The sequence below is a fragment of the Patella vulgata genome, chromosome 9, assembly GCF_932274485.2.
Source record: "Patella vulgata chromosome 9, xgPatVulg1.2, whole genome shotgun sequence".
In the NCBI taxonomy this organism is placed as follows: domain Eukaryota; kingdom Metazoa; phylum Mollusca; class Gastropoda; family Patellidae; genus Patella; species Patella vulgata.
In genome coordinates, this window is record NC_065887.2 from 12,931,554 (window position 1) to 13,075,732 (window position 144,179).

The 144,179-nt window shown below is 37.5% G+C and overlaps 5 protein-coding genes and 2 long non-coding RNA genes across 15 annotated transcripts in view; 4 read left to right on the top strand and 3 right to left on the bottom strand.

The window, feature by feature from the left end:
- The first annotated feature begins 274 nt into the window (after positions 1 to 274).
- LOC126831508 (uncharacterized) lies at positions 275 to 12,240 on the top strand. Of its 5 annotated transcripts, none has more exons than XM_050562040.2 (3): positions 275 to 374; positions 6,736 to 8,169; positions 10,244 to 12,238. In XM_050562040.2, the coding sequence occupies exons 1-3, from the start codon at positions 362 to 364 to the stop codon at positions 10,249 to 10,251; spliced, it is 1,455 nt and encodes a 484-aa protein (XP_050417997.1). In that variant the 5' UTR covers positions 275 to 361; the 3' UTR covers positions 10,252 to 12,238. The 5 variants fall into 5 exon arrangements, with proteins under 5 accessions (XP_050417997.1, XP_050417995.1, XP_055959430.1 ...); XM_050562041.2 differs by lacking the exon at positions 6,736 to 8,169 and adding an exon at positions 1,416 to 1,543 and having other exon boundaries at positions 326 to 374; positions 10,244 to 12,240; XM_050562039.1 differs by lacking the exon at positions 10,244 to 12,238 and adding an exon at positions 1,416 to 1,543 and having other exon boundaries at positions 326 to 374; positions 6,736 to 9,916.
- Positions 12,241 to 35,995: 23,755 nt separating this feature from the next.
- LOC126831718 (uncharacterized) lies at positions 35,996 to 44,899 on the bottom strand. The gene is made up of 4 exons (XR_007684281.2): positions 44,476 to 44,899; positions 40,437 to 40,628; positions 39,528 to 39,616; positions 35,996 to 37,172 (listed from the first exon to the last, which is right to left on the bottom strand). It is a non-coding gene; the product is annotated as an uncharacterized LOC126831718 (long non-coding RNA).
- Positions 44,900 to 51,072: 6,173 nt separating this feature from the next.
- On the bottom strand, positions 51,073 to 58,082 carry LOC126832102 (m-AAA protease-interacting protein 1, mitochondrial). The gene is made up of 5 exons (XM_050562787.2): positions 57,478 to 58,082; positions 56,211 to 56,282; positions 55,156 to 55,285; positions 53,377 to 53,482; positions 51,073 to 52,459 (listed from the first exon to the last, which is right to left on the bottom strand). Exons 1-5 carry the CDS (start codon positions 58,036 to 58,038, stop codon positions 52,375 to 52,377), a joined length of 954 nt encoding a protein of 317 aa, XP_050418744.1. The 5' UTR covers positions 58,039 to 58,082; the 3' UTR covers positions 51,073 to 52,374.
- Positions 58,083 to 58,089: 7 nt separating this feature from the next.
- On the top strand, positions 58,090 to 64,682 carry LOC126832101 (tRNA wybutosine-synthesizing protein 5). Its single transcript, XM_050562786.2, has 7 exons — positions 58,090 to 58,551; positions 59,300 to 59,454; positions 59,860 to 59,929; positions 61,298 to 61,480; positions 61,888 to 61,975; positions 63,037 to 63,153; positions 64,402 to 64,682. Exons 1-7 carry the CDS (start codon positions 58,399 to 58,401, stop codon positions 64,659 to 64,661), a joined length of 1,026 nt encoding a protein of 341 aa, XP_050418743.1. The 5' UTR covers positions 58,090 to 58,398; the 3' UTR covers positions 64,662 to 64,682.
- Positions 64,683 to 73,332: 8,650 nt separating this feature from the next.
- LOC126831499 (mitochondrial ribosome-associated GTPase 1) lies at positions 73,333 to 74,428 on the top strand. The gene has a single exon (XM_050562023.1). The coding sequence runs from the start codon at positions 73,437 to 73,439 to the stop codon at positions 74,415 to 74,417; it is 981 nt and encodes a 326-aa protein (XP_050417980.1). The 5' UTR covers positions 73,333 to 73,436; the 3' UTR covers positions 74,418 to 74,428.
- A 5,064-nt stretch (positions 74,429 to 79,492) lies between these two features.
- On the top strand, positions 79,493 to 117,248 carry LOC126831498 (glycoprotein-N-acetylgalactosamine 3-beta-galactosyltransferase 1). Of its 2 annotated transcripts, none has more exons than XM_050562022.2 (4): positions 79,493 to 79,595; positions 109,969 to 110,252; positions 113,057 to 113,715; positions 114,779 to 117,248. In XM_050562022.2, exons 2-4 carry the CDS (start codon positions 109,970 to 109,972, stop codon positions 114,947 to 114,949), a joined length of 1,113 nt encoding a protein of 370 aa, XP_050417979.1. In that variant the 5' UTR covers positions 79,493 to 79,595; position 109,969; the 3' UTR covers positions 114,950 to 117,248. The 2 variants fall into 2 exon arrangements, with proteins under 2 accessions (XP_050417979.1, XP_050417978.1); XM_050562021.2 differs by lacking the exon at positions 79,493 to 79,595 and adding an exon at positions 95,913 to 96,142.
- A 17,433-nt stretch (positions 117,249 to 134,681) lies between these two features.
- The window catches only part of LOC126832212 (uncharacterized), a 15,813-nt gene continuing 6,315 nt past the window's right edge, over positions 134,682 to 144,179 (bottom strand). For 3 of the 4 annotated variants that reach the window (XR_007684599.1, XR_007684598.1, XR_007684600.2), the window contains exons 2-5: positions 143,160 to 143,383; positions 141,087 to 141,227; positions 138,464 to 138,637; positions 134,682 to 137,768 (exon numbers count right to left, since the gene is read on the bottom strand). This is a non-coding gene — a long non-coding RNA (uncharacterized LOC126832212). Of the gene's footprint in view, positions 137,769 to 138,463; positions 138,638 to 141,086; positions 141,228 to 143,159; positions 143,384 to 143,784; positions 143,845 to 144,179 lie in introns of those variants that run through there. The other variant, XR_007684601.1, reaches the window with a different exon arrangement.

Below are 144,179 nucleotides of genomic sequence, written 5' to 3' on the forward strand. Positions count from 1 at the left end.
GCCTAACGAAAACGGGCATACGCCATACAGTGTACTATTGGGGAAATTTTGCTTGGACAGCGGCGATATCGAATTCCAACTACCAAGGGATCTTTTACGTACACGCCAATGTGAACACGGCACCTCGGCTTTCCGTCCCATCCAAACGACTATACCTTGTCCCATGCCTAGAGGCTAACTGAACAGGTAATAGGCCTTTGAATTGTCTCTTAGAATTATATTTTGCTCGTGAACGTTATTGTATAATTTTGAAATATTGATTGTGTACGTAACAGGTTGCAGTTGCTCTATAAAGAATGAATGCGCTGACAAAATCATCACGTGACAGACATTTAAGTATCTAGGCGTATATTATAAGAAGATGGAGCTTGAAGGTAAATACATCATTATATTGTCTGGGCTTGTGTTATATAAATCTTTTAAAAGGCGTGATAAGAGGTGTTTCATATTTTATCCCTGCTTGATTTGTTGTGTAGAAAAGAATATTATTTACTTATTTATTGCTGTGTTCTCATCGTCGAATGCCAGCTGTCAAGGGTTCGTTTACGTGCGGGGGGTTGGATGGCTGAATGGTTAGCGTGCGCGCGTTGTATCATAAAGTCTGTCATTGAGGCGACTGGCGTGGTTTCGAATCCCCGGTTGTACGTGACAAGGAGTAGGGTCGCCTGTCCAACCTCGTGGGTTTTCTCCGGGTCCTCCGGTTTCCTCCCACTGCTAAAGACCCCTACGCGCAAGCGAATTATTGAAATAAAATTAAACCATATGTTAGTCCCGAAATGACCTAGTTTGTGTCGAGTGGACGTCAAACCCCATTTCTCTTTCTCTCTCGTTTACGTACAAGCCAACGTGTTTAAAGAGCTAGGTCTTTCGTCCCATCCGGACGGTTAGACGCTGTTCCTTGCCAGACCGCTAGTCCAGCACCCCTGAAATCGGTAACTCCTGGTTTGTTAACTAATGCCTTATTCTTTGCGCTGATAGAAATTTACATCTAGTTTTATTTTATTTTGCGCTTCTTTACTTACATGAGAGGACGAACCCTATTGATATCAGCATTCCACGAACCTTTGTACCAGAGTTATGCCTCCTCATTTAAAAACATTGGGGATACTCGATTGAACGTTCCGAAATTGATTTCTCCCAATCCCACAAATAGTGACAATCGAGTGAAAAGGGGGATTTCGGACTAGAAAGCATGCGTCGACTGCATAAGAAAATATCTTAACCAATCATGACAGCTGAAACATATTCGTTGTGTTTAATCACGCCATGATTCTACTTTAACAGCCTCCGTTGTCCGGACTGATAAAACTGTGTCACGACCGAATCCCGCATTTCCACGTCCCTTGGTTGCAATTCGGAACGTTGTAAATTCGATAGAGGCCACAGTTGTTAACATATATGGTTTTTCAAATTAGGTGTGAAGCATTGCCATACCAAAATGTTCCGCTACATTCCGTTCCGTATTTATACCCCCGTGACAGCAAACACAGTGAGTGTGACAGTCATAGCTACACTTGTTAACGGATTTAAAATTGGGACAATGGTAAGATGAGCTCTATCAATTTTTTATTTTGCAAAATGTGGCCATATCTTGCACGACAACCGCCTGTTCATTGTAACAGCTGTAGTATCGCTAGTAAGATCGACACTGAGAACATAATTGTGAATATTCCATTTAATCAATATTATATGATATATTTCATATACTGATATATATATATACAACAAAATAAATAAAATATGGATTAAAGAACTACATTTGTATATATTTGTAAGTACTTTCGCTAATGCTCTTCGGACTAAATATTATAATAATAATAATCTTTATTCAAAATCTCAGTGAGACACATGAATATAATATACACATAAAATATTTACAGTTAGTGAAAGTATACGTACAAAGTATTTTCAGATAATATAATATACACATCATTACAGATAACATTCAGTATTCATTTAAACTTATTTAAACTTATTTACAATAATAGAGATGAATTTACATAGATTCTCCAGTTCTGCACCGTGGCTATTAAATATATTGTACACGTTGATAGCTGAAGGACACTTCCGGTAATAACTTTTTATAAATTTACAACGTTCATTTTTAAGGATTTGGCATTTGAAAATGTAATGAAATTCGTCGCCTAATTTACCTGTATTGCAGAGAGAACAAATACGATTTTCTTCTGGGGTCTTTATGAAAACCCCGGCTTCAATTGGCAGTCTATGACTTCGACATCTAAATTTACTAAAGTAATGTCTATATTTCGGAGGTAGATCTATTAAGTACTGTTCAAAGATGAACATGGATTTAAATAAACGATAATTTTTGCATTTGCTTGTATTATGTACAGTGCTATTCCATTCTTGCTGATATTGATCCTTTAGCCTTAGCAGTAAACATTGCTTTAACCAATTAGCATTAATGTTACAGGCTTGGGAATCCCAAATATAAGACAACCCAGCACTGTTCAAAGCGTCTTTTATATAATTTAACCATGTATTAGGCTCATATGATTTATACAAAGTGTTATACAGTACACAAGCGATTTTAGATCTGGGACCAGTTACAAGCTTATACCAGTAATTAATCATTCTATATTTTATATAAATTTGCAAAGGATATACACCAAGTTCACCATAGACCATAACATTTGGAGTAGACATTTTTACTTTTAATACATATTTACAAAATCTCAGTTGAAGTCTTTCTAACAGTATAATATCAATAAAACGCCATATTTCACAACCATACAGGGCGATAGGTACTACAAGGCAATTAAACAAATGTATCTGGGTATCTACATCAAGATTTAGTTTACGAGCTTTTTGAATTAATGAAAACATTGCTGAAGATGCTTTGCTGTGAAGTTGTTTCTTGGCATTGACAAAAGATCCATTAAAATTAAAAATTATACCAAGATAAGCATATTCGTGAACGTTTTCTATTTCAACATCTCCATAGGTAATTTTAGGTGTTTTTCTTATTTTACCTTTTGAAAAAACAATTGTTTTAGTTTTTGTTGAATTAATTTCAAGTTTCCAGACGGTGCAATATTCTAACATGGCATTGAATGCAGCTTGTAATTCTGATTCACTTTCTGCTAAAAGAACAGTGTCATCCGCATACAAAAGTGCAAATAGTTTCAGGTATACACCTACATTTTCAAGATCAGTTTCATGGACGCTTAAACCTTTATAGTGTTGTGACAAGAAAGATGACAAGTCTTGCAAATATATGGAAAACAGAAGCGGGGACAGATTTTCTCCCTGACGAACCCCAACTGAACAATTAAACATATCAGACCTGTTTCTGTTGAGACATACACATGATTTGGCATATTTATACAGATTATGAATAACACGGAATATCTTGCCTGTTATACCACAGTCTAACACTTTCTCCCACAAGGGTAATCTGGGAATCTTATCAAATGCGGAACGATAATCAACGAATCCAGCGTATAGCCGTTTTTTATTACCAATATACAGATCGATAAGACATTTCAATGAAAATATATGGTCAAGTGTGGAATAGTTTTTTCGGAACCTGCTTGTTCGGGACCAAGTTTATAATTCGATTCTACGAATTTCGTCAGCCTATTATTGATAACTGAAGTGAACAATTTACAGAAACAGCTTAGTATAGTTATACCGCGATAGTTACAAACATCATCTTTACTACCTTTATTTTTATAAATTGGAAAAATCATACCAGAGCACCATTCGGTAGGTACAAGTCCTGTATCCAAAATCACATTAAATAATATCACATATATCGGTATCATGGTCAGTTTCGTACATTTGATATATTCATTTAGAATTTCGTCCATTCCATGTGACTTGTTGTTTTTCAAATTATTAATACAATATTCTATTTCAATATCCGTAATTGGCTCGTTGATAACATCATTGTCACCCACAACACAGTCAATCAGTGAGAAGTCATCTGGAACAAAGTTACTTTCGTTGCTTTGGTTTAAGTTTCTGAAGTAGTCATATAGCGAATCTATGCTGACATCAAACGTATTAGACGATTTTTTGCTTTGTGTCAACATTTTCCAATATTCTTTCGAATTGTTCCTTTTAAGACACTTTAAGTCCTGATTGAATTTTCTATTATAAATGTTATATACAATGGTAAAAAGATAAAGATAGGACAATAATGATTATGACGTCATGGTGTCATAGTTACAGAATATTGTTTAGAAGGGGTATAACTGAAATTATAACTCAGACTACAATGAAACATACAATATAACACTTCACATTTTTGCATTTAAATCTGGCCGATATTTTTCAATAAAATATGATTCTTTGGCCTCTAGTAAATCGCTCTTATTGCTATTTGCAATCTAATTAAAATATAGATCTATATTTCGTTTCGTTTTTTATACTTTCGATGGCCTACGCTACATGTAGATCTAACAAGTTATAGTGGGGGTTCACGTTCTATGACGTCAGGTACCAAGCAAGCGACATTTGGCCCGATTACGTCAGTCATTCAATTAACCAATTAGCTACCGCCATGTATTTTTTATCTACTTTTGCTTTGTTTTGATTTCTATTGCCGCTAATGTCTACCCACAGTTCCGCGCAAAAAAGGTCAAGCGCTCTATTCGACAGACCATTTGATTGGCTGACCCCTCATTTCAAGCAGAACACGAGTTAAATAACAACTCTTCCAGATCCGAGTGTAGTAAAGACAAGTAAAGTCAAAATTTTTAACTATAAAAACGAAACGAAATTGGATCTGTGTTTTAATCAGATTGTATTTAATTTATATAACGGGAAAACTTTAAACTCTCGTCCACCGCAAACATCTAAATGGCCACTTAGTGGGATCATCCTATATTGTGGATTCAGGATATGTTGACGATGTAAGAAAGGATTGGGTGATAAATAAAATCTCCTACGAGTAGGAGATTTTATTTATTTATCACCCAATCCTTTCTTACATGTACAAACAAATAAATAGATTTCACTTTTAACGAACCTAATTACATTACTTCGTAGTGATATATCACTTTTTGACAGCAATTCAACCATTGCAAAGTCCTTTATGTCAGTTAATTTTAAAGGACAATATTGGTGCCAGTGATATATCACTTTTTGACAGCAATTCAACCATTGCAAAGTCCTTTATGTCAGTTAATTTTAAAGGACAATATTGGTGCCAGTCGTTATCATATATGTGATAGAACTGGTTAAACACGATCCAAATATTATTTTATCACAGCGATCATTGCTACGATAGATGTGGAATCAATGTTTCAACAATCGGAAGTGACGAACGCAAAAGGAAAACACGAGTTATCCCTCTACATAACTGATTGAAGTGACGGGTGATAACAGGTACATGGACGAATTTCTGCCCACTAATAATTCTTTCGAAGATCAAAAGTTGTTGTGTGAGACTGTGAAAGGATATCTGACAATTCATGAAAAAATTGACTGTCACTAGATAAGAGAACATGAAGGAAAAATAGAAAAAAGTCCGTGCATTACAATGTTTATATAAGTATAGATTGATTAAACACGCGTGAATGTACGGACTGTTTTTATTTTATTCGTGTTCTCTTTTCTACTGTAGAATGTATTATCTATCTAATATCTATATATATATTTGTGACTGTCGTTTGTCTGTCTGTCTTTCTGTCTGTCTGTCTGTCTGTTCGGGGTTGGCAGCTACACTAGGTCAGCTCCGAGTCTGAAATTTGGGGTATAGGGGTAGCTCGGACCGGGGAGTAACATAAGCCAGGTGGCGTTAGTCTACCACTTCCGGTTTCGGAGTTATGACCCCCGAGCGAAGCCGGTCTGTTCGTGGTTGGCGGCTACACTAGGTCTGCCCCGAGTCTGAAATTTGGGGTATAGGGGTAGCTCCGACCGGGAAGTAACAAAGGCCAGGTGGCGTTAGTCTACCACTTCCGATTTCGGAGTTATGACCCCCGAGCGAAGTCTGTCTGTTCGGGGTTGGCGGCTACATCTGCCCCGAGTCTGAAATTTGGGGTATAGGGGTAGCTCGGACCGGGGAGTAACATAGGCCAGGTGGCGTTAGTCTACCACTTCCGGTTTCGGAGTTATGACCCCCGAGCGAAGCCGGTCTGTTCGGGGTTGGCCGCTACACAAGGTCTGCCCCGACTCTGAAATTTGGGGTATAGGAATAGCTCGGACCGGGGAGTAACATAGGCCAGGTGGCGTTAGTCTACCACTTCCGGTTTCGGAGTTATGACCCCCGAGCGAAGCCGGTCTGTTCGGGGTTGGCGGCTACACTAGGTCTGCCCCGAGTCTGAAATTTGGGGTATAGGGGTAGCTCCGACCGGGGAGTAACATAGTCTAGGTGGCGTTAGTCTACCACTTCCGGTTTCGGAGTTATGACCCCCGAGCGAAGCCAGTCTGTTCGGGGTTGGCGGCTACACTCGGTCTGCCCCGAGTCTGAAATTTGGGGTATAGGGGTAGCTCGGACGGGTAGTGACATAGGCCAGGTGGCGTTAGTCTACCACTTCCGGTTTCGGAGTTATGACCATCGAGCGAAGCCGGGTATCCTGCTAGTTGGTTGATAAAAGTCAGTCTATAGACCTTTATTAATATTTAAAATAACCGTAGTCGTATTGTCATGTCGTTGCGCCTGTCCGTCCACAATTCCTCAACTAACACAGTGAACCAGCGTCTCACGCACCGAGTGACAGTGGTTCCCGATCGATAGCCAGGACATATTTTATATTTCTATTGCAGGTAGAATGGCTTATGTATTGAATTCAAGTCGTATCGCCAGTACTTGTATAATTCGGTTTTTGAGGAAATGGTACCGATTGTTATTTCTTATATCTGTTGTATTTGTGGCGATCATCACATTATACCACATGCACACTCTACACACAGATATTAACCAGCAGAGATGGTCGAATTTGGACAAAGAACCAAAGTCAATGTCAACAGAAGATGAATATGTTTACACACATATCTTGAAAGAATATTTTTCCAGCAAAGATCATTTCATCAACGAACTTCCCCGAAAGCTACCACAAAATGATTCAAGAACAGCATGTGTTCATCCCAAGTTAGATCCTTACCATCCTTCCTTAGCTAAATATTTCTATAGCATTCCCAAATTGCAGTGTAGCGAAGACGAAAATTGGGTGTACGTTGACAACGGCACGTTTTATATCTCGAAAAATACTCAGGAATTATATGGTGTTATTACCTGTGACATTTACCCATTACTGTTCCTGGACGATTGGCATACCGTCGAAGGTGAATGCATCAAAAATATCAAAAATGGAACTTTATTACTTTCCGATTTCTTTAGAGCGGAATGTAACTCAAATCATGGACACTCATATACCAATAGACACTTAGGAGTTGCTTTTAATCCACAGATACACAATCGTCTTGACGAACAAAAGCAGCAACATAAAGGCATAGATTTAAATGTTTTTATCTTTGGATTGGATTCCGTTTCCCGAATGACATCCATAAGAAAACTACCGAAATCTAGAGATTATTTTTTTAACATTTTAAAAGGAATAGAATTAGAAAACTATAATATCCTTGGAGACGGTACAATTACGGCAATTGCACCCATATTAACAGGTCATTTATTGGAAGAGCTAGGGGAGGTTAGAAAAGGTTTCAAGGGAACGACAACATTTGACGCAAAGCCTTTTATATGGAAAGACTTTAAAAAAGCAGGTTATGTTACTCTTTGGGCTGATGACGTCCCTGGACTCGGTTGTTTTCAGTACAGGTTTACGGGATTTCAGAGTCCACCTACAGATCATTACCTAAGACCTTTCTATGTCGCAGCGGATTATGAAATAGAATTTTGGTTAACGCCGCATTTAAGGCCATTGTTACATTCCTTCCTAAGTTTGTTTATGAAGAATCCCCCCATGTATCGATCATTATGTTATGGTTCAAAACCCAAACATATTTATTTTATAGAATATCTTAAAGATATGTTCAAAATGTACGGATCCAAAAGAAAGTTTATGTTTGGTTTCCATAGTGAAATCAGTCATGACAATAACAATAATATCGAATATATGGATGAAGATATTGCTGAGTTATTCAAATATTTAGAAAGCAGTGGACATTTAAATGAAACTTTGCTAATATTTATGAGTGATCATGGCGCCAGGTTCGAAGCCTTTCGGTCAACCGTACAAGGTAAACAAGAGCAATTTATGCCCTTTTTTTCCTTCAGATTTCCGCTATGGGTTGAACGTGTGTATCCCGAAGCTATTAAGAATTTCAAGCTAAATGCGAATCGATTAACTACTCCTTTGGACATACATGAAACTCTTAAGGAAATTCTTAATTTTACAGGTACAGGAATGGGGAAGATTTCAAATCGGGGAATTAGTTTATTCAAAGAAATTCCAAAAGAACGTACGTGTTCACATGCTGGATTAAGCACACATTCGTGTGCATGTTTAGACTGGCAACCTGTGGATCAATCATATGTTTTAAAACGGGTGATACATACAGTGATTTCACAATTAAATGAATTAACTTCAGACTTGCGAAATAAATGTGCTTTACTGAGAATAAAACATGTTTTAAAAATCCTAAAATATAGTCCACACGCCGATCTAGTGAACCATATTTCTGTAGCGAGCTCGAAAATAATATATTACCAGGTAATTATGACCACAGAACCTGGTAATGGGTATTTTGAATCGACTGTGAAACACGACTTAGATAGAGATATATTGACTTTAAATGAAAAGGACATTAGTAGAGCAAACGCTTACGGTACTCAACCACGATGTATATCTGAAACTCGCCCTGATTTAATGAAATACTGTTATTGTACTTAACACATTTTTAAAATAAATGTTTAACATAAAAATCAGTTTTATTTCAATAAATTTTTGTCGTCGCCTGTCCGTCCGTCCCTCTTTCCGTCCAAGATAGGGTTCATACCCTTATAGACGGATCGATGGAGAGGGTGACGATAAAATACATCCCCACTGTAGTGTCGGCGTATAAAATGTATACCGCATTGTCGACAAAGACGTCCATTGAATTTTAACGATGTCTCAGATCTTCAGAGTTTATACATATATTCAGGTTAGATGAATTTGGAGAAATGTAGTTGACAATGTTTTTGGAGATTTGTATTTGGAAATGTGTTGTTCGAGATTTGCTTTTCGTTTTATGCTTTTGATGAATTGTAAATGTAATCATTTGATTTTCTAAAGGAAATTTTATCATTTTAAAATACATTTAAATTTAACAAAGAAACAATTTACACATCTGATGTGAAAATTGTTTGATTTGTAAAAAGGATATCGATTTTAAGATAGAAAATTTAATGTTAATTTTAGTATACAAATATTGAAATACGATAACAAATGAATACATAGGAATAAAGGACTATGAATTAAGAACTAAGAATTAAGAAGATTGAATAAAGAGCCTTTTGGTTTTCCATAGTTGTCGCGTTTGTAATTACATACGGTTTTTATTTTCTAATTTGACAGTATTCTATTCCTATTCCATGCAGACTTATTTTAATTTCCAATTTGTCGTCCAAATAGGTGCATTTAAAACGATGGACAAAGAATTTCCTGTCTTTATCCTTGGTGGTAGCTCCTAAATATTGAATGTTGCTTGGCATAAAATTACGGGTGAAACATTGCTGCTTAAATAAGGTGGATGTATATCATAAAATTGTTGTATCCCACTTTTGTCTCTATCTCTAACCATCATTAATTAAGTGCAGTTCAGTCATATAATTGTTTGTAAAAGGCGGGCAGGGAAGCAAACAAGAACAAAAAATGTTGTACATTACCTAATATTATTTATAATCTATTGCTATGGACATCTATTATTCTAAGAATATATGATTTAATGCTTTGCTTATATGATTTAATGTATGTCAGAATGAAGTAAAGTTGTGAATTTTTTACCTGGACGTATTTATTTTATTTTATTTATGCATTTATCTACCGTAAACAAAGACGTACTTCTTTGTTTAGGAACTACAAAAAAAGGTTAGCATACCATGTCCCGTTTACAGTACCATTTTAAATACGTATTTGTCAATAAATGACACTTTAGGTGCATGTACAAGATGGCGGTGTTAACTTTAGTTTGTAGCCCAACTCAAGTTCAAAATACACCCATAAACCTGAACAATTCCAAATTCATTTATTAAATAGTTTATATTAATTTATAGATGAACACAGAACTTACACCTAACTGTGTTTTAAGGTTTTATATATATATATTTCAGAAGTGTGATCTTCAACTGATATTATCAAATGAAAAGATGGTGTTATCTACCTTTAATTAAATGCACTTATATACGTGTTCGATTAATGAACAATTATTGACGATTACATTAAAGTATATGTTCAACTATTCCATTTGTTGTAAAGACATCGAAGTTCCTTGAGGTGGTGCCAGTATGTTTGGGGACAACTTTTATCTTGAAGCTGAGAAATGCCACAATAAAGAGTATTGTACAATACACGAGAAGAAAGAAATAGAAATTTATTGTCGTGACTGTAGAGAACTATGTTGTTATGTTTGTGCTGAGGTAGATCATAAAAATCATAAGAAAGCTGATTTCAATGCCGTCGATAGAGAAATAAGAGGAATAGTTAAAAAACTGAAATTGGAATCAGAAAAGAAGATCGAGCAACTAAAACAACATTCTGACTTTTTAAAGACTAAAGTGTGTGATATCAACGCCTCGTGTCGGACATCGTGTGATAATGTTGACAAACACATAAATGATATATGTGACCAAGTAAAGAAGTTAGGATGTGACATTAAAGATGATATCATCAAAATCAAATACGAAGAAAATATTAAAATTACCAAACTAGTAAACGATGTTGACACGATGATATCTAAAATGAGAGAATGGTGTGAATATTCTGATCGTATTCTACAACATAGATCTATAACCACAACTGTAGATGAAAACGAATTAGCAAATATTCAGATAAAAACAGAATACGACATATCAACATATGTACAAGTCCCTGTTTTACGACATTCATTTTATCATATGGTGGAGATTGATGTAGATTCTTTAAAACAACAAATTGGTGATTTCCAAACAATGAATGGCCCCACTTTTATCAGTGGCTTTAATGTGGACCAGATGGCAAAGACAGATGGGTTTTACTATAGTGATGATTTAATCACACGAGGAATGTCTTGGTGTGTAAGTGTTGCACATCGTACAGATCGTCAAGCATTAGCTGTTTTCTTGGGATTGAGAAAAGTAGAAGATGAAACAATTTTGGCAACGACAGCAAGTTTTATATTAAAACTGTTAAATATAAAGAATGATGGTAAATGTATAACAATAACAGCTACGGATGATACAGAACTATCACCATACATACCCGGTGGTACAGGATGGGGTTGGTCTAGTGTTATAGACTGGGACACCTTGATTAATCCTGATAACGGTTACTGTGACGACAGCGGTATATTCACATTACAAATAACTGTCAACATAGACAATATAGATCGCCATTAATTGAAATAATGTAAAACTAAATAAAACGTTTTATTGATGTGTGCGATATTAAGATAGACCGATTGATTTTAATACCAAGTCCGCGAATCGTTTGCATCAAAAGGGTCATTAACAAAGCTTTCGGAAGGATATGGTGCGCTAAACTCTGTCATAAGCTTGAGGCGGCATGAGGCCGGGGTCAGGGGTCCTTAAGTACTCAAACAATTATCTAACTAACAGAAAACAAAGAGTTGCTGTCTCATGACTAGGTACCTATAGGGATATTTTTTAGAGTTTGTAATATATTTCATACGAGGTGAGGGGTCGGGTCATTAACTATGGCTGTTCCCCCGATCGGATTTTATCTAATGGAGGTAATTACATTTACATTATTATGCGTAATGAGTTTACTTTTATATTGAAGTAGTAAACTCAAGGGCGTAATTAGAATTTATGTTGAAAATCGATGTCGTAACCAAGACTAAAGCCGCATAGGCCTATTCATTAATGGCATAATTGGAATTTACTTTGAAAATCAATGTCGCGGTCGACACCAATGAAATGCAAAGTCGTTGTTGAGGCCTGGTAGAAACTGGAATCGAAATGGATATCACTTTTATGCGCAATGAGAGTTTACATCGAAATCGAAGTAGTGACCCCAGGCGTAATTAGACTTTACATTAAAAATCGATGTCGTAATCAAGACTAAAGTCGCGTAGGCCTATTAAAACTGGAGTTGAAATGGATATGCGTAAACGGGCTCAAACTTGCAACTCAGGGCATACTTGAAATTTACTCTGAAAATCATTGTCCTGGTCTACGCCAAGGTTATGGTTAAAACTGGAATCGCAATAGATATTAATATCAAAATCAAAGTAAAAATTGTAGTCGTAATTAGAGTTTAGGTTGAAACACAAATGAAATGGGGTTTAACGTCCTACTGTTCTGCTCCTAACCTGGGCTAATGAAGACGGGCATATGCCATACAGTGTACTATGAGGAGAATTTTGCCCGGGCAGCGGCACTACGGCCTACTCTTATATCGAATTCCAACTGCCAAGGGATCTTTTACGTGCACGCCAATGTGTACACGGGACCTCTGTTTTTCGTCCCATCCGAACGACTAGACAGCTGTCCTTGTCAGGCCCTCCGTCCTGTATCAACGACAAGGGGAAACCACGCCGGAAAAAACTTTTTAAATTTTTAATAGAAACTTGTCGCTTTAGTACCATAATTCATACATCGTATTTTCCGTACAGCCACCCATTTTTCAGAATTTTGTCAATTTTCAATCTCAATTTTGGGCTACACCAAATGCGGACTGTTGTACACAGGATTCATACACAAGAATATTGATTGAACTCTCTGTAGAAGAAGTTAGAAAGAAAAATAGGTGGACTTTTTGAGAAACCACATTTGAAAAAAAAAACACTCGATAAATCTCCAAAATCGACTAAAATTAAAATTAGAATTTCACAACAAAACTTATATCGTTGGAATCGGATAGACACCAGCTATCCATAAATGTAAACAGAATTTAAAAATTCCAAGAAATAAAAATTTAAGTTAATTTAGAAAATTTTCCAATTTTCACCAAAAAATTGAAAGCGACAAAGTTTCCGAATTCGACGCTTTTGAACTGCTATCTGCTCAGAAATATCTCCAGATATCCCAAAATGTAAATATCAGAACAATCGGTTGAGAATAAATAGAATTAAAGATTTGACGCATTTCCGCTATGTGCACAAATTTCGTTTTACATTTAACCACCATCCAGTTTCCCGAGAGAAAACCGAACTTCAGACCTCTATCTCTTATAGTTGCTGAAAAATACCCCCCCCCCCCCAACCCAAAAATAGAATAGATCTGCTACTGTCCCATGCAGATATGAAAGCTTTCATATTCATCGTCACGTGTCATGGATTATATCAAGTATCTTAAAAGAAAAAAAAGAACTAGAAAAAATAATTATCTCAATCGGTCAAAAACTCGCGCAAGTAACAGGTCTAAATATAGTGAGAAACATTGCACCCGGGCCAAAAACAAATAAGAGAGGAAATAAAATGAAAATGGCAGGAAAGAATTTAAAAAAGGCAGGAGAATAACGAAAAATTAAATGAGCTAAATTTGAATGGAACTAATATTTTTGGAATCAGATTGACCTCAGCTGTTGGAATATTAAGGTTCAATTTGTAAATTTTGAAAATTAAGGACATAAATTGCCCTGCAAACAATTTTATCGGCACGTAAAAGGTCAAAGGCGAAATTCGAAATGTTAAAATTTTCAAACACCAAAAATTCGATCCTGATGCCGGCTATCCTGAAACGTATACCTTTGGGAAATAGGAGACGAATTCTCCCAACAAAGGCCTATTGTGTTTAATTTGAAGTCTGTTAAGGTGGATGTTTCACGGTCTTCCATATCCAATTCCAAATGGTGACCAGCAATTGGACGAAAGCAAATTCTGCTCTGAACGTTTTTAGGCATTCTTTCAAGGATTCAGGAAATGTAACTCCCATATCTGTAAGTAAAAGATCTTAAAAGCCTTGGGATTTTTCCGTTTCAAGATGGGGGCACTCTCGGTTCGATCGACAAACTCCATATTATATGTACGCATCTGTAATTACTTAGCTAGTACAAAAATACATTTTGAAGGTAATCTGACCTACTTTTTGTCGATTTATTTTTGAAAACGTTGATCCTTAATTTCTCCATGGTCTACGTACATTCCTAATTTCGTGAAAATCGTACTAATATTCAAAAAGTTGCCATGTTGGTTTTACTTCCGGGAGGAGATGTCAGTGACGTAATATTCGAAATTCGAAAATCGGAAAAAGCAGACTTAAAGTAAATGTTTTAAGGTACTCAAAGAAAAAAGAATTAGTAAAATAGATCAAAAAGTCACAAAGTTACAGCTATGTAGGTCAATTTTTTCATCAGTAAATTTCGGTGATTTCGGATTCGTAAAACGTTTTGAAAATATATTGATTCCAAAGCCACCACCCATTCTTGGAAGGAGGCTAACCAGAAATGTATTAATTTCGGAAATATGAGACGAATTCAAGAACCGGTGGTCGTTTTCGATTATTTTCAAGGCGTTAAAGGAAGTTTTCACTCATAAACAACTTTGTCGGCACGAAAAACGTCAAAGGTGAAATTCGAATTTTTTAATTATTCAAATACCAAAGATTCTGCCATGAGCCAGGCTATCCTGAAATGTATTAATTTCAGAAATGGGAGACGCACTGCACATACTACGGCCTATTGTGTTTATTTACAAGCCCGTTAATGTAGATTTTTCACTATTTTTCATCTTCAATTCAAGATGGTAGCACTTCCGGTTCTAACGATAGACTTCATATTTTGTGTACCCATCAGTAATTCCTCAGCTAGTACAAATCTTTTTTTTTTAAAAAAGTCTACAAAATATAGGTCAGATTGCCATGAAAAGTTTAATCCTTAATTTATCCAAGGGGAGATAAGTTAGAAAGTTTCTAATGGCATCTTTCAAATCGCATCGGTATGATCTACTTACATTCCAAATTTCATAAAAAAAGTGTGCAACTATTAAAGAAATTGTCAAATTGGTTTTAACTTCCGGAAAGAAATCACAACTACGCATTTTTAGTTTTTTCGTTCGTAAAATTCGGTGATTTCGAATTTGTAAAACGTTTTGGAAATATATTTAAACAATAGTCACTTAGATTCTGAGAAATCCGATTTGCAGACAACACACGAAAAAATAAAAAAATAATCTTAACAGAAACGATAAGCAACATTTGGCGGACAAGTTCCGTCAGCAGACAAAATCTGTCAGAACTTGCGAATATTTCTAGCAGACAAAAACACAACCAGGTCAAAATATTCACCTCTTACAACTTATGTAAACAGGGTAGGGTAAGCAGAGATAAGCAATTCGATTGGTTGATGCTTTGGGACACGATAACTTTAGTTCTAATGAAGTGAGAGTGATGACAATGGAGTTCGACAACTTTGATTCTAATTGAGTGATAGTGGTGAAACTTCGTGTATAGAATGTTCAAAATCGATGAATGGCTTGACGTAGTTTGTTCATGTGCATTTTTCACTAAGGCTAAGCAGAGATGAGCAATTTGATTGGCTGAGACTTAGGAACACGATAACTTTGCTTCTAATTGGGTGATGATGATGAGAATTTTCTGCTTATGCTAAGTAGCGATAAGCAGTTTGATTCATTAATATGTCTTTGGTCGATGCTTTGGGACAAGATAACTTGATTCTAACTGATGGAGAGTGATGAAACTTAGTGTATAGTGTCGCTCACTACCGGTACTTCAAACCCCGAGTTTGATAGTGATCGTTTGAAAAAGACAAATGTGCAATTAATATGTGTCATCTCTTTTTTGTGGGATTTTCGGCGGGGGACATCGGCCTCGCTGTTGGCTTGTTCATATAGCATTTCGCTGCAGCCAACAACATTCTGTATTAATATCGCCTCAGTGTCTGCTACCCCCACCCCTTATACCTTACAATTCACCCTGTAGATATTAATGTGTCAGGAAAATGTTTATATACTCTTCAAAAAAAAGTAGGAGATATTGAAATGCAAATGCAAATGGGAGGGGTTCATTGTCAAATTTGACACTTCAAGGAAGGGTTGATGAAAACTGCTGCGTGCTGGTTTATCCTATCCATGTTTGCTTTCCTATCGGTTCTTGCATAAGATTTACTGTTTAGCGTAACTTTGCTTTAGTGTGTTATGTTTAATTTGCAATAGCCAACATTCTTAATGTGTCACAGTCTGTGATCAACAGACTGTGGTACCGATACCAACAAACACACAATGCTGATGATAGACCTCGTTCAGGTCGTCCTAGAGCCACTACACAAGCCAAGGATCGATACATTCGTACACCGGTTCTGCGAAATCGAGGACAAAAGGCCAATCAGCTTTCTGTAAATTTGCAGCCCATTTAAATGCGCGACGACCGCGTGTTGTGTTGTGTTTTACGATTCAATTTACCGTGATGACTAATTTTTATATATTTATACAGCCTGAATACAACACATAGAAGAGATTGGGGTCCTTTAATAATTGTATTTCTGTATTTTTGACAACACGCGGATACAGTAGGTTTTGAGGTTGTCATATAAACTTCAATTAATAATAGCATACCAGATGTTACTCTGTATAATGTATTATATTTATAGACAGCATGGATTTTAACAACATGTAATGGTAAAAGTTTTTTTTTTTTATATTTTAAATACATTACAACGTGGTAGAACACACATCATACTAAACTTAGGCTGCCAGTCCACAGTTAGCTCAGTTTGAGAACAGACACTCTAAGCTAGTTGACCGACTTTTTAAGTCCTAAATTTTAAGTCCGAAAACAGAGTACTTGGTAATTGGTTCAAAACACAACCTCTCAAAGCTTGATGATGATCTTTCTATTCGTGTTGGAGAGTCATCCATCATTAATTCTACTGCAGTCCGAAACATTGGTACAATCTTCGATTCTAGCATGAATAAGGAAGCCTAAATTAACAATTATATAAAGTAGGCTACTTTCATTTGAGAAACATTGCCAAAATTAGGAAGTTTATAACAATAGATGCTACAAAAACACTGATACAAGCCCCAGTTATCTCTAGGCTAGATAATTTTAATTCACTGCAGTCAGATGTTCCGAATAAATCTTTGGACAAATTACAAAATGCAGCTGCTCGTCTCATCTCAGGCTGTTCAAGACATGTCCATATAACTCCAACACTGTTTAATCTCCATTGAGCTATGTTTAAACCCGAATGGTATCGTTACGCAGTTAGGTATTGGTTGTTAATCGGACTATTGACCAGTGCTTAGGTCCAATCAAACGAAACACTGCGAGGAGTATGTAGGCTAATATACCTTACACCCCACTTCTACTCGTTGCCACTGGCAACCTTTGATAAAACTGTCCTGTTTAATTGCAATACAAGCTTAAAAGTATTCATGTATCAGAAATGTACAGAAAGAGTACTGATCATTTCTGATACACGGATACTTTTATACCGTTTTAGATATCTATCAAGCAATAAGTAGCGGACGTTTAGTCCGACCCCGATCGCAATTGCTAACGAGGCTCCAACCAATGTACATGAAACAACTAGTCAAAATCATAGTAACAAAACAAAATGGGGGGAACTACATGGCAGTTCAAAAACATATACAATGACATTAAATTAACATAACAACATATTACAAAAATCAATTATTATACATACCAATTGGCATCTATTTCATAATTTGGTTTGATTTATATTAATATGCAAAATATATAAATTAGAATATTGAATAATTATTTTAATTAATTGTGATGATAGAAGGCGCAGTTCTCTTGCTGGACACTTCACAGGCATTGAAAATAAGCACGATGAAAAAAAAACGCTTAGAAAGTCATAAACTTTATTACAAATAAATTTCAACGGAAGAACCATCCGCCGATGCATACTTTCACCAAGAATGACCCACGTTTCGCATTTCCTTTACACTACATTTAATAATATCGCAGTCCTCTACACCATAGACATTGTTTTGACGATGTGGTCTAAACAAACACGTGATTGTTTTACGCTCAGAGTATCATAGCAAGACGCACGTCACTTTTCGGTTGAAACGACTCGATAATAAATACTATTTTTCACATTTTGCTTCACAATACTCGATAGAAATGTGATGTAAGTAACTTATTAGCACCTTTCCTCGGTGTATCGATACACCTCGGAAAGTGTGCTAATAACTACTACTTTCACAACTATCGTGTTCGTACAAGCCCTCTCGCCAACTCCGCTAAGAAACGATAACGTCTTTCTGATAGAAAGAAATACAAAACAAGTATCGGTTGGGGAGTTGGGAACGAATTTTTTAATAAATTGTGGATAAATTACCATTTAACCCAAGAAGCTGTGCATCAAGCATTTTTATTTACCAAAGCTTTGTATTAACTGTTATATTGTCTTATTATCCAAATTCTTAACTTACCTGTTTTTATTGTGCCATTTTGTTTCAGTAATTTTATATATTCTCATTTCCCTTGTGTTATTGTTCTCCCTATTTATATACATTTAATTGTTATGTAAAGTTCCTAAAGAGCATCTGGACACTTAGGTGAAAGATGTTATATATAAATACACCATAATAATAATAATAATAATAATAATAATCATTTCATTTCTATAACATAAATTTGCTCATGTGCGCTTCACAAAGACGATATTACATAATGAACCCAGGTAATAAAGAGCATACATGATAAAATATATAAATGAAATTGTTGTATAGATAAAAAGTTGTATGCGCAAGTCTATAGGCTAACTAAAATGAAATGGGGTTTAACGTCTTACTGTTCGGCTCCGACTGACTTAATGAAAACGGGCATACGCCATACAGTCTACTATTAGGGAAATTTGTCCCGGACAGCGGCGCTACGGCCTACTTTTATATCGAATTCCAACTGCCCAGCGATCTTTTACGTACACGCCAATGTTATCACGGGACCTCGGCTTTTCGTCCCATCCAAAAGACTATACCTTGTCCCATGCCTATAGGCTAACTTAACAGGTATAGGCCATTGATTTGTCTCTTAGAATTAGTTTTTGTTTATTGTGTAATATTGATTGTGTACGTAACGGGTTGCAGTTGCTCTATAAACAATTAATGCATCGACAAAATCATCACGTGACAGACATTTAACTTCTGTGATATGTTTTGATAATCAATACCTTCTACGATGAAGCAAGCAGGGAATCAAGCAAGAACAATAGCGAGAATAAAGTCCATAAAATGTCAGACATATCTTGACTGAAATTCTATATATATGTCGATGGCCCTATTTACATAATAATTTAAATGTTATCTCTGCATATTATTATATCTATAGTGTGTTGATTTTTTTAGGAACTACAAAAAAGGAAGCATGTCATGCCCCGTTTACAGTACCATTTTAAATACGTATTTGCCAGTAAATTACACTTTAGGTGCATGTACAAGATGGCCGTGTTAACTTTAGTTTGTCGCCCAACTCAAGTTTACATATAGCCATAAGCCTGGACAATTCCAAATTGATTTATTAATAGTTATATTAATTTATTGATAAACACAGAACTTAGACCTAACCGTGTTACAAGATTATATATTTCAGAAGCGTGATCTTCAACTGATGTTGCCGCTGTCCGGGCAAAATTTCCCTCATAGCACACTGTATGGCGTATGCCCGTCTTCATTAGCCCAGCTTAGGAGCAGAACAGTAGGACGTTAAACTCCATTTCATTTCATTTCATTTCATTTCAACTGATGTTATTAAATGAAAATATAGAGTTATCTACCTTTAATTAAATGCTCTGATATCCACGTTCTATTATTATATAATATATTAAGACACAGGCTCTTTCAACGAGTCCAATTGTCCCATTTATTGTAAAGGTGGTGCCAATTACTGCTTGGATGTTTATTAGCCTCATTGTAACATTAATGAGATATTTATCAACGTATTTTATACAGCCATAAACCTATTTGTGTAATGATATTTTTTAAGTATTTTGATACGTCTCAAAATAATACAAATTGGCATCATCTTAAAATACTGGCGTTTTAATCCATGAAGCAACTGATTCTGGATTAAATTCGTCTGGTAATCACAGTAAAGGACGCATAATCCGACAGTACCATTGTCCAATTGTCTAGCTAATAAAGAGATAATATGCACGGGTCATAATATCTACTGAACTGATTGGTATTTTTGTCCATAATATCATACCAAAAAAAAAGATCAGACCGGTAATCTACCAATAGACGAATCCCAGTAATGGAAGAGTCGAAGGCTGGAAATCCCCAGATCCAATCTGTATCGGTGTGTGGCTGGAATTATGAGAGAATCCATGGAATAACAGGATCTGTTATATATCGAGTTTAATCTGCCCCAGGGTCACAAGACATACTTGATATAGTTCTCATATTTGACTATTAATTAAGTTCTGGTGTTATCAAAACGAAAGTGTAATCTGCAATGTAATCACACAATTTTGCGCAAATCTCGCGTCTGGAAAAGCAACGCAGGTCGGCGTGTTCTCTTTGTTATTTTCTAACCATGATTTCGTATTATTAAAGGGGCTGTATGGGAGATTAGATAAAGAGTTGGCAGTTCTCGCTATTATAATTGAAAATAGATAACGTTAATACAATGTGGTGAATATTTCAATCAAATTGCTCCACTAGGAACCGAGATAATAGCTTTTGAATTTTAGGCTAGTCTCGATCAGTATTACTAAAGTAGGTACGATAAAAAAAATAGTCTCGATTTTCGGATTTAATCATCAATGAGGTTTGAGCAGCAGGTCGGATTCAAATCCAGTGAAAATCCAACACATAAGATGGCAACGAGAGTTGATTAAGGTCTTTTCATGTTAATAAATGTCTAATTAATGATTCAGATAACGTTTCAGTCCCAAAGAAAGACATGCTATATGCAGATTTAACCGTTGCATATTATATGTTTAAACTTGTTTTAATGGTATTAAATTTTTATAGACAATATTTTAAAGTGATTTTTATTGTATAAATTTAATACAGACAATGTTTTAGAAATGTTTTAATAGTATCAAATTAATAAATACAATAATTTTAAAATGTAACAATATTGAATTAATAAAAATAATATTTTTTAGTTGTAATAGTATTAAATTAATAAAGACAATTATAGACAATATACATAAAAACCGAGGTTTGTGTAACATAGATTTCAAATCCTTATATACCTAATGGATATTAATTCAATCCAGGGGCGATTAAAAAAGGGTCCTGTCTTATAATGAAGGTAAATAAACTATCTGTAAATATACACGTACTAATATATAATTTAATATCGCCGAATCAATTAAGTTCATTTATCTAGAAAGATACAGTTAAATTAATTAATCTAGATCTAAACTTGAAACCATTCAACCTTAAAGATCCCCCGCCACACCCCCTTTAAACGATATTCCATTAATACAATATGGCCAAAAATCAGAATTAAAATTAAATATTTGATTAACTTTAGGAAGATTGAAAAGGGAAACTTCCTTTATCCGACATTCAGTTAATACGTAATGGTAGGATATCAATCTTCAATCTGATTAAAACACAGATCCTATTTTATCGTTTCGTTTTTTATTGTTCAAAATTTTGTTTTACTTGTCTTTACTACACAAGGATCTGGAAGAGTTGTTATCATTGATGTGTTCTGGATGGTGTGAGGGATTAGCCAATGAAACGGTCTGTGACGGCGCGCTTTTGGCGTGTGATGCACTGAACTGTGGGTTAATCCACTAGAAAAATGAATGCTGATTGGTTTCTCAAATGTCTGACGTCATAGGGTCAAAAGTCGCTCGTATTACTTCTGACGCGACCTATCACTACAACCGATCAGATCTTCATTTAGTGTAGGTCATCGAAAGTATAAAAAAACGAAACGAAATATAGATCTGTATTTTAATTAAATTGATCAACCTTTAAAATTAAGTATTGGCCTATAATCATACACATTTTGACACTATGTACATATACAACAGTTATTCAGCTTTTCAAAACATATTGGACCCGCGGTGGCTTAGTGAATAAGGCTCTGACTCGCTTACCAGAAGGTCACGGGATCGATCTCGATGTTGGCCGAGTATGTTCCCTGGCAATGAACATCGTATAGTCCTTCGGTTCGGATGGTATGAAAAACCGAGGCGTACGCGTTCGTAAAAGCGCCCTTAACGGATGAAATTAGAAACATTGCAAACATTAGAAATATTCGAATAATTTCCAATCATAGCACGTGCACGGCATGGTGCATGCCTTTCTTTATTAAACCAGAGCTGAAAATTAGGAAGTTAAAACCAATTCATTTCATTTTCAAAAACATATTCCTTTCCACTCTATACAATTGACAGAGAAATTGGACTTAGAATAACTATAAATAGCTATAGCTGTTTTCTCTTAAAACACTACCGCGAGTCCTATGGTGTTATTTTTAAGGTGAGAGGAAGATAACTGAATTGGATTGAACAACAGGCTGAAGCCTATATAAGTTTTTTCAAACACGTAATAAAACTTGAATGGAATAATATATAGCCCCCCCCCCCCCCACACACACACACACAGCTCTCTAATATCATTCAATTCTGGACAAATGCATTCCCATTGGCAGTTGTGCAGAACGGAGTGTCTGATAAGGGCAGCTGTCTAGTCGTTTGGATGGGGCGAAAAACTGTGGTCCTATATATACATTGGCATGTACGTTAAAGATCCCTTGGCAGTTGGAATTCGATATAAGAATAGATGATAGTGCCGCTGCCTGGACAAAATTTCCCTTATAGCACCCTGTATGGCTTATGGCCGTCTTTATTATTATTATAATTCGATTTATATAGCGCTTCATTACACGTGAAGTGTTTCTAAGCGCATATCACAAACATATACTTCAAACACACAGAAACAATCAAAATCAGGAGAACATAATTAAACACAGCTGCCTGTTAGGCGCTATTATTCAAAGGTTTATATCCAACAAATCAACCGGCTAATCTCAATATTGAACTCAGTCGAGGTATTACCTGATGAACACCTACACCAAGTAGAGTTCAAAAATAAAAACGAAGTTTAAAAGAATCAACTTCATTAACAAAAATTAAACAATCAAAAACTAAACAGATAAATCAAATTCAAACGAAACAAATAAAACAAAGAAAATGAAAAGAGCAGTTCGTTACCATACTACATTAACAAAATAAAGGAAATCAACTTGTGAAAATTTTTTCAAAAAATAAGAGCAAAGTAACACTAATGTTAATAATTATCAAAAGGAACCAAGATCTTAATGATAAAAACATATATTTAAAGTTTCATCCAAATTGGATAAAAACTGTGGTCTCTAGAGGGTCCACAACCTTGATATACCATATCTATCTATTTCTTAATTAATTACAGGTATGTAAATTATTGTACCGGTAACCTAAATATTATGAATATTGTTGTGATGTTATGACGATGTGCAATGCATATTGATATTGTATTTACCTGTTTAAGATGAGTCAATAAAAATCTTTTCTTAAATATTTAGCACCCATGCCATTTAATTGGACGTACGGTATCCGAGACTTTGTTTAATATTATCATAGCAATCCAATAGTACATGTACCTATGCCTATTTAAAGATACATTCCTGTGTACAAACTGGGTGATTTATGGTATTATAATAGGACTAAATACATATTCAAACTAATTAATTTGTCATAATTTTTAGTCGACAAATTGAAATAAGAATCATTACAGTAGATATATTTTAGACAAGCCAGCATTTACCAGCATTATTTAGGACATCAGAAACAATCAAGCTTTTGTAGATTTCAAAGGGTATACATTGATAAAAGTTAGTTTAAGTATGCAATTCAAATGTCTAAAACCTGAATATCATTTGAGTTAATCATAGTGGGTCTTGCAGAATGGGGAAGTTTGGAATTCCATTGGTCAACAATTTTAGTGATCGATAATTGCGATTATCACTTTTTTTCACTAAAATATATCTGGGATAGCCCCTTGAAACTTTAAACAATAAATAAAATACATAATTACCCTTGCATTTTTACTGAACTGGGCTTGTTCTGGTCTATAGTATAAACTGTAGGAGACATGGTCACCAGTAGCTGGAGATTTATCTCCACCTTTATCCCCAGCAGCACCTGAAGTTGTTTTATACGATTCTAACTGAGTTATCAACCGTTGTCTATTATCCCGGTCTGAGCAGAACAGTCGGACATTCATTTCATTTCAGAAACAAAATTAAATAACTATGTGTGTGTATTAAAACTACATACACGCCCATAAATTCAAAAACTGTTTAAAAACACCAGGGAAGTCCCGTGATATTCCCGTATAATTCACTTCAAGTGCTAAACAAATAGATAATGTAATGTAATGATATATGCTGAAGGCATGGTTAGGTAAACTGTAAAATTAAACCACCAATGTTGAGGTATTCAAATTTTGGGATGATTAATGCATTCACGTGCACGGGCGCTTCTCACTATGGACATTGTAGATACCCGTCCTTTGAAGCCGGGCGCAAAATCTGTCTACCATTCGCATTACGCGTTTTGCATATGCGCTGACAAAGCATTGTGTAAGATTTATATAAATAACTGGTTGGTCATTCGTGCTATACTAATTTAAAAAATATAATGAAAATTGAATATGTTGAAAATTCCAGTCAAATTTACTTTATTCAGAGCGCAATTATGATAATATTTGAAGTTTTGACAAGACATAGCCGATTTCCAAGTGCCTCTGCCATGATCATAAACGAAGTCTCGATTGTCAAGCCTTTTATTCAATGACGTCCATTTTAATGTTAATCGATTATATGGCGCTATGAGCACGACTATTTGTGGATTTAGCACGATATAAATGGACTTATTATATGGCGCGGATGGTCAAATCCATTCCATATCCCAGCCATCCCAAGGTCTAATAAGTTGATTATGGACTTGTCATTTAAATAAATGTCTAAATAATAATTTATAAAACGCTTGAAGCCAGAACAAAGACATGCAATAGGCTGATTTGCCTCTTACATAAGGCATCTTTAAACAGTTGTTTACGTGAAATTCATCGGTGAAGGTCATATAACCAGGAAGGTATCAGTTTGGATCGAAGCCACGCCAATTGATTCAATAAAACCTTGTGATCTAAGGAAATGATATGAAATGGCTTCAACGTCCTACTGTTTGGCTCCGACTGCGGCAATAAAGACGACCATACGCCATACAGGGTGCTATGAGGATAAGTTTGCTCGGACAGCTGCGCTAAGGTTTACTCTAATTATACATTTACGCCCACTTTTGCAAGAGATGGATTGCGAACAAGCTAAACGAAAGACGAAAGTTACAGTTCAATTTGCGAGTATATCGACAGGAACCGAGATCGTCGGGGTCCAAATTTATATTTTAAGTTTCATCAAAATCAGATAAAAATTGTGATCTTTAGAGGACCCACAAGCATGGTATTACACATTGTTTAGGTACAAGGACTGGCCATTTTGTAGAGTAGTTTCGGTCCGATTTTTCCGAAATTCGAACTCAACCGTGTGAGTGTGATATATGTAAACGGTTATTAAAATCGGATACCAATTTCTGACCTCTAGAGGGCTTACAAGCTAAAAACGTGATTTTTCGTACAATCAGGGGCAATAAACGAGAAAGTTACGGTCCGATATGCGCAAATATCAAAACGGACCGAGATCTTCGGGATATAATCATATATTTTAAGTTTCACCAAAATTGGATGAAAATTGGTACGTCTTTGGGATATAAACGGACGGACGGATGTCCGGACGGATAGGGGTGAGGAGAATATAGGTCCACATGAAGCTGTGGGCGTATAATATAGTGATCAAACATTTTCCCGGATAGGCAGAGAGGGAGAGACAGTAGCAGATCCAGAAGCTGCGAATAGGAGGGTAGGGGTCCAAATCATCCTCAGTCCCGCCCTACAACGAATGTCAACAAAATACGTAATAAAATACACAAACTAGATAGTGTTGTCTATATTGTTCGCCGATTGTTATCTCGCTGTTTTATTCAAGTTGACATAACATAAAGTTCATGTCATATTATGAGTGTTACTGATTTGGTTATTGCTTTTTTTCTGAAACTTTGGGGGCGCGTACTTGGGGTCGGGAGAGGGGGGGAGGGGTGTCATGGGGTTTTACGCATGGCACACTTTTATTTCAATAATTCTTGTGTACGTATGAGCCCTTCAATCGTATCTGAAACATCTTTAAGAAAGAAACTGTAATGTTAACATTTTCGCAGTATCACTTAAATGTAATTCTGGAAGGCATAAAGTGTAATAAAAGCTATGGTAGAAACCCATCCATAATCCACACAACAATGCTTAATCATAACCTTCGTTTTCTATATATATAATGAATAGAAGACGTCACAAGTACACACGAGTCGATGACGTTTTAGTTTTCGTGTAAGACGAAATTGTTAAATATAACCCGATCTGTTTACAATCATATAATATCTATCAACAGTATCGGTCAGGATTTATGCTTGTCAATTGCTAAACTAAATTAGGCTTCACAGATCCACAGTAACGTTTAATATAAGTCTACACCGTTTATAATGAACATATCACGAAATCGTTGTTGAATATATCCCAGTCTATAGCACAGGTCAATAAAACGTAATATTTACCCTTGTAAGTTACTAAACGGCATGCAATATCGCATGAACACACGACAAACTCGTTATTAAATATCCGGTCATCACTGTACTGTCAAGTACAGTGCAGTAGCTCTTATTATGTAGATCTATTTTGTTCTGATTAATTTTGATCTATTTTATCCACTTTTACGGTGGTTTGCACTGTGCATGCACCGTATTCATCGATATAACCACTATCAGGATTACTGAGTTCACCCCATTCAATAAAACTATCCCAACCCCACCCTTTACCACCAGGAATATATGCCGATTCTGTATTTGAGGCTACAATACATTTACTAACACTCTTTACATTGAGCAATTTTACCATGCGACTTGCCGTAACCGATTTAACCGTTTTATCTTCAAATTCTCTTAACCACAAGCACACGCTTAATGATTTTGTAGCTTTGTTATGTTTAACACCTACGTGCCATGGCATTCCTTGTATCATCACATTATCACTGAAGTAGTTCCAATCCGGTTTCACTATTTGGTTTACATTAAAACTACTGGTAAATGTAGGGCCATCCATAGTTTGAAAGTTACCCAGTTGTTGCTTTAAAGATTCTATATCAACCTTCACCATATGATAATATGGATGTCGTACCACAGGGACTTGTAAATGTGTTGATATGTCGTAATCTGTTTTGGTTTGGATATTTGCTAATCCGTGTGAATCTATGGTTGTGATTATAGATCTCTGCTGTAAAATACAATCAGAATAGTCACACCATTCTTTAAGGTCAGATGCCATCTTGTCAACATCTTCTACTAGTTGGGTTATTTTCGAATTTTCGTAAATTTTTACTCCAATAATACTGTGTTTAATCCCATTTCCTAACTTCCTCGCTTTGTCACAAATAATGTTCACCTGGCTGTCGACATTATCACACGCGGCCTTGCACGAGGTGTTGAAGTCACATATTTGTGTCTTTAAAAAGTTCGAATGTTGTTGTAATTGTTTTAGCTTCTGTTCCGATTCCGATTTCAGTCTTTGAATTATTACTCTTATTTCGCTATCGACGTCATCTACATGAGCTTTTGTATGATTTTCATGATCTACAGTAGCACACACAACACAGCATGGCTTCCTGCAGTCACGACAATAAACGTCTATTTCTTTTTTCTTGTGTTTTGTACAATACTGTTTATTATCGCATTCCTCGACATCAAGATAAAAGTTGCTGACAAACTGGCTGGCACCACCTTCGGGAACTTTTATTACTTGTCGACAAATAGGGCAGTTAAAGTTTTTGTTACGGGAGCGCAATTTAATACAGTCGTCTATACATTGTTTACAGAACGTGTGGTGGCATGGAAGTAGTTTAGGTTCAGTAAAGTCATTCAAACAAATAGAACACGTGTGTTTAGTAGCCATTTTGATCTACGTTAATCGATGCTAATCTATCTATACTAATATTTGTGACTGTCGTTTGTTTGTTTGTCTGTCTGTCTGCCCAGGGTTGGCGGGTACACTGGGGCTTCCCGAAGGCTGAAAACTGGTGTCAAATGGTAAAATAGGCCTAGTGGTGCTGGACCACCACTTCTGGTTTCTAAGTTTTAACCCTTGGGCTTTGGGCCGCGGGCGAACCTGGGTATCCATCTAGTTATAAGATAAAATACAACGCAAACTTTCAGAAATGTTCAATGTCCATGTAGTTAGACCAACGCAAAATGTTACTAAAGTTCACGCTGGAAAAAAATCTATTAGACGGTTGATCGTTCAATTATTTGTAGATATTCCCATTGCTGGCCTTGATAACACACTTCTGAAATATAGACAATATCTTATATAACACAAGTAGATCTATAAATACAACAATATAACGGTTGTCATTCCCAGTCTTTTTGATAAAATAATTTGGAATTATCTATGGACAGTTTATGATAAAGTTATTTTAGTAGATTATTACAAGGCGATTTAGTAATTTCAGTAGATCATTACAATGTGATTTAGTAATTTTAGTATATCATTTAAAAGGTGATCATTACAAGGTGATTTAGTATTTTAGTAGATTCTTACAAGGTGATTTAGTAATTTTAGTAGATCATTACAGGGTAATTTAGTTATTTTAGTAGATAATTTATGTAAATCATTACAAGGCGAATTAGTAATTTCAGTAAATCCGTACAGGGTGATTTGGTAATTTTAGTAGAACATTACAAGGTGATTTAGTATTTTAGTAGATCATTACAGGGTAATTTAGTAATTTTAGTAGATAATTTATGTAAATCATTACAAGGCGAATTAGTAATTTCAGTAAATCCGTACAGGGTGATTTGGTAATTTTAGTAGAACATTACAAGGTGATTTAGTATTTTAGTAGATCATCACAAGGTGATTTAATAATTTTAGTAGGTCATTAAAATGTGATTTGGTAATTTTAGTAGGTTATTACAATGTGATCTAGTAACTTTAGTAGGTCATTACACGGTGATTTAGTAGAATTAGTAGATCATTACAAGGTGATTTAGTAGTTTTAATAGATCATTACAAGGTGATTTAGTGATTTTAATAGATCATTGCAAGGTGGTTTAGTAATTTTAGTTAATATTAGTAAAAGCTCAATTAATCTGTGTTATCTAGCTATGTAGTGTATCACACACTAATACACTGTATGTTGCAACATTTTAAAATGTCAAAATGTGTTCGAGACTAAACAGACAACACAGGCTGCTTTAATATAAAAGAAATATGACCGTGATTGTCATAATGGAAACAGAGCGATATATACTATTCAAAAAAAGTAGGGGATATTTGATTTTGGGGGCATAATACTAAAATATGCAAATGACTACGAAAAAAGTCACTATAGAACCTAACAGAAGAAACATTTCCAGTTACATGTGACGCCCAAACGCACCAATAGCTACCGCATGGAATGCAGGTGATGCTTGGGATCATCATGGGGGTCCAACCCAAGATTTGCACGACTCTGACTTTGAATGTTACAGTCATTGTGGCATTGAATTCCAGGGTGGAAACATCAGTTTAATTGTTTTAGTGACCAGAAAACAAATTTTGATATGCGTCGGCTTACCCAAAATGAAAGGTTACGTGCCCTTGGCATGCCACAGATCGGCACAACACAGGCGGTTGTGGCGCGGACGATGAATGTTTCTCAGTCTGTCATAAGCAGGCTATGGTCCAGATACCGTGATACACAATCTGTACAGGACAGACCACGCTCAGGTCGACCAAGGGCGACAACTCAAGCCCAGGATCGATTTATCCGTACCTTGGCCTTGAGAAATCATGTCATCACAGCAAATCAGATCAGCGCTCGTCTTCAAACAGACACTGGTGTGAGAGTGAGTGGCCAGACGATTCGGAATCGACTGCATAGGGGTCACCTTCGTGCCCGACGTCCTCGCGTGATCCCTTGTTTGAGAGATCATCACATTCAGGCAAGACGTCGTTGGTGTAGGGATCGTCAACACTGGGATAATCGACGCTGGAGCAATGTGATGTTTTCAGATGAGTCAAGGTTCACTGTTGATTTTTTGGACAGACGTAGGAGGGTGTGGCGTCGTCGAAACGAGCGCTTCCAAGACGTTAACGTCATCAGACATGATCGATTTGGGGGTGGTTCTGTTATGGTGTGGGGAGGCATCACTGTTGCTGGAAGAACGGCTTTACATGTTGTTGCAGGGCGTGTTACAGGCCAGTACTACTGGGACAACATCTTGGCAGTCCATGTTGTGCCGTTCGCACGACGTCATGGCCGCCGTTTCATCTTCCAGGATGACAACGCAAGATGTCACAGGGCCAGGATCGTTACAGGTTACCTCCAACAACAGAACATCACCACATTACCTTGGCCAGCACTGAGTCCCGACCTCTCCCCCATCGAGCATGTCTGGGACATGCTTGGACAGAGGTTACGTCAACGTCAACAACGTCCTGCCAATGTCCAAGAACTTGCTGCTGCGTTGCAACAGGAATGGGACAATCTGGACCAAAATGACCTTAGACGTCTCATTAGGAGTATGCCACGTCGGATCAATGCTTGTTTGGCAAACAGAGGAGGATTTACCCGTTACTGACTTGGTTGTGATGCTGTGGTAACTTTGCTGTTTGACCCCGGGTATCATTTTACCCTTATAATGGTCAGTCTGTGCCTTACTTAGTCTAACGATCATTTGGAATAAATCGATGAATGTGAACTTCATTTCATTTTGTCATTTGTTTCTTCGTCAGTTTCATTAGGTGACTTTAATAACACTTAAAAATCAAATATCCCCTACTTTTTTTGAATAGTATATAAACTTTGTCACATAACTTAACGTTTTTGTGTACTTAGCTTGTCAATATACTATCAGTAGCCTAAGTATTAAGTTACATGCATTAAATAAGCACATTAGCATACTAGGTGAATAGTAAGTTGACATGGGACACACCATACATAAACATTTGCATGCGTATATATCAAATCAGATGAATGGACCCAGAAGGCAGCCGAAAGCGTCCACTGCTATCTCTCGTACACTTCAGTTGTCTGCAGCCCCCCTCCCCCGCCTTCCTCCACACGCCCCCTACAAAAGAAAAGACAAAATCACAAGCACTAAGGTACCCATACTCCGTACCCCGCTCTTCTCCTTGTATTGTATTGACAGCAGACACTATACAAACATAAAGTACAAGTAGTTAATGCAAGCAAGTCCTTTAACGAAACATAATTACCTGCAAACTACCAACTAAAAAAAAAGTATCATAAATAAACATGACATAAATATCATAAATTAAGACATAAATATCATAAATTAATATGACATTAATATCATAAATAAACATGACATAAATGTCGCAAATAAGTATAACATATAATACATTACTAAAATAGTATTATTAATATATATCATCTTTATATTAATATAGCTTCTTATAAGTTACCTTTCAGTATCAAAATAACATCTTATATGAAATGAATAATCCATTGATGTAACATCCTATGATAATTCAATTTAAACTGATGTGACCCCTTCTATATCTAATCCCCGAATAATGACTGAGTTCTTGGTGTATATGTAACAATACAAATGCATCGAATAACACTCTATATGCAAAGAAGAAAATAAACACCCTCCTTACAGGGGCGGATACAGGAATTTTTGCAGGAGGGGGTTTGCCAGGTTACTGAGTCAATGTATCTCCCCCCCCCCTCCCGCATTGCCTCTATCGTCATTTTGGGGTATATACATACATACACATTGAGCTTTTTAAACAGAAATTCAACACTTCGTTTGACGTCAATTTTTATTATGAATTAATACAATGACATTGTGATTTAATTTCATGGATGCAAAGCATTAATTGTGATATCACAATGTCTATATCATTATCTCGTGGTTTGGGTGCCCATCCTGTCCCACATCTGACGATAAAGGATAAAGAACACGGCCGAGAAAGTTTTCTCATAAAAAGTGTTGATTTATATATAAAACAAATTATGTAGCTGAGCAGGGTCGACGCGCCCTCCCCCCCCCCCCTCTGGATCCGCCCGTGCCTTATTGTTGAAAAATCCTTCCAAATATCAAATAATAATCTGTGGCAAACCTGTTTATCTGGTTTTTAAATTAGCTTCACACGTAAATAACCCAGGTCAGTTGAGTAGCGATACATGAGACGAGTATAAAAACTATTGTGAATTATCTTTACTTCCTTGTTTGGTTGGTGGGCGTAATATAACTATGTGTATATATACATACACACAGGGTTCGAAATGGGTGAATCGGGTTAAAGCGGCATTAGGTAAGATTAGATAAAGAGCTGACAGTTGTTGCTATAACAGTTTAAAAATAGATAATGGAAAGAGAATATGCTGAAATTTTCAGCATTAATGTTTAATTTATAATTTATATAACATTTCTGGCCTAAAGAAAGACCTGTAATAGGCAGACTTACGCTCGTAGCTCTTTCATAGTGTCTGTTTAATGAACAGCCTACAGTCTACTATTGTTTGAAACCCGGGGTTTTAGTTCCATCCATGGGGCTATACTCTGTTCTTTGCCACGCGCTCCATCCTGCATCACTGACCAGTGAACACCATTCAAGAAAATAGCGAGAATTTTCTCGGTCAACCCCTGGACTGAACCCTGAATATCCTGGTTAGCAAGAAGGCGCTTCACTCACTGATCCACCAGCGGAACTCTGAATTTATTTTAGAAATCGACTGCGGTACTTGGCATTGAAGTAGATATACACCATAAAATTAATTTTAAGAAAAAAAACAACTGAACATTAACTAGATCAAACATATACGGCAACAAAAACCATCCAATTCCTTGCCTCTGAGATGTTGGAAATTATCAATAGGGTGAGATATTTGAAGACAAAATAATATTGTATAATATCATATAACTTACGGTCACATATGTGTTTATAATTTTAAACATTCCCTTACATAACATTTGAGATGTCTTTATAATTAAACATACATTATGCAAGAGCTAAATCTGTCTATTGCAGGTGTTTCTTTAGGCGTAAACTGTTATATAAATTAGTAATTAGGCATTTTTATTAACCTGCCAAGACTATAATCGGATGATCGAGATTTTCAACGGATTTAAACAAGATTGGTGGTTGGTGCGTTCAATAAAAATTGATAATCGAGACTTTGTTTACTATCGTAACGGTAGCACTTACAAGCCAGACTCCGCTATTCTCCAAACAGCCCAAACGTCGCCCAGGATGAAGTAATTGACTGAAATTTTCAAAATATTCCTTTTTCATTATCTAGTTTTTAAATCTTACATAGTGCGTCTTTAATGGATTGTCGGAATTTTCAATTTTGTGTATTTCCAAGCAATGATAATGGGAGTAGAGTGTTATGTAAAATAAACAAAATTTAGATAAGAAATTCCTCTTTTATTTTTATTCCGTTTTACCATAGATCGCATTTCCATTCATAATATGGGCGTATATTGCTGTCGGCCCTGTGTGTGTGTGTGTGTGTGTGTGGTGGTGGTGGTGGTGGTGGTGGTGTGTGTGTGTGGGAGGGGGGTGTCTGTGGGTCGCCGGGTCGCCTACAGGGCGCAATTCTTGATGGATTATCTTGAAACTTTACATACTTATTCCTGATACCCAAAGGATGATCCCTATTGTTTTTGGTGTATGCCCAACCCCAATGGGCAGAGCTACGCACAATTGTGTGTGCGTGTGTCTGTTTGTCACTTGCATACATATGCCTTATACCCTAAGGATGATCCCTATTATATTTGGTGAATGTCCGACCCCCAGGGGCAGAGCCACACCCAATTTTATTTTGTGTCTGTTTGTTACCTACAGATCACACTTCTTAATGGATCGTCTTGGAAATTGGCATATGTATCCCTTTTAGCGTAAGGACGGCAAATATTGATTTTACTCCAATTTTTGTGTTTAGCACCTGAAGGCCATATTGAATGGAATATCTTGGAACGTGGTATGCATATTCCTTATACCCTAAGGACGGCATGACCCCCCCCCCCCTCCCTTGGATGTTGCCACACCCTCTTTTTGCTAATATTGTGTCTGTAAATAATGTACTGGTTGCTATTATTAACAGATTTGGATCCAATTCGGTATGATCCATCATAGAGTTGTGCCTATTTATATTGGTCCATGTGCAGCCCCAGGGGCAGAGCCACGCCCAGTCTTTGAGTGTTTTGTCTACAGGCTGGAATCTTGGTGCATGTGTATCTGTAAATACATTATAGGTTGCAACAAATTTTGTTCAAATTCAGCGTATCAATCATTTCAATAACAGATTGGTACCTATTTATATTGTTCCCTATCCAACCCCCATACCGTAAAGACAGCAATTATTTATTTTGGTGCATGCCCCGACCCCCTACGACGGTGTCACATCACCGTTTTTGTTAATATTTGGTCTGTTAATCTGGCAAAACAAACCCAACGCCTCGCCATCTTTGCCTCTTGCCATTTTACAGTCATTGCAGTACAGCCATTTCATATTTCATTCTCTTCATTTTCAATGTACCATATCAATCAAAGCAGGAATGTGAACGTACATTGCAGCGGTAGTGATGTCCTTGTTGTGTATGGCGGCAATTGAGAAAGCAAGAGGGAGAGAAATGGGGTTTAAAGTCCAATCGACACAAACTAGGACATTTCGGGACTAACACATGGTTCACTTTTATTTCAATAATTCGCTTGCCCGTAGGGGTCTTTAGCAGTGGGAGGAAACCGGCGGAGGACCAGGAGAAAACCCACGAGGTTGGACAGGCGACCCTACTCCTTGTCACGTACAACCGGGGAATCGAAAGCCCGCCAGTTGACTCAATGAAAGACCTTATGATACAGCGCGGACGTGCTAACCATTCGGCCATCCAACCCCCTGGCGGCAATGGAGGGCAAAGATCTGTTCTCGAAGTATTAAGTAGATGCCTATTGGTAAATCCGAAACTGTTTGGCAACCTTGTCAGTGGTGCGGAACGGAGGGCCTGACAAGGACAGCTGTCTAGTCCTTCGGATGAGACAAAAAAACGAGGCCCCGTGTATATATTGGAATGCACGTAAAAGATCCCCTGGTAGTTGGAATTCGATATAAGAGTAGGCGATAGTGCCGCTGCCCGGGCAACATTTCCCTCATAGCACACTGTATGGCGTATGGCCGTCTTCATTAGCCCAGTATAGGAGCAGAACAGTAGGACGTTAAATCCCCATATCATTTCATTTCATGTCATTGATTGAACGTGTCGCGATTTCATGACCAATCAAAATGACCGATTACCTGAAACCGTTTCCTTGTCAGATGATACTTTCAAAGGGTCGAATCATCTCCAGCCTCCCGTATAATGTACATGTATGTCATTTAACACATCGTGGCGATTCAAACGGAGAGCCTGACAAGGAACGGTGTCTTGTCGTTCGAATGGGACAAAAAAACTGAGGTCCGATGTACACATTGGCTTGCACGTAAAATATCCCCTGTCAGTTGGAGTTCTCTATTAGAGTAGGCCCTAGTGCCGCTTTCCAGGTAAAATTCCCCTTATAACAACGTGCATAGCGTATGCCAGTCTTAATTACCCCGGTCGATGTAAAACAGTAGGACTTTAAACCCAGTTTCATTTCATTTCATGACGGTTTATGAAGATATTATTTAATGCCTGCAAAATAACGGAGCACACAAAACAAGAAAACAAGATCAGATAAAGCTTTATTTAATATCAAGTATTAAAAACTACATCATTAAATATGTTATATTGGTTATCATTATTATTATTATTATTATTATTATAATTATTATAATGCAACGTTGCTTCCTTCTTTTGGAGACGAAACAGTGCCAATGAATGGAATTATCCCCTACTGGATGAGTATTATAGTAGCTGGAGAAAGAACATATACTAGTAGTAATACTCACAATCACCAACTTCACTGATCGTATCTCGTTTTCAAAATTAGAAATATTCAATCTGGCTAAAATATCGAAATTTAGTTATTTTGTTATGCTTTAGATGGTACCCATTGCATTGAATCTGATCGGGTATCATGGAGGGTTACTTCAGAGGTCATTCATTGTAGGTGAATGGCCTTTTTTTATGTCGGCTATTCATTTCTTTTACGGCTCTACGTCGTTTCCCACAATTCCATGCACGCTGTGGGTAAACATCGACTATACCCACTCGGAAAATCTCGACAGATTCCGATACCCTACATCTAATCTCGGCTGTATGACAGTAAGTGATATGTGCCTACGCCCATAGATTTGCGATCCGGCTACCGGTTTACCTTAAACAGGAAAACGTGTCGCTTTTACAAAAAAGTCCCAAATTGCGTCTTTTGTAGAGTGTATATACGTAAATGAGCAGAGATATTGTCTCAAGGCTGCTGGTTTGATAAAATTCCCTGGTAATTCCCCAAACCCAATGCCAAACGTGACGTTTGTTGATATAATACACTCTCCACAGAAATCTCCATGGGGAAGCCATTTTTCATTCGGAACCTTTAAAATAGTTCAAATATGGCGGAAATGGTTATACAGCCGAGATTAGATTCGTAGAATCTGTCGAGGTTTGCCGAATGTGGGAAGTCATTCACGTAAAGACAAATTAAAACGAAATCGAAAAGAAAAACGAAACGCAATAGGATCTGTATTTTAATCAGATTGGTAGAATACGTATGTTTTGAATAGTACTAAGTAAATGAATGAGATCACGTGCTGAATAGAATTTTAAATAAGATGGTAGTTGTATTAAGTAGCTCCGCCTTTTAATTAATTTTAATAGAAAATACTTGATAACAGTGAATAGGCGAAATATTTTCACTTATGGTTGGTTGTATCTATGATCAGTTATCCATTTAAATATTAAATGTTTATTTTGTTATGTACACGCCAATGCACTGCAATACCACAGGATATTCTTTCCACCTCCCTCGTCAGTTCTTTTAAAGATTCTCGTCTACTTGTACGAGTCTATCACCTAAAATATAAATTACATATGTTATACAGTAGAATTAAACATACATTATGCAAGAGCCAAATCTGCCTACTGCAGGTCTTTATTTGGGCCTTAAAGTAGCTAAATCAACTCAATATCATCCAAAATCTTCGACATTGAAAACACGATTTATTTGTCGGTTTAAATCAACATTGATGTTGTGATCTTAACGGGAAAAGATGGCCTTCTGATATCCAATATTTAAAGACAAAATAAACATTTTACAATAGGTACACGAATCGCGTACCATAATGCGTTTCAGCGCTATTTGTAATAAGGGACTCGAAAAACGAGGCTAGGCATATTCCACAAGTTATGTCAAACGGTGACGCTATATTCTTATCTGGAGAGCATGCTCAATAAATACTATCGGTGTAGACTGGAATAACCAGACGCTAGAGATTGAAATTCGATTGAGAATACTGGCGTATTTCGCTGAACCTAACTGATTAGAAATTACGGTAAAAACAGAAACGATTGAATGTAAATCAATTTATATCCATGCATATTACATTATTATATGCGTTGCGACCCATTTGTGTCAATTTCTAGGTCCCAAATATTAGCGACTTGGCTCCTTTAAATGTTATATAAACTATTAATGAGGCATCTCTTAACACGGAAAGACCTTAATCTTAAGTGTCGGATTTCCTCTGGAGTTGAATCCGATTTGCTGCTCAACGCTCATTGATGATTTAATCCAAAATTGAATAACCGAGACTACGTTTTTTTTAATCGTACCGACTTTAGTAATGATGATCGAAGCTAGGCCTAAAATCCAAACGTTAATATCTCGGTTCAGATTGGAGCAATTTGACTGAAATATTCAGCATATTCCCTTCACATAGTTGGCACAAAATCCGAACCATAGCCTACATTTAAATCAAAGTTGTATATATTATATAACGTCCAATGCTAGATAACATCTATATGCTGGGGCATCCGAGAAAGGGAAGGCAGACCAACCGTAGGACACTTTAAAGTGGGGGGGGGGCAGCACCGGGAAATGTTTGGTTCTGTAGCTACGAGTCAATCTAATTAAAACACAGATCCTATTTCGTTTTGTTTTTTATAGTTCAAAATTGGTTTAACTACACTAGGATGTGGAAGAGTTGTTATATAACCTGCGTTCTGGTTGATGTGAGGGGTCAGCCAATGAAACGTTCTGTTAAGGCGAATTCTTGGCGTGCTGTGCGCGGAACTGTGGGTATCCTACTAGAAACGTCAACGCCGATTTGACCCTGACAACTGGTCAGATCTTCATTTAGTAGAGGCCATCGAAAGTATAAAAAAACGAAACGAAATATAGATCTGTATTTTAATCCGATTTGCTCAATTCAAATTAATTGACGAAAAAATTGAACATGTATTGGCCGCTTTACAAAGGATACTTGTCAAGTTTCATGCGATTATGTTAGTTAATGAGGGAGGGGTAGCGAGAGAGAGAGAAATGGGGTTTAACGTCCACTCGACACAAACTAGGTCATTTCGGGACTAACATATGGTTTTAATTTTATTTCAATAATTCGCTTGCGCGTAGGGGTCTTTAGCAGTGGGAGGAAACCGGAGGACCCGGAGAAAACCCACGAGGTTGGACAGGCGACCCTACTCCTTGTCACCTACAACCGGGGATTCGAAACCACGCCAGTCGACTCAATGACAGACTTTATGATACAGCGCGCGCACGCTAACCATTCGGTCATCCAACCCCCCGGGAGGAGTAGCAGTTAAGGGTTAACTGATACAACCCGAAGAGCAAGATTAAGATTTAGACACAGGCCGTGGCCCCGAGGGCCTCGAGCTAACCAGTCCGATCATAAATGGTTGCAAACTGCGATCTTTTTAAAATCGAAACCGAAATCAAAGAAATATCAGCCACTTTCAGTCGATCATCAGCAGCGTTGAATGGTTCCCTGTCCAACTGAGGATGAAAGCCAACCAGCAGCGAGGGTTGACCGATGGTGCATGTACGTACATTGAGCGCGAGTGGTATTTATTATTGTCGCAGGATCTGGTAGGAACAAGGGCAGGACAGTAGGAAAAGAGGGCAAAATATTGTCATAAGTGCAATGGGAATATGATGACATTATCGCGGGCATTTCCATGAGTATTTTCAAAAGGGAAGGCACTTTTTTTCGAAGGGAGGGTAAATATCACCACAACCCGAATACCCTGGTCGGAAATCTCATCGAATCCGAGCGTTATCAAACATTTCCCGTTTCTTTTCCTTTTGCACTGATGAGGGCAGGATAGGCGACTGCCTATCCTGTCTGCCCTCACTGCGTAGATATTTGTGTGTATACCTAGGGGATGTTAGTAACTAATTAGCTGAATTACCGTTTCCACTTCGTGTTCTGTAAATGATGGCAGCAATGACTGGATCTCTACTAGCCAGATTCTCAAACTCACCAGCTGTTAATGTTTGTCTGAAATATAAAGTAATGATAAAGTAACGTATAGATAAAACAATAATGCACCCCCCACCCCCCCCCCCACCCCCCACGCAACGGTAAAAGACAAAACTGAACTTTGTTCACGCTAGTAAGCCTTCCAATTCTAATGTTTACGGGAAAATACAATATCTTTTGATCAGTCGGAATCAAAAATGGCTTCCAATAATGACAAAAGAGATTTGTTGTGAAACAAAAAAGTTGTTCTTTGTGTCGGTTGCATTCCCAGTCACATCGTATGTGTTTACAGGCACATCTATGAGAGTATTTAATACATATTAATCAATTTTAACCGGAAATGGACTCCAATGAAAACATTTTCTGGAAGAACTGCTGTCCAAGAGATACTCATTTTGTTCTTGGAGCCGACGCTCTTCGATAAAAGCTTAACGCTCCCAGATTTATGTAAGATCGCTTGGAACGTTTGCTCTTTGGACAATTGCCCACTGATTGCATAAGTGGCCCATAACTATGGATCCATCGTTAAAATAAATTCGCGCATTTTTCTCAGTACACGTGCAGTGAATAACGGGTAGAGTAAAATAAAAGTGAAATGAAATGGGGTTTAGAGTCCTACTTTTCTGCTCCGATTGAGCTAATGAAGACGTGTTAGGACAGCACCGCTACGCTCTACTCTTATATCGAATTCCAACTGCCAAGGTTTCTTTTACGTGCACGCCAATGTGCGTACACGGGACCTAGGTTTTTCGTCCCATCCATACGACTATATTATCCCTTTCCAGGCCCTCCGCCCGGCACCACTGATAATGGGTGCAGTACAAGTAAGTTTACTTACCTTGAAAAGGCTTTTAATAAACGATCATTGTCTAACTGTGATCTTTTACCAAATATATACCCCATTCTGTATCCTTCGTCATCGGTTTTCTGTCTTTTCTGGGCGTTCAATCCGTACCTATGTGCCGTTACCATGGTGACTTGTGATAGTACTATCAGTAATAAAACGAGACGTCCCATAATATCCATAATCCTGTCAACATATTTAAAAAAGAACAATGGTGGATGATTTGGGGTCTAATAAGACAAACAGAAAAATATTTGGAAATCGACGGACTACTGTTCGCAACCGCATACAGTTCCTCGCAGGCCATTTTCGTACCCGGAAGTGGACCCGCTACAGATGACTAACCTATAGGTTCTGCTCTGAAATACACACTCATGGCCAATGGTGTTACATATAAAGAGTAATCGAGAACCTCCTACGAGTCTTTTTTTATATCAAAAAATATCAACACAAGTCGACAAGTGTTGATATTTTTTGATGTAAAAAAGACGAGAAGGAGAATTTATTTATCACCCAAGCCTTTCTTACGCGTACAAATAAATAAATATAATTCTTTGGTATAGATTTCGCTTTTACTGAACCTGATTACATTACCACTGAGTGATACATCATTTTTTGACAGCAAGTCACCCGTCTCAAAGTCACATTTATTGACCCAGTGTTCCTTGTCCAGGAAAGTCTACTGAAACTTAGTCACCAGAGTTAAAAACGTTAGTGGTAGCTATGTTGTAATATAAACTAAATAACAGTAGTTTCTTTGTAATAAAAAAGGTAGTTCCTTTTTAATTGACCAATCAAATTCATGTAGAGTAGGAGATGTCGCTCAGTAGAATATGGCATTTATCACACGCGCGATATCTGCTATTGTGTTATTGGGTGATAAAGAAGGGTATCCAGTTTCGCCTCCATTCGAAATCATATAGTTAGTGAATATAAATAAATTTTTAATTTATCATATTTTATAGGAAGGTAACATAAATAAAATTTTAAGTTAATATAAATTTTATTTTAATTTATTTTATTTTATAGGAAGTTAATATAAATAAAATGTTAATTTATCATATTTTATAGGAAGGTAATATAAATAAAATGTTAATTTATGATATTTTATAGGAACGTTATATAAATAAAATGTTAATTTATCATATTTCATAGGAACGTAATATAGATAAAATTTTAAGTTAATATAAATTTTATTTTAATTTATTTTATTTTATAGGAAGTTAATATAAATAAAATGTTAATTTATCATATTTTATAGGAACGTAATATAAATAAAATATTAAGTTAATATAAATTTTATGTTAATTTACTTTATTTGATAGGAAGTTAATATAAATAAAATTTTAATTTATCATATTTCATAGGAATAAAAAAATAAAATAAAACCAAGTACGAACAATCCAAACCATTAGACAAAATTCGAAGTCCTAAAAAACGGTATAGGCAAAATAGTTAATTTAAATAAAAAATGTCAATTCATTATATTTGATAGGAAACGAATATCAATGAAATTGTTAATAAATAAATATCGTATCACTAGTAGATTTAGGGTGTTAATGATGTGCAGATTTTGGATGTATTGACCTTCAGATACAGTTTTATTTTTAACCCAAGACAAACTTTATCGCGTGGTAATAAATGAATTGAAAAAAAAACAACTGCATTGATCTTAAATTAATTTAAGATTATTGCCCTTCATAAAAAGTCGATAAATAAGTACTCTTATGAAATTTTTAAACTAACTAAATACTTCGAAAAGACAAAGTCATCTTTTCTTTTTCGAACTTAACGTTATCCGCAAATGACGTCTACTGTTTTGTTAAAATGGAAAATAATAGTAAGACATAAATGTTCCTTTCTTGTACAAATAACAGAAGTTTTAAATGGAGAAAGCTTCGGGAAAAATCAATGAAGTTGTACAATATTGTAACAGTAAATCCATCAAACTGTTGGTTATTTTAAAAGAACGATTTTAAAGTAAGTTATTTTTGATCGGAAATATCAATAGTGCTTGAACGAGTTGTACTTGAGTTGAATTGTATGCTAAATAGACTATACGCCATAATTAAATTATTGACTCTTGGTATTTTCAAACAAAATACTTATTTCACTATTAAATCAAACTTCAAAACTAACGCGACTTGGTAAATTGGGCATTAAATACTTATTGCAATTTACGACGTACCGCGGTAAGCTAGGATTCCGTGTGTACGTAGTGCGCAAAATCTGGTGCGTATCTCCCAACATCATAGAAACGTGTTAGGCTCACGGGGTCTTCAATTCAACACAAATTAGTTCAGTTCGGAATTAAAGTTGAATATCTTTTTTTTTTTTTAAATAATTCGCTTACGCGCATGGCTCTTCAGCTCGAAACTTGGGAATCCGAAGAGGTTAAGTGGGCGACAATACTCCTTATCAAACACCTCCGTAAAATCGAAGCCAGGACACTCGAAATAAATGACGAACCGTATGATCGTTACCCCATATATTTTTTTGTTATTCCAAATTTAAAGTGGGGTGGATCGCCGAAAGGTTAGCGCGTGCGAGTTGCATCCTAAGGTCTGTCATTGAGTCAACTGGCGTGGTTTCGATTCCCCGGTTGTACGTGACAAGGAGTAGGGTTTCCTCCCACTGCTAAAGACCCCTAAGCGCAAGCGAATTATTGAAATAAAATTGAACCGTATGTTAGTCCCAAAATGACCCAGTTTATGTCGAGTGACGTTAAACCCATCACATCGTACGGTATCAATAACACGTGCGTTGTTTACATGGGACGTAAAACACAAACTGGTACGAGCAGATTTGCTTTTTACTCTTTTTACGCCTTCGCGTACTATTTACACTAAATAAGAAATATTTTTTCATCCAGATTGACTGCCAACACCTTATGTTTTATCTTAAGAATTTAAATAAAATGTTTTAGAAATTAATTTGCATAAGAACAAGATGTTAATATTGAGAGATAATTAACTCGCCACGATCTCATCTCAGTAATAGTAGCGGACAAGCGAATATGCGGCGTAGGAGTCTTTAACTGTGGAAGGAAACCGTAGGAGCCGGATAAAACTCACGAGGTTGGGCAGGCGATCCTACTCCTTGTCACGTACACGCGGGAATCGAAACCACGCCACTTGACTCCATGAAGAACCTTATGGTCTAGCCAATGTATGTATACGAAATGAAATGAAATGTGGTTTAACGTCCTACTGTTCTGCTCCTGCGCTGGGCTATGAGGGAAATTTTGCCCGGGCAGCGGCACTATCGCCTACTCTTATATCGAATTCCAACTGCCAGGGGATCTTTTACGTGCATTCTAATGTATACACGGGACCTCGGTTTTTCGTATCATCCGAAGGACTAGACAGCTGTCCTTGTCATACCTTCCGTCCTGTATCACTGACAAGAGTTTACCACGCCGGAAAATCTCGATGAACTTTCTCGGTCAATGCAGGGATCGAACACCCGACCTCCAGGCTAGCGAGCCAGCGTCTTACCCACATAGCCACGTGATCCCCAATGTATGTATGCAATATATGGAAATAAAGTAATGTAGTAATGTAACCGAATTTGCAAGTTTAGACATTTGATTCTAAATAAGTAAACTATGTAGAATCTCTGATTCCTAGCATATTGACAATGTGATTTATCATGAACCGGTATAATTGAATTATTAATTGAATTTCTTAACCCATGATCGTAACACTGCGTTATTAAATGGCCACCCGGGACTCCTTTCACGGACAATTATACAAAGTTACAGTGACACATTGTTAAAGCTATCTACCACCGCTTCCTAGTACCCTTTTTTTTCTTTTTTTTTAACAAAATAAGAATAATATATTGAAGTTGAATTAGCAAATGATTTATTTTGCCAAATGAAGTTGAGCATCTTTAAATTACTGTCTTAAGACACAGTAATTTTTCAAACAAAATATGAACACTTCCACTAAACGCTATATTATAGGTATATAAAATCATTTAAGATTTATGAAATATTATTATTTCAAATATCTGAAAGCAGTAGACTTACCTTTATAAATGTTTAGAGAATCAGAGAGATGCTTTTCTTTCGATGGTGTTCTGCCTAACTAAATACTTTTTCTCACTTCATCCTTCAAATATCAGTAATCGTTGCCATTTAAGCGAATTAAGATAAAAGAAAAGAATGCATAATTAATTACACGCCTTCGGATTTCATGAACACCGCACAGCGCATGGCTGTAATTTCTGGGCGTCTTATAAAATATCAATTGATAGGACGAATGCTTACCGCCTTGCAAACTTTTGACGAACTAACTGGAAACTAACACGTAAACTTAACCTAATGCACAAAACTTAACACGGTATACGCGGGTTAGGTGCGGAGCGGTCACCTTAATGTCCAGTGGCGGATTATCATATAGGCAACTCGTAAAACTGAAATGTATCTTGCATGGGTGGTACTCATCATTGTTTTTTTGGGGAAAATAATTAAAACAAACCAACAGTAAGGCTGATGACCCCCGCCGAAATCCCAAAATAAATAGATGACACATATTAATTAAAGGAGCTAAATCGTTAATATTTGGGATCTACAAATTGACACAAATGGGTCGCCGTTTGACATTACTTGTGGAATATGTCTAACCTCGTTCTTCCGAGTCGCTTGTTACAAATTGCGCTGAAACGCATTATGGTACACGATTCGTGTACCAATAGTAAAATGTTTATTTTGTCTTAAATATTGGATATCAGAAGCCCATCCTTTCCCAGTAAGATCACAACACCAATGTTGATTAAAATTGACAAATAATTCGTGATTTCATTGTCGAAGGTTTTTGATGATATTGAGTTAGAGACTTAGCTACTTTTATAACACATTCATTTTTTTCAAAAGTATCAAGCAATCAAACTCATTATCAACTATACACTAAGTTTCATCACTCTATAAGTTATCTTGTCCCAAAGCATCGACCAAGGAAATTGCTTAGCTCTGCTTAGCTTTAGCTCGATATGTTAATCATTGAACTCAGTCAAGACATTCACCTAATGAACATCTACATCAGGTTTAAACATTCTAACTCACTTAAAAGCAGAGTTGTTATGTTCCAAAGTCTTGCCCAATCAAATTGCTTATCGCTCCTTAGCCTAAAGCAGAAAATTCTCATCATCGAACTTAGTTAAGGTAATGATATACTGAATCTATACTCGGAGTTTCATCACTCTCACTTAATTAAAACCGTTATCGTGTCCCAAAGCATAAACCAATCAGATGGCTTATCTCTGCTTACCCTAAGCAGATAATGTTTATCATCGAACTCCATCAAGGCATTCACCCAATGGACGCCTGCACCAAACTTGAACGTTCTACCTCATCTAGAAGGAGAGTTATTGTGTTCCAAAGTCTCGACTAATCAAATTGCTTATTGCTCTGCTTATCGATCTTAGTCAAGGTATTAATTAATGTGATCAAACTATACACGAAGTTTCATCACTCTCACTATAATTAGAACTAAAGTTATCGTGTCCCAAAGCATCACCAATCAAATTGCTTATCTCTGTTCAACGCCGGATTAACCATGGTGGGGGCCCTGGGGCCTGGAACATGTGGGGGGCCTCTGATCACCGACCGCAGAGCTGTGGCCGGCAAAGCCCGGCCACCGCGAGCGCCAAAGTCGTTAAGGTGGGCATATGCAATGAAGGTGGGCATATGCAATTTTACCCGGTGGTTTTTCGTCCAATCCTAATGAAGAGACCTTTGTCATTGTCAGGCCCTCGGTCCTGCACCACTGACAAGGGGAAACCACGCCGGAAAGCCTCGAGGAACCTTCTCGGCCATCACCGGGAACGAAACCGGGAGCTCCAGACTACTCACTGAGCCACCGCGGCTTCCTACCGGTGTCGATGGAGCTTGAATAAATTTGAATGAGTATATTCATCGGATGTCAACACATCCTTCGCAAAGAGCCAAAGCTCCCATGGGAGATACATTTTTGCATGAATTTGATATTGTCAAGGCGAGAGAAAAGAAAAGCAACAAAAGAAATTTTAAGATATTTTGTCGGTATCAGACATCGATTTATCAGGATTTGATGGGTGCGGTGGTTTATTTGTTTGACTTGCGGATTATATCGTCATGATTTTCGCCATTTTTGAGTTTTCTGTTCTTTGTAGCGTCACGATAAACAGGCAATATAAAAGAAAAGTTTGAGTCTTTAGCATAATAACTCTGTTGATATACAAATTCGATAACATATTAATATGGTTATTTGCATGTTAAAAGAGCTAGAATAGAAGAATGTGGGATTCGACCGGATTTATAAGACGATCCGCACACTATTTGGCTCATTCTGAACATCAGGGACACGCTACCTGCAGAGAAGAAAAAATAGTTAGACCTATATATAATTTCCGAGCGATAGATACTATGCACTTTACTACAGTTTGGGAAATGGGAGACCTAACACGTTCCAAACAATTAAAAGCCGAGTTACATATTATACGTTGCTATCTGAAATTTTTTCGCGTCTACGGCGCTCGATTCCATTATGCCATCAATCTCCCACTCCTCTGTGGTCTTATACTATCTCAGCACTATCATATTCACGGTTATAGTGAACCGCCCAGTTAGTAGTACCACTAGTGCGTGGGTCGTGGGTTCGAACTGACAGAAAGATCTCAAGATTCTGTCCCACTGACTTCCATTTCTGGTCCTCTCGTTCACAAGAATTTGCTCTCAGCAATGACCTCAAATGAAAGGATATTGACTCAAGCTTTCAAAATTTTCAGGTTGCTCAGTGTTATAGCCACTGCCCCAAAGGTTCACACAAATTTAATAACAAAACCAATGACAATCATTCATAATATGACGTGAACTATATGTCAACTTGAATAAAACTGCGTTCAGGCGAGATAACGATCGGCGAACAACTATTATAGGCAATACGATCTATGTTCTACCGGGACGCTCAGTGTTATAGCTAGTATTTTGTTGACATTCATTGAGGGTGGGATTGTAGATGGCGCCCTATAGATTTGCGCCCCCCCACCCTTCTCAGCTTCTAGATCCACTACTGCCTGCAGAGAAGTATAGTCATATTTAGTTTTCGAGCGAAAGTTACGTATGCGTAGCACCCATCCGGAAATTGTTCGTCTTGCTTTGTAGTGTAAGCGGGTTGCATCCGTAATTGTGGAATGTGATGTCGCCCACACAGATCCGATGCCCACCATTTTAATCCGATCATGGGATCATCAGATTGAAATATGAAAAGACATATGATATACGTCATTGTTTTTGTTGAGTCAGATAAATACATCGAAGTCGAGAGTCCAGTGCCATAACTACTCGACTACTAGACCACCTTTCTGGCTCCTAATTAAACAGCAGTGGCAATAACCGGTAGCATTAATCAGTCGTCGATTCTTAAAAACTCTTAAAGAAATACTTTAACACTACTTATTGACGACATACGCGTTGAATTTGGAAAATCATTTTTTTTAGTTGGTCATTGGTAGTCCTATGGGATCTTATTTGCTCATTTGCTCTCTGATCTGTTTATAATTTATCCGACTGACTAAATGTTTTGATTCAACTTACAGGTATTTTGAATATTTAGTCCTCAATTATCGTGATGGGTTGGAAATTGCACAACTTATTTGGATTTACGTATTCGACATGTGTGGGGACTTGTATTTTCCCTTAATTAATTTTCCCGAATCACCAGCTTATGGGAGGGAAGTTTTTCAGCTTATCACTTATGCCAGAGCACGTTCGTTTTATAAGTTCTTGTTCCATGCATGTTGCAAAAGGTGGTTTATCACCTCGATTAATTGCTACGCCCACAATCTCGGCTCCCACGGATAAGTTTACCCTTTGTTCATCTGTAGGAACCAGCGGCTGCCAGGCAGGATACGCCCACATTTTCGAGAGATGGATAGAGAACAAACTAAAAGGAAAGTGATTTTTCCTACAATCAAGGGTCATAATTCAGGAAATTACAATTTGAAATGCGCAAATATCGAAAGGAACCGAGATCTTTGTGTTATAAACTTACATTTCAAGTTGCAACAAAATCGGATAAAAATTGTGACCTCTATATATAGGGTCCACAACCTTGATATACCATATTTTTACGCTATTTGAGAACGAAGGGCGGCCATTTTGTCTGTCAGTTTTGGGCGAATTTTCACGAAATTCGAACTCAGCCGTCCTTAGGTTGTAACGGTGATATAATAATACGTTTTTTTAAATCGGATAAAAATTATGATCTCTATAGGGTCCACAAGCTAAAAACGTGATTTTTCGTACAAACAGGGGCAATAATTCAGGAAGTTACGGTCCGATATGCGCGAATATCGAAAGGAACCGGGATCTTTGGGTTATAAACTTTCATTTCAAGTTTCAACAAAATCGTAATAAAATTGTGATCTCTATAGGGTCCACAACCTTGATATACCATATTTTTACGCTATTTGAGAACGAACGGCGGCCATTTTGTCTGTCAATTTTGGGCCGATTTTCACGAAATTTGAACTCAGCTGTCCTTAGGGTGTAACGGTGATATAATAATAGGTTTTTTTTAAATCGGATAAAAATTATGACCTCTATAGGGTCCACAAGCTAAAAACGCGATTTTTCGTACAATCAGGGGCCATAATTCAGGAAGTTACGGTCCGATATGCGCGAATATCGAAAAGAACTGAGATCTTTAGGTTATAAACTACCATTTCAATTTCAACAAAATCGAATAAAAAATGGGACCTCTATAGGGTCCACAACCTTGATATACCATATTTTTACGCTAGTTGAGAACGAATGGCGGCCATTTTGTCTGTCAATTTTTGGCCGATTTTCACGAAATTCGAACTCAGTCGCCCTTAGGGTGTAACGGTGATATAATAATACGTTTTTTTAAATCGGATAAAAATTATGACCTCTTTAGGGTCCACAAGCTAAAAACGCGATTTTTCGTACAATCAGGGGCCATAATTCAGGAAGTTACAGTCCGATAAGCGCGAATATAGAAAGGAACCGAGATCTTTGGGTTATAAACTTACATTTCAAGTTTCAACAAAATCGGATAAAAATTGTGACCTCTATAGGGTCCACAACCTTGATATACCATATTTTTACGCTAGTTGAGAACGAACAGTGGCCATTTTCTCTGTCAATTTTGGGCCGATTTTCACGAAATTCGAACTCAGTCGGATAAAAATTATGACTTCTATAGGGTCCACAAGCTAAAAACGCGATTTTTCGTACAATCAGGGGCCATAGTTCAGGACGTTATGGTCCGATATGCGCGAATATCGAAAGGAACCGAGATCTTTGGGTTATAAACTTACTTTTCAAGTTTCAACACAATCGGATAAAAATTGTGACCTCTATAGGGTCCACAAGCTAAAAACGTGATTTTTCGTACAAACAGGGGCCATAATCCATGAAGTTTCGATCCGATACATGCCAATATCGAAAGCAGCGAGATCTTTTGGAGATAAACCTACATTTCAAGGTTCGTCAAAATCGGATAAGAATTGTGACCTGTAGAGTGTCCACAAACAATTGTGGACGGACGGAATGACGGACGGCCGTCCGGACGGACAGGGGCGACGACAATATACGTCCACATGAATATGTGGGCGTATAAAAATTGTGACCTCTATAGGGTCCACAAGCTAAAAACGTGATTTTTCGTCCAAACAGGGGCCATAATCCATGAAGTTTCTATCCGATACATGCCAATATCGAAAGCAGCCGAGATCTTTTTGAGATAAACCTATATTTCAAGTTTCGTCAAAATCGGATAAGAATTATGTACTTGTAGAGTGTCCACAAATTGTGGACGGACAGGGGCGACGACAATATACGTCCACATGAAAATGTGGGCGTATAAAAAAGGTGTAGGGGGAAGGTGGGTGGCCGAATGGTTAGCACGTGCGTGCTGTATCATAAGGTCAGTCATTGAGTCAACTGGCGTGGTTTCGATTCCGCGTTACGTGACAAACCTAGTTTGTGTCGAGTGGGCATTAAACCCCATTTCTCTCTCTTTGGGAAAACTCACAGGCCATAAACAAAGGGTAACTTATCTCTGGGAGCTGCGATTGCTACGCCCGCTCAAAGGAATCTATAAGCACTGGCGTCATTTTTGTACGTGATTTCCTGATCATCCTACTTCAAAATCAGGAATATTCACCATCAAATCCTGGCAAAAAATCTGCATTAATAAAACTCTTCATCACCTCTAGGCCAAAGAGTCAACAAAAACTGCTAAGAAGAAGGGTGAAAGAGAGAATTGCTATAAATAGACGGATTAAGAGAAGCAATTACTAGTCTGGGACCAGACTGAGTTAATTTGAAAGTAAAAATCCGTTTGACTTAGTTGGCTTTTACAGATACAGTAACACTCCAACTAATTGATGTGTGAATCTGAATATCAGTAGGGTTCAACAATCACTGACACAACCACAGCCCACTTTGGGTTGGGTTTTTTTTTAAAAAATGTCTCAAACACATGACCCTTTGGGTCAAGGTTTGGATCACGGGTCAATAACTGCAACTCATTGATGCAGCTATCAAATTTAGACATGGATCCTATCCTTATTCTGAAGGATTTCAAGATTTTCATAACAAGAACAATAACTCTGTGAATAATGAACAATTTGTTATTGCCAAAAAACATACAGATAAGAAAGAAAAAAACCCCAAGAATTTATGAAGAAATGGGCCATTTATTAAGACTTTATAATAAATTAATTCATCTTTTCCTCTAACACAAAGTCATATGGCACAATATTTAATCACATGGCAGAGTTTAGCCATCACATCTTTGGTAGCATGTTGTGGACCATAAACACTATTCCTAGAAATCCATCAATTCTGGTGTTGCTGTTGTGGTTTTGAAATCTGGGATAAGGGTAGTCTTATGGTTCATTAACATAATTGTGTTTCATCAGATTAGATAGTTTACAACAAGCACTGTTAAAGGGACAATAACACTCTTGCTGGCTTGAAAGCTCCAGAAAATAAATAATATCTCTATCTAAGTACTAGATGTTTAAGTGGCCTACTTGTTGTGTAAATTATCCATTACATCCTATTTTACTTGTCCAGAGGGTTCGAAAATATTTTTAAATCGAAGTTTCATTTGAAAAGGTTTACGTTAGACGTTTCAAACCGTTATGTTGAATTTTTCAAAATTTTTAAATAAGGTGTGTTAAGATGAAATTTGTATCATCAATTAATTGAAATATTCTAAAATAGTACAATTTGTTGACCAGAATAAAGATTGGGACATATTATTCAGTTACAACAAGAGTGGTATTGAGCCTTTAAACAAGTCAAAATTCTGATTTGTTGGACATTTAACAATTTATATCTAGTAGCAGATTGGAAATTCTGTCCCAATTTATGTGTACAATTTAATCTGTACCCTGAAATGGGATTGCATATTAAATAAGTATTTAGAAAATCATTTTTAACCGACCTGCGAAGATCTCCAAAAGCCCAAAAGCACTAATTTAATGTTTGAGTGAAATAAACCCATCTAATCCTCCAGATATATTTTAACAGACCATGACAAAATAAAACTTCTAAAAGTATTTACCAATGGGTTAATTATTGGAATTCCTTAAAAACTAACCAACCTCCAGTGTTTCTATTACATCCCTCCTAAATAATGTTTCTATTACATCCCTCCTAAATAATGTGTCTTGTTACATCCCTCCTAAACAATGTCTCTTGTTACATCCCTCCCAATCAATGTTTCAGTTACATCCATGTCAAAACTGTTCATAAACAAAAATAAAAGTTGGAAAATCCATAGATTGCTTATTATCTGGTTTGATATACATGCATCTATTACCGACTATTTATCAGATTATGATGATAATTTTTTAGTATTTTTCAAGTAAATACAATGTAAATATGTACTATCGAGGGGGTATATATCATTCAATGAGAAAAGAATGTAAATTTATGATTTAATTTGTTTATAGTCCAATCACTTTCAACTCCTTTGGTAAATTCTTTAATAAACCTGAAAAACCAGAAAAAAAATACAGTTGTTCAAAATATCTTATTTAATTATAAGGGGGGAGAGGGAGAGAGAGAGAGAGAGAGAGAGAGAGAGAGAGAGAGATGACTTGTAATGTCCACTCAACATAAACTAGATCATTTGGGACGAACATAATGGTAGTCTTTTTTTCAATAATTTGCTAGGGGTCTTTAGCAGTGGTAGGAAACCGAAGAACCCAGAGAAAATCCAAAACTTTGGCAGGCAACCCAACTCCTTGCCACATACAAGTGGGGGATCGAAACCACCTCACTTGACAGACCCTATGATTTAAAGCACATATGATAGACCATCCGGCCACCATATTTATAAGGGAAGCCAAACACATTCTGTTCAGAAAGGGTTGAATATGTAAGTACCATTATATTCCACAAATAATATAAGTCACATAGGCTAATAAATAATGGGCAAATTTGTGTGTGTTACTGTGAAGCCCAAACCATACAAAATTTGAATTATCGTAAAAGTGACACAAACCATTTCGGCAGTTATGGAATACTGTCCAGCTTTGTACGAAATGATATATCCTGACAAGTGATGTAATTACGTTGAATATATGGTATTCCACTGATGTCAAAGTGATAAATCCATTCCATCAAAAGAGAATCTTTTTATGCGATGGAGTATTTAATTGTACAATGCGATTTATTTTTCCACATGTGGTTTGGGTAATTTTCTAATATCCATAACTAATATTTCATTGTATTTAAACTAGGCCCGTCGGATTTCTCCACTAACAATAAAAGATATGGCGTCTTGTTACGCTCGAGCAGCATAAATCGATGAAATTTCAATTTATTATAACTTAAATCCACCCCCAAACCTTGATACCCGGGACTGTTGTCATATCTGCCAATATCTCTACCTGTAACAATTCTTACCTGTAATTGCAAATAAAACATCTATTAATATCTGGAAAAAATCTTGTTGATAATGGACGATCTTTTTCCCCGAAAACCACAACAGTTATTTCAACAAAACGCTTCTCTGAAAATAAAAAGTGTTTGGTCACAAAATGGTATAAACCCACTGTCAACACTACCAATTCTCTATTAATTTCCTATTAGGAGAGAGAGAGATACAAATGGAGTTTAATGTTGACTGGATACAATACAATGTCATTTCAGGATTTACACATGGTAAATTTTGTTTCAATAAAACTGCTTGTATATAGGGATCTTTAGCAGTTGGGCAGGCTACCCTACTTGATACAAAGCCACTTGACTCAAAGACAGACCTTTATGATCTAAAGGACATAGCCAAGTCTGGACATAAGACACTTGTCACAGAGTCCTTGTCACACATAAGACACTTGTCACAGAGTCCTTGTCATACATAAACACTTGTGTGATAATTTGTATTTGACAAAGCCTGTGACAAGTGCTCGATGTCCTGGCTTGGACATAGCATAGCTATTATTTACAAGCTGATTAAAATATAAATCCTATTTCGTTTCGTTTTTTCATATTTCAAAAGATTGTTTTACTTCTCTTCACTGCACCAGACTCTAAGATTTGCTAAAAAAAAACAACCCCGATCTGGGTGATGTGATGGATTAACCAATCAAAAGGTCTGTTGAGTCGAGATCTTATCATGTGGCAATCATAACTGTTGGTAGCCAAACAAAACAAAGCAAAAGTTGTATTTTCAAATAACCACTTGGAACACCAAAGTTGATTGGTTAATTACATGACTAATGTCATAAGGGAAAAATTTGCTTGTATGACTGACCGCTGACATGACCTCCGACTACAACTGGTCAGATCTTCATATAGTGGGACTGGAGGCCATCGTAAGTATAAAAGATAGGTTGCCAGACAGTCACATACTTAGCTTTTCTATTTATCAGAAATCGTTGAAAATCAAGGGCCATAACTCTGTCAATATTTATCAGAAACGGTTGGATATCATGAACCTACGCATAAATTTAATGTCAAAAGGACGCTACATTTAGCCACTAAAGCATCCACAAGATTTTTCAAAGTGATCAAGCTCCATAACTCTGGCAGTTATTATCGGAAATCAGTGAAAATCAATAGGCTTTGTGGTCTCATGACCTTAAACACTGTGTATAAATCTAAAGTCAATGAAGATGATAACTTGGCCTCCAGAGGGTCCAAAAGATTTTTCAAAGTGATCAAGAGTAACAACTCTGAAAATCAATAGGCTTCTTTGTTTCATGACATTAAACACTGTATATATATATATATATATATATATATATATATATATATATATAAAGTAAATTGGATGATAACTTTGGTCTCTAGAATATCCACAAGATTTTTCAAAGAGATCGAGGGTCAAAACTCCAGCAGTAATTATTAGTAGGATTCTTTGTCTCATGACCTTAACCAATATGTGTAAATTCAAAGTCAATTGGATCGTAATTTTAGCCTTCATGGAGTCCACAAGATTTATCAAATGGATCAAGGGCCATAACGCTGGCAGTAGTTATCAGAGATCTCTGAAAATCAATAGGTTTCTTTGTCTTCATATTTAATATCAATCAGATAATGATTTTAGCTTCTAGAGCATCCACAAGAAATTAAGGATGCTAGACGGACAGACAGATGACACTATACAACCACATTCCAATCTGGGTGTATAAAACAAAACAAACTATAGATCTTTATTTCAATCAGGTTGCTAATACTTACTACTATTATCATCAAACATCATCCCTATTTCATAGATAAAACGATGAATTATGTCTTCTCTTTTAACCGGTATCTCATTTTTTTGTTTGATATTTAAATAACCATAATTTCTTTCTATTTCTTTGATAGCCTACAGTGCAAAAAAAAAACCCATTATCACGAAAATCAAAAATGGAAATATTGTTAAAATCGGACAAATTAAATGAAATGGGAGTTTAACATCCTACTGTTCTGCTCCGATCAGGCTAATGTAGGAGCTTCGTTGGCGAACATTGGGATTAAACACTGGACCTTCGATCAGGTTAGTGAGCCTACATCTTACTCCCTGAGCTAATACGGCTCCCTAAAACTATACAACTGAATACCAATAGAAGCAAATATTTCTACATGGGGTAAGACAATCAATAAATGTGGGGATAACATTATTTGGATTTCATTCTATTTAACGGTTTTCTTTCATTCTATAATATCATTGACAAATTAGAGACTGTTATGAGCATAATACAGCAGACCTTACCACAAAAAAAAAGAGTAAATTTATCATGAGCCAGACGAGAAGCAGCGATGGCTCAGTTGAGTAGGGTGATGGGTTGCTAACCTGAGGTCCTAGTTTCGATCCTGGTGTTTGCCACTAAAGTTCATCCCCTATGGATCCACCTTGTCAGTGATGAAGAACAGAGGGCCTGGCATTGAAACATTAGCATTCATGTAAAGATCACGTAACAGTTGGAATTAGTATTAAGAGTAGGCCATATTTCCAGTGTCTAGGCAAAATTTCCCTCCTAGCACACTGTATGGTGTATATACTGGTACCTGATATTTTGAACCTTGTACCTGGCATTTATTAATAATATCAGTAAAAAGATAGAATAAAAGTAAAACGAGCACCCCCCCCTCCCCTACACCCCCAAGTATGAAAGCGATTATGCCTGAATTTGTGCCTAACAATGTCTGTGACAGTTTCCTTATTTCCAGGCTTGTATGCAAGTCTCAAGGGTCACTTGCTTGTGAAAAAGAAAATTTATAAACAATGACTTTATTTAATTTGGTCTTACCTCATCCTCAACTAATCCATTTAAGTCACTAAATTTACCTTCTCCTACCAACTGTGATACAACCACTACAGCCTGAAATAATGTAATTTGTGTTTAATATCAGATTTTCCTGAGGTCCTGTAAATATGTTAGTGTGGACATAAAGGAGCTAGCTGCAATATTTGTAGACGTGGTAATTCTTATTCACGGCTACAATTGATACACTATTTGAGTCTTTGAGCTAGTAAAATTAGGTTCAATTGCAAAATTTTCATCACAGTTTGCATGGAAATAAGCAATTATGTTACAAATAGTGAAGGGTGAAACACTGAACTCTTAATCTTATCTTTCCAAACAGTTTTTCTGTATTTTCAAGTGACATAAAAGCATGTGATTCTGGTTCAGGGGCCACTTTAAAATGAACAGAAATTTCGCATAGCAGTTGGGTTTAATCAAATAATATAATTATGCGGTAAGGTTTCACCTTTATTTCAATGGGAATTGGTTTATTATATGTTAAGCTATGTACAGTACAGTTTGGGGTCAGTGTAATTGGAAATTAAGGGAGTTATAGGCCAGTAACTTTTTTGGAGTTAAATTTAAAGGTGTTATGCAGTTACACACTGATCAGCAGTGAATTTTTCGCTAGGCCGCTACAATCACTGATCAGGATGACATCGATGCGACTTAATGAGCCAGAAATATTAACTTTTTTCCTGCGACAAATTAAATTCTAAAACATTTTTTTTTTTATGTATTGGAAAAATAAATAAAGGCGTTTGACGTATTTGTAGGTAAAAATTATTTCCTATTTACTGTAAATGGGTATTAAAATGACTAAAAGGCAGCATTGCGTCCGAAGCAGTAATGTCTTATGTAAACAATGCATGCGCCATTCAGCCAATGATTGACGCCGCGTGCTGTGACGGCACGTGTTAAGGCAGTCATCTTTGACAGAGATATTACTCTAGACTCGTAATTCTCTGTGAAACAGATTGATGCAGTCATACAACATGCTTTTCCTTAATTGGTCTTTATACTTTATCGATAAGAAAGACATACAGTAATTCTAACTAAAGTCTAGCTTTTTGGTGGTTAAAGCACTGCATTAGCAACTAGAATTTCAAGTATATGGGGCAAGAAGAAAATTTTTAAATTGCCTGAATTGAGAGATTACGTGAAAACACAGATTTCCCATGCAAAATTCTCCTTTCACGCTACAGCCTCAAGATGCAAAGAGATCATATGGGCAATTAAAAAAACAATAATATACTTTACAGTAATCTACCTGCTCTGCACCAGCTAAAAAATTTCCAAGACTGAATTCTGGATCAAAATAGCCTCTTATTAATAGTCCAAACCAGTAATTTTTCAGAGATTTGAAGATGTTAGGAAGTTTTTTATCGGGCCCAAAGTCCATTAACTTTGCCTTTTTTATTTGTTTTCCATCTTCGCTATTGTCACTAAACCAACGCACAGAATTTACTGTTTCTGACGAATGACTGGTATGGTTTTTGATAATTATATGTCCACGGGAAAATGTACTAAAATTGTTTTGATTGGCTATAAATGAGTGACATGGAGAGGCACAAATATGTGAGGTAAATGAAAAGGGTAGATACTCATTTGATGAGGGGTATTTTGGCACTTGTACTTGTGTACGTTTTACTTCTTGGTGTCCTGAACTATTTACACAACTAGTAGAAAACTGACAACCCGTTGGCACTGACGTACGTATACCCCCTCCATCTATAATGGCCGCTATGACATGTTTGCTGTTTTTCTGGAAACATTTACAGATACCGTTTAAACGATGTAAAACAGTTCTCTGCAGCTGACAGTTCATCATCTTTCTTTGACCCGGTGGCCAATGGACATAATCGCCCTTCCATACTGAAGAGTAAATTTGGAAGTTATCTCCCTTGTCGGCGATAACTATATTTTAATTTTAATGGAGACACGAGATCCTGTTATTTGTTAAACAGTAACAAAACTGGCACCCGGTAATACCTCTGATTATTGTGTGTCCAGATCTCACAACCAGTGAATTAATTGCCTGTCTATACACCCCGGACTATCTGTCAGGCTGAGAATCATAAAACCGTTTAACTTCTAAACATATGATGCCACTCAAACAATGTTACAATAATATTTACAATCATACAAAGCAGGAGAAATAAGCAGAAAAAATTACTATTTAATACTATGTATGCGACAGTCAAAGTGTAGCAGTATCATCATGTCAGGGCAGTCAAATATAAATGGTTTTACACCAGGAGAAATTAACAAAACAAAAGTCATCGAAGTAGAAACACTTTCTAACATTACAGAAGATATTTTCAGATCTGAAATATACCCACAGGTGAGGTAATACTTTAAGTAACAAGAAAGATTGCTTGTTAATTACCGTACTTGTTTGGGTGTTGGTGAGTGTGTTCCCTGTAGAAAACCAAATGGTTGAACTTATAAAGTTTGAAATAACTTCAGAATAAACAGTTTCTATAAAGAATTTAATGATATTTATTTTGTATTTGCAATATTTAACGTTAAAATCAACAATTAATAAGGCTACTAACTTAAGTTAGTCCTGCATGGGTCTCCAAGGTAGAAAACTCTTAACCAAATTAATACAATCAAGTCTAAACGGTAGTGCTGACATAATATATCGTTGAATCGATGTATCACGATTCACCTTTTCACGATTCGCATATTGAATCGCAAGATGCCGAATCGATGTATCATGATTTTTTTTTTTTATGTTTTTATTTTCTCGCTTTACTAATTAAGTAACTCGTCACTCTTAATTATCCATGTTACAAACACTCTTAAATTGTTTTGGTCCTTATTTTGATTAACATCAATATCTTAAATTGATATAAAACTTTTTTTTTTTCTTGGACATCGGCAGGACTAAAAATATCAATTATTCCTTTATCCTGATGTTTTCTAGGTAAATACTGACCTGGTTATGAATCGTGATACAAATCGTATCGTAGCACCTGAATTGCAATACATATCATATTGTGGCTGCAGTGGCAATACCCAGCACTAATAAACTGCCCAACGGCAATACAGAAACAATAATCCAACTATTTGTAAATGTTTTTCAGAGAAGACCTGTGGTATTAAAAGGATTGGATATTGGATCATGTACAGGAAAATGGACAGTAGATTATTTATCAGATATAGGAGGTTCATCAGAAGTCAAAGTGCATGTTTGTAAAACAACACAAATGGATTTCATCAGTAAAAACTTCCTGTACAGGTATGCCTTGATCTACATCTTGGAAATAAAATGAAAAGATGTTTAATTTCATCTGTGCATGCAAATATGTGAACTGCTCCCATAACACCAAATTAGAGCTGGCAGCATATTTGAATAGTCTACAGCCTAAGCTTTCCAAAAATGCAATTCTTTTTAAATTTGTCGTCTCATCTGGAGTTGAGTTCGGCTCATTCCCAGCAACAAGAAGGCATACAGGTTATGCTTTTGTGCCCATAGTACAAAATGAAGTTGTGCGACAAGCGCCTGGTTTTGTGGGAGCGGGTCACATATTTGATATAAAGATTAAATTGTTTGTCTCAAAATAGCCTAGTTTGTGTTGTGTAGATGTTAAACCCCATTTCTATCTTACTCTCCTTGCTAATGCTACTTTATTTAATATTACAGATCTTTACCATTTGATGTATTTGTTAAACGGGCAGCAGAAGAAATTCATCAGGAATATTTTATAGATGAGGTAAATAAATTCTTGCAAATGCCAGATATGCACCCCCATTCCCCATCACTTTATAATTCACTACACAGTCTCTGAACATGCCTGTTAATAAATTTGGTTGTTTCATGAAAAATATTTTATTCCATACTGTCTTTGGCCAAAATTTTCTGATATTTGTTGTAGACAGTATAGAATAACGATTATTTGAGATACAAAGGATGGGTCATTGAGGCAAGGGATGTAATTAAATGTAGTGGAGTTTAACGTAATACACACTAACATGTACCCGGGACCTAGGTTTTTCATCCCATCCAAATCACTAGACAGTGTCTTTGCTAAGGGGACATCTCACTGTACCCCCTGCTATTGTTCTCATGGGGGGATTAATCAAGCAAGGGGATTATCAAATACAATGGTGTTAAAAGTATAGTCTGTTTTTTTTAAACTACTAGGTTTAAACTAATTAACAACTTTATTCACAATAAATTTCATAAAAGTAACAACAAATACATGTATCAAACATAAATCATAACCCTACTAAATGTGATATGGCGTCAGTATATTCAATTGCACTTTTTACTCCATTTAACAGTTTGATTTTTAGATCATTAATAGATTCTTCTACTCTTTTATATTTTCGTCTTTTAGGGGGCAATCGTCCCCCGTTATCCAATTGAACTATTGTATTTTCAGTAAAAGTCTGCTGGTGCTATTGGGTTTCGTATTTTTAACTCTGTACTTATACCCCAAATTAACTAAATTTTGACCTCCTTGAGAATTAGGAATAAACCCTATGCGAACTTGAGCCATTTTAAAAGATATAATGTAATTGGGGCTTCGTTCGTTTCTGGGGTTTTACGTCCACTTCCACCTAAGGTGATATCGTAGACAAGTTGTAATTGGGGGTGACAACTATCCTTATATAATGATAGTGAGTTTCTAATCATATATTTGATTGATTTATGAGTACTGTCTGAATGAAAGGTAGGTGAATAATATTTAAGATACCCGTTAACCGATGACACGTGAACTTAACTTATATATTTGAATCATTAAAATAATTAAATTTTAACTAGGTGAACAGTACTAATAAGGATACAGTCTATAATCCTTTGTTTACTTAAATTTTCACAACACTACCCTACAACACCAGTTGATTGGGGGGCACAGTGAGATTAAACCTTTGCTAATCCTCCATCCTGCACCATTAACAAGTTGAAACAATGCTGAAAAATCCCTGGGATCTTTCTCGACCAACACCAGAAACACACCCGGTCCTCCTGGTTAGTGTACCAGCAACTTACTCAATGAGCCATGCCAGCTCCCACAAAGGGAAGAAGCCTATCTGTTTTTTAAATTAAATTGTAACTTTGTTTTGTGTTATTTCAGAATGAGAAGTATTATTTGAGAGCTTTGGGGGGAGATCCGAGAAAGGATGTAGCTGATATCAAACAACAGTTTCCCCAACTGGCAACAGATATCAATTTCCCTAATCTCTTTGAGGAGCATCAGTTCTTCTCAAGTGTTTTACGTATAGCCTCAAAATCAACTCAATTATGGACACACTATGATGTAAGTTATAACTTAGGACTGGACTCATTTAAGAAATTTCGTTGTCTTCATTAGCCCAGTCAGTGACAAAAAAAAGGATGCTAAACCACATTTAGAATCAAATGAAATGAAATGGGGTTTAATGTCCTACTATTCTGCTCCTAACTGGGCTAATGAAGACGGGCATACACCATACAGTGTGCTATGAGGGAAATTTTTCCCGAACAGCGGCACTACCGCATACTCTTATCTCGAATTCCAACTGTCAAGGGATCTTTTACGTGTATGCCAATGTGTACAGGGGGCCTCGTTTTTTTTACCCCATCTGAACAACTAGACAGCTGTCCTTGCCCATTTAGAATAACTTGATAATCATTTATGTCAGTAATGCATCAGCAAGTATAAATATTATTTTTATGTTTTCACAGATAATGGATAACATGTTAATACAAGTGTCAGGTGAAAAGCGAGTTGTTTTATTCAGTCCAACAGATGCTAATTATTTATATTTAAACGGTAAAGTCATTTTAATTATAGTTTTGGGAGAGGGTGTTACCAATTGATATAAACAAATGCCAAATCCTCATCAAACTTCGCTGGTGGGGGGAGGGTTGGGTGGCCGTATGGTTAGTGCATGCACGTTGTATCATAAAGTCTGTCATTGAATCAACTGGCGTGGTTTCAATTCCCTGGTTGTATGTGACACCCGCGGGGGGTTTCTCCGGGTCCTCCGTTTTCCTCCCATGGCTAAAGACCCCTATGCGCAAGCAAATTATTGAAATAAAATTGATCCGTGTGTTAGTCCCAAAATGACCTAGTTTGTGTCAAGTGAATGTTAAACCCCATTTCTCTCTCTCTCAAACTTCGTGAACATAATAAGATGAAAATATATTTGCTACAATGACCTTTTAGACTTTTGGATCATTGACCAGAGAAATCTCAGTGCCTAGCCACACAAATTCTTATTATCAATGGCAAAGGGGCCAGTGAATCCATGTCCAATTTAAACATGTCTGAAGTGAGCAGTCACAATAACATGTGCCTTTTAGATCATAAAGTCTGTCATTGATTCAAGTGGCATGGTTTTGATCCAAAGCATGTGCCTAACCCTGAGGATTTTCTCCAAGTCCTAAAAACACCTGCTGTATCATAAGGTCTGTCATTAAGTCGACTGGCGTGATTTTTGATTCCCCAGTTGTACGTGACAAGAAGTAGAGTCGCCTATCCAACCTCATGGGTTTTCTCTGTGTCCTCCGGTTTACTCCCACTGCTAAAGGCCCCTATTCGCAAGTGATTTATTGAAATAAAATTGGACCATATGTTGGTCCCGAAATGATCTAGTTTGAGTCGAGTGGACGTTAAACCACATCTCTCTCTCTCTCTCTCTCTCTCTCTCTCTCTCTAAAGACACCTACATCCAAGATTTATGAAATGATCTAGGTTGAGTCGAGTGGACTTAAACCACACCTACATCCAAGATTTATTGGAATGAAATTGCACCATATGTTAGTCCCAAGGGACCTAGTTTGTATTGAGTGGATGTTAAACCCCACTTCTCTCTCTCTGTGTATTAACAGGTGATAAATCTGAAGTATTAGATATAGATAATCCTGATACAGGTAGATATAGTGAATTTAATAAAGCTGTAAGATATGAATGTATTTTACGACCTGGGGATGTTCTTTTTATACCAGGTTAGTTTTTTTATTATAATTTTAATTAAAGTAGCTCAGTCTCTTAACTCAATATCATCCAAAGTATTCAATATTGAAAACCAAATTATTTGTTAAATTTCAATCAACATTGATGTTGTGATCTTACCTGGTAAAGATCGGCTTTTACCATTGGTACACGAATCGTGTACTATAATGCATTTCGGCACCATTTGTAACAAGGGACTGGAACAACGAGGCTAGACATACTCCACAAGTCATGTCAAACGGTGACATCATATTCTTATCTGCAGAGCATGTGCAATAGACTGGAATAACCAGATGCTAGAGATTGCCATTCTATTGAGACTTCTGGCATATTTTGCGGAACATAACTGATCTGAAATTAGAGTAAAAACAGAAACAATTGAATGTAAATCAGTTTATGTACATTCAGATTACATTATTATATGCGTTGTGAACCGTTTGTGTCAATTTCTAGGTTGCCAATATTAGCGATTTTGCTCCTTTAAAATCCAATAGATTATATATGATTATGATTATTTACATATATTTACATATATTTACATATGAAGTAGAAGCTACTTCTTTAACATTCATGTATTTTATAGTGGATTAGTTACATCATTACCATATTTTTGTTCCAATTAAATGAATATTATCTCATTAAATGAAATGGAGTTTAACATCCTACTTTTCTGCACGGACTGGGCTACAGAAGACTGACATACGCCATACAGTGTGCTATGATAGAATTTTTGCCAAGACATTCAATATGTTTTTTACATGCATGATAAGTTGTACACAAGACCTCTGTTTTTTGTTCCGTCCTGCACTATTGACACGGGAAAACCACGCTGGAAAATCTTTGGGAACTTTCTTGGCCAACACCAGAATCGAACCCAAGACCTCTTTGTTACTAGGGGGGGTGGATGGCAGAATGGTTAGCAAGTGCCTGTCACTGAGTCAACTGGTGTGGTTTTGAATCCCCGGTTGTACGTGACAAGGAGTAGGGACGGTCACCTGTTCAACCTCGTGGGTTTTCTCTGGGTCCTCTGGTTTCCTCCCACTGCTAAAGACCCCTACGCGCAAGCGAATTATTGAAATAATAATAAAAAAATTAAACCATATGTTAGTCCCAAAATGACCTAGTTTGTGTCGAGTGGACGTTAAACCCCATTTCTCTCTCTTTCTCTTTGTTACTATAAATTGAGTCAGCAGAATTGAAAGACCTATTTTGTAAAAGAGTTTTGTTTGGTTTTTTTTCAGCTTTATGGTTTCATAATGTGATATCTCTAGACTTTGGTATAGCTGTGAATGTGTTTTGGAAACATTTAGATGATATAATGTATGATAAAAAAGATCCATACGGAAACAAGGATCCATTACCTGCTCAAAGAGCTACGCAGATATTAGACCGTGCTCTAAAAACTTTAGATGAACTACCCGAGGAATATAGAAATTTTTTCGCAAGAAGGTTAATGTCTAGAATAGAGCGAAAGACTTTTTTGAAGCCACCCGACAGTTAAAAATAAATTGCTCATGTTATACTTGAAGAGTTATAAGTTGTTATTATTATAAGTTAAAATTAGAGATGCAGTTGAGTGTGGTGTGCAGAGGGCCTGGCAAGGGACAACGTATAGTCGTTCAGATGGGACAAAAAAACAAGGTCTCGTGTACACATTGGTATGCATGTAAAAAATCCCTGGGCAGTTGAAATTCGAGCAAAATTTCCCTCATAGTAGGCTACACTGTATGGTGTATGCCCGTCTTCATTAGCCCAGTCGGAGCAGAACAGTAGGACATTAAACCCATAGGCGTACGGGCTCAATGACTGTTAGGGGGGCAAAACTAGAAATGCCCGAAAAATTTGGGTTAGCCCCCCACCCCCAGCTGACTCGAATTCCAATCAACCAATCAGTCGTTTACAGTTCACAGAGGCAGGGGACCGTAAGAAGAAAATTTTGAAAATTTAACTGCGGCAAAAGCATTTTCCTGCTATTTCAGCCCTTGAATACAGCAACTTCAATGTGGTCCAATATAACATATAACTACCTGAGGTGGCTGACCCGAATCACAAACAAACAACCAATCATCACAGGGTATGGGGGACTCGCCCTCCTGGAGAAAATTTTGAAAATGTAATCGATCACAAATGCGTTTTTCTGCTATTCTAGCCCGTGAGTTAAGGCAACTCCAAACTTATCCAATGGTTTTGTAACCGAAATCCCTTTTAATGCCGACCTGAATTCCAACCATCCAATCAGACTGTAACAGCTGCATTCACAAATAATAATCGATGACCGAAAATGTTGTACAAAGTAGAGTGACTGCAGACAAAATGTTTTAATTCATAGTCAATTCAGTATAAATTCGGGCTATTCCATTAAAAAAAAAGTAAAATTGGTGTTTTATTAGATTTCACCCATTTCGGGCACTTTATTTTGCCAACTAGATCAAATAATAATTTTTTGTTTTCACTTTACCCATCTGCCTGAAAAGTCAGATTGCCCAAAAGTTAGGGGGGAAGCTGCCCCCCACCCCCCGGTCCCCCTGTCCTTCTCGCTCTTACGCCTATGGTTAAACAATATAAAAACATTTTTATTTTCAAAAAATTTCATCATTTCTCATAAAATGAAAAAATATCATAAGAAAAATAAAATTTCATTATTTCTCATAAAATGATCATAAAATGAGACAAAAATGTTTTTCAAAGTATAAAATTAACCATAAATCGCTACTGCCAATAATAAATTTCTATACTAATAAATCCAGATGTGAATAAGAAAATCATCCAGGCATTTTATGACCCCCAGCTTGCAGCTCACAATGGCTGAACACTAAAACTAAAAAGTTATTTATTATCAGTGCAGATATATAATAAAAACGTAATATTTGATAATGATAAAAACATAAAAAGTCATGAAATGTGATAAAAACATTATAAAATTTGTTTGAAAAATATCATCAAAATCTTAAAATTCCACTAGAAGCTTTCATAAAAATATAAATTTTTGACAAAAATCTGTGTACCGTCCCTGTAAGCCATTTGATTTCATTTTCATTTCGATTGTGATGTTGGTTTTCACTTCGAAAACTGTGGAAATTTCAGTCATTTTGAGACTTAATTCAAAGTTGTTTTTTTATATGGTCACCTGTGATAGGGTGTGGATTTGCTGTTTATCCAATTCCAACTATAAGAAGGGGACTATTAAAATATGTTTGTCTGTCCATCACACGTTTAGGGACATAATAACTCCCTTTCTTATAATTGAGCTAGAATGTTCAAACTTTGTGTAGGGGTTTATTAGGCCAATGCCTTGACTGAGTTTGATGATGAGCATTTTCTGTTTAGGCTAAGCAGAGATACGCAATATGATTGGTCGATGCTATGGGATAGAGCAACTTTGTTTTTAATTAAGTCCGGGTAATGAAACTTGGTGTATAGTTTCATTATATCCATACCTTGACTAAGGTCTATAATGAACATTTTCGACTCAAGTTAAGCAGAGTGATAAGCAATTTTATTGGTCGAGACTTTGCATCACGATTTTAACTTGAGTCTAGTTCCTGTGAACTTCAAGAAAATCTGCATCTCTAGCTTATTAAATTTGTAGATTGATTAATTACCTATAGCAGGGCGGGCAGGTTCACATGCAGTAACAAATTAGTTCATTTTTTCTACTAATTAAATGGAGTTATCTAAAGAACATGAGTTATCTCCCATACACTTTACAGAGGAACTGACAATGGCTGCAAGTTTTAGACAGAAGAATACGTTCAACTTTCTCGCATAACACCTGGATCGAACCCGACCCCCTGGTTAGCAAGAAGAATTCAGTCAGACAAACAAATGATGATCCGAATATAATTTTAGTATTTATTATATTTTATTTTCAAACTTAACAAATCATTGAAAAACAATATGTACATATCAACTCGGATAACTGTATCAATAACAAAACATATCATAGTCTCTCCTACTGTTATACTATTGAGTTTTATTCTTTTCAACAATCACCTAATTTGCACCATAAGAGGAATTCCAGCCAGGGTCTACACTAAGTTAAAATATATAACACAATAGTTAACAAATATAGTCTATTCATTGTCTGTACAGCTGCAGATTGGAGGTCGTCTTCTTTTCTAACATGATCCCGGTAGACGTTACGTTTTGGTGGAAAAATATACACGTCTCTCATTTGATCTTGTTTTGTCCTTTCGGCGTCACATCCGGGATTAGATATTGGTATGCAATTCATTAAACCATTAAAACAGCGACATAAATTACAATCAGATTTTACCCACACACCGTGCATTAATCGTCCACATGGCTTCTTAACATTTTTATGTTCACAACGACGTCCATAAAAATTCTTTGGGCATTGACAAAAGCTTCCCATAATACACCGCCCGCCATTTAAGCAACAGCTTGTAGAAGATTTACTGGAATTAAACATCCGAATTATTTCTACGTGTTGTTGAATTTTCTTGGGAATAATGTCACCATGATGATATCGTATCTTTACAGTCTTTGTTGAAATTTGCAGCCATCTTGGAACATCTTGTGTTTGTCTGGTTTCGACGAACTGGATTACCATGGCAACAAACATTAGACATGTGATAATCTTATCCATGGTAAAAATTGTGTATTTCGTGTTTATCTGTCACTTGATTCACGAATGGAACAGTTTTATAATATTTTACTAAAAAAATTCTTTATTTATATACCTTCTTCTTAGTGTGGCAGATTTCGTTCACGTGCCAATCACAGCTCAATCTGTTGATTAACTCACGTGAATAACTAATGGTGGGAAATGGCAGAGCTCGTTGCTCAGATTAAAAGAATCTGATGACGTGATTAGATGATCAAGAAAGGTATTAAAAGTAATTAAAAGACAAAACGACATACTTAGGTATCTCATCTACTAATTTAAATTGATCCATTTGTGTGGTGAAAACTGAACTTTGAAGTGTAAATTAATATTAAAAGATTTGTTTGAGATGTTTTAAGACAAGATAATCTTCACAATACAAACAGATTTTAAGGAAATAATCGCACAAGCAGTTTTTTATAAGAAATGATTCACAAGCCCAGCCATGTGGTTTTTACTTCGAGAAGTTCACTTTTCCCAACTGGTTTTTTTCTGTATATGGATTGACGATACCAAACACCAATCAGCTGCACGCCAATGCGTACACGGTACCTCGATTATTCGTCCTTTCAGAACGACTTTACGTTGTCCCTTGCTATGTCCCTCGACCTGCACCACTGACAAAGCGAACCTCACCGGAAAATCTCAATAAACTTTCTCGGCCAATTAGGAACCTTCTGGTTAGCGAACCAACGTCTTACGCACTGATCCACGGTTGCTCCTAATTGACTTATAAGAAGGATGCCTATGCAGTAAACAGCCAACTTTTCACGCCTATGCCATAAAGCAATCCATTCGGGATTCAAATAAAATCATTACTTTTTCTTAGAATTCCATTTCATTATTCTCCATTTGTCAAGTAATTGACTTATAAGAAGGATTCCTCAACAGTAAAAAACACACACTTTTTCAGTTCTCTGCCATACACCAAACCATTTTGCTTTTCGAGCTTGAATTACGAGACAGGTCGTGTTTCGTTATTCGGGATTCATATTTTGAATAACGAATAACACGACAGAACGTGCTTCGTTATTCGGGATTCAAATGATGATTATTTTTTTAGAATTGTTATATCATTCTTGTAAATTTGTGAAGTAATCTGGTTTTTAAATTTATTTAATTGACTTGTAAGAAGGATGTATCAACAGTTTAAAAAAATCTTTTCACTTCTATGTCATAAAATAATCCATTTTGTTGTTCGAGTTTGATTCCAATTTTGAATACCGAATAACGAGACAGTCTATTTCGTTATTCGGGATTCAAATAAAATTATTATTTTTTCTTAGAAACTTCATAACATTATTGTCCATTTGTCAAGTAAACTGGTGTTTTTTATTAGGCACGTGACCCTACTTCTTGCCACGTACAAGTATGGATCGACACCACGCCACTTGACACAATGGCAAACCTTATCATCTAAAGCCGACCCCCCCCCCCCCCAACAGGGATATACAATTTGCAAGAAAACATAATAATTATGAATCAATCCAGAATAACAAAACCCATTTTCTCTCATGAATCGTTACTCAAACTTGAAATACAAAATAGCCTCATTTATGACACAGGAGTAATAAGTGTGTTTTATTGACTGCGGAGGCATCCTTCCTGTAAGTCAGTTGAACAAAAAAAAGGCCATAGTTTACTAGACAAATGGACAACGATGATATGAAATTTTAAGAAACAATAATAATATCTTAGTTATGTATATGTTTAATTTATTGATTTATTCGCATGGCTACCATATGTTGCATATCATAATAAATATGGTTGATTAAGTTACCAGGAAACAGAATGCAACAATAAAATTTCACGGTAACGGGTATATAGAGTTAAACGAACTATACAATTGCGCATCGACGGACGGACTTCGAGTTTTTACAAGACTTCACAATTCATGGTGGGTTCCTGGATAATACGCTCGTCCTTGGGTAAGCCATATCAGCATCTCTCGTTCTATTATTTAAGCAAGTACTATCTTGAAGTGGCATTCATTAATTATTAACTATTTGTCCGATGTTGCCCGGATAGCGCTCAGTGACGGCTCCTTATAGGAGTTTTGTGAAACAGAATGTCGTAGTATAAACCCGAAACAGGCATGTCACTACCCGGCTCGAGCCAATGATTGATGATCAAGGATGATCAAAGCAATCACGTCGTATTTCCACTCAATGATAGATAGTAGTATGTCGAGAGACCGAGGGGCACTTATTAAGGGGTGGCTTCTTTTTAATGGATTGTTCTATTACATAGAAGTGAAAAGAGTGGTTTCTTTTATGTTGAGGCATCCTTCTTATGAGTCAATTAAATAAAAGCAAAGCAAGTTATTTGACAAATGGACAATAACAATATGAAATTTCTAAGAAAAATAATAACTGTATTTCAATCTCGAATCACGAAACATGTTCTGTCTCGTTATTCGTTATTTAAAATTCAAATCCCGAATAACGAAAAAGGCTCAGGTGAAGGAGTCAGAACGACAAAACTTTGCTCGTTTGTTATTCTGGGTCACGGTGTGTTACCCTTTAAGAAGCAAAAAAAAAAACAAGTTCGTAAAAATTTATAGCCCGAGGTGCATGTATCTTATTTCCCTATCTCTATTCTTATTAGGTCGTTGTAGGCTATAACATACCAACAGAGAGAAAGGGGGGGGGGGGTGTTTGTGCGTGTGTGTGTGTGTGTGGGGGGGGGGGGGGTAACTCCCACTCAACACAAACTAGGCCATTTCAGGGCTAACATATGGTTCATATTTATTTCAATAAAACCACGACGTTAGGCAGACAACCCTACTCCTTGTCCCATTCAGGGGAGGAACGCAACCACGCGACTTGACTCAATGGCAGACCTTGTGATTTCACGCGCATGCGTTAAACCACTACCCCCCCCCCCAAAAAAAAACACCCAAAAAACCACCAAAATAGAACAAAGCTAACACAAATAATAAGATATGGGACGCAAATCAAGTATATTTAGTATTTATTATAGTTTATATTCAAACTTAACAAAACATTGATAAAACGATATATACATATCAAGTGGAATAACTGTATCAGTAACAAAACGTATCATAGTCGCTCCTACTTAATTATCAAAATATAGGCTAAGAGTATTACTCTTTTCAATTTTCAACAATCAATAACTATCACCACAATATTAATTCTTGTCATGCTATATACTAACATAAAACAAATAACACAATAGTTAACAAATATAGTCTATTCATTGTCTGTACAGCTGCGGACTGGGGGACATTTTCTTTTCTGACATGGCGGTAGACATGACGTTTTGGCGGGAAAATATACACATCTCTCATCTGATCTTGTTTTGTCCTTTCAGCGTCACATCCGGGATTAGATATTGGTATGCAATTCATTAAACCATTAAAACAGCGACATAAATTACAATCAGATTTCACCCACACACCGTGCATTAATCGTCCACATGGCTTCTCAACATTTTTATGTTCACAACGACGTCCATAAAAATTCTTTGGGCATTGACAAAAGCTTGCCAAAATACACCGCCCGCCATTTAAGCAACAGCTTGTTGAAGATTTACTAGAATTAAACATCTGAATTATTTCTACGTGTTGTTGAATTTCCTTAGGCATCCCATGGCGATGTCGAACTTTTACAGTCTTTGATGAAATTTGCAGCCATCTTGGAATATCTTGAGTGTGTTTGGATTCAGCGAATTGAATTACCATGGAAACAAGCAAACTTCTGACAACAATCTGATCCATTGCAGATTTTGAAATATCTTCTTTCCCTATTGAATTGCTTTTTACAATCAGTTAGTGAAGCAAACATATAACTGTGATACCCATAAAAATGTTTCTCCCTTTTTTATACTTCTATATTGGCATGACAGATCTCTTTCATGTGCCATTTTGATTAGTTGATTGACTCGCGCCAATGACTGAAAGTGTCAGAGATCGTTGATATGTTTCAAAAGGATTTTGATGACGATGAGTGTGTTGCAATTAACTAAAATAAACAACTAATTTAAATATCTCACCTGCTGAATTAAAATGTGTTTGTGTGTGTGGGGGTAGAATTTAACTTAAAGCCATTTAATTAATTGCCGGTAATTATATAATTTCATATGTACAAATGGAAAACGTCAAATTAAAGATACATTATGTAAGATAATAGTTCGAAAATAGAAAATGTAAAATGAATAATTTGAAAATTTCGTTCAAATTACTCTATTGCGAGCGAAGATATTGCCTTTGATGTTTTGACAAGACGTGTACAATAATTTCAACCACCGTACTGGTTGTTCGAAGCTAAGTCTCGCTCCTCCATTTTTAAATTAAATCAAAATATAACTGAACCGTTCTAATCTATTTAATATCGGAGAAGTCCGATGCCACCGAGAGTTGATTAATTAATGTCTAATTAATAATTTAGAAAACATTTCAGGCCTAAAGAAAGACCTGCAATAGGCAGAGTTAGCTATTGCATACTGTATGTGTTTAATATGCCACCTGGTGCTCTATGATCCCCTCTTCCGAAGCTAGCAAATGGAAAACGTCATATTGTCTGCGATATCACTTAGGTAGAAGCGGACGTAAAACAAAACTATTTCACCCACACAAAACGTCATAGTAGCGTTTAAAGTTAAAGGACAATATTGGTGTCAGTCATTATCACATATTTATGATAGAACTGGTTAAACACATTCAAAATAAAATTTTAACACAGAGATCATTTCTACGATAGATGCGTTATGAAGCGTTCAAGAAAGGGGAGTGGAGAACGCAAAGGGAAAACACGAGCTATCCTTCTATATAACTAACTGAAGTGACCGGTGATAACAGATTGACGGCAGAATTTCTGTTCACTAATAATTCCTTAGAAGACCAAAAGTTGTTATATGAGACTGTGGGAGGATAACTGACAATTCAAAAAAAAATAATTCACTAGATAAGAGAAAACGTGAAGAATAGAAATGTCCGTGCATTACCATGTTTTTATAAAGTATAGAATGAATAAAAACAAGGGAATGTACGTTCCCTTATCTAGTGGCATTCAATTACTTTTTTGAATTATCAGATATCCTCTCACAGCCTCACATATTAATTTTTGGTCTTCGAAGGATCTGTTATCACTCGTCACTTCAATCATGATCAGTTATATAGAAGGATCACTCGTGTTTTCCTTTGCGTTCGGCACTTCCTTTTCTTGAAAGCTTCACAACGCATCTATCGTAGTAATGATCTCTGTATTAAAATTATATTTCGAACGTATTTAACCAGTTCTATCACATATGTGATAATGACTGACACCAATATTGTCCTTTAAATGAATTCTTATTGCATAGGGTACATGAAAAACAGCCTGTGCGGACGGCATGTAAACAAATGATTACATGAAATATTATAATGAAATAAGAAATACATAAATGGCGGATCAAATATGGATGATCATTGAAATTTTAAAAATAGCACACTGCAGTTTTTGTTGATTGTTTTTCTTTGTGTTTTGTTTTCTGTCGAAATTTAACTGTGGTCTAACCACTTGGGGTGCTTAGAGTTGTGCCCCTTCCCAATATGGCTGCCCCCTTGAATAACAAACAAGCTCGGTTTTAAGTCTTAGAAACTTGATTATTGTGTGAAGATTGGCGTCAGCGTGGAAAGTTTGGAAAATTATGTCCAGTCGGATATACCAGATATCAAAACCATTCAGGAAAACCTTTGAGGTTGCAAATCAAGAAGCCCTACGATGGTTTCCAGGTCATATGTTCAAAAGTATGGAACGGATGCATGCTATTTTGAAGGACGTTGATTGTGTTATCGAAGTCCACGATGCCAAAATTCCGTTTTCGGGTCGGAATCCGAGATTCCGAGATATCATAAGCTTGAGGCCACATCTTCTACTGTTAAATAAAATTGATCTAGCTGACATCAACGCAGAAAGAAGGCTTAGCGTGGAAACTAAACTCAAATCACAAGGAGTGGACACAATATTTTACACTGACCTACGGAATTACGAAAAAAGTCTGATCTTAAAAAAAGAAATATTGCCCTCTGCTATAAATCTAATTGAGTCGCGGCCAAGATATGAACGTACAGGTTTGAAAGAATATAATGTTATGGTCATCGGTGTTCCTAATGTGGGAAAATCAACCTTTATTAATGCTGTGCGTTGGTCTCATATTAAGAAGAAGGGGAAGGCCACAAAGGTTGGGGCCGTTGCTGGGGTAACCCGCAGTGTTTTAACAAAGATCAAAGTTCACATGGATCCTGTGACTTTCATCATAGATACACCAGGAATCTTGACGCCCAAAATTCCCACTGTGGATGTCGGAATGAAGCTAGCTGTGTGTGGCTGCATACCTGATCATTTTATAGGACAAGATAATGTCGCTGATTATTTACTATATTGGTTCAATAAGCACCAGCGGTTTGAATATGTTGAAAAATACGAATTAATCGAACCCACAGACAGTGTAACAGAATTTTTGACTCAAGTGGCCATAAAATATAAAAAAGTTAAGAAGATTTTGGACCCTGATACAAATCAATATCGTTATCTTCCAGATTTTATAGCAGCGGCAGTTATTGTGTTAAAAGATTTTCGAGAAGGAGCACTTGGCGTTTATTTTTTAGATGACAATCAATTGAAATAGTCTAAATTGTTTTCTTTGTCTTTTGTTTTGCTCACTCGGCAAACCTCAGCAGATTCCAGTATCCTACATCTAGCATCGGCTGTATAACAAAGTCTGCCATAGGAACTACTTTCAAGTTCCTGGATTACTAACGGCTTTATTTGCCCATCACGCCGCCTTTGAAGAATGTTTTATCATACAAATATTTCAAAGTCTGGAGCTGTTTTTCTTTCAAGTTTATCTGATTTTCTTCAAACAAGGACAACTTTGCATTGAGAATTCTAAACACGTTTCGATTGAATGACAGAATTTTGATAACTTCTTTTTAAAAGAGTCAAGTTTTCCCAATAAGTAAACCGGTGCTGCATCACAATTGTATAGGCGTAGGTAAATACATGTATCACTTACCGTCATAAAACCGAGGCTAAATGTAGATTAACAGAATCGTCCGAGGTTTGCCAAGTGTTGTTTTTCTGTGACTCAGTGGGTGGGGAACTGGATCGATAACCAGTTAGTCCCAGGTTAATCCTAGTGTTGATTGTGTACCCGTAAAATAACCTCTGACAGTTGAAATTCAATGAAGAATAGGCAAAAAAACCCACTGTCCAGGCAAAATCTTTCTCAAAGCACACTGCATGGTGTACGACTGTCTCCATTAACCAGCTTGGTGCATGTAAGCCCATTTAAATTCTTTTGTTTCTTGTTGCTTTTATTTTATAGTGTAGGATGTCATTGTGCACAATGATAAATAATTCAGATGATTTTCTCCATGTTCTCTTGGCTCTGTTGAAAAATGGTACAGAGTGAGAACGGGGATGGTTTGGGGATGTTGATATCAACCCAATCTTCTAATTAACAGAAATTGTTTGGGCTGCCTGGCGATAACTATTATTACAAGTTCCAGCAATGACGTAAACCTACATGTACTTGTATTTCAAACATCCTATATAATACCAGAGCACTATTCCTAATTGGAATTGAAATGAAATGGGGTTTAATGTCAAAGTTTTCTGCTCCAATTGGGACAGTGAAGACAACTGACCTACATGTACATGTAATGAAGACAGGCATACATTTGTACATGTATGCCATGCCATGTGCTACATGTTTGAGGGAAATTTTGCCTGGACAGCTCTTTTTTTTTTTAAATTTACACTGTCAAGGGTTCATTTATGTGCAACTAAAGGTATATACAGGACCCTGATTTTTTGTCCCATTCAAATGACTAGACACTGTCCTTGCCAAGTCCTGCATCCCACACCACTGACATGGGAAAACCTCGCGGTAAAATCCGCAGACTTTGCTCCCCTATTCATGTAACTACATTAACAAGTGATTTCAGTACTATATATGGCCAGATATTGACGGTTGTTTTCAGAGTACAGATTATCCATTAGAGTGACGTCCCTTGGGTGTAGCTAATCCAGATAATCAGAAATGAAATGAAATGAAATGGGGTTTAACGTCCTACTGTTTTGCTCCGACCTGGGCTAATGAAGACGGGCATATGCCTTACAGTGTGCTATGAGGGAAATTTTGCCCGGACAACGGCACTACGGCCTACTCTTATATCGAATTCCAACTGTCAAGGGATCTTTTACGTGCACGCCAATGAGTACATGGGACCTAGGTTTTTCGTCCCATCCGAACGACTAGACAGCTGTCCTTGTCAGCCCCTCCGTCCTGCATCACTGACAGTGGAGAACCACGCCGGAAAATCGGGATGAACTTTCTCGGCCAATGCAGGGATCGAACACCCGACCTCCAGGCTAGCGAACCAGCATCTTACCCACTTAGCCACCGTGATCCCCCCAGATAATCAGAATATTCGTCTTTGATGGAAGATCACCAGTTTGTAGTGTAAATAAATAATGTCTATAGCATTCATTCAAGTGTGTTACTCCAAAATGTCAAGAACTATCATGTTGGCATAAATTTAATTTCTCAATGAAAAAACTTACGTTTAGCAAAATTAAAAGAGAATTTGGACTAAAAATCTGTCAATTAGAATTTGCTTGATAATGACCAAAGTATTCACGAAACTTTGCATAATAACGAATTCAGTAATTGTGTATTTCTAAAATTGTACCTTGTGTTGGAGTGAAAACTGTCGTTTTACAATAAGGCTTCTTTCGATCGACCCACTCGATTTGCCTCCGTTTTGGATCTATACCATCTTCCCATTCCAGAAATACCTTGATCCACACTTGAATTAGGAACAAGTTTGTAGTTGGACCACATTTTACGAGGGGCAGATGGAACGGAATATCCCAGTTTTTTCAGTTATGGGGGTGACTCATGCGGGAGTAACAAAACTTCAGGATGAAAAAAAAAACAAACCAAGGCCAACCCGTGTAGCCTACACATTGACGGTGTGCAAGAGCTAAACTTACATGGACCTGTTGTCAGGCTTCAAACGAAATATAAATGTTACATTTATTTACACGGCAAGCCATTCTCAACTCTCTATTTTATCGGATGGCATAGATACTGAGTGGATTAGACAATGTTCTCGATATCTGCATATGACCGAAGACATGATACAAGGACTGACAATTGAGACTCAATGAAAGGACTGACAATCAAGACTTTGTTGATTATTATGACAGTGGTACTTGACAATCGAGAATATGCAGAGTTCCCCCCTGTCAATCAATGTTACTTTTTGTCAAAACTTCGGGATCCATAACTTCGCCCAGAATAAAGTGGCTTGTCTGGAATTTTCAATATATTCCCTTTTCATTATCTATTTTTAATCTATTATAGCAAGAACAGATAGATCTAGATCTTACATAATGTGTCTTTAGTCACCATGACGTTTATTTGCATAAATACGTCAAATTACAATGGGCAATATTACAGCAATAGAGTTCTAGCATATAAATATCTTTCATGTGATATATAAATTAAGTGAACTGCACTGATAACTAAAGTCCACGAAGAGTAGACAAAAACACCGCTGTCTGAGAAAAAATTTCGCATAGTTCACTGAATGGTAAAGCCAAGTCCTGGATGAAGCTTGCAAGGGGCCCCTGGTTGAAAATGCCACTAGGCCCCGACAACAGTGCAAAGGCGGCATACTAATTCTGGTCTTTGTCCGTCACACTTACACAAAATACAGTTTGTATGTCAGTATGCCATGTGGTTGACTCATCGTAGCTGTGAAAAGTTTATGTCCCCCCTATTAACCTCTACCGTAACAGGTATAATCATTTATTTATGCTACAAAATTGTTTTAGAACTACAATTGAGACCCCTTTAATATTTGGCTGCAGCCCTAACAAAATATCAGTCAAAGTATATACTTTATTCTGAACTAAGTTATCACTGTTGGATGTTTGAACTAGAAATGGGTATCAACTGTCTCCGCACCGTCTCTGAGAATTGCCGGTCGTTTGATTGACAGACGGTAACTCCGCCCACATATTCTCGATTATCAAGTAACATTCTCTATGCCTACGGTACCCTCGATTGTCAGACCTTTCATCGGCAGTCTCCGTTGGTTAGCTTGGTCAGTCATTTAGGCCCATATTTTCGAACGTAGGTTAGTGATAATAGGTTTAATGTCCGATTTTCTGACCAGTCATATTCTGGAAAGCTGACTAAATTTTAAACTAAGATTTTTATTAACTTTGATTAGCCTAATCATTGTTCGAGAATACCATAAAATGTGATATTCTGGAAGGTTAACTTGTACTTAATCTTTGACTAAGTCACTCCAAATATTAGTCATCTCAGGGGGGTAGTTGAAGGAAGGATTAAGTGCATGGATATGCCATTATGATGCATTCAGTTATGCAGTTATGAAGCACGAAACAACATTTATTTTGAAATGAAATGGGGTTTAGCGTCCTACTTATCTGCATCTGCTGGGCTTATACAGTTTGCCGTCAGAGTATTTTATCAAGGACAGCAGCACTACGAACTATTCCTATTTCGAATTCCGATTGTAAGGGGTTCATTTAGGTCCACAGGACCTCGCTTTTTCTCACCTTCCGTTCTGCTCCATGGACAAAAGGAAACCAACCAGGCAGGAAAATCCAGATGAACCTTCTCGGCCAAAAACGCGAGCGAACACGAGAGCTCCTGGTTAGCGAGCCAGCGTCTAACCCGCTAAGCCCCCCCCCCCCCTCTTCGCATACTCAACTAATGCTTGGTCTAACCCCATTCGACACAAACTAGGTCATTTCGGGACTAACATATGGCTCAATTTTCTTTTAACAATTCCCTTGCCCGTAGGGGGTCTTTGTCAGTTGGAGAAAACCGGAGGACCGGAGAAAACCCACGAGGTTGGACAGGCGACTCTACTCCTTGTCACGTACAACAGGGGAATCGAAACCACGCCAATTGACTCAATGACAGACCTTATGATACAGCGCACACGCGCTAACCATTCGGCAAACCACGCCCACCCCAAATGCATTTCACATTTACCAACGCTAGCAAAGCCTACAGCATTGTTATCAACATCGGTAAAAGAGCAACTAACTCAATCTACGTGATACGTTTTCAACTTAAACCTGCCAGTCTTCATCTGGAAACGGAGCCCGGTGTCCCAAGCAGTATTGTACGGTGTCTTGATAAAACCTGGCTTGTATTTTATAAAATTAAGGTGTAGGTGAAATGTACCTTTCGTTATAAAGTGCAGCACGTAGGTCATGTACTGTATAGATCTCTAAAAGAACGGCAATAGATTATCAGGTCGTCCAACGAAAAAAATTGAATCTAACCCTTAAAAGATTTACGTATCCGGATAAGCGGTTTTGACGTTGACGTCAAAAACGACTGAATATTTCGAACTGAAATTAAGAGACAAGGTAAATACATCATTCTTCTATATTTTGGCACTTAAATTTCATACGTACACTTTTGTTTCTGAGACTCTGTTAAAATCCGGGATGTTCCCTTTAAATAGAAATATTGCAAGTTTATACAAAATTGACAAATAATGATCAATTCGAATGTCAATCCGACAAAATTTCTATTGTAGTGAAGACAATTACACCTCCACAGCTCTCCATTGTGAACTCAACTAGGTCGCTTGTGGAAAATGTGACGGATAACAACTACTGAAATTCACTGTCCCAATACTAAAAATTCTACAATACATTTAGATTTCAATGGCTTCTGCCAATCTGTTTAGAAGAAGGTGCTGTATTTTTAACAGCATGTTGTGTCGGGGATACTAACTCTAGCGAGGTAAGCAAGGTCTTATTTTCTCACTAAATGTTCCTTTACATTGTACAGGCGTTCACAGGGACTGACACGCGACCGTTTAGCATGCGTGATAAGTTGCCCAGTAAGATTGAATGTTTATCGAAACTTTTTCGACAAGGATTCAATAGAACGGTTCCTGAATGTACAGGGCGTGTGTAATGAGACCTACGTTCAGAGCTGAACAACGGCTTTACGTGACAAGGAGTAGGGTCGCCTGTCCAGCCTCCGGTTTCCTCCCACTGCTAAAGATCCCTACGAGCAAGCGAATTATTGAAATAAAATTGAACCATATGGTAGTCCCGAAATGACCTAGTTGTGTCGAGTGGACCCCCCTCTCTCTCTCTCCCTCTCTCTCTCTCAAAGCGCCTAAGTACAAATTGCGCCGGCGTGTACTGGTTTTAAAATTGTTCACTGTGTCTTAAATATTTGATATCAGTTAACAACATCAATATATTGATATGCCTTTTAAATTGTGTAATTAACAAATAAAATTGAAAAAGTGAACGAAACAATCGATGTCACTGATCCGTCTTTATTTCATAGCTCCTGATTGGGTGACAGCCGGGGTCGCCATGAAACCTTCACTTGACTATACCCGTATTATACATATATATATATAGAGAGAGAGAGAGTAGTACGCCCATTAGGTAAACAAGTGAAATAATGTCCTGTTTACGTGTTCTTTAAGTCTTTACCTGACAAGTTTAACCTGTATTGTTTGTTGTATATGAATTTACTCCCAGTTAAAAGTTAGTTGTGACCTCATCAAACGTGCTTGACAAGGCGCTGAATAGATTATTTGCACCAAAACACTATAATTAAAAGATTAGCGTCGAGACAGGTTTGGTAGAGAATCAGTATAAAGTACTGTACGTGTTACGTTTTTTTTTTATACAACTGACATTCCTCAAAACATTCTGGTAATTTGCTATCAAGTCTGTATTCACCCGAGATTAAAGGGCCATTTATACAATTGCCATTTCTCAAAACATTCTAGTAATTTGCTATCAAGTCTGTATTCACCCGAGATTAAAGGGCCAATTATACTGACCCGTGCATTGTTTACGCAAGACGTTATACTGATTCGAGCAGCATGACGCCTTTTACTCATTTTAATACCAATTTACACTAAAATAGGAAATAATTTTTACCTTCAAATACTTCAAACGTCTTTATTTATTTTTGTAATACATAAAAAATGGATTAGAATTTAATCTGTCGGAGGAAAAAAGTTAACATTTGTGGCTCATTAAGTCGCATCGATGTCATCCTTATCAGTGATTATCGCGGCCTAGCGAATATTCACTGCTGATCAGTGTGGGCCATTTATACTGAGCAGCGACATTCCTTAAAACATTCTGTTGCGAATTTTTTGATGTGTAGAGCTATCAAGTTTGTATTCACGCGAGATGTTAAGTTGTTGTTGTTGTTGTTCTTAACGTTTAACGTCCTCTTCCACCAAAGGTGATATCGTAGACAAGTCTTATTTTTCATTTTTATCTTAGTGCACGCGCGGTGGTCTTTCATGTGGGAGGAAACCGGAGTACCCGGAGTAAACCCACGAAGTTGAGAAGGCGCCCCACTCTCCAAGCCACATACGCTCACGCCAGGGATCGAAACCACAACCGCACCCAAGATTATGTAAAGAGCCATTTATACTGAGCAGCGAAGGCGATCACTGACCATGACTACGATTTCCGCCGAGTTATCGTTCGTACAGTCATATATACATACGCCTAACTATAGAAGCCTACCATTCTTAATTTCTACTTTTCGCCCTCCAAAACACGAAAGTCGAAAAGTAGCAGTTACGACAAAATGTGAGGCGACAGCAACGCTATACAAGCCAAAATCGACTCGAAAATAGGAAATCAAGAAATAATACACTGCGATAATAGCGCCCCTCGTTTTTTTTCCTAATTTCTTATTTTCGACTTGCATTTTGGCTTGTATACCGTCTTGTTGACTTTCGACTTAGTCATATTTTTGTATTTATTGATGTCAGTAAGATGTTACTATGGAGAACGTAAATTTCAGATTATACATTCCAGACTTCGTAATTGTAAAAGTGCTCTAAACTTCCATAGATTTTTAATGCATATTTCACATAACCCGACATGCAGTTGTGGTCATACTCAAGAAGACAGCGACCATTATTTTCTGCACTGCCCAAATTATTCGTCTCAGCGTATCTCAACATTAAATACCCTCCCATTTAAATCCATAAATACAAAAGCGTTCCTATATGGCGATACCAACGAAAGTAACCCGTTCAACAAAGTGAGTTTTAGTAAAGTTCACAAGTATTTAAAACTAAACAAGCGCTTTGAATAGATAAGGTAATTGTCAGGCGACGATGATTGGTGTTAAATAGTGATGATGATGATGACGATGATGATGACCATGAAGATGATTTATTTATATATTTATTTATATACTAGAAGAATGCCCGGCTTCGCTCGGGGGTCATAACTCCGAAACCGGAAGTGGTAGACTAACGCCACCTGGCCTATGTTACTCCCCGGTATGAGCTACCCCTATACCCCAAATTTCAGACTCGGAAATGACAACGTGAATGATGGATCAGTCGAACGACAGAGTGAATGACAGGAGTTTTCCAGTCGAATAATAAAGATAATGGCAACTCTGGTCATAGCATATCTGTTTATAATATATTTCATATAAATGTTTATACACGTATTTGAAAAATACATTTAGGTCTACGTGTAATGTTGAATGTATAAATTCGGAAATGTTTTGATCTCTTGAACTGTATTATACTATTCAAAAAAAGTAGGGGATATTTGATTTTGGGGGCATAATACTAAAATATGCAAATGACTACGAAAAAAGTCACTATAGAACCTAACAGAAGAAACATTTCCAGTTACATGTGACGCCCAAACGCACCAATAGCTACCGCATGGAATGCAGGTGATGCTTGGGATCATCATGGGGGTCCAACCCAAGATTTGCACGACTCTGACTTTGAATGTTACAGTCATTGTGGCATTGAATTCCAGGGTGGAAACATCAGTTTAATTGTTTTAGTGACCAGAAAACAAATTTTGATATGCGTCGGCTTACCCAAAATGAAAGGTTACGTGCCCTTGGCATGCTACAGATCGGTACAACACAGGCGGTTGTGGCGCGGACGATGAATGTTTCTCAGTCTGTCATAAGCAGGCTATGGTCCAGATACCGTGATACACAATCTGTACAGGACAGACCACGCTCAGGTCGACCAAGGGCGACAACTCAAGCCCAGGATCGATTTATCCGTACCTTGGCCTTGAGAAATCGTGTCATCACAGCAAATCAGATCAGCGCCCCTCTTCAAACAGACACTGGTGTGAGAGTGAGTGGCCAGACGATTCGGAATCGACTGCATAGGGGTCACCTTCGCGCCCGACGTCCTCGCGTGATCCCTTGTTTGAGAGATCATCACATTCAGGCAAGACGTCGTTGGTGTAGGGATCGTCAACACTGGGATAATCGACGCTGGAGCAATGTGATGTTTTCAGATGAGTCAAGGTTCACTGTTGATTTTTTGGACAGGCGTAGGAGGGTGTGGCGTCGTCGAAACGAGCGCTTCCAAGACGTTAACGTCATCAGACATGATCGATTTGGGGGTGGTTCTGTTATGGTGTGGGGAGGCATCACTGTTGCTGGAAGAACGGCTTTACATGTTGTTGCAGGGCGTGTTACAGGCCAGTACTACCGGGACAACATCTTGGCAGTCCATGTTGTGCCGTTCGCACGACGTCATGGCCGCCGTTTCATCTTCCAGGATGACAACGCTAGATGTCACAGGGCCAGGATCGTTACAGGTTACCTCCAACAACAGAACATCACCACATTACCTTGGCCAGCACTGAGTCCCGACCTCTCCCCCATCGAGCATGTCTGGGACATGCTTGGACAGAGGTTACGTCAACGTCAACAACGTCCTGCCAATGTCCAAGAACTTGCTGCTGCGTTGCAACAGGAATGGGACAATCTGGACCAAAATGACCTTAGACGTCTCATTAGGAGTATGCCACGTCGGATCAATGCTTGTTTGGCAAACAGAGGAGGATTTACCCGTTACTGACTTGGTTGTGATGCTGCGGTAACTTTGCTGTTTGACCCCGGGTATCATTTTACCCTTATAATGGTCAGTCTGTGCCTTACTTAGTCTAACGATCATTTGGAATAAATCGATGAATGTGAACTTCATTTCATTTTGTCATTTGTTTCTTCGTCAGTTTCATTAGGTGACTTTAATAACACTTCAAAATCAAATATCCCCTACTTTTTTTGAATAGTATATTTAAAATACACGATTAACGTATTAAATTGTAAATAATGAATCAAGCCAAGACATGTATTAATGTTTTAAATGTTTTATTGAATTGGAATAGAAACTGAAAACAGATTAACACCCTGTGTGAGATATTTCATTCAAATATTGTGAAAGGGTTGGTAATAAAATTAAAATTGTCATTGTGTCATTTTAATAACATTGAATCGTCCTATTCTGTTACGTAGTCGTCTCAACATATTGTTGTCATGGGTTACTTCTGCTAAACAACTCAATAGAAACGAGTAAAGTATTATAAACGAAATTATGTCTAAAGAGTTCTTCATGACATGTATTGACTGTAAGACACAAAGCGTACAGGATCTAAGTGTGATGTTAAAGGTCAACACGTAACTAGTGAACTGATAAATATTGTACAATTTATCTAAAGAGTACATTTATGAAAACGTGGTACTTTTCTGATATGTAGTTAAATTAACACTTACCCAGATCTTGGCATAAGCATGACTTAAAATGATCACGGCTAAAACACTTCCGTGCGAATCAAGAATTCTTTATGTAAGAATAGAGCTTTTTAAGACCGTAAATGCACCACACATTATGTCTCCATAAGATGGTAGCTATAATCTTTCAATCCAATCCCCTAATTAAGTATACCCCCACCCAATCATAAAAAAATAATAACATAGCAAAACGGTGTTTAATTCTGATCATCTAAATTATCAAATGATATTCGCCGAAGTAGTAACTGAGAAGGGCGTGTTTTAAGATATACATAATGTATCTTACTATTTTTCGCTTATATAATTTGATTTTCAAATACAAACCATTAATACTTATCTTAGCATTAAAACAATCAACCATAAGTGGTTATATTGAAATCTGTAAAAGACGCATTCTGAGGTTTATAGTGATACACCACTACGGGTTCTTCGTCGCAGAAGACACTAACGTCGGCATCGTCTGAGATGGAGTACTCCATAACCGGAACTGGCACATCGTATCGGGTTTCGGCTGTAAACGATTCTTCTACTTCCATAGGTTCAGTTGTTGGGACCTCCATAACTTCTTCTTGTTGTTCGTCCATATCTTCCGTCTGCTTATTAGATTTAAGGTTGTTTTTTTAAAGATAAATTAGATTACAATTCAACTAACACAAAAGTGTAAAAAGATTTTTTTCTAGTCTGTGCCCGCGTTTATGTCTACTCTTGGCAAAATCGTTATAATATAAAAAAATCATGAAACAAGAATCAAAATGGCCGCCAATCGGGTCTCCAACGCCAATCCAACCTCCCAAGATATAATTTCAAAACAGATTCTTACCTGCTGGTTCAAGTCGAACCGTTTCTGCTTTAATCATAATGTGATTCTGTAATGTAAGTATTTGAACAACATCGTAGCGCCGAACAATTAATGTTAATTAAGCATGATTTCAGAAAAATTGAACAGATTTGATAATAACATGCCGAAATTTTTTTCCTGACCGCGCCATATTATAAACATGAACTTCCGGTTTAAATTGTTGGAGTTTTTTTTAAGGAAACGAAATACTAATATTATACAGAGAAACAATATCGATGCTAAATTACATACATGGTATTATTTTTTTTATATAAATATTCACAAACCTGCGGTCTTGTATTCTATGTGACCATTAGCTTACATTTGTCAAACATATCACTGCTCCAAAATCATTTCAGCACGTTGTTAAATTAATTGTGTGAAATCACTTCATTTAATGTCCGCTTCCACCGAGATGATATCGCAGACAAAATGTAGCCTATAGTACGTTGATTTTATCAACCAATCACATTCAATAACAGTTTTACTTATTTTCTTGTCAACGCATTTGGAGTCAATTGTTAAAATCACACCGGGCATGAGCGCTCAACAGGCCTTTGATCTACCAGTTTATTGGGCCCAACTTTATTTTAACTACAGATATCTTAACACCAATTAGCATTCAAGTCTGTCTGGCTATATTGTCTGAGTAAAAAATACCTTTCTCTTACTTGTGGACCCCCGGATTAAGACTTTGTATGGAGTTCAAATTTAAAAAAAAAATATTTGTTGACGGTACACATTACTTGTGTTAATTATATGGAAAAAACACAAGATTTGTGTTAATGCATTAAAAGGAACACAAGTTTGTGTTAATGCAATGCAAAACAACACATAACTTGTGTAGAATAATTTTCACACAAGTACTTGTGTTGAGATCCAACACAAGTTTTTTTTCAGTGCAGTGATAAGTTGCCCAGTAAGATTAAATGTGAATCGAAACTTTTTCGACAAGGATTCAATAGAACGGTTCCTGAATGTACAGGGCGTGTGTAATGAGACCTACGTTCAGAGCTGAACAACGGCTTTACGTGACAAGGAGTAGGGTCGCCTGTCCAGCCTCCGGTTTCCTCCCACTGCTAAAGATCCCTACGAGCAAGCGAATTATTGAAATAAAATTGAACCATATGGTAGTCCCGAAATGACCTAGTTGTGTCGAGTGGACCCCACCCCCCCCCTCTCTCTCTCTCTCTCTCTCTCAAAGCGCCTAAGTACAAATTGCGCCGGCGTGTACTGGTTTTAAAATTGTTCACTGTGTCTTAAATATTTGATATCAGTTAACAACATCAATATATTGATATGCCTTTTAAATTGTGTAATTAACAAATAAAATTGAAAAAGTGAACGAAACAATCGATGTCACTGATCCGTCTTTATTTCATAGCTCCTGATTGGGTGACAGCCGGGGTCGCCATGAAACCTTCACTTGACTATACCCGTATTATACATATATATATATATAGAGAGAGAGAGAGTAGTACGCCCATTAGGTAAACAAGTGAAATAATGTCCTGTTTACGTGTTCTTTAAGTCTTTACCTGACAAGTTTAACCTGTATTGTTTGTTGTACATGAATTTACTCCCAGTTAAAAGTTAGTTGTGACCTCATCAAACGTGCTTGACAAGGCGCTGAATAGATTATTTACACCAAAACACTATAGTTAAAAGATTAAGGTAGCATCGAGACAGGTTTGGTAGAGAATCAGTATAAAGTACTGTACGTGTTACGGGTTTTTTTTTATACAACTGACATTCCTCAAAACATTCTAGTAATTTGATATCAAGTCTGTATTCACCCGAGATTAAAGGGCCATTAATTATACAACTGCCATTTCTCAAAACATTCTAGTAATTTGCTATCAAGTCTGTATTCACCCGAGATTAAAGGGCCAATTATACTGACCCGTGCATTGTTTACGCAAGACGTTATACTGATTCGAGCAGCATGACGCCTTTTACTCATTTTAATACCAATTTACACTAAAATAGGAAATAATGTTTACCTTCAAATACTTCAAACGTCTTTATTTATTTTTGTAATACATAAAAAATGGATTAGAATTTAATCTGTCGGAGGAAAAAAGTTAACATTTGTGGCTCATTAAGTCGCATCGATGTCATCCTTATCAGTGATTATCGCGGCCTAGCGAATATTCACTGCTGATCAGTGTGGGCCATTTATACTGAGCAGCGACATTCCTTAAAACATTCTGTTGCGAATTTTTTGATGTGTAGAGCTATCAAGTTTGTATTCACGGGAGATGTTAAGTTGTTGTTGTTGTTGTTCTTAACGTTTAACGTCCTCTTCCACCAAAGGTGATATCGTAGACAAGTCTTATTTTTCATTTTTATCTTAGTGCACGCGCGGTGGTCTTTCATGTGGGAGGAAACCGGAGTACCCGGAGTAAACCCACGAAGTTGAGAAGGCGCCCCACTCTCCAAGCCACATACGCTCACACCAGGGATCGAAACCACAACCGCACCCAAGATTATGTAAAGAGCCATTTATACTGAGCAGCGAAGGCGATCACTGACCATGACTACGATTTCCGCCGAGTTATCGTTCGTACTGTACATTCACAGATGGAACCGACGCATTGACGAATTGACCCACTCGGCAAACCTCGGCAGATTCCGTAACTCTACGGTTAGCTAGATGTACGGTACTGGAATCTGTTGAGGTTTGCCGAGTGGATTTGACCATGGCTGCCGTTTGACCCCGCACTCTGATTGGCTAATGAAAATCGTTCTCGCGAACTGTTTCCCAAAATTCGTCCTGTAAGCTAACGTTCGCCTTTGCGGTTAGTGTTCTACATTTTTAAAGCCCCTGTACCCCTTTATAATTGGGCATCCAAGTCTTAAAGTTATCCATCTTTGAGTATTTTCAAAGTCTTCGCATAGCTTCTTCTGACAGCCTTTCGCCATCAACATTTTTATTTTTCCGATGAATATAAATGAACTCCAGAACGAATCCATTTTGTGGGACATTTCTGATGCAAATGAAAATGAAATGAAATAGGGTTTAACGTCCTACTTTTCTGCACTGACTAGGCCGACTGATTTTCGACATGATTAACTTGTCTTAAAACATCTCGAACAAATCTTTTAATATTCATATACACTTCAAAGTTCAGTTTTCACCAAACAAACTGATCAATTTAAATTGGTAGGTGAGATACTGAAGTAGATTGTTTTGTATTTTAATTACCTTTAATACCTTTCTTTATCATCTCAATCACGTCATTCCATTCTTTTAATCTCTATCAATTAAATATGTTGCTGACATTTCCCGCCATGAGTTAATCACGTGGGTTAATCAACAAATTGAGCTATGATTGGCACGTGAACGAAATCTGCCACACTAAGAAGAAAGTATATAAATGTAGAATTTGTTAGTAAAATATTATAAAACTGTTCCATTCGTGAATCAAGAGACAGATAACAGATAAATACGAAATACACAATTTTTACCATGAATAAGATTATCACACGTCTAATGTTTGTTGCCATGGTAATCCAGTTTGTCGAAACCAGACAAACACAAGATGTTCCAAGATGGTTGCAAATTTCATCAAAGACTGTAAAGATAAGACATCATCATGGTGACAATATTCCCAAGAAAATTCAACAACACGTAGAAATAATTCGGATGTTTAATTCCAGTAAATCTTCCACAAGCTGTTGCTTAAATGGCGGGCGGTGTATTATGGCAAGCTTTTGTCAATGCCCAAAGAATTTTTATGGACGTCGTTGTGAACATAAAAATGTTGAGAAGCCATGTGGACGATTAATGCACGGTGTTTGGGTGAAATCTGATTGTAATTTATGTCGCTGTTTTAATGGTTTAATGAATTGCATACCAATATCTAATCCCGGATGTGACGTTGAAAGGACAAAACAAGATCAAATGAGAGACGTGTATATCTTCCCACCAACACGTCAAGTCCACCGCCATGTCAGAACAGAAGATGGCACCCAGTCCGCAGCTGTACAGACAATGAATAGACTATATTTGTTAACTATTGTTTTATATATTTTAAGTTAGTGTAGAACCTGGCTGGAATTCTTCTAATGGTTCAAGTTACTGATTGTTGGAAAGAGCAAAACTCGCCTAATATATTGGAAATCACAGTCGATAGTGTAACAGTAGGAGCGACTATGATACGTTTTGTTATTGATACAGTTATCCCAGTTGATATGTACATATTGTTTTTCAATGATTTGTTAAGTTTGAAAATAAAATATAATGAACACTGCTTATATTTGATTTCTTCCTAATTTGGTATTAAACCTATGTGCGGATTTTAAATTCTTTGAAGATAACTTGATGAACATGATGAAATGTTACCAACTGTGACATCTGTTGTTTTCATTTCGTTATACCGTAATGTTATACTGCTTGAAACTTAAAGATACATTATGTAAGATTTAGATAAAGAGCTAGCTAGCCATTCTTGCTATCATAGTTCGACAAAAGATAATGTAAAATGAATAATTTGAAAATTTCATTCAAATTACTCTATTGCGAGCGAAGATATTAGCCTTCGAAGGTTTGCCAAGACCTGTGCAATAATTTCAACCATCGTTCCGGTTGTTCGAAGCTAAGTCTCGCTCCTCCATTTATTAAATTAAATCAAAATATGGTTGAACTGTTCTAATCTATTTAATATCGGAGATTTCCGATGCTATCGAGAGTTGATTATGGCCTAGACCAGGTAATTAAGGTCTAATTAATAATTTAGAAAACATTTCAGGCCTAAAGAAAGATCTGCAATAGGCATATTTAGCTCTTGCATAATCTATGTTTAATAATCGTAATGAATATTTAAATATCTATTTTATGATAGTTGATTCGGGGAATAAATTTCAGTAAAGTTTAGAATAAATTGTGGGAGAAAGGCCTAGTGCAAACTGAATCTGCGACTGTAAGTTGTAAGTAACGCTGTCGCGGTCGTTGTTGGCTATATACAGGCAAGGACCCTGGGCACCCTGTGGTATACAGAAGAGTGACTACCCGCTCGGCTGAAAAACTCCATACCGGTACCCGACTTTTATCCGCGAGGGTATCCGAATGTTGACTGTGGCTTGATCACGCGTTAATTGCGCAAATTACTGACAGGTCACCCGCATGTCTGAAATGTAACAAAAGAATTAGTAGATATTGGATGAGTGATGGACAACAACATTATAATAGAATAGAAGAAACAGATTATCAGATAGATTTGAATGGATTATGATTGTGTAAGCGCTACATCTGCCTATTGCATGTCATTTTTCTGACTTCAAAATTATTTTAACATTTATTAACAAGACAAGCCCATAATCAACTTTCTGGGCCACACGATGGTGATAGAATATGTAATCGAGACTTGTCAAGAGCTGTTGCTAAGCAATTTGATTGCATTTTCAATATATTCATTTTGCATTATCTATGGAGGATCTGTTATTCTGACAATATATGATTTGGACAGACAAAAATTTGATCTTTAGTAGAACTATCCATGCCTCTCCTACAAACAAAGCTTTATGGTTCTAGTGCTATGATACTAGCCGGAGGCCTACCTCTCTTTGAGGTAGGTTGGATGGCCGAATGGTTAGCACGTGCGCGCTGTGTCATAAGGTCTGCCATTGAGTTAACTGGCGTGCTTTCCATTCCCCGGTTGTACGTGCAAGGAGTAGGGTTGCTTCCCAACCTAGTGGGTTTTCTCATGGTGCTCCGGTTTCCTCCCATTGCTAAAGACCCCAACGCGTAAGCGAATTATTGAAATAAAATTGAAACATGTATTAGTCTCGATATGACCTACTTTCTATCGAGTGGACGTTAAAACCCATCTCTCCCTCTCTCTCTCTCTCTCTCTCTCTCTCTCTCGATATAAAATTGAATTAACAATTGAAAATCTATTTAATTGATAGTACATACTACACTTATAAAGTAAAAATACCGAAAATTGAGATAAAAATGTTACGTTTATTCATACCCCATGATTTTAACTCTAGCGACAGAGCGAAAATGGGGTCTAAGCTCCACTGGACACAAACTAACATATGGTGAAGCATGTATGAACATCTTGACAAAGTTAACGTATTCCATTCAATCGTTAGCAAGGATGATTTTGAATTGATAGAGAGAAAAATTACGTTTAGAGTCCATGCGTCACAAACTAAGTCATTTTGCGACCAACATATGGTACAATTTCAATTTAGTAATTCGCTTGTGTGAAATAAAATGAAATGAAATGGGGTTTAACGTCCTACTGTTCTGCTCCGAATGGGCTAATGAAGACGGGCATACCACAGGCATTTGAAGGGATTAAAATAAAACTTCTTACTATTGCTTGACTATATATTATAGTATAATATATAGTCAATAGTATAATCTATATAGTCAAGCAGTAGTAAGAAGTTTTATTTTAAATATAGTCAAGCAGTAGTAAGAAGTTTTATTTTAATCCCTTCAAGTGCCTGTGGGGCATACGCCATACAGTGTGCTATGAGGGAAATTTTGCCCGGGCAGCGGCACTATTACCTACTCTTATATCGAATTCCATCTGTCAAGGGATCTTTTACGAGCACGCCAATGTGTGCACGGGACCTCGGTTTTTCGTGCCATCTGAACGACTAGACAACTGTGCTTGTCAGGCGCTCCGTCCTGCACCACTGACAAGGGGAAACTACGTCGGAAAACGCTTGTGTGAACACAAAAAATCGATATGTGAACAGAGAAAATGTATAACATTAAACCATGTCACGTACAAACTTAAAAAGTAGCTAAGTCTCTAACTCAATATCATCCAAAGTCTTCGACATTGAAATCACAAATTATTTGTCAATTTAAATCAACATTGATGTTGTGATCTTACTGGGAAAAGATGGACTTCTGATATCTAATATTTAAGACAAAATAAACATTTCACCATTGGTACACGAATCGTGTACCATAAAGCGTTTCACCGTCATTTGTAACAAGGGACTCGAAAAACGAGGCTAGGCATATTCCACAAGTCATGTCAAACGGTAACGTCATATTCTTATTTGGAGAGCATGCGCAATAAATACTATCAGTGTAGACTGGAATAACAAGACCCTAGAGATTGCCATTCGATCGAGACTTCTGGCGTATTTCTCCGAACATAACTAATTTAAAATTAGTGTAAAAACGGAAACAATTGAATGTAAATCAGTTTATATACACTCATATTACATTATTATATGCGTTGCGACCCATTTGTGTCAATTTCTAGATCCCAAATATTAGCGACTTAGCTTCTTTAACTCAATGACAGACTTTATGATAAATAGCGCACGTCTTGGATCTCTGAACATCCTTAAGCACCCTATTTTGATTTATTAATGGATGACAAGTTTCATATAAAATGTATATGAATATGATATAGACATGAAATATGACACACGAGTCAGTTAACAATGTTATATGAAATGACATATAGTCATGAAAGGTGAAATATGATACACGATTCGAATTCAGAGGAGGCATTATTGAAATTTTATTGCAAAAAATGGTTGATATTCCAAAGGTACAACGTTGAGGGAACCATTTTTGCAATGAACTTTTAAGAGTGTATCCGCGAGAAGACCATGCAAAAATCGCAAAAAAGTGCTAAGATGGGGGGTCGGAAGTTTTTGATCAAACTTATGGTATGACACCCCCTAGGGTCAAGAGGTAACATACTGAAGTGGTTACAGTCTGTTGTCGCTCTAATTGCGGTTTTCACATGTGTATTTATCACAGACTGCATTCTATGGTGGAATAGCAACCTTCTAATTTTCACCGTCTGATAAAGCGGGCGGTCAACTTCCACCCCAGCACTAATTTGAAAAAAAAAATCAGTACATACTAATTTTGTGTGGACTTGTTTTAGGGTACCATATTCACATTGTCCTTATAGTGCAGAAAAACATACACTGTAACTTTTTCTTTCATGGTCACAAGTAGAATTTCTTTGGATGGTTTTGAAGTGCTAAGCACATAGTATCCATAGGTGTAAAAATAATGACCGGAATGCAACATACTTAAAATATACAGCTCATTGAAAAGTGCTAAAATAGGTAATTGTGATATATTTTTTTGCAAATTTGATTAGAGAAATAACATTTTTGACTTTTATACGTTTTCATCATATCCATAGTCATTATTTGTACCATGTTGCACTCTATATAAGTGTGTATTGGTATTTATTGTATATTTGGTATTGTCGTATTGTCCCTTTAACATATTTGTTGTGTTGTCTCTTTAAGATTTCATTTTCAAACAGGTTACCGAAATTGGCTACAAAATGTTTAATTTCAGAGCATGTTTCCACTATTCATTTTGGGACACATCCACTGATTTCTACAATACAGAAATGTGGAAGCTTAAATATTAACGGCAACGAAGCCTTGCGTCGAAGTGGGTGACATTGAACAGTGTAGTATGGTAGCTATAGCTCTCGGGCACCGTCAGCGGCACCTTCAGGGCCGGATTTAGAATAAGAGAGGCCCTAGGCAAACCCCCTGAACAGGGCCCACGACATGGACCTTGGGGCCCTGGGACAAGCAAGAGGAAGTCATGCGGTTGGTGGTTCGAATCTCACTTTTAGGTGAATTTTTCATTTTCGTTGGATTATTTTATTTAAAATAATGTCTATTTGAGAGTAATGGATATGTTGTTGAGATTGAACATGTCGATACTCCAATGGAAGCTCGTGGACAACTGCGGAAGCCAATTCCCGTCGATGCCAGATGAGACATGAATGATTACAGGCCTTTAAAAGTATTTTTTTTTCAAGATATTTTTATAAAACAGACACTGATGTATTTTAGGGCTGGTAGTAAACACCATATGAATGAAAAGGAAAACAAATTGTTAGGGTTTTTTTATCTACTACGGTTAATTATCTCCAAAATAGGGAAACTACGGATTACCTAGTTTTTGTCAAGTCGATTCCGGTCATTTTTATTTTTTGTATCAAATGTTGGGAGGTTGCTTGTTCACGTGAGCATAAATTTTTTAAACCCACCCCATGAAAGAAGTAGCTATAGGGCGTCAAACTTTGGGTGACGAAAAATGGGGAATTTAGACAGGCGTTGATATCCAGTCCGTATACAGATCTCGTTCGCCAGAATCGTCTGAAGTTAATATTGTGGTAACAGCACTGAGTCATCTACAAACTGTGTGAGTTTGGTCTTTCTGCTACGTATAGTAAAGGTGTAAGGACTTGCCAAAGTTGGTATTTGAGAAAAGACGGATTTTGGCAATTTCACCATATGAAAAATGTTTTTTCAATTTTCTCAGTCAGGAATTGAAAGATTTATCTAATATTGCACATTTATGTGTTTTGTCACTATCCCAACTTATAACCCAAATTTGGTCAAAATCTGTGATTGAAGCCTTAGCACCTTTTGCATGGTTTTCTCATGGACACGCTCTTAATAATGAAAAACTGTTATTACTTTCATTAAAAATGTGTTTTGAAAATGATGTTTCTGGTGATAACAGACATGAGAGATAGAGAAAAATGCGATTTAACGTCCACTTGACACAAACTAGGTCATTTCAGAACTAACACATGGTTCAATTTTATTTCTTTAATTCGCTTGCGTAGGGGTCTTTAGCAGTGGGAGGAAACCAGAGGACCCGGAGAAAACACACGAGGATGGAAGGTGACCCTACTCTTTGTCAACGGTCATGGGAACTTTCAATCGCCGTTACAGATTGATAAATGAATAAATTTTAACCGACTTCGATTTATAAATTCTATATTCTATTCGTACAGAAGGTGACATCGTTTAAAATTTTAAAAGGCTACCGACAAAACCCATGCTGATAGCAATTAGGTCTAGTATTATATTCTCTTCCCTTGTATGCAGCTTTTATACTGTCTATTTATATCAGTGCTCTGAATTTACGCCCAACCATATATATATTTGTACCCGTCCAAATTGTTTGTACTTGTATTTAATGCTTTATATAGTGCATATGCTGTCCTGAACAAAGGACGTTTCGATGCAATAAACATTCTATTCTATTCTGTTCTATTCTCTACCAAGCATAATACAGAATTCGATAATTGAACTTGTATGTAATGGAGTGGTATGACAATAATAAATCTCGAGCACTTAGGTGAAAGTTGCGCTATAAAAATACACTACAGAGAGAGAGGGACATGGAGTTTAACGTCCACTCGACACAAACTAGGTCATTTCGGGACTAACACATGGTTCAATTTTATTTCAATCATTCGCTTGCGCGTAGGGGTCTTTAGCAGTGGGAGGAAACCGGAGGACCCGGAGAAAACCCACGAGGTTGAACAGGCGACCCTACTCCTTGTCACGTACAACCGGGGAATCGAAACCCCGCCAGTTGACTCAATGACAGACCGTATGATACAGCGCGCGCGTGCTAACCATTCGGCCATCCAACCCCACAAATACACTACAATTAATAATAATAATTTAATAGTAGGCTATATCAACAATCATATCTTGGTCACCCGAGTAGGCCAAATATATATACCATATCGGAATATGGTTCTACTTATAACATATATCCGACTATCCTATTTATATTACTGTGTATGATCCAGCAGCTATAACCTGGTCGCATTTATAGTTTTTAAATCTAATGTGTAACACGCCCCCTGCTGTGACGATTATACACACACACACACACACACACACACACCAGGACTTGTAAACATAACTTAACACGTCTGCTCACAGTTACGTCAACTGCTCAGTAATGGATGCGATGTTGTTACGCCCAGGGAAAAGAATGTATCTCTAAATTGAAATGAAACATGGAAAATTAGTGTCAACTGCACGCGTGCCATCTTGTGTGAAGATATGTGTGTATAACCCGGATTTTGTGACCACTGACTGAAAGAAGGTAAATTGTTTTTAGTTTAATTTTGTATGTTTATCTCAATCATGTCTGATATAAGTTTATATTTGTTTACACGGCGTTTCATCGTAAGAGTTTCTTACTAACGATACAAAAGTCGTAATAGGACCAGCAGCAATAGCAGTCTTGAATCTGCCCGAGTTTGGGGTTGTGATACGCCATTATTAGCAAGAAACTTCGAACGACTGTTTCAACTCATCGTACTAAGTTGTAAGACGTTCTTTTGTTTTAAATCAAAGGGACATTGTGCCGAGAATGGGAACGTGAATTTGTCACTTTGTTTGTTGAACTAAAGCAAGTATTCCTTTCTCCGGGTTATTGCACACAAGTAATTATGCCGTTAGGTACAACGAGGTCTGATTTTAGCATAGAAGTGGCACTTCTAGAAACCCCTATTATGCTCTATACTGATCCCTGGGTTGAGACACAGACACGTTTTCCTTGCGCGAATGGTGATAATGGGATATTGGATACGACGGTTGTATTAACATCTTCCATTTCTATGTAATACCTCGCTGGTTTGCGCAAATAAAATTAATTGTCAGACCATTTATGCCCCTATGTTTAAAAATAAGATATATGTTAGAGTAACGTCCTTGTTGAATAAGTATGCCGAAAATAATAAAGAGAGAGAGAGAGAGAGAGAGAGAGAGAAATGGGGTTTAACGCCCACTCGACACAAACTAGGTCATTTCGGGACTAACATAATATGGTTTAATTTTATTTCAATAATTCGTTTGCGCGTAGGTTTCTTTAGCAGTGGGAGGAAACCGGAGGACCCGGAGAAAACCCACGAGGTTGGACATGCGACCCTACTCCTTGTCACGTACAACCGGGAAATCGAAACCACACCAGTTGACTCAATGACAGACTTTATGGTACAGCGCGCACGACGTCGTGCTAACCATTCAGCCATCCAACCTCCCAAAATAATAAAGAAGACGCTGTGTAAATGTATACGTATGTATAAGATCAACGATAAATAAATTCATTGTTAATACATGTCAATTTGGAGCATAACGTGAGTTTTAAATTTTATAATAACCAGAAGCCTTTATGAAGGGTTCTTCACGTTTCACTGAGTGTCCTTTTATCAAGATAAATCTAGAAACATCAGATAAATCTATACAACCAATCAATCTTCGTGGGGTGTAGGGGCTTCACGCTCTCAGAGAAAAAAAAAATGAAAATTTAACCGCAACAAATGCGTTTTCTGCTATTTTAGCCCGTGATTTAAGCAACTTCAAAGTTTGCAATCGGTTTCCAAACGAAATCCCACTCTATGCCGACCTGAATTCCAACCATCCAATCAGACTGTTGCAGCTGCATTCACAAAAAAATAATTCATGCCTGAAAAATGTCTCACAAAGTAGAGTGACTCCAGACAAAATGCATTAATCCATAGTCAATTCAGTATAAATTCGTGGTATTCAATTAAAAGAAAAGTAAAATTAGTGTGTTTTTAGATTTCGGACACTTTATTTTGTCAAATAGATGAAACATTAATTTTTATTTTCACTTTACCCGTCCGCCCGAAAAATAAGATTGCCCAAAAGTTAGGGGGAACCCCGCCCAGGACTCAACCATATAGTGTAACGGTGATGCATTTTAACGGTTTTGAAAAAAAGATAAAAAAAATGGTGACTTCTAGAGGGTTCATAAGCTAAAATCGTGATATTTCGTAAATTAGAGGTCATAGTCCAGAAAGCTACGATCCAATACGTGCCAATATCGAAAGGAACCCAGGCTATAGGATATATCAAAATTTGACAAAAATTCGAACCTCTGGCCCACAACCTGGGTATTACATGCTTTTAAGGGTAGCAGCCATTTTGTCGGACAGTTTCGGTCCGATTTTCGCGAAATTTGAACTCAGCCGTAATTATAGTGCAGCGGTGATATATTTGAACGGTTTTGACAATGAAATAGAAACTGTGAGGTTTACAGGGCCCACAAGCTAAAAATGGCGAGATCTTTCGGTTATGAACATACATTGTCAGCTTCATTAAAATTGTAAAAGAAATTGTGACCTCTAGAGTGTCCACAACCTTGGAATTATTAGCATCGCAGGAAACCGGAATCGAATGTGCTTGCAAGGTAAGTAATTTGGAAAAGAAATAAAATTTCACTTCATTGCTGGGTAATTTCTTTAGCCAGAAAGCGTTGTAGATCCACAAGAGCTTCCGGGCCTAGGCGGCCCCAGGACCCTCGTTTAAAGTCCCTCTCCAATTAAGAATTGCTTCCGCCGGCCCTGCTAAAGTTTGCCAGATACCAAAGTAAATAAAAGCATAATTCAAACAGGTTAGACACTAGAATATGTCCACTCCCACCTTTGTCATGTGTATTAAATTTGGTGAACAGATTCTTAAATGGCACAAAAATATCAACCATATATATTTCGCTTTGAAAGTTTTTATGAAAGAAGGAATTGTAGATTTGTTCACGTGTCCTTCAGTAATCAATCCGCTTATTTCGTTTCGTTCATATTTCGTTTTATTCGTCTTCGCGACGGTATGGAATAACAAATATATGGTAGACGGGTGCTGAAATTTAATACTATCGGGTACAGCCAGGCGATACGTTTCAAGTCAGTAGCTTGAAGCGTATATATGGTATTAGTGTCAGTGGCCTGTGGCACGAAGTAACAGTATATTGTCTTTTATTTACAGGGACACTTTCTATTGTTAAGGGGGTGGACCGGTCCCCATGGTCCAACCCCTGGATCCGCTCTGATGACGCGTACATTCCACTGAGTCTACAGGTCTAATATGCTAACACGCTTGGAGCGTCAACACAATATATTATGTCGCCCAAGCGTTGACATAATATATTATGTATGCGACAATATACTGTTACTTCGTGCCACAAGCCACTGACACTAATACCATATATACGCTTCAAGCTACTGACTTGAAACGTGCAGGGTGGTACAGCCTACTATATTACATCGCATCAAAAAGTTCATTATATAATTATGTAAGTTAACAATGGCATTTCATTTTTTTTATACAATACTGTCTTCAATGTAATTAACATCTGACTTATTTTGATAGAGGGTGGGGAGTGGTGGTGGCCGAATGGTTAACGCCGGCGCGTTGAATCAGAAGGTCTGTCATTAGGTCAAGTGGCGTGGTTTCTATTTCTCGTTTGTACGTGGCAAGGTGTAGGGTCGGCTGTTTTTTTTCGGGCCCTCCGGTTTCCTCCCACTGCTAAAGAGCCTTTTGCACAAGCAAATAATTTTTCAAATACACTTGAACCGTATGTTAGTCCGAAATGACTAGTTTGTGTCGAGTGGACATTATACAGTCCAAACGTTGCCTATTTTACACCCCCTCCCCCCTCTCCCTCTCTCTCTCTGTCACCCCCCCCCCCCCTCTCTCTCTCCTGATTATACTCCACGTTCAGTTCACGTGAACGTTTTGACCAATCAAATTCTCTGTAGTGGCATACGATATAGCGCATTATAGGAAGGCGTTTACATTAGTTGTTCTAATTGTTTGGAATACGATCGTGTAATGGAATTATAATGATATTAACTTGTTCGGATTACAATGTAATTTAAAAATCAGAAAACAAACACACACGAAATGAAATTGTAATAAATCAGACTGGTGAGGACCTGGCAAGGAAAATCGTCTAGTTCTCTCTGGTCGGGGTTAGGGTCTGGCAATGAACAGCGTCTAGTTCCCTATGGTCAGGGTTAGGGTCTGGCAAGGAACAGCATCTAGTTGCCTCTGGTTGGGGAAAGGGCCTGGCAAGGAAGAACGTCTAGTCCTTTGGATGTGACGAAACCTCGAAGTCTTAAGTACGTAAAAGAAGCCCTGACAGTTGCAATTCGGCAAATGTAGGACAAAATGCTTCTTATAGCACACTACATGACGTATGCCCGTTTTCATAATTCCGATTGGTGCAGAAAAGTAGGCCGATAAGCCCTATTTTTAGCAATTCAATTCAACACTTTATTTTGATTGACCTTAATTAAAGTGGTGCTGACCCTTTAAAGAAAATTTCCGTTCCCCGGATGTACGCGACAAGGAATATGGTCACTTGCCCAGCCTCGTGGGTTTTTTCCGTGTCCTGCGGTTTCCTCCCACTGCTAGAAGTCCCCTACGCGTAAGCGAATCAATGAAATAAAATTGTACAATATGTTAGTCCCAAAATGACTTAGTTTGTGTCGAGCGGACGTTACCCCCCTCTCTCTCTCTCTTTCTCTCTCTCTCTCTCTCTCTGTCTCTCTCTGTTTAAAGAAAATCTTGGATACAGACAGTGACGATCAATAAGGTACAAATGTCTCTTTAACATTGTTTACATTTTGAGGCCGAAGTGTTTGTCACACTGACATTCAGTTGGCTATTCAAACAAACGATAAGGCAGTGAATACTTTCTGTCGACAAATTAACAGCCAAAGCATTCTTATCAGTCGAGGGCATATGCATTTCCCGTCTCTGACAATGGCCTTGAAGATATCGAGTAACGTAACGACATATATATGACTTCCGCGTGGGCATAAAAGTTTTCAACAAATATCATAAAATAAAATTTGCATTTTCGGTTGTAATTATTGCATCTGCAAAGCAACACCGTTAATAATGTCGTCTGAGGTCGCGAAAAGTCCTTTAACACACGAATAATCACCCCCGGAAGAGGTTTAATTATTCCAAATATTTACGAGTATGCATATGAGTTTGAGGGGAGTGAAATATGATAAAACGAACTCGACAAAATGTCTCTTTAATATGAGATAGCTGTCGTTTACACAGTTCACACTGAACGGAAATCATGAACTAGGACGACCGGGTAATTATTACAGTTGAATCCGTTTTTTTTCAACCAGGTCATGTCAGCCTTCCATTGTCGCTTCTAGAAGTCTTAAAAATAAAGATGGATTATTCAAGAGCTAAATCTGCCTAATGCAGGTTTTTCGTTTGGCCTCAAATGCTATATAAATCATTAATTAGACATGTATTTACATGCCAGGCCCATTATATAATCAACTCCCTAGAACTTTGGATGGGTTTGGGAGCCACTATGGCAATGGACAACGTACACATAGGCATGCACGTAAAAAAGAAGAAGAAGAAGAAAAAAAAAAAAAAAAAAAAAACACCCTTGAGAGTTGAAATTCGAAATAAGACGAGGCCATAGCGCCACTGTCCGGGCAAAATTTCCCTTATAGCACACTGCATGGCGTACGTCCGTCTTCATTAGCCCCAGTCGGACTAGCACTGTAGCACGTTAAACCCCATTTCGGATGGTTTTTATTTTGAACAGATTTAAATACAATTGGCAGTTAATGGATAATCGAGACTTTGTTTATTATCGCAGCAACTTTAGCAATGATAACCGAGACTACACTGTTCTGCAAACGACGATATCACCGCTCATTATCTATTTTTTAACTATTAAAGCGAAAACTACCAGCTCTTTATCTAAATCTTACATAATGCGTCTTTAGCAAAATATAAATGAATCTTATTGTTGGTGGTAATTTATTTTGAAAATAAATGTCGTCTAATATCCTGCATTGCTGTATGTACTCAAGTTTTCTTGCTTGGCCGTTTGTAGAAACGGTGGTCAACTTGTAACTCACTGGCTCTCCAAACAGAAGATCCTGGGTTGGTCGATAACGTTCCTCGGTATATTTCGACCCGGTTGCTCATTGTCAGTGGTGCAGGATGGAGGGGGGGGGCTGTCAAGGAGCATGGTCCAGTCGTTCGGATGGGACGTAAAAACGAGGCCGCGTGTACACCGTGAAACGTAAAAGAACCTTGCAAATTGAAATTCAACAAAGATAGGCTTGAAACGCAGGTGCCTTGGCAAAATTTCCGTACATGACATAATTTGTGTCGAGTGGACGTTAAACCCCAATGAAATAAAAAAAATTTCGTCATTTTATAATGTTGTAAAATAATAAAATGATAAACTACGCGAGAGAGAAAATGACAGGTGTAAATATTGTCTAATGATACAGGTAGGGTGTATTAAATATTGACAATACCTGTTCCTTCTGTTATCATTATCCTAAATCAACTCCAAAAAATACCTAATACAATATGTACATTAGTACATGAAATCAATACCGTCGCCATTTTAACCCACCAGCAGAGAGATTTAGATGTACATCTGCAAGAGCCACGTCGTAGACTCAGTGAGTAAGCCGCTGAGGCTCACTTAGCAAGAGGTACTGGGTTCGATCCCAGGTATTTATCAGCATGTGTCAGTTGGGTAGGACGCATAATTCGAGAAAGAGTAGATGGATATGGCGATATCTGGCGTGTACTTAAAAGGCCCCCCCCCCACACACACACCCCGCTCCCGCAGCGCACTGCACGGCGTATATATTATACGTCATGTGTTATCATATCGAACAACTTGTCAAACGGTTTTAATTTAGACATGTTTAGACAAGTAACGGTGCGGAAAATGTCAAATTTCTCACGGCTTAATCTACACGATGTAAGAAAACAAAATCAAAATACCCCATACCAACGATAGATAATCTCGTGGCTTGGAATCAATCCGAATTTATTATTTTTTTTAAAGGTCTATCGATTTGGTTCACGGCAAATAAAGATGGCGGCGGCGGCGTGATTTCTTTAGATAGGCCTACTGAACTTAATTGACCCGTTTTAAAGCCCATTTTCCATGTACGCGTTTTTGCGGTGTTTCCGCCGGGAAGACAGTCGGTCTAATGCAAATGTAATGAGACCGTTTCCATGTAATCGGCGAAAATGCGTGAGGAAACGCCGCGAAAACGCGCACATGAAAATGGTCTTTAGACTGATATTCCTACTAGAGATTCAACTTTCACAATATTGTAGTTTAGAAGCGTCGTATAACGCTAAAATCTCGCCCAGAGTCTTTATATTTTATGTTTATAGGCATAATCTTTAAATTAGAAACATACTGTAAGGGGGCGATTGGGTAGGTGGGTTGGTGGGGTACTGGGGGGTTGGAGGGCCGAATGGTTAGCACGTGCATGCTGTATCATAAGGCCTGTCATTGAGTCAACTGGCGTGGTTTCGAATCCCCCGTTGTACGTGACAAGGAGTAGGGTCGCCTGTCCAACCTCGTTGGTTTCCTCCGGGTCCTCCGGTTTCCTCCTACTGCTAAGTAAAGAACCCTACGCGCAAGCGAATTATTGAAATAAATTACACCATATGTTAGTCCCGAAATGACCCAGTTTGTGTCGAGTGGACGTTAAACCCAATTTCTCTTTCTCTCTCTCTCTCTCTTTCCATCTCTCTCTCTGGGGGATCACGTGGCTAAGTGGGTAAGACGCTGGCTCGCTAGCCTGGAGGTCGGGTGTTCGATACCTGCATTGGCCGAGAAAGTTCATCCAGATTTTCCAGCGTGGTTTCCCCATGTCAGTGATGCAGGACGGAAGGCCTGACAAGGACAGTTGTCTAGTCGTTCGGATAGGACGAAAAACCGAGGTCCCGTGTACACATTGGAGTGCACGTAAAAGATCCCTTGGCAGTTGGAATTCGATATAAGAGTCGGCCGTAGCGCCGCTGCCCGGGCAAAATTTCCCTCACAGCACACTGTATGGCGTATGCCCGTCTTCATTAGCCCAGTTTAGGAGCAGAACAGTAGGACGTTAAACCCTATTTCATTTCATTTCATTTCATTTCATTTCTCTCTCTCTCTCTCTCTGGTGGGGCGACTATCTGATTTAGGACAATTCATGTAGTAATCTGATCTCTTTATAAGGTTGCTTTGACTACTACATGAAAAATAACTACCTTGTCCCACCCCGGAGCCTTGACTATCCAGGCTACTGATTGTTCGCCGTACACCAGATTTCAGTTTGGGGCCTTTGGTTAAAAATAGAGTATTATTTTTCACAACTCGACGCAAACAACCGGGAAACGACTAGGATTGTATCAAATGGTGTGTTGATTTTTGTTTCGTGTATCTATGCCTATGTTGTTTTCACAAGTCTACTCTGATTACGCACTTAATCTTTGACCACACTGTGCGATATCATTAAATTGACTTAATCGTCTAACCAACTATATTTTATAGTCAACAATGGTGGGTTAACCAGTTCATTGGGTAATTGGGATGGGCATTAACAATAATGTATTATGTAAGAGAAACAGAATGTTTTTGTATTTATTAGGACGATTAAAAAGAATGATATTTTTATGTTATATTTAATTACGATAACAAAATCCAAATATCAAGGGTGATCTACTGAACAGAATTGAGCCATTTTTGAGCCGATTCACCTTTCACAATATTGTAGTTTACAAGGAAGGAAACCGAAGGACCCCACTCCTTGTCACATACAAGCGGGACAAGGACAGTTGTCTATTCGTTCGGATGGGACGAAAAACCGAGGTCCCGTGTACACATTGGCGTGCACGTAAAAGATCCCTTGACAGCTGGAATTTGATATAAGAGTAGGCCATAGTGCCGCTGTCCGGGCAAAATTACCCTCATAGCACATTGTATGGTGCATGCCCGTCTTCATTAGCCCAGTTCAGAGCAGAACAGTAGGACGTTAAACCCCATTTCATTTCATTCAAGCGGGGAATCGAAATCACGCCACTTAAGTCAATGACAGACCTTATGATCTAACGAGCACGCGTTAAGCCATGCGGCCACTCAAACCCCTTGACCTGAGAAGCACGGTGGTGCAACAGAAAACCCATTGTGCACAAAGAGAACTATTTTGTATCGCTGTTCTAATCTGGTTTGCCTCCTTCATGAACACAAAGACTTAATAAACATTTTCAATTTCAATAAATAGAATAGTAAATGCTAGAAGTATATTAGTGCTTTCGACTAAAATTAAAATGTCGGTCAACTAATTTCGTGGTATGTTCTCAAGCAGAGCTAATGTGGACAGACAGCGTAATGGTTGTGGCTCTTAATCAGATTTTCGTGTAACCGTCAAAAGAAAAAAATATGTGACTCCCCGGACGACTGAGCTGCTGAGGAAGTATGTTTCGTTGACGGCAACCTACCTTTAAATTTTATATTGTTATTTCAAATCAATTATTCTCCATGAAATACGCGAGCAGTATGGTTAGTCCATTCAACACGGTTTTGTTTGTTTTTATGTACGGTGTAAGGGGGGGGGGGGCTTTTATGGGTTCTTGGGTTTTTAACTTCAGAATCAGCCAAATAAATACTTTCGCATTGTCTTCCAGAGTATGTTTTTTTTTGGGGGGGGGGGGGGTCGGGGGGGGGGGGGTCATTACAAATGTCGCTCGTAACTATTATGTCCATACCGAAATCAGTAGTTTAAAAAAATGTCCATTGTGTCTTAAATATTGGATTTTAGTATCACATTTTTCACGGTAAAATAATAACATTATTATTAATTGAAATGAACCAATAATGAATCCTAATGCGTGTTTTGAATTTCGAATATTCTGTAAATATTGAATTAAGAGGTTTAGCTCCTTCAAGTAAGACCTATATGTGTTCAGCTACTAATCTTTATGTGAAATGGGAACAATACATAGCGGACACATTGACAATATCCAGCTGTTCGCATCTGTATAAAATTGATATGTTGATCTTAAAATATATCATTATATCAATAAAAAAAGCAATGTGCATTTGACATTCCCTTCAAATAATTGATATTTGTCCAGTGAACGCTCAGTTATATTCGCCTACCGTATAGTTTTATATCCTTGTGAGTTGAATTTTCTAGGTGAGTTTGGGGCTACTGAGTCAAATCTCGACTCGATTGAATATCGGAGGTGGGGGTGGGGGGTGAGTGCTTGGGGGCGAATGGTATGATGCGTGCGCATTAGATCATAAGGTCTATCATTAAGTCAAATGGCGTGGTTTGATTCCCCGCTTGTACATGGCAAGGAGTAGGGTGCCCTGTTAATAAATGTTAAAATAATAATGTATGTAACATTTGAAATGTAACAATTGAAGCCAAATTAAACAATGCAATAGTCAGATTTAGCTCCTACATAATGCATGTTTACCTAGTCATTGAGATTGTTAGTCCATTTCGTGCACATTTAATTGAAATAATATCTGTTATAGTAATCATATTCTTCTCTGTTTCGTAATTCAATAAAATCTATGTATGTGTGTATTCAGCTCCAAGGCGTATTGCCAATAGATGTAGATACAAATAATTATATACTGTCATATCTCCAATATATAGGCTGATAACAATATGTAATATAAGTAGTACATATCATATTATGATATATGGCCTCTAGGCTTATAATTCTACTTCATTATATACGTAGGTAGATAACGTTTATGGCCTTTATGTATATCTATCGATAGATCTAAACATAGTGTCCCATCAAAAATATGTATGCATTGAACTCTGTGATTTGCTTTGAAATAGCTGCCACGTGTAACACTATTGCTCGCGTTATTTAATACATATCCAATTTGCCGTGTTTTGATTGGATTTGGGATGGATTGGAATTGACTGAAATATACATTGGGTAGTTTCGGTCAGGCGATTAATTGAAATATATATGGATAGTTTCGGACAAGTGGTTATAAATTGGCCAGGTGTGATATAACTTATTGTATTTAATTAAATATTAGCCTGGCGAAGATTGTTTCTTTAAGTGTGTTTTGTGGTCTCTTTGTCAGAGAATTTTGTGTTTATTTATTGTGTCGATTTCTCAAAGTTTAAAGAGAGGGATTTTTTTATCACCGAAGGTTTGTTGCTTTCTTTGTTTTATTTTTGTTACTTTTATACACGGATTTCGTTATCAAACAAGTAGAATGCCATCTCTATGACTGAATTAGGACAATAACTACGGAACTATAATGGCGCAAAACGCATGTGGGTGTTATTATTCCGCACCGAAGGAGTTGGGGTGTTGAGGAGGGGAGATACTGAAATCGGCTCGGACCGTCGCCGTGTCCCGTTTGTGTTTCGTGAGCACACCTCATAAACCGTTTAAGATATCTTTATATGGAACTTTATACACACGCCAACCTTTGTTAGTTGTGTTTAAGATTTTTAAAAATCATTTTGGATTTTCCATGGAAACAATCTTGACTTAGCTTTTTGCATAAAAGGATGCACACGGGGGTTGATGAACCCATACCCATATGTTAAGAATTATATTTGGACAGTGTTTAACTATTTCTATCACAAATATCGTCCTTTTAAAATCGTATAAATATTTAGAAATATAAAAAGCCGGGAAAAGAAGATAACTAAATCGGGACCTTTTAATGAATAAATACGTTTATCACCCAATAACACATTCCACAGTAGATATCGCTTGTGTTATAAATTGCATATTCTACTGAGCGATACGTTACATGAATTTAATTGGTCAATTAAAAGGGAAGAAAGGGATGGGTGATAAATAAAATCCTCTACTCGTCGATAAAATGAACAAAAACTCGGCAAAGCCCCGTTCTTCTTTACCTTATCGTCTTGTGTCCATATTGTTTGATATCAAAAGAGACTCGTAGAAGATTCTCTATTAGTCGTTAACTAAAATAAAATCTAGAAAAAATTAAGTAAACAACCGAGATTTAAAGGAGCTAAATCGCTAAAATGTGGACCTAGGAATTGACCCAAATCGGTCGCAACGCATATAATAATGTAATCTGGTTGTATATTATAAACTGATTTACATTCAATTTTTTTCCGTTTTAACTCTAATTTCAAATCATTTATGTTCAGCGAAATACGCCATGAGTCTCAACCGAATGGCAATTTCTAGCGTCTGGTTATTCCAGTCTATTGCGCATGCTCTCTAGATAAAATATGGGGTCACGGTTTGACATGAGTTGTGAAATATGTCTAGCCTCGTTTTTTCTGGTCACTTGTTACAAATGACATTGAAATGCACTATGGTACACGATTCGTTTACCAATGGTAAAATGTTTATTTTGTCTTAAATATTGGATATCAGAAGCCTACCTTTTCCCGGTAAGACCATAACATCAATGTTAATTGACCGATAATTCTTGTTTTCAACGTGTAAGACTTTGGATGATATTGAGTTAGAGATTTAACCGTGTGTAAACATAAAGATTTATAAATTAAAAGGGTCGTAATAGACATAAAATGGACAAAATAAAGCGAATGGGACCTCTAGCTGAACAAATACATTAGCTGAACTAAAATCTGGAGAAAGGGGAAAAATAAAGTAAATAACTATGATATACAACACCTCGGCCATTTTGAAACTAGAATGAAATTCATTTTGAATGGTTGTGCGTCCAAAACACTTGGTCATGTCAACTCTATGAATGGGTGTGTGATTCAAAAAAAACCCAAAAGAAAATCAGCAGTTGGTTTGATCAAAGAAAATATTGTTTGAAATAAAATGGGGTTTAACTTCCTATTGTTCTGACCAAACTCATCTTCGCTAGCCAAGGGTCTAAACGTAACACTTGGCTAGCGAAGATGGCCCAAACTGGGCCAATAAAGACGGGCATACTCGCCATATTTATACAGTGTGCTACGAGGGAAATTTTGCTCGTCCTAAACCACTGGCAAGGGGCAACCACGTCGCAAAAAAAGCCACATAATACAATACACTACAAGCAAATCCGAGTCAAAGCCCGGAGTACAAACGTTGTTGTTGTTGTTCTAGATGTTTAACATCCGCTCCGAATTGACGGTGATATTGCAGACAAGTTGTCATATTTTCAATTTTAGTATTGTCTTAGCGCACGCGCAGGGGTCTTTCCTGTGTGAGGAAACCGGAGTAAACTCACGAGGTTGAGAAGGCGCCCCCTATCTCCAAGCCACATAACCTCAAACCGGGTATTGAGAGAGGGGTGGGGGGGACTAACACATGGTTCAATTTTATTTCAATAATTCGCTTGCGCGTAGGGGTTTTTAGCAGTGGGAGGAAAATGGAGGACCCGGAGAAAACCCACGAGGTTGGACAGGCGACCATACTCCTTGTCACGTACAGCCGGGGAATCGAAACCCCGCCAGTTGACTAAAAAACCGGGTACGGTATTGAAACCACGACCGCAAAATATATATATATATATATATATATAAATAAAACTGCTCTCAGTATATACTATACAATTTAAACAAACACGATTCATAAAAAACTAATAAACTTGTCATCTTCCGGAATTTGATAATTTATTAGTTTTTATGAATTGTTTATAGTTGAAAATTGTGTTCTCAGTAAAATATATTCAAACATTGCCTATTTTAACTTCCTGTATTCATGTCTGTAAAATGAACAGATGTGCGGTATAGAAATTTCATTGATCGAGGTGTGGAAGTCGATTTGGTTCAATCAGCTCTGGCTCAGTCAGACCTATTATAGTCAAGATACCAAAACAATTGTAGCTACTGAAGATACGCAAGTATTTAGGTGTAATCTATTGTCAGACAGGCTGAGGAGACCAGTCCGGTTGTGACCATGGGGTGTTGGGGAGACCCGGACTGTTGGGTAGACTAGAACGGTAGGGGAGACCTGGAATGTTGGGGAGACTAGGACGGTTGGTGAGACTAGGACTGTTGGGGAGACTAGGACGGCTGGGGAGACTCGGACTGCTGGGGAGACTAGGACTGTTGGGGAGACCCGGACTGCTGGGGAGACTAGGACGGTTGCGGAGACTCTGACTGTTGGGGAGACTAGGACGGTTTGTGAGACTAGGACTGTTGGGGAGACTAGGACGGCTGGGGAGACTCGGACTGCTGGGGAGACTAGGACGGTTGGGGAGACCCGGACTGTTGGGTAGACCTGGAATGTTGGGGAGACCAGGACGGTTGGGAACACCAGGACGGATAGGGAGCAACGAAGTATGCCTATCCGGTTGTGAATTTCATTTTCAGTACAATTTTAATTTGCCATTATTATATTTTTCAGGATGAGGTGTTACAAGGGTTCAATCGCCCATATACAATTTTTACTGGGCATAGCCATTGGTATCGTCATAACGTTTTTCTTTAGTTCTATGATATCATTACAAGGGACTGTGGTTCGTGTTCCACCCGAACATCCCCATGCCCTAGGAGAACGGAGGCTTGCAGAGAACAGCGTAGATGTACATTCTCACTTGCACGAGCACGGTCGGGAACATTCTCACGAAGATTTGGATAATTTAGAGGACCCTCACAAAGTGGAATTTGAGGATACACATTTCCATCATGGTAAGTTGACATGTTTTAAGTAATAATTGTTCTGATTAATGGAATGTCTGTTGGCAAACGTCTTCCTGCATAGTGCACACCACTGTAACACACCGCCATGCAGTCTATGGTGCAATGAATGTGCAACGCGTGGAAAATAGAAGATCAGCCTTAACGTGTTCAATTTTATCAAACCAGACCTAAGTAGAAACTTTGCCTCTGGTTTATTTTCTAGTACCGAGAGAAGGCAGGGCCTTTTATTTTATAGTTGACCCAAATCAAAGAAGACCCGTCATTCTGAGATGAATCAAAGATAAAACCGGTTATCTACATGAACATGCCACGGGGCATCTACCTTACTCTTACTTGCAAGGAATGTTAACCCTTTGGACAAGCATCTAGGACCCCAATCGCTACTCATTTTGTTGATCTTCCTTTCTTCTTCTTGGGGGCGATGTTCTTCGAATAAGGCCCAAGGCCCCACTAGTTCAAATGTGATCAACATTCAACTTGGCGTTCTTGTTCCTTGGACAATAAAATTGATCATCGATAGGCACGTTTCGATTTTTGATATGATGGCGGCGATGACGCCATGCCCAGTTCTTGCACATCGATTGTCGTACTTCGATTTATAATGTGGTGGTGGCGATGACGCCATGCCCAGTTCTTGCACATAGACAGGCGTACTTCGATTTATGATATGATGGCGGCGATGACGCCATGCTAAGTTCTTGCACATCGATAGGCGTACTTCGATTTATAATATGATGGCGGCGATGACGCCATGCCAAGTTCCTGGAATATGTGGTATATCGTACTTGTTTATTCAAAGTCAGGGGTAAGTTGCTAAACTCATTTGTTGGTAAAACTCGTTATTTAAACTGAGTTGTTGTAAAACTCGGTATTTCAACTGAATTGTTGGTAAAATTCGCTACAGTGAACTAAGTTGTGGGTAAAACTCGCTACAATGAATCGATATAATAAAGCTTTCAGCAACAATGGTTAACGCGTTCGCTTTGGATCATAAGGTCTCTCAATGAGGCAAGCGGCTGGTTTCCATTCCCCGCTTGCACGTGACGAGGAGTAGGTTCGCTTCTTCAACCTTGTGGATTTTCTTCGGGGCCTCCTGTTTCCCCCCACTGCAAAAGACCCCTCCGCCCAGGGAATTATTGTAATAAAATTGAACCATATGTTAGTCTCGAAAATGACCTAGTTTGTGTCGAGTGGACGTTAAACCCCATTTCTCTCTCTCTCTCTCTCTCTCTCTCTCGTGATATAAAATTTAATTAACAATATGAAAATCTATTTAATTGATAGTATATAAACTTAGATATAAAAAAATAAATAATCAACGATTTTAGTCGATAACACTAAGTATACTTCGAGAATTTTGCGTAGTATTTATTCTGCTTACATTTAATATAATTGAATAGGTTAATATACTCTTTGTGTGTATGTCAGGTTAATATACTCTTTGTGTGTATGTCAGGTTAATATACTCTTTGTGTGTATGTCAGAAGTGAAACAGAGTAGAACCGCATTACAAAACAATACTAATTGTTTGATATGGCGGTCATTCAGGACAGAGATTTATTCTCGAAGTATGAAGTAGATGGATCTATGTGTCCCGAATGATGTATATAACATTATTTGAAGTATTTCTGGTATACACATGTGTGTTTGTCATACCTCATGAATTATACATAAAATATATTTTTTTATATATCGAGTTCGATTGAAAAGTTGTAACGTAGTGAATAAATATCTAAATAGGTCATATACCATTTGAGGCCAGAAAAGTGACGTGCATTAGGCAGATTTAGCTGTTATATAATTGTGTGTACAGATGTGTTAACTTCCTGTTTTTAATGTACAGGGTCAGTAGTACGGTATAAATATTTTCATATAAAACCTTCTTTAACATCTAGATTAGTAAATACTCTATAATCAGTCAGATTACAGTCACATATCTTAAAAAAAAACAGATTATCGCCCGCTGCGCCATTTGTTATTCGAGTTAAATTTTCTAGATAAGCTGATATGTCAGAAAAATAAATTAATATAGTTTTAATAAAGATGAAATACTTCATGGTATTTGCGAAGGAGCTGCGGTGGCTCAGTGAGTGAGTATACCCGTCTTCATTAGCGCAGTTCGGAGCAGAACAGTAGGACATTAAACCCCATTTCATTTTTTGACGAAGAATACGGGTGGCATGAGCAGTTCACCATATTCTGTTTATATCGTCTGTACAGAATGCAGAATGCTGACAAATTTTCAATTCATCATATCTTTGTTAATAATGGACTGGTATTCGCTTTTAGTTATTCAATTTCCTAAATATTGTAATTTGGAAGATGTTTCCCAATCACTGAACTGACTTTCAGAGACTTTAAAACTACACGAGTGTGGTAGGTGGCCGAATGGTTTGAGCGTGCACACGGTCAGTCATCGAGTCAAGTGGCGTAGTTTGGACTCACTACAAGGGTCGTTAAGTAGGGTTGCCTGTTTTCTGGTGCACATTTTATTCTTCTCCGTGTGAAGATTTGTTTTCAGTACAACTTTCCTTTTTGTAATTCCAGTCTTTAATGATGTCAATCATATTGGTCACATAAGGCACACTATAATTATATACATAGGATATAAGGTGTATAGAATATGTCCGTCAGTATAATGTTCTTATTTTGTCATTTTAAGAAAGCTAATATGTTTGGATTGTAGAATCCCCCCCCCCCACAGGCATCCACCCCCAACCCACACACACCCGCACGCACGCTATACTTTGTTTATATAAATTTAATTTGATAATGTTCATGATGTGTTTCAGATGACGAATCGGCTGCCAAGAAGCTTTCTGAATCCACTCGCGTATTGTGTTGGATCATGACATCACCTAAAACTCTCGAAAAGAAAGCTCGACATGTGAAAAATACTTGGGGAAAACGCTGCAACATTTTATTATTCTTTAGTTCGGAAACAAACGCCACGTTCCCTACGATAGGATTAAATGTATCCGAAGGGAGAGATCATTTAACAGGGAAAACTATTCAAGCATTTAAATATATTTACGACAATTATTATAACAAAGCAGATTGGTTTATGAAAGCAGACGACGACACCTACGTCATCGTGGAAAACCTGAGATATTTTTTGTCAGGACAGAATACGTCACATCCTGTGTATTTTGGTCATAGATTTAAAGTGATAGTGAAACAAGGGTATTACAGTGGCGGTGCGGGTTATGTCCTGAGTAAAGAGGCTTTAAGACGTTTTGGTCTCTATGGAAACGATACGAAACGTTGCCGCCAAGATGGCGGCGCTGAAGATGCAGAAATTGGAAAGTGTTTGTACAACCTCGGTGTCAGTACAGGAAATTCTTTAGATGCTCTCGGCAGAACTAGATTCCATTGTTTTAATCCCGAGACACATTTGTTTGGAGGTTTCCCACCTTGGTATTATAAATACGACAACGATGGAGCGAAAAAGGTAAGGACTCTAATTACAAAGTTTTACAAACACAAACTGAGAATGAAGCGGGGCATTCCTCCCGGTAAAAACCAACAAGCCTTGATTTTATGTGCTTGTTTTGGTTTTTTGTGTCTATTATATTTGAAAATCAATAATTAAATTTGTTTAAAGTTGAAAACATTCACTGGGTACTTGATTAGACCTAAAGACGATACAGCTACGAAAATAAACAGCGTGAACCCCACACGATGTGCGATGTTTATTGCTACATGCCTGACAGCTGGGTATCGCATACTCCACGTCTATAGCTCTTTTTTTTGGGGGGGGGGGACGGTGGCTCGGTGCGTAAGGACCTAGATCTCAAGCAAAGTCATTTGGATGGGACTAAAAATTGAAGACCCTGTCTTGGTCACCTTGGCATGCACGTAAAAGACCCCTTGACGTATGAAGTTGGAAATAAAGTTAGGTCATAGTGAGGCTGTGTGAGTAAAATTGCCTAGATAATGCTGAAGAGTAGGAAGTTTGATTTTACCTTTTATTTTAAGTTCTTTTTAAACTCTTTTTAAAAATGTGTGCTATTAAACCATGTTCTACAATCGATTTTTCAAGCCTCTTGAATTTTTAAAATCCTTGAGATTAGATTTGACAAAAATGACACATGTTGGAGTATGACCATTTAGCTAGACTCGTGATGTGTGTACTTGTAGAATTAAATCAAATTAAAATCTTGAAATCGAAATTGGCCTAGTCTTTCATAAAGCAAAACTAGCCCGTGCATCCTTCACTTGCTACAGGTTGGCCTGTTATTTTCCGACATTATTATATATCCAGCCAATAGCGCCTTATTCGTTCTTACCCTGCGGCCCAAGCCCAGCGAGACTTGCCCAAACTCCTGTGTAGCCATCATATTCCGCAGTTTTTCATTTAATCGTTCTTCTGGGGCATTTTTATCCAGTATTTCGTACCCAGTGGTCCCAGGCCTACGATAATAGCCCAAAATGCCCGTTTGTCCAGTCCACCCATGTTCCACTCGTTTTCGATGTAATTTTATCAGATGAGTATATTGTGCTGTATTTTACAGGGAACAGAGAATATTAGTGATTACGCCATATCGTTCCATTATATACCAGCTGAGAAAATGTACAGTTTAGAATTCTATATTTACCATCTACGACCGTATGGCATTATTTCACAATTACAGAATTTGAACAACAAACCGGAAGTCATCCCAGTTACGCCGGCTGCGGGGTGAAAGTCAATGTGGTGATGTGCAGACTTGATTAACTTTACATTGAATTATTAATTTTAAAGGAATGTGAAGTCAAAAGAAATGGGAGAATTGTTTAACCAATTAGATTCTTTATTCCAATAAAGTGGAACTTTAATGAAATAAGAATCGACGGATGTTATATCATTTACGAGAAACTGTGATAATTGCCTGATTGCTTACGTCAATGCTGAATATTTTCTCTTCAGAATGACTTCAAGATGGCGTCGTTCTGGGTGTTAATGTGTAAATTAATGTTTCATGGGTGACATTTTTTTAATAGATATCTCACGTACTTATGTTTATCTAAAGAAACAGATAGAACCCAGATATAAACATCATTCGTTGTTATAGTGTTGTAAATTTAATTTACGTCTGCTGATTTGGCCGTGATTGACGCGAAAATTGCGTCCTTATGGCCTGAAGTATTATGACGTACATTTGTGTATTCTGACGTGAAGTAATATTTTATCTAATGACGTACAGTTTGGTATCTTCTGACGTGAAGTACGTAATATATTATGACGTGCATCGTTGTCTATGACGTGTGAATTAATATCTTATGGCGTACAGTGGTGTCTCCTGAAGTGGTGATGTGAAGTAATATCTTATGACGTACAGTGGTGTCTTCTGACCTGAAGTAATATCCTATAACAACTGATGTAAAGTAATATTATTCCTGACGTGATATAATATCTTATGACGTACAGTGGTGTCTTGTGACATTAAGTAATGTCTTATGACGTAAGTAATTCTATCTTCTGGTGCAAAGTAGTGTATTAAACTATTATGACATTTTCCTCAAAATGGCCGACTTTCCAGATATGGCTTGTAATAATGTCCTTTATAAGGTTAAATATGACTTCAAAAATGAATTGTGAAAAGCGCAGATAATAGTTTGGGAATAATGGTCATATATACACGGTTGTTTATTAGTTGTGTGTGATGTGCTGTGGAGGAAGTAATGTTTTAGGTGTGTTATGTCTTAAAGTTTCCTTAAGTGCATATTCCTGAAGCAATGGCCCGAGAAATCCCTCTCTGGCCATTGCTGGATTGACTTCTGATACTTGAGCTTTTGTCTATTCTTCCCGTGCAATCAACATGGCAGCCCTTAATTTCAGCTGGGTCTTCCCTAAAACGTTGGACAGTGATTTAAGGTTAAGGTATTAAAAACGGCGAAAGTATTGTTCGTCACCAAACAGTATTGTTTACTGTATAGCCGTTTTGGATAGCCTCGTTTGTCACGCAATTAGTTTTTCTGCAATATTCTGCTATGTACTGGTTAATTGGGCGTAATAAATTTCGTGAGTCATGACGTAACGTTATGTAACAAAATTGGAGATCTGTTTAAACTGGAATGATATTGTTACACGGCTAGGTATTGGTTGTTAATCGGACTATTGGCCAGTCATAATTTGGAACAGAAATTTGCTTTCATTACGGCAGTGTAGAGCGGGATTAGGTCTAATCCAGCGAAACCCTGCGAGGAGTATGTTTAAGTGTGGGCTTATAATTTTCTAATGTTCAATTTTCATATTACTGAGCACTACAAGAAATATTACTAATTTGTGAGAAACTTTTATTTTATTTTATTGAGTTTCTTCCTTTTTATGTATGTAAACAAATGCCCAAGGCTATAGGGCGCTTTTAATAGATGGGTATCACGATTCGGGACTTACTTATTTACATTCAACAGTTAGATATTATTAAACTTAAAGTTAATCGCCATATATTCATTATAAGTCATACGGAGCAATTTCAAATTTGACTCAAAAGAAAACTAAACAGATTTGAATTCGCCTCTATCAAACACGACGTAATAATATATATGATTTTCAGATCAATAGAAATTAGCCAGTGAATATGAACCTCCATTAAACTATCAGATTTCGCACGGCTTAATACATGCTAAATATGTACTCAGATTGATTATTTATCATGAATACCAAATCAAAATACCATCCCTAGATAATGGTCCCGTTCCGGCTTGGATTTAATCGAGTTTTAAAAAAGGCTTATCAATAAATGTCGTGGACAACAAAATGGCGACCGGCTTATTGCATTTCAATTCCATATATGTTTATAAATACTGAACGGAACTGGACCATTTGTGGACCGGTATTCTTATTAGAGATCCATCTTCACAATATTGCCATTTACAAGTGATTCTGTAGGGTTAAAATGACGAATCGTGAATTTAAAAATAGGTGTGTGCTTTGGTTTGATTGTCTTATTGTTGGTAATTTATTATGGTTTTTTTTAAAGAATAAAAGTATATTCTTCAGCTGAATTGTTAATTAATATTATAAATGCATAAAGGTACAACAAGACCTATGGCATCCCAACCTCATCGAGTCCGCTTTCGGAAGGATTTAAAAGTTCAAAAACCTACGGTTCATTCAAAGCTGGCTTTATCTAAATTATCACTAACTACACAAGTGATCGATGTTAAAATTATTTGTTTTGATTGAGTTCTTTATCGAGGACATACTCCGAATCGCGTATTTCGCCCGGAGGCTCTAAAAATGTTCAACCCGCCTCGCACCTCGTCCTAGTGGTATTGTGATGATAGTGTCGCGCTTCGAACTCTACCTGGCCGGTCACCCTGGTGGGGCGCCTTCTCAACATCGTGAGTGCACTCCGGGTATTCCGGTTACCTCTCACGGGAAAGATCCCTGCGCGTGCGTTAAGTTGTAAGGCATGCAGACTCTAAACAGTCACAACCAACAATAATTAATCTGTTCATTAGTTGTGACATATTAGCCGAAAATACCATCTATCAATGTGTGTATAGCGTCAATATGTCAAAGTTTGAAACCACACAGAAACTATAAGAAAATGTGAACACCATGAATCGGGTTAATAAATCATATGTCCGAATATTGGCTACTGTCTCTCAACGTCAACACTATACGACTATAGAATATTTTTGGGGGAATTCAAATACTTGACTTTCATCTATACACAAAGAAAAAAGTTAAGCACCCTATGTATTTTTCACAATGACTTGTCTACATCTTTGACAATAAGAGAGAGAGAGAAATGGGGTTTAACGTCCACTCGACACAAACTAGGTCATTTCGGGACTAACATATGGTTTAATTTTATTTTTTAATAATTCGCTTGCGCGTAGGGGTCTTTAGCAGTGGGAGGAAACCGGAGGACCCGGAGAAAACCCACGAGGTTGGACAAGCGATCCTACTCCTTGTCACGTACAACCGGGGATTCGAAACCACGCCAGTTGACTCAATGACAGGCCGTGTGATACAGCACGCACGTGCTAACCATTCGGAAATCCAACCCCCCCTTTGACAATAAGAAAATATAAAGAGTTAATTCAGAAAAGCCACATCTGGGCTGAATGTCCCGCATAGCACACTGAATTATCCCAGTTATGCTGAAAAGTAGCAAACATGAAAAACAAAATAACACTTTGATATTGATTATTTATTACTGTTTTCAAAATATTACAACACAGTTGAAACAATTAACAAGTGGTTGCCATTTAAGATATACCCACATTTTGTTAAAGAGAACAAGGAATATCAATAGGGCCCATCCACTCATTGTCCCAATATCTGTTAAAAATTGTAATCTTTACCGATTTCACATGGTTTCCGAAAATGAGGGTTATGTTTGGATCGCTGAAATTTATAGGATTTGTCCTCTCGTGGCCCCAGTGCCACACGCCAAATTAAAAATTGAAGCCTCATCACATTCACAAGCTTTTTGAAAAAGGAGGTTATCTTCGAATCGATGAGGTTTGTGATCTCATGAACCCAGTGCTTCACACCAAATCTGAAAAGGATCTATTAAAAACTGTGACCTCTATCGAATTCACAGTTCTTAGCTAAGGGGCATAACTCCGAATTTGGAAGCCAAATCTGAAAACTGTAGGTTCTATCACGTTTAAAACGTCTTCAGCAAAGAGGGGTTAATTCTGGCACGGGAAATGTTGGCGGATAAAACTGAAAATTCTAGAGGGTCCACAGGTTAAAAACTATGTTTCGTACAATCAGGTGTAATATTCCAGGAAGATAAGGTCCAATATATGCCAAAACTGAACACAAAACGGGTCCTCTGGACTAAAAACACAATAAGGGGCAATAATCCATGAGGTCACAGTTGAATATGTTCAAAATCAATCCGATCCCAGATGGTTTGGATATAAACATATATTTTAAATTTCATTAAAATTGAATAATTTTTTTTTTGACCTGTAGAGTTGTCCACAAACAAATCTCAACGGAGGTACATCTGGATGGACAGTGGCAGCGACATGAAAATGTGGGTGCATAAACAATTATGTGTTTTGTAATTTGGATAGCGTAAGACTATAATCCCTTACAGTTTACACATTTCATGTGTTTTCTTGCATCTTTAACACACCATATTCAACCCACAGGTGACTAATACAAGCGGATACTCAATGTTGCTATCAATCACCTCCACACCTTATTCAGCCACATTCATAGATGCTGGTATTCTGGTTTGATTAACTTGAAAGTAAAACAAAACAAAATATGTTCAGGTAAAGATGCATTCCGAAAAAAGTAATTATAGGGTGGTTATTTCCAATAAAAGTATGGCAAGTTTGGATATGGGGTTTAACATCCACTCGACACATACTAGACCAATTTGGGAATAACATGTGGCTCTATTTTTATTTTAATAATTCGCTTGCGCGTAGGGGTGTTTAGCAGTGGGAGAAAACCGGAGGACCTGAAAAAACCAGGAGGCTGGACAGGCGACCCTACTCATTGTCACATACAACTGGGGAATCAAAACCACGCCGTTGACTCAATGACAGACCTGATGATGCAACGCGCACGCGCTAACCATTCGGCGATCCACCCCACCCAGATTTCTGTGAAAACAAGCGGATGTCATGCTCACACTCACACTTTGTAAGAGGTGGACAGAGAACAAGCTAAAATAGCTATTCAACTCATCAAAATTGGATAAAATGTGTACGAAGGCGAGGATTAAAACTAATCTTCGTGATAAATATGAGCCTATTGGCGAACATAAGCCCCAGGAGCTGTATAGTTTGAATATGTTTTTAGTCCATATATACCATTAAATCACCCAGTTTGTACGCGGGAACCCATCTTTAACAAAGCAGTCACAATGCATATCTAAACAGTAAATATGACACCAGTAAGTGAAGCATACAGATATACAGACATTGAAATTTACCTATGCGGAACCATTTTGTTATTATCTGTAGGTGGGCATATATAGGAAAGAAAAGAAATATGAAGTTATGTAGAAGGAGTGTGTTTCTGGGTTGAAGAGAAACATTAAATGGAATAATTCGGCCATTTTGAGATACATTTATGATAATGCCATGTCTATATATGGTTACATGCACCAATACGAGATAGAAGAATTATACCCGGACATCCTAACTCGGCAATGAGTTGAATATATCTTCATGGGATTCAAATTCCTATCACATATTAAACAAGGTTAATAATAAATGTTGTGGTCAAGAAACCTTTGCATGATGCGTATCTGACAAAAAATGACCTTTCCCGTTCCACCCCTTACAATGAGATTATTAGGACGTAATAGCCCAGGTTCAGTTCAAAACTTGTGACAACTCCCCCAACCCCCAACCCCACCGTATCACTTTTGTTATAATTCTACATAGTCCAATTGGGGTCCAATTGGGACTTTTCATTCACCGAACACTATTGATTAGAAATGTCAAGAATTGTTTTAAAATTTAATATAATAATAATAATAATAATAATAATTTATTTTATTAAAGTGTCACAAATCAGTTGAATATTTACAGAGATTATACAACATAATACAAATGATCCCTGGCCAACATAGGCCTATGAGACACTACAGATAAAACATTAAATAATATGATATAAAGCAACAAATACGGTAAAACAATTAATTACGTAATTACATGTATCAAAAATATATATTTAAATCATAAAATTCCATACTATATCCAAAACTATATTTAAATCACTTTAAACATTCATATTACATTAATATGTGCTTTTAGACCCACTTTCGTCTATTTTTAGGTTCCAAAGAATAGAGCTATACACCCTTTAAGTGTGTTTACATATTAATTAAGTTTATCAGTGGGTTTAGACATTCCAGTATTCTTACTGTTATTTATTCGTTGGCCAGCGGTTGTAGCTCGTACACCAGAACAATGGTAGTGAAACATTGTTATCACTTTACATGGATTCAGTACTTTATATTTTAAAATATTCTCGAAAGTCCATATAATCACATTATCGATCCCAGGAACAAAAGAACGATGATTCAAAGTGTTCCATGCAGCTGGGGGTAATTTCCCGTGTGGTACGAAGATGTATGTATCGTGGGAACCTTGGTATTCTGTATCACTACAGCTATGTTCCTGTCCCATAACACGCTTCCTTTCCACACGACCATGTCGGGATAAAGCATACATCAACCTATTAGAAACCATGTCATCTTTAGAAATTAAATCCAAACCTTGTCCCGGATAAACGTCCGCTTGATTGACCATCACAAGTCGTCCGTTCAGATAAGAAAACACGAATTCGTAAACGGTGTTTGATAATGTTGAGTCGTTTACTTTATGGAATAATAGCTTATTTTCATTGGTTTTTACACGGGTTTGAATATAGCTGATGATATGTGGCTGGTCGTACAAAAAGTGTACATTAGAAACGTGGGAATGAGTTAAAGTTCTTTCTAAACATGTTATATATTCAGCTAAACGCTCTTCTATCTTTTCCCGTGGATAATTAGAGTAACTTGAAGAATTCATTATGACTGGGTCGATTAACAGAGGAAAGGTTATAACAACGTCGAGCAACATTAAAAACGTCGCTCCCTCTGTTTTCGTGGGCAATGCTTGTGACTTGGGTATGGTTTGAAACATAGATGATGTTTGTGGGTTAGATACTGTTTGAAACTTAAGGTAAAGGCACGCTAGAACAAGGATTGTTGTGAATAGAAGAATGGACCGACCACGTGTAACCTGAAAAGACAGAAAAGAAAATATTAGAAACATTATAACATCATTCCAGCGGCTCCCATACTACTAACTCTGAGACTTACACATACCTGCAATATACCGGGTGTTGTTCTTTCGTTTCAATAAACACTAATTAACTAATTGTACAAGTCGGGCCTGAGATAAACATGGAAACAGGGCCGTAACTAGCTTAGGGCTGTAAAATTGACGGACAATTATTATCTATTTTTTTATGGTCGACAATGTTTTTACAGGGGTGCAAAACGTTTTGCCCCCTCCACCCCTAGTTACGAGCCTGCATGGAAATCACAGGTGGTGGCTGTTTTCTTTATACATTATTTGAAAGAACATGTATTATTTTGTATTGAAAGCCCTTGTTTTCCGCAAGTCTGGGTTTCTATTTGTTTGAAACGCCACCTCGTGTCTTAAAGATGCATTATGTAAGAGCTAAATCTGCCTAAAGCAGATCTTTCGTTTGACCTCAATATAAATGTTATATAAATCATTAATTAGACATTTATTTACTTGCCAGACCCATAGTGAACTCATAAGAACTTCGGATGGCTTTGGTTTTCAACAGACTTAAATACGATTGACAGTTAATGATTTAATTTAAATATGGATAATCGAGATTTTGTATATTATCGTAACAATGATAGCAATGACAATCGAGACTACGGCGATAACTTAGAATAAAGTTATCAAACAGATTGTGAAGTAAATTGACTGAAAGTTTCAAGGTATTCCCTTTTCATTATCTATTTTTGAACTCTTACAGCGATAACTGTCAGCTCTTTATCCAAATCTCACATAATGCATATTTAATGGAATGAACGACCTTTCATGTTTCAAATTAAGATTGCCTAACACATATTAACTAATTAATTACAGCATACAAAATGTAAACGACGTGACATAAAATATTACCAAAAATATTTTCATATATAAAAAGACCTGAGAAATAAACGTGATGAACTACGCCTAAAACAGAGAGAGAGAGAGAGAGAGAGAGAGAGGGGGGGAGCTCTTAATGTTCACCAGGTATATTTCGGGACTAACATATTGTAACTTGTATTTCAATAATTCGCTTACATGCATGGATCTTTAGCAGTGGAAGAAAATGGGCGACCCGAAAAAAAAACACCAGGTATGGCAATCGACACTGTTAAACTGAATTGTGCAAAATATCTATCTAGCCTCTAGAAGAAAAGGTGACACTTACCTTGCTAACCATATTTGTTCTTATATGATGCACGTAACGTAATGATGGTTCTTGCTCTATAGGGTGCAGAGTACGTAGGCCTAATTGTATTTGCTCCTGATTTAAATAAAATCTTTCTTCACTAGTATTAACCGAATGTACGAGGTAACAAATTATTATTTAATACAAAGGTTATCATCTGATTCATCGAACTGGCTGGCTAGTAGGATTTAACGTCTATTATTAGCCTGCTAGTAGTAGAAAGTTGTTAGTCGTTTTTAGATGCTCGTAGCAACGCTAAGGGGGCCTCTGCGCCTCTGGGGGCAGTTGTTAGCCGCTACAGTAACAACTAACAATTGCGGCCTTTGTTATCTACTATTAGCAACCAACAAGGGCTGTAATAGTTACTATCCGCTATTAGCTTATTTATAAATCATTATTTTCTCGATCTCCGAGAATGGGACGAAAAATCGAGGTCCCGTGTACACATTGGCGTGCACGTAAAAGATCCCTCGGCAGTTGGAATTCGATATAAGAGTAGGCCATAGTGCCGCTGCCCGGGCAAAATTTCCCTCATGGCACACTGTATGGTGTATGCCGGTCTTCATTAGCCCAGTTTAGGACCAGAACAGTAGGACGTTAAACCCCATTTCATTTCATTTGTTTATTATATAACCACTATAACACTATTTATCACAAGAGACTGTATTAGGAATATTTACTGTATTATAAGGTATAATATGGTATTTTATAACATTGTTTATTATAAAATATTGCATTTTATATTTCAACATGGCAAGTTTTTAAACAAGAGTAGGAACATGGAATTAAATTTTATTGACCAATCCTTACTTGACTTAAAGGCTTAATCTGGCCATGTACTTTTATTCTAATGTCGCACAGAACAATAAACAGTTGTTAAAGATGGGTTCCCAGAAAGGTATTTATCGGGTGGTTATTTCCAATAAAAGTATGGCAATTTTGATAGATATGGAAAGTAGAGATATCCAATCTTACTAGAAAAATACTGGCTTCCCCGAAAAACACTCATGGAGCGTATACAGGACAAAAATGTAAGGGTTTCCCTAATCAACAGCCCGACGATTAAGAATTTCTGCACGCGTGATGTCAAAGGTCACACGCGAACATTGAGCGCTTGATGTACAAGTTGATAAACTTTATGAAGAGTTAGACGTACAACACTTTCTGAGATAAAAATGACGGAAAAAGACGCGGGTAGTGGATAACCCGAGAATTTAATTAGGATTCAATATTTGTAATAAATAGTAAGCGATTAAAGACAACATCGTCTTATGTATGCAATGAATTCTCCTCTGATTTCCAAGACGTGACATAAACATGACCTGGTTTGATCGAATTTTAATAGCAGGGCATTCCTTCGCGATTACAATGTTTGAGAAGGAATTGAAGCATAATTATGACAAATTAATTAGATTGAATATGTTTTTAGTCCATATATACCATTAAATCACCCAGTTTGTACGCGGGAACCCATCTTTAACAAAGCAGTCACAATGCATGTCTAAACAGTAAATATGACACCAGTAAGAGAAGCATACAGATATACAGACATTGAAATTTACCTATGCGGAACCATTTTGTTATTATCTGTAGGTGGGTATAGGAAAGAAAAGAAATATGAAGTTATGTAGAAGGAGTGTGTTTCTGGGTTGAAGAGAAACATTAAATGGAATAATTCGGCCATTTCGAGATACATTTATGATAATGCCATGTCTATATATGGTTACATGCACCAATACGAGATAGAAGAATTATACCCGGACATTCTAACTCGGCAATGAGTTGAATATATCTTCATGGGATTCAAATTCCTATCACATATTAAACAAGGTTAATAATAAATGTTTTGGTCAAGAAACCTTTGTATGATGAGTATCTGACAAAAAATGACCTTTCCCGTTCCACCCCTTACAATGAGATTATTAGGACGTAATAGCCCAGGTTCAGTTCAAAACTTGTGACAACTCCCCCAACCCCCAACCCCACCGTATCACTTTTGTTATAATTCTACATAGTCCAATTGGGGTTCAATTGGGACTTTTCATTCACCGAACACTATTGATTAGAAATGTCAAGAATTGTTTTAAAATTGAATATAATAATAATAATAATAATAATTTATTTTATTAAAGTGTCACAAATCAGTTGAATATTTACAGAGATTATACAACATAATACTGAGAACGTGGGTCCGTTTGCTAAATAATTGGTATTAGTTATGACTTTGGGGTGTAGCTCAGTGTACTATTAGTTCGGGGATCTTTCACGTTCTCACAGTATATTCTGGATATTCTGGGGGATCTAAAAATAATATAGAGTTCCAAATAAATTATATACGCTGATGAAGGTTCAAACGTTTATTAAAGACTGGCACAGTAAGAATACTGACCGTATGTCTTCTGTCGTATATAAAGCAAACCTTATCATCAGTTCAGAAGTTTACTTGGAACTAAATTAAACATGTTAAGGGGATTATAGATAAATTTACAAAGATTAACCCTTTGAATAAGAGATAGTCGCAAGACCATTTAAACATCCTAATAGATTAAGTTAACATTTCATGGGTATTATTTAATAAATTGTGTACGATAAGTGATACACGTATACTATATTATGTAAAATAATGTGACATACTGAACTGTGGTCAAGTTGTAAGATAACGATGACGATGAGAGAGATTTGCTACTGTCATGTTAAATTTAAAAAATAATATTTTGAACAACAAAAATATCTATGCTATATCAATACAAATGATCCCTGGCCAACATAGGCCTATGAGACACCACATATAAAACATTAAATGATATAATATAAGGCAATAAATACGGTAAAACAATTAATTACGTAATTACATGTATCAAAAATATATATTCAAATCATAAAATTCCATACTATATCCAAAACTATATTTAAACCACTTTAAACATTCATATTACAATAATATGTGCTTTTAGACCAACTTTCGTCTATTTTTAGGTTCCAAAGAATAGAGAGAGAGAAATGGGGTTTAACGTCCACTCGACACAAACTAGGTCATTTCGGGACTAACATATGGTTTAATTTTTATTTCAATAATTCGCTTGCGCGTAGGGGTCTTTAGCAGTGGGAGGAAACCGGAGGACCCGGAGAAAACCCAAGAGGTTGGACAGGCGACCCTACTCCTTGTCACGTACAACCGGTCCAAAGAATAGAGCTATACACCCTTTTAGTGTGTTTACATATTAATGAAGTTTATCAGTGGGTTTAGACATTCCAGTATGCTTATTGTTATTTATTCGTTGGACCGACCACGTGTAACCTGAAAAGACAGAAAAGAAAATATTAGAAACATTATAACATCATTCCAGCGGCTCCCATACTACTAACTCTGAGACTTACACATACCTGCAATTTACCGGGTGTTGTTCTTTCGTTTCAATAAACACTAATTAACTAATTGTACAAGTCGGGCCTGAGATAGACATGGAAACAGGGCCGTAACTAGCTCAGGGCAACGAGGGGGCGGGAATTGTTCTCGGGGGTGCTGTAAAATTGACGGACAATTATTATCTATTTTTTTATGGTCGACAATGTTTTTACAGGGGTGCAAAACGTTTTGCCCCCTCCACCCCTAGTTACGAGCCTGCATGGAAATCACAGGTGGTGGCTGTTTTCTTTATACATTATTTGAAAGAACATGTATTATTTTGTATTGAAAGCCCTTGTTTTCCGCAAGTCTGGGTTTCTATTTGTTTGAAACGCCACCTCGTGTCTTAAAGATGCATTATGTAAGAGCTAAATCTGCCTAAAGCAGATCTTTCGTTTGACCTCAATATAAATGTTATATAAATCATTAATTAGACATTTATTTACTTGCCAGACCCATAGTGAACTCATAAGAACTTCGGATGGCTTTGGTTTTCAACAGACTTAAATACGATTGACAGTTAATGATTTAATTTAAATATGGATAATCGAGATTTTGTATATTATCGTAACAATGATAGCAATGACAAATCGAGACTACGGCGATAACTTAGAATAAAGTAATCAAACAGATTGTGAAGTAAATTGACTGAAAGTTTCAACGTATTCCCTTTTCATTATCTATTTTTGAACTCTTATAGCGATAACTGTCAGCTCTTTATCCAAATCTCACATAATGCATATTTAATGGAATGAACGACCTTTCATGTTTCAAATTAAGATTGCCTAACACATATTAACTAATTAATTACAGCATACAAAATGTAAACGACGTGACATAAAACATTACCAAAAATATTTTCATATATAAAAAGACCTGAGAAATAAACGTGATGAACTGCGCCTAAAACAGAGAGAGAGAGAGAGAGAGAGAGGGGGGGGGGAGATCTTAATGTTCACCAGGTATATTTCAGGACTAACATATTGTAACTTGTATTTCAATAATTCGCTTACATGCATGGATCTTTAGCAGTGGAAGAAAAAGGGGACCCGAAAAAAAAAATAACACCAGGTATGGCAATCGACACTGTTAAATTGAATTGTGTAAAATATCTATCTAGACTCTAGAAGAAAAGGTGACACTTACCTTGCTAACCATATTTGTTCTTACATGATGCACGTAACGTAATGATAGTTCTTGCTTTATAGGGTGTAGAGTACGTAGGCCTAATTGTATCCTGATTTAAATAAAATCTTTCTTCACTAGTATTAACCGAATGTACGAGGTAAAAAATTATTATTTAATACAAAGGTTATCATCTGATTCATCGAACTGGCTGGCTAGTAGGATTTAACGTCCACTTTGACCTTGGATTATTATATGACAGTCAAATGAAAACGTAATCAGTGAAATGGGCAATCAAGCAAACTGTTGTTGTTCTTAGTGTTTAACGTCCGTTTCCACCGAAGGTGATATCGCAGACAAGTTGTCTTTTTTTTATTTTTATTATCTTAGCGCATTCGCAAGGGACTTTCCTTTGGGAGGAAACCGGAGTACCCGGAGTAAACCCACGAGGTTGAGAAGGCGCCCCTATCTCCAAGCCACATACGCTCACACCAGGGATCGAAACCACAACCGCAAGCCAGAGGTGACCGGCCAGCTAGAGGTCGAAGGGTGACACTAGACCACTAGGCCATCCCCCCACCACCACTCCCACCCCCACTCCCACCCCACCCTCAAGCGAACTAACCAATTACAGATTTATATATAACGTGCAACAATGGTGGAAGTAATACGAATCTAGTCGGTTGATTGGATTACAGGTATTTAAGATCCCCATAACTTCAGACTCGTTTACATTCCAGACTTTGGTCAATTGCTATACACAATCGTCATAGTAACTGTTATTGGGCGAAAAGTGTTTAATACTTAAATACTCCACGGGTCCAGCTATGTGGCTTTTACCTGGAGCACTTCGCTTTTCCACATACAACAAGCGGATTCTTTTTCCCCACGGGTTTTTTTTCTATCCGCACTGATGACGCGAAACATCACTCAGCTACATCTCCTGTTTTAACTTGTTTTTATTAGGACAAAGGGAGAATGGCCGAATGGTTAGCACGTGCGCGCTGTACCATAAGGTCTGTCATTGAGTCAACTGGCGTGGTTTCGATTCCCCGGTTGTACGTGACAAGGAGTAGGGTCACTTTTCCAACCTCGTGGGTTTTCTCCTGGTCCTCTGGTTACCTCTCACTGCTAAAGAACCCTACGCGCAAGCGAATAATTGAAATAAAATTGACCCATGTGTTCGTCTTGAAATGACCTAGTTTGTGTCTAGTGGACGTTAACCCCCCCCCACCTCTCTCTCTCTCTCTCTCTCTCTCTCACTCACTTTAGTATGGCGGCAGGATATGTTACAAAGATATTGTTCTACTGAGTCTGATGTATGCTCTGTTTTGTTTTGTATTATTGTTGGTTATTTATTCTGTAAAGAAAGAAAGCTATGAATGCATAAAGGTACAACAAGGCATATCACACACACACACCCAGTCCGCATTTGGAAGGACTTCAACGTTCAAAATGTACTGCTCATTAGAAGCTAGCTATGTCCAAATTGCCGCTTTCTGACCGAGAGATGGATGTTAAGATGTTAGTATTTTTTGTATTGTGTTCTTTATCCAAGACATACTCCGAATCGCGTATTCCATCTGGAATGTTTTTTAATCTTCTCCCTCCGCCCCCCCCCATCCCCTCTCTTACCAACGCGCCCCGCTACTGTAAAATGCTGGCGCTGCTACTGGGTTTAACAAGAACGAATCGTCCAGTCGTTTGCACAGAACGAAAAACCTAGCTTCCGCGTGAACCATTGGCAGCATGTTAAAAAAACTCCTGATATCAAAATAATCGTAGGCTGATCAATTGAAGAGAGAGTTACCCTCATAGCACACTGTATGTTCCATTAGCGTCTTATTTGTCCCGTTGATACAGAAAAATGGGACGTTAAACCATGCTAACCTATTCTCAATAACAAAGATAAGGACTGCAGGAAGTAAACAAATAATTATTTCGGTAGCAATTCTTTCTAAATGTAGTCTTTCAACCCCCCCTCCTCCCAGTTTTGTTGATTTGTTGATTGCGAATTTAAGGTTTTAGTGAATATTCACGACTTATAGGCGGAAGGATAACAAGAGCTAAGACATCGGTTACGGGGTAGAGTTACATGGTTACTATCATACTACTTCATATTTGCTCGTCTCCAAATATCTAAGATCAACCTCATACAAGCCAGATGTTGCTCCGTATATGGTGGAGAGCGTTGAGTCCCAACGAGAACTTAAGGAAAGGTTTGAACCAAGCACAAACAATAAATCCAGTCAGTGGCAGAATATTTGGTGGTCTCTATCCTTTACACTGAAATTTATTTACTTCCCTTTGACCATAAACGCTTAACTTGATCAGAATAAATAGATAAATAATATTACACTGTATATAATTTCTGTTCTCTGTAACGTGCAGGCATTTAGATTTGGGTCACTAGAATGACAAGTTCACATATTACGAATTTAAAAACCATACACTCGTCACAGATGGTGGTCTAGAGTGTCGAGCTTCGAGCTTTAGTTGGCCTGCTACGCCTAGCATACACGTGGTTCGATCCCTGGTGTGAGCGTTATGTGATTTGGAGACAGGGGCGCCTTCTTAACACCGCGGGTGTACACCGGGTACTCCAGTTTCCTCACAGGAAAGACTCCTGCGCGTGCGTTAAGCATAAGAAAACAAGACAATTTATCTGTGATGTCATCATTGGTGGAAGCGGAGGTTAAACACTATTAGAAGAAGAACTCGCCACACAGTTGTACATAGGCGTAGGGGCTCGATGACAGTTAGGGGGGCAGAACCCGAAATGCCCGAAAAAATTTCGGGTTTACAGACACCAGCGACCTTGTATACCCCCCCACCCCCAAAAGACAATTTTGGAATATTTGACGGCTGCAAACACGTTTTCCTGCTATTGCAGCCGTTGAACAATGCAACTTCAAAGTGGTCTAATATAGCCTAATTAAGGTGGCTGACTCGGAATTCCAATCAATCGTTTACAGTCCTCGAAGACGGGACCGTTAGGAGTAAATTTTGAAAATTTAACTGCCGCAAACGCGTTTTCCCGATATTTCAGCCAGTGAACAAAGCAACTTCAAGCGGTCTAATATAGCCTAATTAAGGTGGCTGACTCGAATTCCAATCAATCGTTTACAGTCCTCGAAGACGGGACCGTTAGGAGAAAATTTTGAAAATTTAACTGTCGCAAACGCGTTTTCCTGCTATTTCAGCCGGTGAACAAAGCAACTTCAAAGTGGTCGAATATATATTATAGCCTTATTAAGGTGGCTGACTCGAATTCCAATCAATCGTTTACAGTCAACGAAGACGGGACCGTTGGGAGAAAATTTTGAAAATGTAACTGCCGCAAACGCGTTTTCCTGTTATTCCAGTCTGTGAATACAGCAACTTCAATTTGGTCCAATATAGCCTACCTGGCTGACCCGAATTCCAAACAACCAATCAATCGTCGCGCGGTATATGGAGGCCTCACCCTCCGGAGAAAAATTTGAAAATTTAATCACCGTAAATGCGTTTTCTGCTATTCTAGCCCGTGTTAGCAACTCCAAAAGTATCCAATGGTTTTGTAACTGAAATCCCACTCTGAATTCTAACCATCCAATCAGACTGTTGCATCTGCATTCACAAATAATAATCGATGCCTGAAAAATGTCGCACAAAGTAGAGTGGCTCTAGACAAAATGTTTTAATCCATAGTCAACTCAGTACAAATTCGTGATATTCAATTACAAGAAAAGTAAAATTAGTGTTTTATTAGGGCTCGATGACAGTTAGGGAAGCAAAACTAGAAATGCCCGAAAAATTTCGGATTTATAGACAGCGGCGCCGGTTTTCTTTGAGAGGCGAATGACCCGCCAAGAAAATTTTGGAATATTTGACGGTCGCAAACGCGTTTTACTGCTAGTTTCCTCTGCCGCTTTCCGGCCCGATACCCGTTTTTCGGGCAATACCTATTTTCGGGCAATACCGTTTTTTCGGGCATACCTATCATAAGAGAGCTTCGGGCATATTTTCGGGCATATGCAGTGGACAAGAAAAAGACGAGAAAATACTTTTCGGGCAGTGTGGATCTCATAGAAATAAGTTAGTTATATTTTTTCTCTAAACGTTAATAGAAAAAAAAGGTCGTCGAATTTTTCATTGCCCGAAAATAAATTTTTGGGGAGGCAAATGCCCTCCCCCCCCCCCCCGGCTCCTACGCCTATGGGCATGCAGACTCTAAACAACCAACAATAATTAATCTTTTCATTAGTTGTGACATATTAGCCGTAAATACCCAATCTGTTTCACAGAGAATTACGAGTCTCGTATCACGCGGTGTGAATCATTGCCTGAATGACGCGTGCATTGTTGACATAAGACATAACTGCTTCTGTTTTCAGTCAATTGTTTCTTTTACTTTAAAAAGAGAGAAAACGGCGATGAATGCGACCTGTTAAAGATGGACATTAATACATAAGTTAATAGGCTGTGACATTGTCTGCGATATCAGGTGGAAGCGGACGTAAAATACAACTAACTCACGCATACATTAATTTCATTCATAATATAAATCTTGTTTGCTGTACATATGCCTACTCTTTCTTACCCTTTCTTAATAGAAACCTTAGCAACTGGAGATCATTCGCCATTAAAGATGCCTTTCCATGTTCAAAATGAAATGAAATGAAATGGGGTTTAACGTCCTACTGTTCTGCTCCTAAACTGGGTTAATGAAGACGGGCATACACCATGCAGTGTGCTATGAGGGAAATTTTGCCCGGACAGCGGCACTACGGCCTACTCTTATATCGTATTCCAACTGTCAAGGGATCTTTTACGTGCACGCCAACGTGTACACGGGACCTCGGTTTGTCGTGTCATCCAAATGACTAGACAGCTGTCCTTGTCAGGGCCTCAGAAGCGATCCTTACGTCACTCGAGCAAGCAAGCTGTCAGATAGTGACACCAATGCAGTTTTTTCCTGTGGGCGCCCCGTTGGAATGCATCTTTGATGTTTTTCCTACCTGGAATGTTTTAATAAAACAACGAGTTGAGTGTTTCTTTCTGTCATTATATAGACGTTAAACTACAGGTATAGAAACTTGATGCTCCGGGCATCACGTTTTACTCTTTCATGTTATTACCTTGATATCTCTTTAATACTGACTATTTATTTACTGCGGTGTATTTTACGGTAAACATATTTATCATTTCTTTCCCCTTGTTGTAGTAAAAGATACAAGCAATAGAGAGAGACAGAGAGAGGGAGGGAGAGAGAGAGAGAGAGAGAGAGAGAGAGAGATGTCCACTCGACACAAACTAGGTTATTTCGGGACTAACATTTGGTTCAATTTTATTTCAATAATTCGCTTGCGCGTAGAGGTCTTTAGCAGTGGGAGGAAACCGGGGAACCCGGAAAAAACCCACGAGGTTGGACAGGCGACCCTACTCCTTGCCATCCATGTACAACTGGGGAATTGAAACCACGCCAGTTGACTTAATGCCAGACCTAATGATACAGCGCACACGCGCTAACCATTCGGCCGCCCCCCCCCCCGCCTTATAGATGCTGTGGCCTTCTTCGGACATTAAAAGTATCAAATAATCTATTCATTCAAATACTTTATGTATTTACAAATGGCAGCCTGTTTTGAAAGACAAAAAAAATCAAATATATCAATGAATTGTTTCAGTCTTCACTCACAACAACGTAGTTGCTCGCTGACATTTACTTTAATGATCCCGTCTTTCGCAACTGAATTGTCAAATCACGACGATTTCAAGAAATGATTTTTACAACCAACCAAGACCTTTAAACTGCTTATGTTCCTTTCAGTTCATAATATAGTTGTCATGAATGGCAGGAGCATATATCAGAAGATATTTCGTCAGATCTTGTCAGTCTATCCGGCTACCAAGTCACAGTACTATACACGAACATTATATCGCCGATTTGTGGGGTTTTGGATCGACGATAATCCATGTTATCATCGCACAATAATGATTTAGAGAGAGAGAGAGAGAGAGAGAGAGAAAGAGAGAGAAATGGGGTTTAACGTCCACTCGACACAAACTAGGTCATTTCGGGACTAACATATGGTTTAATTTTATTTCAATAATTCGCTTGCGCGTAGGGGTCTTTAGCAGCGGGAGAAACCGGAGGATACGGAGAAAACCCACGAGGTTGGACTGGCGACCCTACTCCTTGTCACGTACAACCGGGGATTCGAAACCACGCCAGTTGACTCAATGACAGGCTTTATGATACAGCGCGCACGTGCTAACCATTCGGCCATCCACCCCCACCCCCCTCCGTACAAAATCAATCAATGCATCTTCACGAGACAGGGTACTTTTAATTCTAAGCTACGATACGTCCCTGCCAAATTTACCGTTATAAATTTGCTGACTTTTGACTCATCTGATTTGAGACAATGCCATTTGGGAAAACCATACGATGTTTTTGACCAATTACAGCACATTTCTTAGCCATGTTTATGTTTCATATTAAAGCAAACGAAAATTTCTATTTTAAATATGTAAATCGCAATCACGTGCGATAGAACCGACAATTGCATTGGCTGGTTCAAAATAGACACCGTCCGCTCACATCACAAAATATAGAAGGCGGGAAGGCGGGAAGGGGGGGGGGGCGAATGGTTTTGATTCCCGCGTGTACGTGACAAGGAGTAGGATCGCCTGCGTCCAACCTCGTAGGCTTTCTCCGGGTCATTTGGTTTGTTTTCTTCCCCTACGACTTATTACTGAAATGATTAAACTGTGTGTTTGTGTTGAGTGGAAGCTAAACTGTATCTTTCTCCCTCTCTCTCTCACACACATTTTCTCTCTCTCTCGATCGATTGATGTGGAGCGGAAGCTATGGAAAGTATAAAAACGATCTAGATCTATCTGCATATATAAACTTGTGCCATCATTGGTACTCAAAATAAATAACTGTCAACGTGCGTAAAGAAAATAACAATAATTTATTAAAACAAATTTACAAATAGATATATTGATGTCCAAAAGAAAGTATACACTGTGCATTTTGTGCTGCATCAACCAAAGTCGTTTTTCCATGGTATACGGTGTTTGGGTAGAATGTCAATTTGTTTCACATTTTTATTTTGATTAGAAATGTTGAGTTTGGACGCAAGAGACAAACTCAGTAATGCTTTATCAAATGTTTTTAATCTAAACAATATGACAAACGAAATCAAATACTATGTCATTAAGAAGAGCTTTCTTTTAAATGCCGTAATTGGTTTGACACGAAAGATTGAACAATTAACAAAATCATCAAATTCTACAAAACATTTTACTAATTTTACAGTATAACAAATTTTGTGCTTTCATGATTCCTTTACATATTGACAACCAGTGTTCATACACTTACTGGAATCTAAGTCGTTTTAGATATACTTAATATATAGATACTATCAAAATAAAAATAACTTATAAAAAAATATCTTACAAAATAACTCTATTATACACCATACTAAGGAATATATAAAGATAAACACTATAATTCAAACAAAAACAACTAAAACAAGCGGTTGCCATGCAAGATACGCCCACATTTTGCAAGAGATGGACAGAGAACAAGCTCAAAAAAAGAAGTGATTTTTTCGTACAATCAAGGGCCATAATTCAGGAAGTTACAATCCGATATGCATGAATATTGAAAGGAACCAAGATCTTTGGGTTATAAACATGTATTTCAAGTTACATCAAAATCGGATCAAAATTGTGTCCACTCTCTAGAGAGTCCAAAACCTTGATATACAATATATTTACAATATTTGCGTACGAGGGGCAGCCATTTTGTCCGGCAGTTTTTGTCCGATTTGTACGAAATTCGGACTCAACCATCATAAGGGTTTGACAGGGATATATTCAAACGTTTTTTAAAATCGGATAAAAATTGTGACATCTAGAGGGACCACATCCTAAAAACGCGATGTTTCGTACAATCAAGGGCCATAATTCAGGAAGTTATGATACAAAATGTGGGTATATGGAAAGGAACCAAGATCTTTGGGTTATAAATATGTATTTCAAGTTTCATCAAAATCGGATCAAAACTGTGACCTCTATAGGGTCCACAACCATATTTTTACGCTATTTGAGAACGAACGGCGGCAATTTTATCTGTCAATTTTGGGCCAATTTTCACGAAATTCGAACTCAGTCGTCCTTAGGGTGTAACGGTGACATAATAATACGGTTTTTTTAAATCGGATAAAAATTATGACCTTTAGGGTCCACAAGCTAAAAACGCGATTTTTCATACAATCAGGGACCATAATTCAGGAAGTTACGGTCCGATATGCGCGAATATCGATAGGCACCGAGAACTTTGGGTTATAAAATTACATTTCAAGTTTCAACAAAATCGGATAAAAATTGTGACCTCTATAGGGTCCACAACCTTGATATACCATATTTTTTACGCTATTTGAGAACGAACGGCGGCCATTTTGTCTGTACATTTTGGGCCGATTTTCATGAAATTCGACCTCAGCTGTTTTCAGGGTGTAACGGTGATATAATAATACGTTTTTTTAAATCGGATAAAAATTATGACCTCTATAGGGTCCACAAGCTAAAAACGCGATTTTTCGTACAATCAGGGGCCATAATTCAGGAAGTTACGGTCCGATATGCGCGAATATCGCTAGGAACCGAGATCTTTGGGTTATAAACTTACATTTCAAGTTTCAACAAAATCGGATAAAAATTGTGACCTCTATAGGGTCCACAACCTTGATATACCATATTTTTACGCTATTTGAGAACGAACGGCAGCCATTTTGTCTGTCAATTTTGGGCCGATTTTCACGAAATTCGAACTCAGTCGTCCTGAGGGTGTAACGGTGATATAATAATACGGTTTTTTAAATCGGATAAAATTTATGACCTCTATAGGGTCCACAAGCTAAAAACGCGATTTTTCGTACAATCAGGGGCCATAATTCAGGAAGTTACAGTCCGATATGCGCGAATATCGAAAGGAACCGAGATTTTTGGGTTATAAACTTACATTTTAAGTTTCAACAAAATCGGATAAAAATTGTGACCTCTATAGGGTCCACAAGCTAAAAACGTGATTTTTCGTACAAACAGGGGCCATAACCCATGAAGTTTCAATCCGATACATGCCAATATCGAAAGCAGCCGAGATCTTTTGGGGATAAACCTATATTTCAAGTTTCGTAAAAATCGGACAAGAATTGTGACCTGTAGAGAGTCCACAAACAAATTGTGGACGGAAGGACAGGGGCGACGACAATATATGTAATTCAAGCATTTCATTACATGGTTACTGGTCATGGTTCCATACTAAGATGATCAGGATCGGTGCACATAAATATAAACATTTTACTATAAAACTCGTTTAAACTTATTTAAAATACAGATGTGACGTCATCCTTTGATGTTGGAGTACCATTATTTCAAATAATCGTACGGGCAATGTGCCAAGCGTAACTTGGCAAAATATTGAACTCGAGTGACGTATTTCATTGCAAAGCACGTGCAAGTGTCTGTATTTTACATTGCGTAATATATTGTAAAAACATTCGGTCCTCACGGCCCTCATGTTGTTACATTATATTACTTAATGTCTCGCTCTCGACCATTAATCAATACATAATGTTTATAGATTTGATACAAACATAATAATAATAATTATTATTGCACTTAAAAACAATTGAAAAGTAATCCAATTTTCCAACATCAAATTACACATAAATAACAGCGAATGTAAGGAAGACGTACAGTGAGATACTTCTTGAAGGTTTAAGTTTTATTTCAGTCCAAGACTATCATTATTTGCCAACATTTGCAATTTTCGTTTGAGACCCGATGACTTTAGGATTTCGATATCCCACGTTGTCTTAACAATATAATCCAGTGTTGCTTTGGTTTCAATTAATTCCAGAGAGAGGCTATAAATCAGCGCCATTTGTTCTCCTGGGGTCGGATTGTCTGCTAACAGGTTTTCAGTTTTATGACGGCTTAAATCTCCCTTAATATTAAAGAAATTCTTCATCTGCAATTATATAAAAAAAACAAAGATTGTGGAAATTCGTCTTATATGGAATTCTTAATATGTAAAGAAAAATAAGCGAATGGAGAGAAAATAGAAAGACGTAAAATGTACTATTTGCGTAAGGGGCAATGAAATGAAATGAAATGGGGTTTAACGTCCTACTGTTCTGCTCCGAACTGGGCTAATGAAGACGGGCATACGCCATACAGTGTGCTATGAGGGAAATTTTGCCCGGACAGCGGCACATACGACCTACTCTTATATCGAATTCCAACTGTCAAGGGATCTTTTACGTGCACACCAATGTGTACACGGGACCTCGGTGTTTCGTCCCATCCGAACGACTAGACAGCTGTCCTTGTCAGGCCCTCCGTCCTGGCGTAAGGGGCAACATCGATCGTTTGAATTTCAGTTCTTTATACTTTTGTATATACTGAACATATTAAACTGATATTTGGACTGATATACCTAAGGATATGAACCGTCAAAGCCACACAAATAGGACGCATACATCTACTGTAAATATTTTTAGATATTGGGTCATAACTATACAAATCATTCAAAAAATATATATTTATTTTGACGGTTTAATATGAAGGCTCCCAATATTGTAAGAAAATTTTATATGATCAATTTCTAAAATAATAAACATTTGATAAAATATTTTCACAAGTCAAATACATAAGATTACCTACCGTTTCAATTAGATTCTTAATTAACTTCATTAAGTTCCTTTCCACGCTGGTTATTGTCCAGGCGCATGCGTCTGTCGTGTTGGTACAGTTTATTTCGTTTAAATACTGTGCGAATATCATTGGAAGACTCTGGTTATACTGGGCCAATACCCGTACTGTGCTTTTTACAAGTTTCTATAATAGAAGATAAATACATTCAACACACTTTGCTGGGATAGCACTCAGTTGTGTATATATATACTATTCAAAAAAAGTAGGGGATATTTGATTTTTAAGTGTTATTAAAGTCACCTAATGAAACTGACGAAGAAACAAATGACAAAATGAAATGAAGTTCACATTCATCGATTTATTCCAAATGATCGTTAGACTAAGTAAGGCACAGACTGACCATTATAAGGGTAAAATGATACCCGGGGTCAAACAGCAAAGTTACCACAGCATCACAACCAAGTCAGTAACGGGTAAATCCTCCTCTGTTTGCCAAACAAGCATTGATCCGACGTGGCATACTCCTAATGAGACGTCTAAGGTCATTTTGGTCCAGATTGTCCCATTCCTGTTGCAACGCAGCAGCAAGTTCTTGGACATTGGCAGGACGTTGTTGACGTTGACGTAACCTCTGTCCAAGCATGTCCCAGACATGCTCGATGGGGGAGAGGTCGGGACTCAGTGCTGGCCAAGGTAATGTGGCGATGTTCTGTTGTTGGAGGTAACCTGTAACGATCCTGGCCCTGTGACATCTTGCGTTGTCATCCTGGAAGATGAAACGACGTCCATGACGTCGTGCGAACGGCACAACATGGACTGCCAAGATGTTGTCCCGGTAGTACTGGCCTGTAACACGCCCTGCAACAACATGTAAAGCCGTTCTTCCAGCAACAGTGATGCCTCCCCACACCATAACAGAACCACCCCCAAATCGATCATGTCTGATGACGTTAACGTCTTGGAAGCGCTCGTTTCGACGACGCCACACCCTCCTACGTCTGTCCAAAAAATCAACAGTGAACCTTGACTCATCTGAAAACATCACATTGCTCCAGCGTCGATTATCCCAGTGTTGACGATCCCTACACCAACGACGTCTTGCCTGAATGTGATGATCTCTCAAACAAGGGATCACGCGAGGACGTCGGGCGCGAAGGTGACCCCTATGCAGTCGATTCCGAATCGTCTGGCCACTCACTCTCACACCAGTGTCTGTTTGAAGACGAGCGCTGATCTGATTTGCTGTGATGACACGATTTCTCAAGGCCATGGTACGGATAAATCGATCCTGGGCTTGAGTTGTCGCCCTTGGTCGACCTGAGCGTGGTCTGTCCTGTACAGATTGTGTATCGTGGTATCTGGACCATAGCCTGCTTATGACAGACTGAGAAACATTCATCGTCCGCGCCACAACCGCCTGTATTGTGCCGATCTGTAGCATGCCAAGGGCACGTAACCTTTCATTTTGGGTAAGCCGACGCATATCAAAATTTGTTTTCTGGTCACTAAAACAATTAAACTGATGTTTCCACCCTGGAATTCAATGCCACAATGACTGTAACATTCAAAGTCAGAGTCGTGCAAATCTTGGGTTGGACCCCCATGATGACCCCAAGCATCACCTGCATTCCATGCGGTAGCTATTGGTGCGTTTGGGCGTCACATGTAACTGGAAATGTTTCTTCTGTTAGGTTCTATAGTGACTTTTTTCGTAGTCATTTGCATATTTTAGTATTATGCCCCCAAAATCAAATATCCCCTACTTTTTTTGAATAGTATATAAGTGCATTCTTTAGTTGATTGACTGGCAAAAAAAGCAAGAAGAAAAACTACCCCGAGTCGAGTTATTAATGGTCTGTTAATATCCGAAATTTATTATTAATAGGAGACATTTGAAACCGGAGAGGTTGGAGGGTGTTTGGGGTGGGAGGTGGGGGTGTACAATACGTGTTCATAAGTTGCTTGACGGGTGTTTAATAGAATAGGAAACTAGAATGCTGGATATGAGAAGTGATATGAGGTGTTCTAGAAAGAGTAAACATACATACGTCACTTCTAAACGGGAGTAACGGTTTGGACTTGTATTTTACGAACCGATGCCTATACGATTTTTAATTCAGATAGGTATCTAGCCCCGTGATAATGCAGTTTTGGTTGATGGTCACATTGTTTCTGTTATCCCTAAAGTCTTCATTATGCGCCATATACTACGCAATTTCCGTAGTTTATGGTGGGAGAGAGAGAGAGAGAGAGGGGGGGGGGTAACGTCCACTCGACACAAACTAGGTCATTTCGGGACTAACACATGGTTTTATTTCATTTCAATAATTCGCTTTTGCGTAGGGGTCTTTAGCAGTGGAGGGAACCGGAGGACCCGGAGAAAACCCACGAGGTTGGACAGGAGACCCTACTCCTTGTCAAGTACAACCGGGGTATCGAAACCATACCAGTTGACTCGATGACAGACCTTATGATACTACGCGCTCGCGTTAACTATTCTGCCAACCAAACCCCCTCGTAGAGTATAGGAGTCTGTTTGTTGAGATCATAAAAATGGTGGTTGATCTGTGTATTTACATTCCAGATGGACCTTTAAAATAACAATATTTTTAAAATAAAAAAAATATAATACCTTCATAAACTTGTTTGAATTTTTGATGCTTAATACATTATTTTCGGGTGACTGGGGTAGGTTCAGTCTTTTTGCTTCATTAATAGCAAATTGCCAGCAGTCAACGCCAGCGTCATTTTCACCATATTTTTCCACAGCACACTGAAATAACGAAATCAGTTCTTTCTTCATTAAAAATAAGAGAGAGAGAGAGAGAGAGAGAGAGAGAGTTTAACGTCCACTCGACACAAACTAGGTCATTTCGGGACTAACATATGGTTCAATTTTATTTCAATAATTCTCTTGCGCCTAGGGGTGGGTCTTTAGTAGTGGGAGGAAAATGGAGGACCCGGGGAATCGAAACCACGCTAGTTGAATCAATGACAGACCTTATGATACAACCATTGGACCATCCAACCCCCATAAAATTGAACAACATAAAAACTGTACATTAAAACTGAAAGTTAACTACATGAACTCCTCAAATGAGAAGTGGTATCGACTATTCTAGAAGGAGTAAGTGGGGACAATGTTACAAGAGCCTCTGCATCAGTAAACTTTGAATACGCCATTTTAGGCTTGAAAAAATGCAAGGAATGTCTGACGCCCGAATGAACTTTTAAGCTAAAAATGTTTCTCACGAAAATAGATACCCGCTCAGCAAATGATTGGCATAATTTCACTCATTATGTCCGCAATTATTTATTTTTGAATAATCAAAACGTGGATCGAAATCAAAGCACACCGCTTCCCTTCATTTTAGATGCTTTGCAGATAACACTGTTTACCATATTTGGCGCCGCCGTGTCCCGAATGATTTTAAATAATGCGGAACCAGAATATACACGTTATCATCAATGAGTATTTGATGAATGAAATGGTACTATTACCAGGAAGACGTGTCAAATAGTTATAATTTGGTAGAATTTCCACACCATCATCAATGAGTATTTGATGAATGAAATGGCACTATTACCAGGAAGACATATCAAATAGTCCTACTAAACGATACTATATCTGTGACAAAAAGGGCTGCGGCTACATACTTCAGTAGCAATTTGGATAAAAGACCGAACGAGTATGTTGTTTGGTTTGATAAAGCGACTACATGACTAGAAAGAGTAACGAAACAGGATGTGGTGGGTGCGATGCAGTCGCCAATGGAGGCAGGTGTAAGATGTGTGAAATAGCTTTATTTAACGCCCGCTTCCACCGAGGTGCGAATATGGGATTCTGTTTATTATAAGGTTAATTATACTCTCTCGGGTATACGATAGACCTAGTTACTTTAGTGACGTAAATTGTATCAGCTCTGCTTTCTGCTACGTTACTGTCAGCTCCTAATGACAACTAGTATGAAAATAAGGCTTTTCCCCTATCTCGGTTCTAAGGCAATTTGAAAATTGCGTTAGTTTGAAAATGGCGGCCCAATTCAAATGAAAGTTGTTTATGTTTTTGTATCACGTAATTCTACATGAAAATAGAGTTGGATTTTTATAAATTTGTGTTGGATGTGACAAGAAATGATTCCTTTTAGCGACCAAAGGAGAATCACGGTTAAAAATAGACGGTAAGGATTCCAAAATTGCCTTAGAACCGAGATAAGTGAAAAGCCTTATTTTCATACTAGTTGTCATTAGGAGCTGACAGTAACGTAGTAGAAAGCAGAGCTGATACAATTTACGTTACTAAAGTAACTAACGACAGACCCACCCTAAGGTACGCTGAATACAAAAAAGCATTTTGTATACGAGAGGCGACAACACAACCGACCACCTATTTACCCCTGCGGTAGTGATTCAGATACTTACAAATGTCTTGCAATGGAGTTTAGTGAAAGTGGGCTCGATGCCCTAGCAGAGTAATGGCATAGGTGGAAGACTTTAAGATCGCCGCTGTATATTCTACAGCATTGCGATCATTTTATGCATAATTAAAAAGGCCGTAGTGGAACGGGGATGGATGGGTTGGTTGTCTTCAGCCACCCTCTCTCTCATCTATAAATTTGAGTTTATGGTGTATTTTAGTTTAGGACAAATCCTCTGGACCCTATTTAGTTGCGACGATCCTAATTATAAAAGTCTGATTACTTACCATGTCATTAAAAATGTCTTGTACAGCTTCCTGTAGTTCCCCTGTTAGGGGTATGAGTCTGGTTGACAGTCTCTTCCAGAACGTGTAATAATTCTGTTTACTCGATTTATCGGCTTCACTTTGCATTATGTTATGTCTCACCGGCGATCCATTAGTTTTGTAGAATAATGTAATCGAAAGTACTAGGATAGTCATTTTCATTCTTTTCATTGTCATGGTAAGATCTGAAAAAAAATATTAAAAAGTTTGATATTAAAATTGTTTTATAATTCAACGTGAACATGCTCGGCTGCTAAGAACCATTTTGTACTGCAAGGTCCGTTCTTGCTCGATACAAATTTTAAAAAACTGATCCAAACTGATGCTATGACCATGGCCGTAACTAGCCCAGAACAACGGGGGGAGGGGGGTCTCAGGGGTGTTGTAAAGTAAAATTGACGGACAATGTATATCTCAATTTGTTCACAGGGGGGGGTGGGGGACCTTTTGCTGGGAGATAAAAAAAAATGATTATCAATTATAGCAGGTGAATACGATTTCGCGCCAAACATTTGAACTCAGTACAGAAAATGAATAATTAGAAAAAAAAAAAATAATAAATAAATAAATAAGAAAAAACACTCACAGTATTCAGAACAATTACTGGTATTATATAACACACACTTATGTTCCTAACACATTCTCGACAAAATTTATAATAAAACGATTCTAGATAATACTTTTATTTATAAACAGGGGGTTTTCCAAATCACGTGGATTAAAAAGTCACGTTGATTAAATGAATATATTTGAATGGCTGTTGAATTTTAGGAAGCAAATGACTCATTTGATACAATAAGCTTTTAATAACCAGCTTCCGGTGTCAAATAATTCATTCATTATTCATTCATTCAGCATGCCATAATGGGACTTATAATAATTCAATGATGCGCGAACACAACTATTTATATCTATATATATATATATGGTTGTTTTCCTCTTGCTATATTTAGTTACTGACTAAATTCTGGATGACCTATA

Coding starts and splice junctions, on each gene's coding strand:
- LOC126832102 (XM_050562787.2), bottom strand. CDS start 58,038: ATGATGAACTGTCAGCTGCAGAGAACTGTTTTACATCGTTTAAACGGT. Junction 55,286..56,210: donor ATGGATTAGTTGAGGATGAG/GTAAGACCAAAT, acceptor TTTGCACTGTAG/GCTATCAAAGAAATAGAAAG. Junction 53,483..55,155: donor GATGTTTGATGATAATAGTA/GTAAGTATTAGC, acceptor TTTTATTTTCAG/AGAAGCGTTTTGTTGAAATA.
- LOC126832101 (XM_050562786.2), top strand. CDS start 58,399: ATGCGACAGTCAAAGTGTAGCAGTATCATCATGTCAGGGCAGTCAAAT. Junction 58,552..59,299: donor GATCTGAAATATACCCACAG/GTGAGGTAATAC, acceptor AATGTTTTTCAG/AGAAGACCTGTGGTATTAAA. Junction 63,154..64,401: donor GGATGTTCTTTTTATACCAG/GTTAGTTTTTTT, acceptor GTTTTTTTTCAG/CTTTATGGTTTCATAATGTG.
- LOC126831499 (XM_050562023.1), top strand. CDS start 73,437: ATGTCCAGTCGGATATACCAGATATCAAAACCATTCAGGAAAACCTTT.
- LOC126831498 (XM_050562022.2), top strand. CDS start 109,970: ATGAGGTGTTACAAGGGTTCAATCGCCCATATACAATTTTTACTGGGC. Junction 110,253..113,056: donor GGATACACATTTCCATCATG/GTAAGTTGACAT, acceptor GATGTGTTTCAG/ATGACGAATCGGCTGCCAAG. Junction 113,716..114,778: donor ACAACGATGGAGCGAAAAAG/GTAAGGACTCTA, acceptor TGTATTTTACAG/GGAACAGAGAATATTAGTGA.